A 144,179-nucleotide genomic window follows, 5' to 3' on the forward strand; every position below is an offset into this window, starting at 1 on the left:
GCAGGTTGCTGCTATTGAAGTATAGGAGTGGCGTTGCATTTCCCCTAAACCACCACTATGCAATGGATGGGAATGCTGCATCGCTCCTATTACTTTGCTAGGCGCAGTCTGCACTCACTTCCTGTCACTTCCTGAATTTTTTTCAGGATTTCACAGAAAAGAGCCAAAATGTTTTAATAAATTATATTACAAGGGGGGGAGGCCGGCCTCACGGAGGGAAGAAGTGGGGATCGGGCTCGCGAGGGGTTGGCGTGGAAAGCCGGCCTCACAGTTTGGGGGGAGCACGGGGTTGCGGAGTCCCATTTGGGAGAGAGGGAGGTTGGGAGGCCAGGGGGCGCTTTTCAGGAGGTCAAAGCAAGTCGGGGTGGTGAGTGAGGTGTACGAGGCCGTGGGGGAAGCGGGTTCCAGGTCGCCCGTGGGGCAAAATGAGGGGACTGGGTAAGTGGCTGCCGCAGGGCAGGAGGGGTGGCCTGGCCCGCACTGCAGGTGTCTTGCCTAGGGGGGAAGGGGGCCGCGGACGAAGTCACAGGTATTGCTAGTATTACATATAACTTAAACACATTCTATATAAAAAACGATATATTTTTCATCCCTCAGATCCTTCAATAACCGACCCAGAGGAAGAGGAGGTTGATGATATCTTCTCACAAATATTAAGGTCAAACAAAGGTAAGAATAATTCCTTCTCAGCACAATGAAGAATTTACTCCACCCTATTACTAGAATTCACGGTTCTGTTGTTCAGACTCCACAGTTAAGCTGTACCATGGAGATATTGTGATGGACACAACCTACAGTGCCACAAGGTGCCCCAACTGCCTATGGCCTAAATCTGAGGATGGCGTGGTAAGGATTCCCTACAGCCTGGCTACGGATTACAGTAAGTATGGAAGAAGTAACAGCTGTATGTAGTGAGGGCAGCCGAGTGCAGGACTCTTCATTGCATTCAGTTTAAAAGCAATCACTTTGCATGTATGGATATATACAGTGTTGTGCAAAAGATTTAGGCATGGGGCGTGCTGCTAAATAACAATACTTTCATACAATTGAAAATGTAATCATTTATGATGTGTTAATATGTGTAGGATATGTGATAAAAAAAAATTATTGCTCCATTTCCTTTTCACTTCCCGAAAAGTAAGCAAACATAACCTGTCACTAACTTTCAGCAACTTATATTGTATCATAACCCTGAAGGGTTGTCCAAGACTACGAACTGAGGACCTATCCTTAGGTTAGGTCAACAACATGAGATTAGCGGGGATCAAAATGATATCTAAATATTTATTGGAAGGGCACCATAATGGGGCCTACCATGGGCCATGATATTACATATGATGCCTTGATGGAAAGGAAGCACGAACCCTCCTCTTAGCACTTACTATTGATCGAGAGATCCCCAATAAACTGTTTAGGGGTTCTCCTGATAAATTTCCTAACTTAGAGAGTTATATTCTAGATACACTGACTATGAAAATGATATTTCAGTTTTTTGGTGGTAGGGAACCGCAATGGGGGTCTACCTCGGACCAGAATATTACATATACTGTAGCCACGTTCTAGATAGGAGTTAATATATTTTATATCAATCAGATTCTTCACTAAATTGACCAAGAGGATAAGGAGATGGAAGATATACCCCCTACCACCAATCAGCTGACTTCTGCATAGTATACAGAGCCATACCTTGTAACATCCAACTTCCAGCTGTTAGGAGTATTTTGTGTCGTGGGTATTGGTGCACACCTTCTGACTTGCTCGCACGCACTGTTGGTAGGCAGCTTGATTTCCTGGTTCATTAGTCTGTCCTCCCATTTGCACCTGGGAGGAGTGGTCTCTACTCTGTATTTAAACCCATGCCTCCCATGGTTCTGGGCTGAGTGTCGCTTTTACAGAGCTAGGCCTTAGCAGGAGGAGTAGGTGGTTATCTTGGATAGAGGAAGTTCCGTGGTTGGTTTTTGGGAGGTTTGGGTGAACAAGTTGGTTTGTGTGTTTTCCCTTCTGTGTTCACCAATCCTCCCTCCGTGTATAATTGACTGTGTGAGTGAATTGCCTTATCCTTTGATTTCTACTCAGTTTCCCTGTGTTTGTTTCCTAGTGTACGGTTCCTTCCCATATTGGTTTGGGGAATCCTTTCCTACATGTTTCCTGTGTGCTGCTTGTGTTGTTAGTCAGCGCACACCCTTGTCAGTCCCTGTCAGTAGCAGCTTCACTTGTTCGTTAGGGGTGACCCCCTTTAGTCTCCAGTCCCTAGAGGTCTTATAGGGCATTCCTTCTCCCACTTCCCTCTAGGCCTACGGTGTCAGTGAGAGAGGAGCTGTCGGGGTCAGGCTTAGCCTGAGAACAGCGGACCCACACCCGTGAGGCAGGGACCGGGATAGCTAGTGGGAGTAGTGCAGGGCGAGATTCCCTACTGCTGTCCCTTAGCCCTGTTGCAGCTACCTGGACTGACATAACAGTACACTCAGCCGGTAAAAAAAAAAAAAAAAAAAAGGAAAGGTTCGTTTGCATTATGACGGACCTGAAACAGTTGTACCAGGCGGTGCAGCAGATCTCCACTGAGATGGAGGGGATCAAGCTACGAATGGATGCCATCCAAGCTTCTGGCGTATCTCAAGTACAGCAGTTGGCTCAACACACAGCCTCTCAGGTGGAGGGCATACAGAGGCAGGTGAGTAGCGCCCCTGTGGGTCGGCCTCTGGAGCCAAAAGTCAGCTTACCTGAATCCTTCCGAGGTAAGAGGTCAGATTTTTTCCGATTTCAAAAGGACTGTCTTTTGTATTTCCGGCTACGGCCGTTTTCCTCCGGTTCTGAGGTACAGAGTTGGGATTATTATTACTTTATTGAGAGATGATCCCCTCATCTGGGCACATTCGTTACCAGCCGACTCAGCTTGCTTACTAACTGTAGAGGCGTTTTTCTCCACAATGGGGTTACTGTATGACGACCCAGACAGGGTACGCACGGCTGAGTATAACCTACGACGTGTGGTGCAAGGGGATCACGCTATAGAGAAATATTGCACAGAGTTTCGTAGGTGGGCAGCAGAAGTACACTGGAATGACCCCGCTCTACTTAGTCAGTTTGAGACAGGGCTCTCGGACCAGGTTAAAGACCATCTAGTTTCTCACCCTGTTCCGGGAGATCTAGATGAGGCCATGCAGCTGGCAATTAGAGTTGGACGGCGCCTCCGGGAGCGTGGAGACAAGAGTCCTGGGGGGGTTAGCCCTCCTCAATTCTCTGTTTTTGGAGAGGACCCGGGGGACCAACCCATGCAGATTGGGGCCACTGTGCGAAGTGCTAGACCCAAGAGTGAAGGGTCCCGCACAGTACGCTGTTTTGTGTGTGGAGGAATGGGACATTTAGCAAGGGTGTGCCCCTCCAGAGAATGGTTCGCCAAGGAGGGTAATAACCCCAGGTCTATTGAGAGTAAGGGGAGAAAACCTACTAAGGAGGGAGGTGTGCATATTTCCTGTACTCAGACTGCCGGGTTGACCCTTGATGGATGGGTAAATGGGCAGAAGTGCCGGATTTTGGTTGATTGTGGTTCGGCAGTCAACCTTATTGACTCAGAGTTTTGCGAGCAACTAAGGGTGAGTCCTTTGGTCTTGAAGTCTCAGATACCGGTGTGGGCTATTGATAAGACCCCTCTACAGCAAGCTGTCATCTCCAAACAGGTGGAGGGTTTGGAGTTTATTGTGGGTGGCCACAGGGAAGAGATTGACTTGTTCTTGTTGTCTAAGTTACCAGCACAAGTAGTTTTGGGGTGGCCCTGGCTGAAGCAGCATAACCCTATTATCAACTGGGAGACCGAGACAGTAGTTTCTTGGGGGCAGGGGTGTAATGGTCGATGTCTGCCCATATCCGTGATGTCTTTGTCTATAGACAATTTGCCTCAAGAAATATGTGAGTTCAGGGAGGTCTTTGAGGAAAGGGCAGCCAAGACATTACCACCACATCGCACCTATGATTGCTCGATTAAATTTATACCTAATGCAGTGTTACCCAAGACAAGGTTGTACAATCTCACTATTCCGGAGAGGGAGGCGCTCAAGGAGTATATTGATGGGAGTCTAGAGGTGGGGCATATTCGCCCATCTAAGTCCCCAGTAGCAGTGGGGTTTTTCTTTGTAAAGAAGAAAGATGGAGGGTTGCGCCCTTGTTTGGATTTTAGGGAGATTAATAAAATCACGGTGCGGAATCCCTATCCCATCCCGTTGATCTCGGATCTTTTCAGCCAGATTACGGGAGCTCGCTGGTTTAGTAAAATAGATTTACGTGGGGCGTATAACTTGCTGAGAATCAAGAAGGGGGATGAGTGGAAAACAGCGTTTAACACACCCCTAGGACACTTTGAGAATCTGGTGATGCCTTTCGGTCTAACCAATGCGCCCGCGTTTTTTCAGAATTTTATTAATGATGTACTAAGTGCCGTCATAGGGAGGGGGGTTGTGGTCTATCTGGACGATATACTCATTTACACCCCGGATTTGGAGACTCATTGGGAGAGAGTGAGAGAGGTTTTAAATCTCCTGAGGGTTAACCAATTAAGTGCTAAGCTGGAGAAATGTGTGTTCGCGGTCAATAAATTATGTTTCCTTGGCTATATCCTATCGGACAAGGGGTTCGAGATGGATCCTGAGAAGGTCAGGGCAGTCTTGGAGTGGCCGCGACCTGAGAACCTAAAGGCGGTCCAACGGTTCTTGGGATTCTCCAACTATTATCGCCAGTTTATTAAGGGATTTTCTGAGGTTGTGAAACCCATCTCGGACTTGACTAAGAAGGGGGCTGACTGTGCTAAGTGGTCGCCAGAGGCGCTAGCCGCGTTTGAAGAATTGAAGAAGCGATTCTCCTCCGCTCCCATTTTGAGACAGCCGGATGAGAGGTTGGCCTTCCGAGTGGAGGTGGATGCCTCCTCGGTGGGGGTGGGTGCAGTACTTTCTCAGGAGTTCGAGGAGGGTACGCATCCCTGTGCCTTCTTTTCTAAGAAATTCTCTGCCTCTGAACGGAATTATGACATCGGAGATAGAGAACTACTGGCAATAAAACTAGCGTTCGAACATTAGCGTCATTTCCTGGAGGGGGCCAGAAGGCCAGTCCAGGTATTTACCGATCACAAGAATTTGGTTTATCTTGGGTCGGCGAAGAGATTAAATGCACGGCAGGCCAGATGGGCTCTATTTTTTGCGCGGTTCCATTTTACCGTGACTTATGTGCCGGGTTCAAAGAATGTTAAGGCTGATGCTTTATCCCGGTATATGTCGACTGAGGAGGAACGAGAGGCGCCGGCCACTATTCTTGGGGATGGAGTGGTGGTAGCAGTATTGGGCACGAAATTGGAGAAAGCCTTGATCGAAGCGCAACACGCTGCACCTTCCAAGATACCTAGAAACAAGCTGTTTGTCCCAACTACTCTCCGACAAAGTCTACTGAGGGAGTGTCACGAGTCGGTTCTTGCTGGTCACCCGGGGGTTTCAGAGACCATGAGATTGGTGTCTAGGAATTTTTGGTGGCCAGGGTGGAGTAAGGATGTCTTGCAGTTTGTTCAAAATTGTTCGGTCTGTGCAAGAGCCAAGGCGTCGCATACCCGTCCCCACGGTCTTCTACATCCGTTAGAACCTCCTAAGGCACCTTGGACTCATCTGTCTATGGATTTCATCACGGGCCTTCCAGTGTCTAAGGGTTTCACGGTCATTTGGGTAGTCGTTGACCGCTTCACGAAAATGTGCCATTTGATCCCGTTTTCCAGGCTGCCATGTGCCAAGACACTATCAGAAGCGTTTATTAAAGAAATTGTAAGGTTGCATGGTCTTCCTGAGGAGATCGTTTCGGACAGGGGTCCGCAATTTGTGGCTAAATTCTGGCGGGCTTTTTGCAGCAGGTTGGGAGTTACACTGTCGTTTTCCTCCGGGTTTCACCCGGAGTCTAACGGGCAAACAGAGAGGAAGAATCAGGATGTGGAACAGTTTTTGAGGTGTTTTGTTCGAGAGAATCAGAATAATTGGGCTGACTTTCTTCCCCTGGCAGAATTTTCCTTAAACAACCATGATTCCAACGCCACAGGTACCACACCTTTTTTTTGCTCCGGTGGTAGACATCCTGTTTTCGGAGTATTTTCTTCCATTTCGTCCCCAGTTCCGGAGGAGGAGCTATTTTCTAAAAAGCTGCAAGGGGTATGGTCCCGTATCCGAGAGAATCTGGTGCGGGCGTCGCACCAGGCTAAGGTCCAGGCGGATAGGAAGAGAGGGGAGTTGCAGTTCTTCCCTGGTGAGATGGTTTGGTTGTCCACCAAGAATATCAGGTTGAAGGTTCCTAGCAAGAAGCTGAGTCCCAGGTTTGTGGGTCCTTTTAAGATCATCAAGATGGTAAATGAAGTGGCGGCGCAGCTGCAACTACCTAAAAGGTGGAAGATAAACCGGGTGTTTCATGTCTCCTTGTTAAAGAAGGCCAAGAAGGGAACGTCTCCAGTTAAAGTTCCACCAGTTTCTGAGTCCGGGGAGTATGAGATATCCCGAGTTCTGGATAGCAAATATGTTCGGGGGAAGCTACGGTATCTGGTGGCATGGAAGGGATACGGTCCTGAAGATAATTCTTGGGTTCTGGAGTCGGATATGTCAGCCCCCAGACTCGTGGAGAAATTCCACAAGGAGTTCCCGAAGAAGGATGCTCCTAGAGAATCCGGAGTCTTCTCCTTGAGGGGAGGATCCTGTTAGGAGTATTTTGTGTCGTGGGTATTGGTGCACACCTTCTGACTTGCTCGCACGCACTGTTGGTAGGCAGCTTGATTTCCTGGTTCATTAGTCTGTCCTCCCATTTGCACCTGGGAGGAGTGGTCTCTACTCTGTATTTAAACCCATGCCTCCCATGGTTCTGTGCTGAGTGTCGCTTTTACAGAGCTAGGCCTTAGCAGGAGGAGTAGGTGGTTATCTTGGATAGAGGAAGTTCCGTGGTTGGTTTTTGGGAGGTTTTGGGTGAACAAGTTGGTTTGTGTGTTTTCCCTTCTGTGTTCACCAATCCTCCCTCTGTGTATAATTGACTGTGTGAGTGAATTGCCTTATCCTTTGATTTCTACTCAGTTTCCCTGTGTTTGTTTCCTAGTGTACGGTTCCTTCCCATATTGGTTTGGGGAATCCTTTCCTACATGTTTCCTGTGTGCTGCTTGTGTTGTTAGTCAGCGCACACCCTTGTCAGTCCCTGTCAGTAGCAGCTTCACTTGTTCGTTAGGGGTGACCCCCTTTAGTCTCCAGTCCCTAGAGATCTAATAGGGCATTCCTTCTCCCACTTCCCTCTAGGCCTACGGTGTCAGTGAGAGAGGAGCTGTCGGGGTCAGGTTTAGCCTGAGAACAGCCGACCTACACCCGTGAGGCAGGGACCGGGATAGCTAGTGGGAGTAGTGCAGGGCGAGATTCCCTACTGCAATCCCTTAGCCCCGTTGCAGCTACCTGGACTGACATAACACCAGCTTTATACATTGTGCAAATATCAGCCGGTCACATAGGATGTTGGTCCCCATATCAAAGGATATGTCCTCAATATATACAGTTGGAAACCTCTTATAAAGGGGATCGGACTGGACATATACCCTGGGGGCAATAGATTGTACCAACAATTAACCCCTTGCTTATACAATGCAGCAAATTAATCTTCACCCTGGGTAAAGGAAAACCTAAGTATTCAGTTTAGCAATACATAAAAATCCACCAGTGTTGTATAGGAATGGTACATACGGTTCTATCTCTTTCTGCTTTCAGGTGACAATAATAAAAAACTGATCACTTTGGCCCTCGAGACCTTCACCTCATTAACCTGCATCCAATTTATAGAGAGGACCACAGAGAAGGACTATCTGAGTATCTACTCTGGAAGCGGGTATGAGAAGAAGACAAGAAAATAGTTTATAAAGGTTCATATAGATTTTATAATGTCTGAGGTGTCCTTGTAACATCATGCCATATACATATACTATATACCTGAGCAACACAAAGCCCCTGTGCCACATAAGAAGACAACAGCAATAACAGAGGTGACATTAGGATAAAGATCCAATAATGTACCAAACTGGACAGAACCTGCTGATCAGAAAAGCAGCCTCATTATAGCCACAGTCCTGAGAATTGTACAGATGTCAGCAGTATTTAGTCAGAAGTTCTGGATATCAACTGTTTGATTTGGGAACATACTATAAGGTTGTCCTTCTAGAAATGCCGGTCAGATGGATGTCACTTTTCAGTCCAATTCTTCTATTGTTCTAACAAACTATGCTATTAAGTACAAGAATATAACTACTATAATACTACTACTATGTACAAGAATATAACTACTATAATACTACTCCTATGTACAAGAATATAACTACTATAATACTGCTCCTATGTACAAGAATATAACTACTATAATACTGCCCCCTATGTACAAGAATATAACTACTATAATACTACCTCCTATGTACAAGAATATAACTACTATAATACTGCTCCTATGTACAAGAATATAACTACTATAATACTGCTCCTATGTACAAGAATATAACTACTATAATACTGCTCCTATGTACAAGAATATAACTACTATAATACTGCCCCTATGTACAGGAATATAACTACTATAATACTACCTCCTATGTACAAGAATATAACTACTATAATACTGCTCCTATGTACAAGAATATAACTACTATCATACTACCTCCTATGTACAAGAATATAACTACTATAATACTGCTCCTATGTACAAGAATATAACTACTATAATACTGCTCCTATGTACAAGAATATGACTACTATAATACTGCTCCTATGTACAAGAATATAACTACTATAATACTACTCCTATGTACAAGAATATAACTACTATAATACTACTCCTATGTACAAGAATATAATTACTATAATACTACCTCCTATGTACAAGAATATAACTACTATAATACTGCTCCTATGTACAAGAATATAACTACTATAATAGTGCTCCCTATGTACAAGAATATAACTACTATAATACTGCTCCTATGTACAAGAATATAACTACTATAATACTGCTCCTATATACAAGAATATAACTACTATAATACTGCTCCTATGTACAAGAATATAACTACTATAATACTGTTCCTATGTTCAAGAATATAACTACTATAATACTGTTCCTATGTACAAGAATATAACTACTATAATACTGCTCCTATGTACAAGAATATAACTACTATAATACTGCTCCTATGTACAAGAATATAACTACTATAATACTACCTCCTATGTACAAGAATATAATTACTATAATACTGCTCCTATGTTCAAGAATATAACTACTATAATACTGTTCCTATGTACAAGAATATAACTACTATAATACTGCCCCTATGTACAAGAATATAACTACTATAATACTACCTCCTATGTACAAGAATATAACTACTATAATACTGCTCCTATGTACAAGAATATAACTACTATAATACTGTTCCTATGTATAAGAATATAACTACTATAATACTACCTCCTATGTACAAGAATATAACTACTATAATACTACCTCCTATGTACAAGAATATAACTACTATAATACTGCTCCTATGTACAAGAATATAACTACTATAATACTGCTCCTATGTATAAGAATATAACTACTATAATACTACTCCTATGTACAAGAATATAACTACTATAATACTACTCCTATGTACAAGAATATAACTACTATAATACTACAAAAAGAGCGTTCACAGCCCTGTGGTTTTTCTCGTGGTCTTAGTGCGTCAAAATAATCTTTTATGTGCTACTACATGTGCGCGGATAACCATGGAATCCTGCCGGTGCAGGTACCAATACAATATTTCCAGAAGAAATCCAAAAGTAATCCAGCAACCAGTTTTGCATTTAGATTAAAACATTATGTTTTATTAGTCCATTTAAAAAAGGGGAGTAATTCCTTTGCTTTGACAGAAAACCAGCGACAATAATTATGAAAAAAGACACAGCACTTACATGAAAAAACGTGTTCGGATTACATAGGACAATAGACACACGATGCTTAACCGCCTACGCGTTTCAGGGTCCAAGCCCCTTCCTCATGGCGAAGTGGAGACTGAGTGTGAGAAGGAGATGATTTATACCTTCCCTAACTGAGTGTTAATTAGCTACAATTGGACACAGACGTATTCTGGCCCAAACCCACACTCAGTCCATACCTAAACTTGAATGCATGTACATACATTTAACCCACACACAAGACATACAAATATAAACCATACACAAATATGAATTATAAAATACAAAAAATGTGTTAAAATTAAAAACATGTTCTATTGATCTCATATACCAGTCTCATTTATTTGTCCTAAACAGTTATTTCCGTTATGTATCCCTCAATTTAATTACGCTCACTAAATTCTATTCTCGGAGTTTTTTATTTTACCCGTGATCTACTAGTGTACGAATTATCTAGTCTTTAAACTTCATACCCTACTTGTTACGAAGTTAGTACGCATATTTTCTACTCACATTCTCCATTCCTTCACTCCTAATGCATTAGTACGTACTGCGTGAATCACATGTTATCCGGTCACATGATTCTTGTTACCACAGTAACTACTTATATCATGTGATATTACATATGAGAACTTATATCAAATAATATCATTTTGTGCGTACTACGGATAGAAGGAATATTTCTACTGAACCGGAGTGGCTAAACCTATGTTTCCTACTGGTAAGTATTACCTTTCAATCAACTAAAGGGCTATCGTAAAGTTTTACTGAGATGATTTTGTTCGGAGAACATTAGTATACGTGTCAATCTGTATATTACTGGCAATTATAAGTATACAAGTATATACAAGTATATTACCAACAATTGGAAACAAATATTTGCCCTATTTCGGACTATATCTAGCTCCACTCCGTGCTACTTGATATTTTTGTTATAGATAATTCGTACTTAGTTTACCCTTGTATACTTTTTAATAGAGCCGAGACCAAGGTCAATAAAAATATGACAAATCCGTTCTATAATTTAAACCCATCGGGAATCTTGTTCCTAATTCTAGAATCCAATAAAATTCTCTCTTTCTTAACTTTCTCTGCCAGTCACCTCCTCTGGGAGGTTTCTCCACTTGCTCTATTGCCCAGAATTGAAATGTTTGCAAAGATCCCTGATGTTCTTGGGAAAAATGTTTCGATGCACCTGATACATTAGTCAAAGTAGCTTTGGAGATGTCAGATATATGCTCGGCTATTCTGATCTTCATCTTTCTAGTTGTGCATCCCACATAATATTTGTCACATGTGCTACACCAGATTGTATATACCACATGGTCCGATTTGCAGTTCAAAAAACTTGGTATTACATATTTTTTATCAGAATTTTTGTTAAAGAAAACATTGATTTTTCTTGCATATTTACATGTTTGGCACCTCACTCCTCCACATTTATAGAAACCTTTACAATCCAGCCATGTTTCCCTGGTATTAGTCGATAATTTTGGAAGATTACTGGGTGAAAGAATATCTGACAAAGATTTACCTTTTCTAGATATAAATCTGCATCCTTTATGTAGGACTTCTGTAAGTATTTCATCTTGTTGGAGTATAGGCAAATATTTGCGCACTATATTTGTTATCTGTTTGAAGTTGTTATTGTAATTAGTGCAAAAATATGTGCCTTCAAATTTCTCCCTACTATTTTGTCTGCTATCTTGTAACAAAGATGTTCTATCCTTATTGTTGATGTTATTCTTGGCTCTACTTAGGGACCACATTGGATATCCTCTTTTCTTGAGTCTATTTATTGTAATGTTTGCTTCCTCCTGAAACTTGCTGTCACTTGAACATGAACGTTTCACCCTAACCATCTCTCCCATAGGAATTGCCTTTTTTGTATGGAAGGGATGGTTACTGGCAGCATGCAAAACAGTGTTACCATCATTAGGTTTTCTATAAAGACTAGTCTCAACTCCTCCTTTTTCCGAATCTCCCACAAGGCTTATGTCCAAATAATTCACAACTTTCGGATGTATATTATGTGTGAATTTGAGATTCAAATGATTGTTATTAATATACTGTATAAACGCTGGTACGGCCGCCACATCCCCCGACCAAACCAATAGGAGGTCATCTATGTAGCGGCCGTACCAGCCCACGTCAGACAAAAACGGATTTGAATCAGTATAGATGTACACCTCCTCCCACCAGGCCATATAGATGTTGGCCAATGATGGGGAAAAGCGGGCCCCCATCGGGGCTCCGCAAGTTTGCAAAAAGAAACTATCATCAAAACAGAAATAGTTGTGTGTTAGCAAATATTGCGTTACACTAATAATATACTCACACAACTCCTCTGTATAGTCAGAATACTTGTAGAGATGATGAGATAGAGCTGTGACAGCCAGATCATGTGGTATGCTGGAATATAAACTACACACGTCACATGTTACCCAAGTATAGTTATCTCGCCACTCAAAATTTTCAAACTGTTTAAGAACACTTTTAGAATCTCTTAAAAATCCTGGTACTCTGGTTGCCAATGGTTGGAGAAGCTCGTCCAGCCATGAACAGATATTTTCATTAAGGGAATTAACCCCTGATATGATTGGACGAAGGGGTGGAGGTATGATTCCTTTATGGACCTTCGGCACCCCATAAAACACAGGTATAATAGGATTTTCTGGTATTAAATATTTACTATGTTTTTCCATTATTATACCTGTGTTAACTCCTTCCTCCACCAGTTTTATAAGTTTATTAATTCCCTTAATGAAAATATCTGTTCATGGCTGGACGAGCTTCTCCAACCATTGGCAACCAGAGTACCAGGATTTTTAAGAGATTCTAAAAGTGTTCTTAAACAGTTTGAAAATTTTGAGTGGCGAGATAACTATACTTGGGTAACATGTGACGTGTGTAGTTTATATTCCAGCATACCACATGATCTGGCTGTCACAGCTCTATCTCATCATCTCTACAAGTATTCTGACTATACAGAGGAGTTGTGTGAGTATATTATTAGTGTAACGCAATATTTGCTAACACACAACTATTTCTGTTTTGATGATAGTTTCTTTTTGCAAACTTGCGGAGCCCCGATGGGGGCCCGCTTTTCCCCATCATTGGCCAACATCTATATGGCCTGGTGGGAGGAGGTGTACATCTATACTGATTCAAATCCGTTTTTGTCTGACGTGGGCTGGTACGGCCGCTACATAGATGACCTCCTATTGGTTTGGTCGGGGGATGTGGCGGCCGTACCAGCGTTTATACAGTATATTAATAACAATCATTTGAATCTCAAATTCACACATAATATACATCCGAAAGTTGTGAATTATTTGGACATAAGCCTTGTGGGAGATTCGGAAAAAGGAGGAGTTGAGACTAGTCTTTATAGAAAACCTAATGATGGTAACACTGTTTTGCATGCTGCCAGTAACCATCCCTTCCATACAAAAAAGGCAATTCCTATGGGAGAGATGGTTAGGGTGAAACGTTCATGTTCAAGTGACAGCAAGTTTCAGGAGGAAGCAAACATTACAATAAATAGACTCAAGAAAAGAGGATATCCAATGTGGTCCCTAAGTAGAGCCAAGAATAACATCAACAATAAGGATAGAACATCTTTGTTACAAGATAGCAGACAAAATAGTAGGGAGAAATTTGAAGGCACATATTTTTGCACTAATTACAATAACAACTTCAAACAGATAACAAATATAGTGCGCAAATATTTGCCTATACTCCAACAAGATGAAATACTTACAGAAGTCCTACATAAAGGATGCAGATTTATATCTAGAAAAGGTAAATCTTTGTCAGATATTCTTTCACCCAGTAATCTTCCAAAATTATCGACTAATACCAGGGAAACATGGCTGGATTGTAAAGGTTTCTATAAATGTGGAGGAGTGAGGTGCCAAACATGTAAATATGCAAGAAAAATCAATGTTTTCTTTAACAAAAATTCTGATAAAAAATATGTAATACCAAGTTTTTTGAACTGCAAATCGGACCATGTGGTATATACAATCTGGTGTAGCACATGTGACAAATATTATGTGGGATGCACAACTAGAAAGATGAAGATCAGAATAGCCGAGCATATATCTGACATCTCCAAAGCTACTTTGACTAATGTATCAGGTGCATCGAAACATTTTTCCCAAGAACATCAGGGATCTTTGCAAACATTTCAATTCTGGGCAATAGAGCAAGTGGAGAAACCTCCCAGAGGAGGTGACTGGCAGAGAAAGTTAAGAAAGAGAGAATTTTATTGGATTCTAGAATTAGGAACAAGATTCCCGATGGGTTTAAATTATAGAACGGATTTGTCATATTTTTATTGACCTTGGTCTCGGCTCTATTAAAAAGTATACAAGGGTAAACTAAGTACGAATTATCTATAACAAAAATATCAAGTAGCACGGAGTGGAGCTAGATATAGTCCGAAATAGGGCAAATATTTGTTTCCAATTGTTGGTAATATACTTGTATATACTTGTATACTTATAATTGCCAGTAATATACAGATTGACACGTATACTAATGTTCTCCGAACAAAATCATCTCAGTAAAACTTTACGATAGCCCTTTAGTTGATTGAAAGGTAATACTTACCAGTAGGAAACATAGGTTTAGCCACTCCGGTTCAGTAGAAATATTCCTTCTATCCGTAGTACGCACAAAATGATATTATTTGATATAAGTTCTCATATGTAATATCACATGATATAAGTAGTTACTGTGGTAACAAGAATCATGTGACCGGATAACATGTGATTCACGCAGTACGTACTAATGCATTAGGAGTGAAGGAATGGAGAATGTGAGTAGAAAATATGCGTACTAACTTCGTAACAAGTAGGGTATGAAGTTTAAAGACTAGATAATTCGTACACTAGTAGATCACGGGTAAAATAAAAAACTCCGAGAATAGAATTTAGTGAGCGTAATTAAATTGAGGGATACATAACGGAAATAACTGTTTAGGACAAATAAATGAGACTGGTATATGAGATCAATAGAACATGTTTTTAATTTTAACACATTTTTTGTATTTTATAATTCATATTTGTGTATGGTTTATATTTGTATGTCTTGTGTGTGGGTTAAATGTATGTACATGCATTCAAGTTTAGGTATGGACTGAGTGTGGGTTTGGGCCAGAATACGTCTGTGTCCAATTGTAGCTAATTAACACTCAGTTAGGGAAGGTATAAATCATCTCCTTCTCACACTCAGTCTCCACTTCGCCATGAGGAAGGGGCTTGGACCCTGAAACGCGTAGGCGGTTAAGCATCGTGTGTCTATTGTCCTATGTAATCCGAACACGTTTTTTCATGTAAGTGCTGTGTCTTTTTTCATAATTATTGTCGCTGGTTTTCTGTCAAAGCAAAGGAATTACTCCCCTTTTTTAAATGGACTAATAAAACATAATGTTTTAATCTAAATGCAAAACTGGTTGCTGGATTACTTTTGGATTTCTTCTGGAACTATAATACTACACCTATGTACAAGAATATAACTACTATAATACTGCTCTTATGAACAGACCCTAAATGTTTTTTTATATTTTGCCTTTAGGTGCTGGTCTTCGATAGGAAAGATTGGGGGCGTTCAGCAGTTATCCCTGATGAGCGGTGGATGTATGGCCAAGGGAGTGGTGCAGCATGAGATCGAGCATGCACTAGGTTTTTACCATGAGCAGAGTCGAAGTGATCGTAGTGATCATGTTGAGGTCATGTGGCAATACATCAATGAAGGTAGAAGTGCTCCGTCTACTGGGTAAAAAAATTACAGCTTGTAAACTGAGCAATTCTGATAATAAACTTATGATAGGTAATTATTATCTATGAATTTACTTGCACATATTGTCTATGCGTATTAAAGGAGAACTCCAGATAGACCTGGTACACTGTGTAATGCCCAATGCAGGACCTGATGGGCTATTCCTCCAAGATAATGCTGTGTAACTGAATTGAAATAAATTCAAGGGACATTCTATTGCAACTTTTGTTTTTAATCTTTTTTGCAGATGATTGGACAGAATTTGATTTGATCGATACAAAAAATATGAATCTACCTTATGATTACTCGTCAGTCATGCACTATGGAAGGTGAGTCCATCACTTTGGATCCATGGACTTGTTGCAGGAGTGGTTTTGCATGTCCATGACTGCAGGGAAAGGATTTTTGAAAAATAGTTGTAAACTACTGTATTTTTGTTTTGTAGTCACTGTGTACATACATTACATTACTTATCCTGTATTATACTCCAGAGCTGCACTCACTATTCTGCTGGTACAGTCACTGTGTACATACATTACATTACTTATCCTGTATTATACTCCAGAGCTGCACTCACTATTCTGCTGGTACAGTCACTGTGTACATACATTACATTACTTATCCTGTATTATACTCCAGAGCTGCACTCACTATTCTGCTGGTACAGTCACTGTGTACATACATTACATTACTTATCCTGTATTATACTCCAGAGCTGCACTCACTATTCTGCTGGTACAGTCACTGTGTACATACATTACATTACTTATCCTGTATTATACTCCAGAGCTGCACTCACTATTCTGCTGGTGCAGTCACTGTGTACATACATTACATTACTTATCCTGTATTATACTCCAGAGCTGCGCTCACTATTCTGCTGGTGCAGTCACTGTGTACATACATTACATTACTTATCCTGTACTGATCTTGAGTTACATCCTGTATTATACTCCAGAGCTGCACTCACTATTCTGCTGGTGCAGTCACTGTGTACATACATTACATTACTTATCCTGTACTGATCTTGAGTTACATCCTGTATTATACTCCAGAGCTGCACTCACTATTCTGCTGGTGCAGTCACTGTGTACATACATTACATTACTTATCCTGTATTATACTCCAGAGCTGCACTCACTATTCTGCTGGTGCAGTCACTGTGTACATACATTACATTACTTATCCTGTACTGATCCTGAGTTACATCCTGTATTATACTCCAGAGCTGCACTCACTATTCTGCTGGTGCAGTCACTGTGTACATTCATTACATTACTGATCCTGAGTTACATATTCTGGGAAGTGTCCTGATAGTTTCTTCTATTATCAGATGTTTTTCAGGCTTTTACCGTCTTCTGTGCTGCAGTGAATTCGCTTACTGGTTGATATTTCAGGATTTTTTCCTTGCAGGTTTTCTTACTCCAACACATCTGGCAAGCCGAGCCTCAATCCTAAACCGGACCGGTCTGTAGAGATAGGACAGAGATACGGACTGAGCCCACTTGATGTCTCTAAAGTGAAGAAGCTATATGACTGCGGTATGTGAAGCCCAGACATGAACCCACACCAATGTGTATAACATATTTGGGCCCTCTCTGCCCCCCTCCTGTATACCTTCAGCCTCATGTCAGCAGTCCTTATGTAGCCAATTATTCAATATATAGAATGATTAATACAAAGAATCCTGCACGGTGGTCATTTGACCAAATTATATACCTGCAATATAGCAAGTGATATATTAGAGAGTGCAGTCATATGATGAGGCCACATGACTGCTGTATTTAATATTTTGTATCGGGCGACCAATACTACAAGGTTGTGTTCTTCCACAAGAGCGCCACCTATGGCCGTAGGCAGTGCATTGTATTGCAACACCTTTTGCTTCAATGGAATTAAGCTGCAATACCAGACACAACCTGTGGACAGTGGTGGCACTGTTTTTTGAAGAAAGTAGCTATGAGTTTTCTAATCTTACACAACCTTTGCAGCACTCTAAAGCATAAGTCCACAGTATCGCTATATTACAATGTTCATATCTAATGATGTAGCAAAATGCATGAATGGTGTCTTCTCCAGACAACTAGTGGTACAGTCCAGGGAAGAGATGGGGCTTAGCTGGGTCAACTGAGTTCCCAATGTTCATTGTTTTTCAGATATTTGCAGTTTTTTGATAACTGGGGTCAATGGATCTTTGGACTTTGAGACCTTCACATCGTCCTATAAAGATACTACAAGTTGCGTTTGGCTTGTAAGGGTTAACAGAAATAAGGTGAGTACCGTATTGTAAGTCATGGTGGAGTAAAATGAAAACTGTGATGCTATATATGCCCAAATACATACAGGCCCATACATATATACAGGCCCAAAACCTCTTCATTCAATCTATCTACTGTATATATCTGTATGTTTATATGGGAACTATATGGCAGTATTATGTGGTTCTAGTAAATTATAGTTATCCCCCTTTCACAGGATAGTGGATAACGTTCTTATACATGGAGGTTCTGCTGGGACCCTCACTGATCACAAGACCAGGGGTCCCATGTGCCCCACATGAATGAACAGAATGCTAGGATCCCCACAGAACACCAGAATGGGGGTCAGATGTCCTCGATAAGAATGAAGCGGCACATCCCACATGTGCGCTGTTACCCCATGCTGTGCTTGGCTTCCCTTCTGCAGACCCATAGCGACAAATGGAGCACACATATGCAACATGTAATGCAATATGCTGACATTATGTGGAAGTTGCATATGTTATGGAACTATATGGCCGTATTATTCAAGCTCATAGTGGACCTTTTGAACGCCACCAGCTCCAACCTTCTTTCAATAGTCCCCTCTGTACTGATTCTGGGGCAGTTGGATTTTTTTCTCTAGCCCTCACCATTCCTGAAAAATCTTTGCTCTTATTTTCAGCACAATTATGCTCCCTACTCAGGTGGGCGGTCCTAGTCTGGAGCAGGTAGTCTGGGACCGCCCACCCAGCGCTAGAGAACATAATTGTGCAGAAACTATCATAAGTGATTGCTCAAGAACGGTGGGGTGTATTGGAAAAATTCCAGCTGTGCCAGGATCAGTAAAGCGTCCATTTATTAAAGGATGCAAAGATTTGGAGTTGCTAGTGGGGGTAAAAAGTCGCCTTTAAATTACCAGGAAAAACTCTGTAAAAACAAGGAATCTGAATCTCTTTTCTGAATTTTACAGGCCGTCTTGCAGTTTGATAACTTTGATGTCGTCGCCACTTCTGAGTGTAGTGCATATTACATTACAGTATACGATGGGCCAAGCAAGAAGTCCCCGAAGCTACTGGACAAAAAGTGTGGTACTCATGAGCCCCCTCTAATGGTGGCATCTGGGAGCTCCGTGCTGGTGGAGTTTTTTTATGAGGCTCCGCTTGCATCTGTTAATTTAAAGCTTTCCTATGGTTTAGGTAAGTGTATAGGTATTTATGCAGGAGAATAACTTGAGGGGTGCAGAAGGTGTGGTCACACATAGGCCTGGGGGTCTTAGGGCGCCCATGACATGTCTCTTCCGAATATGTGGAGACCAGTACTGTAAACATTATATTTAATGGGGGGGGGGGGGGGGGCAGGTACAGATCTTGTACTGGGGTTTTTTAATCTATATCAACAATAGGGACATTTCATGAAATCCTTCTCACGTATAACTCTGAAATCTTACCTCCCCCTAGTGGACTGCGGTTGTACATTCACTACCGATAACGGCACTGTCACATCTCCCGCCTACCCAGATCTCTATCCGAACTTGTCAGATTGTTTGACCTCTATACTGGCTCCAGAAAACTATAAGGTAAGAAATATTATTATAACTTGCTTTGATTTATATGGCACTGACATATACTGTAGCGTCAGTCTCTGTCCACTATAGAACTTAAAGTGAATCTTCACTTTATAATCAACTTCTCATAAATGAATACTACGGGTGAATATAAGAAACTGTAATATATCATATTAAGGAAATATGGTTCCTTCTACACTAAGTTCACTTCAGTCTTATATAGAAGTCTATGGAGAGGGGGAGGCTTCTGGAAAAGACACATACTTAACTGTAGCTTCTAAAATTGACTACACCATGAGTCATACTGCTGTATCTTCAAGATAAGACTCCACGATCACTGCATAGAAGAGTTAATAAATCGACAGCCTCAATCCCCTCCCCTCTCCATAGACTTCTATGCATCCTCACTAATATCACTAACATTCACGTCTTCTAACAGATTGTCCTGAACTTTACAACTTTCGATGTGGAGTATTCCAGCTCCTGCCTCTATGACTACCTTTTAGTCTATGATGGAGGTCGGACCGATTCTCCATTGCTGGGCAGATACTGCTCAAATGGTCCCAATTCTACCATCAGCTCCACGGGGAACACTCTCCTGTTAGAATTTCGTAGCGACAACTGGTTCAACAAGGGTGGCTACTCAGCTGACTATTATTTTGGTAAGTTACAAGATAAGGCTCATAATATGACTCAAGGCCTTAAAGGGGTTTTCTAGGACTTTCTTAGGATAAGTCATCAATTGAAGACCAGCGGGGGTCTGACACCCAGGATTAAGCGTTTGAAGTTCCAGGGCTGCATCCAGATCATTTCACAGTCCATCTGATGTCATGTTCTTTGGTCACATGCAGCTCAGTCCCATTCGAGTGAATGGATTGTGTTGCAATACCATGCACGGTCAATATACAAATGTACGGTGCTGTGATTGGTAAGTAGTGAAGAGGCTTACCTGAATGTTGTGGCCTATTCAAACACCTGGACCCCTGCCAATTTGCAAAGGGCGACTTATCCTAAGGATTGGTCATCTTTTATTAAGCCTGGAAAACCCCTTTAAGCTTGGAGTTGTCCCATCAACGGAGTGAATATTGCCACCGATTCTCCATAGTTGTCCAAATGCTGTGCCCTGGGGCGTAGCTATAGGGGTTACAGAGTTAGCAATCAGTACGGGCCCAGGACCCTTGGGGGCCCAAAGGCCTCTCTACAACATAGGAAGACACCGGAATGATACAACGCACATTTATTTTTTTTCATTCCACTCTTTTCTATTTTTCAGTGCAATCTTCATTGGTGTAAATTTCCCGTAGACTTACAGTCTTCATAGAGTTCAATATACTTCAAGGGAAGACTCCGGATCTTCAGGAATTTGATGATTCTAAACTGCAAAAAAAATTATTAAAATTCACTGTAATATAATGTATCAGATATGTCTGAGAATTTAGGAATAAACAATCAATATCTATTCTGTCTTTGGTTGTGATCCCTTTCTTACAGCATATTAGCTCTTATGGTGTTAAAGGGGCATGATAGGGCAAATGATATTGATGACCTATCCATAGGTCAGAGAACAGAGCTGGAAGCAGACAGCGCCGTTCACTGTTTAGTGGCTGGGTTGAGTTACTACAGCTCTGCCCTCATTCACTGGTATAGGAGCTATGTTGTAATAACTCAATATGGCGGCAACATGAAGAACACTGTTTCCGTACCTGTTCCCCACATTCACACCTAGTCCCTTTATGCCCCCCATACAGTATAATGCCCCCATTGTGTCCCCCACATATAATACATTAAATATAATGTCCGATCACCACCTTGGACAACAGGACAGCACCCGAAATTCAGGACTGTCCCTCTGAGTCAGGGTCGGTTCGGCGGTATAGTGCGTGTTATACTGTATAAGGACCACAAGGGGGCGTGATACTCTATGGGGGACATAAGGAAGCATTATATTGTGAGGCGACCTGATATTAGGGAGACGATATATCATGTGGGGGTCACAAGTGGATTAGGTTTGATTTGGTCAAAGAGATTAAAAAGTTTGTCCTGGTTGCCACCCAGCTTTACTAGAAACTGATAGGCCATACATAACTTGACAAAAGAGGATGAGCAGTGGGACCCAAACGTGTGGCTCAAATCTTGTGTACCAGGTCGCCAACCTACATGTGCCGTCTATGATGCTGGGGTGTCAGCGGCCCCCCAAGTACTGGGGTACAGATGTTACTGCCACCCGTGCACCCCTATATCTATGCCCCCGATTGGGACATCACCATTGTGAGACATTCTTGTGCTTCTGTTGACTCTGGTCCCCCCTGTAAGATCTGGGCAAACAACTGGCGCCAGGTTCCCTTGACACGAAGCATTCCACCCAGATGGATGCGTCCTATAGGCGGCGGCGGCCATGCTGAATGACACATCTGCTGCTCTCCATACAGGGACACACAGTTACCAGGGCGGCCACAGCTGGAGCGACGTCTACTAGGCCTCAGGCCCCTCGCTGTCTTGGCTGTTTGTTCTGCTTTTGTCTCCATGTTGTCTCTCGCTACACGGTTACTCAGAGACTGGAGATACATGCGAGTATCATGTCTGGGGGGCGCAGGCCATTGTCCGCAGTTTACTTAAATAATTAGGCGTTCAATAGGGGGCAGTGTTTGACCGGCACATGTGCAGGAGACAGATAAATGGCTATAAAATATGGCTGCTGCAGGAGAACTGGACAATAGGTGTTTGTTTTTCCAGCTGGGAGGCGACTGACTGCGGCGCTGAGTTTATAGAAAAGAGAAGACATGGGGGTGAAACGTGGTCGCCATCCTTCATCCGCCATCTTTGTTTCTTCAGGTAGAACGTTACCAATAAGTGACGAACATTGACAACACAACCGTGTAACTGCAGCGTGATGTGAATTACAGTAACGTGTGGAAGATAAGTATATGTCAGATCGGTGGGGTCCGACATCTGCCACCCCCAGTGATAAGGCGGAGCGCCACTTACCACGTACAGCGCCACCCATTGTATAGAGGTTGTGATTGGTATTGCAGCTCACAATAATGAAGATTCCAGTGTGGGGGCCATATTGAGGGAGCATTATACTATATGGGGGCCACAATAAAGAGACTATAAGAATCTTATTAGACGTTAAACACTTTTTTCTTACACCTCCTTTCGCTCGGCTTACTTTAGGTTTTTGTAACATTTTATATACTTGTGGCCCTTTCCTGTAATCTGTCTAGTTAGGTAAATGTAGTCTAAAATACATAATCCATTTGGCACATGTATACCAGGCGTTTAGCATAATATGAACTAAAATTTTAGCGCAAATCTACCACCTAGTATTGTTAAGTAGTGTGATGCTTAATCTGGCCACTAGATGGAGGCAGATATCTTTTTATATGGATTTAGATTTTTTTGGGTTTCGGATTTCTGTACTCAGGGTGAGTGGCTATAAAGCTCCAGTATCACAGAGATCCATCAGGAAGATGTGAGACCCTGACATGGTAGACCGTGCTGTAGGTGTAGGCTTGCAGATTGTCAGTAGTGTGTAGTAAAATTTAATCACACAAACTATTCCCAATGGCCCCTTTTACACTTATCTCCTCATGGCCCCTTCCCCTTTACAGATTGCTGCTCCCCATGGTTCCCTCTTTCAGTCTCCTCCCCCATGGATCACCCCTATCTTACAGACTACTCCCCCATGGATCACCCCTATCTTACAGACTGCTCCCCCCATGGATCACCCCTATCTTACAGACTGCTCCCCCCATGGATCACCCCTATCTTACAGACTGCTCCCCCATGGATCACCCCTATCTTACAGACTGCTCCCCCATGGATCTCCCTTATCTTACAGACTGCTCCCCCATGGATCACCCCTATCTTACAGACTGCTCCCCCATGGATCACCCCTATCTTACAGACTGCTCCCCCATGGATCACCCCTATCTTACAGACTGCTCCCCCATGGATCACCCCTATCTTACAGACTGCTCCCCCATGGATCACCCCTATCTTACAGACTGCTCCCTCATGGATCACCCCTATCTTACAGACTGCTCCCCCATGGATCACCCCTATCTTACAGACTGCTCCCCCATGGATCACCCCTATCTTACAGACTGCTCCCCCATGGATCACCCCTATCTTACTGACTGCTCCCCCATGGATCACCCCTATCTTACAGACTGCTCCCCCATGGATTACCCCTATTTTACAGACTGCTCCCCCATGGATTACCCCTATCTTACAGACTGCTCCCCCATGGATTACCCCTATCTTACAGACTGCTCCCTCATGGATCACCCCTATCTTACAGACTGCTCCCTCATGGATCACCCCTATCTTACAGACTGCTCCCCCATGGATCACCCCTATCTTACAGACTGCTCCCCCATGGATCTCCCTTATCTTACAGACTGCTCCCCCATGGATTACCCCTATCTTACAGACTGCTCCCTCATGGATCACCCCTATCTTACAGACTGCTCCCCCATGGATCACCCCTATCTTACTGACTGCTCCCCCATGGATCACCCCTATCTTACAGACTGCTCCCCCATGGATTACCCCTATTTTACAGACTGCTCCCCCATGGATTACCCCTATCTTACAAACTGCTCCCCCATGGATTACCCCTATCTTACAGACTGCTCCCTCATGGATCACCCCTATCTTACAGACTGCTCCCTCATGGATCACCCCTATCTTACAGACTGCTCCCCCATGGATCACCCCTATCTTACAGACTGCTCCCCCATGGATCTCCCTTATCTTACAGACTGCTCCCCCATGGATTACCCCTATCTTACAGACTGCTCCCTCATGGATCACCCCTATCTTACAGACTGCTCCCTCATGGATCACCCCTATCTTACAGACTGCTCCCTCATGGATCACCCCTATCTTACAGACTGCTCCCCCATGGATCACCCCTATCTTACAGACTGCTCCCCCATGGATCTCCCTTATCTTACAGACTGCTCCCCCATGGATTACCCCTATCTTACAGACTGCTCCCTCATGGATCACCCCTATCTTACAGACTGCTCCCTCATGGATCACCCCTATCTTACAGACTGCTCCCCATGGATCACCCCTATTTTACAGACTGCTCCCCCTGGATCACCCCTATTTTACAGACTGCTCCCCCATGGATCACCCTTATATTACAGACTGTTCCCCCATGGATCACCCCTATCTTACAGACTGCTCCCTATGGTCCCACCCATACAGGCTACTCCCCATGGATCGAATTAACAGAATGTTGAAGGTACAATATTTCAGCATTTGAGGCCCCACTTTTAATTTTACCCAGGACCCCATTTTGTCTAAAATGAGCCCTACTTGCAGCGCCAGAGTCCTGGGTTCAAATACTGCCCAGGACAACATCAAGGAGTCTGTATGTTATCCTTGTGTTTGCATGGTCGGCTGACAATGACTAGTTCTCTGTAATGTCTCTTTTTGTCTGTCCTTCATCCTTACAATTTGTAAAGTATTACAGATTATGTTGGCGCTATATAAATAACATGTATTATTATTATTAATTATTATTATTATTATTATGCAATATATATAACATAGAGATGCTACACCAGAATACGCTGAGATTTTCTCATACCTGCAGTCATTACCCTATGAAATGTGCCACAAACACCACAACATTTCAGGCAGTTTTTGCTGTGCCGGAATTCAGGCAAAGCCACTATTGGTTTCATTACTGACCGGGACACGATATGATGGGGATGGAGAGGCTCCATGTAAGGGGTCATAAATCCAGGATTGTAAAGATCACATTAGACCTCTAGCCCAGTCCCTGTACATTGATGATCTGCTAATAGTCCATACTGACAATGATGATCTCCTGAATGTCCATAAGACTAACATCCAACCATCAGACTTTTACTTTAAACCCATCACAATAATTTATCATAGCTATACACTCCCACACTCCAAAGACATACTGATAGGGGAACCATAACATGGGGTGATCCATAGGGAGCAGTCTGCAGGGGAAGGTGATCCATGAGGAGTGAAAAGGGAACCATGGGGAGCAGTCTGTAATGTAGGGATGATCCATAGGAAGCAGTGTGAAAGAGGGAACTATAGGGAGCAGTCTGTATAGGGGGACATAGGGAACAGCCTGGACGATAGTGGCAATCCAAGGAGAGTATTCTGTAAAATAGGGGTGGATGGGGGGGATGATCCATGAGGAGTGAAAAGAGAGCAGTCAATAGATTAGGGAGAAGTCTGTAAGGGAAACAGGGTCCCCCATACAGACTACTCCCCATGGTTCTCTCTTTCAGACTGCTCCCCTATCTTACAGAGCAATCTGTGAGATAGGGGTGTTCCATGTGGGGGGTGAAGGGGGGTAGTCTGTGTAAAAGAGAGGAGCAGTCTTTCACTCAGACTATTTTACACACTGCTCCCCAAGCTCCCCTCTGTCACCCCATGGTTTCCTATTTCATTTAGACCATCTTACACCCTTATCTTATACGTTCCCCTCAGGGTTCCCTATTTCATTTAGATTTTCTAACACCCTTATCACTCAAACTGCTCCCCCATGATTAACCTTTATCTGACAGACTGCTCCCCTATCTCGCAGACCATGGATCACCCCTATCTTACAGACTGCTCCCCTATCTCACAGACCATGGATCACCCCTATATTACAACCTGTACCATAGATCACCCCAATCTTACAGACTGCTCCCCTATCTCGCAGACCATGGATCACCCCTATCTTACAGACTGCTCCCCTATCTCACAGACCATGGATCACCCCTATATTACAACCTGTACCATAGATCACCCCAATCTTACAGACTGCTCCCCTATCTCACAGACCATGGATCACCCCTATCTTACAGACTGCTCCCCTATCTCACAGACCATGGATCACCCCTATATTACAACCTGTACCATAGATCACCCCAATCTTACAGACTGCTCCCCTATCTCACAGACCATGGATCACCCCTATCTTACAGACTGCTCCCCTATCTCACAGACCATGGATCACCCCTATATTACAGACTGCTCCCCTATCTCACAGACCATGGATCACCCCTATATTACAACCTGTACCATAGATCACCCCAATCTTACAGACTGCTCCCCTATCTCACAGACCATGGATCACCCCTATCTAACAGACTACTCCCCATGGTTCCCTCAGACTTCTCCCCTATCTCACAGACCATGGGTCACCCCTATTTTACAGACTGCTCCCCTATGGTACTTGGCAGGATTCGATCCTAGTGATGACAAGTTATTGTTAATAATAATAGATTATATTTATATACCGCCATCATATTCCGCAGCACTTTACAAATTATAGGGTTTAAGTACGACAACAAAAATACATTACAGTGAAATAGTTATTGTCATGGGGTTGTTTTTGAACCCCGGACCCCCGCACTGCCGCCATGCTGCCCTATCCCATTTTGGCACACAACATACTATATAGCACTGGCCGATAACTAAACCCTCCGTCCTATGAGCACATCTGCCGGGGGATAAGAGAAAAGTGGGAAATTAAAATAATCTGGAGGAAGCCTTTGAAGGTGCCGATCGCCGTCTGCTCCATAGACCTCAGCGCCCTCCACTCATGGTGGTCGCCACCTTGTGCTCGTGTTTGCACATTGAACAGAAATGTCAAATCTGTTTTACTTCTCTCAGGAATGCACAAAAATAGAAAATTCTAGGAAAACTGAATGAATAACAAGCACCATATTGTTAATCCAGGATGGAGTCAAGACGCCTTGTCAGCTCCCGGATCCCTAAATAAATGAAGACTTTAGGACAATTAATGTAGAGTCCAATTCACCTAAAATTGAAAAATTGGAACAACTTTACAAATAATCTTATATTGTGTATGCAGGCCTATGTGTTTCCATAGTTACAGACTGCAAATCCTTGTGGTGTTCTCTGATCCTGCAGTCATTGGGCAGAATTCAGAATAAAGCTCTGTAGGTAGCAACTCAGCCCTGGATAAGTAATATAATGTATGTACACAGTGACTGCACCAGCAGAATAGTGAGTGCAGCTCTGGAGTATAATACAGGATAAGTAATGTAATGTATGTACACAGCGACTGCACCAGCAGAATAGTGAGCGCGGCTCTGGAGTATAATACAGGATGTAACTCAGGATCAGTACAGGATAAGTAATGTAATGTATGTACACAGTGACTGTACCAGCAGAATAGTGAGTGCAGCTCTGGAGTATAATACAGGATAAGTAATGTAATGTATGTACACAGTGACTGTACCAGCAGAATAGTGAGCGCAGCTCTGGAGTATAATACAGGGTAAGTAATGTAATGTATGTACACAGTGACTGTACCAGCAGAATAGTGAGTGCAGCTCTGGAGTATAATACAGGATAAGTAATGTAATGTATGTACACAGCGACTGCACCAGCAGAATAGTGAGCGCGGCTCTGGAGTATAATACAGGATGTAACTCAGGATCAGTACAGGATAAGTAATGTAATGTATGTACACAGTGACTGCAGCTCTGGAGTATAATACAGGATAAGTAATGTAATGTATGTACACAGTGACTGTACCAGCAGAATAGTGAGCGCAGCTCTGGAGTATAATACAGTATAAGTAATGTAATGTATGTACACAGTGACTGCACCAGCAGAATAGTGAGCGCAGCTCTGGAGTATAATACAGGATGTAACTCAGGATCAGTACAGGATAAGTAATGTAATGTATGTACACAGTGACTGCAGCTCTGGAGTATAATACAGGATAAGTAATGTAATGTATGTACACAGTGACTGTACCAGCAGAATAGTGAGCGCAGCTCTGGAGTATAATACAGGATAAGTAATGTAATGTATGTACACAGTGACTGTACCAGCAGAATAGTGAGCGCAGCTCTGGAGTATAATACAGAATGGAGTGGTGGTCAGACAACCATAATGACAATATTGCAGTACTATTGTGGCTTGCATTGTCATTTTTACGTAATCACCATGTTGGATTTTTTTTTACACTAGCTGTATTTCATGGCATTGTCTCGTGATAAAACGATGAACCTGGTTGAAGGTCGCAAACCTCCGTGTTTTGGGCAAATTGCAAGCTAATAGCACAAGCTGCTGCCAGATTTGCATGCGTTTGGTTTGCGAGGTGTCAGCCAGCTGGCTGACATTCTATTATCCAGGGATCAAGTAGTTAAATATCAAGTGAATGGAGAGAAGAATTAACATCGCCACCTGGTGGGGGGCAGGGGTTGCCTTGGCAGGTACTGAATAATTCAGTAGGTGGTAATATGAGCCCCACCTCCCAGCAGCCATGGACATTTACTATCCTAATGATCTCGGCTTCCGTCCTGTAAGGACATAACTAAAATCTGCTTATGACTCTAGGGTCAAACGGTATAAATGCAACTTATTTCTTAAAATGGAGGAATCGGTTGCGCGCTCCTTTCGGTGGAATGAAATGCTGGTACGCTGATGTAACAACAACGTGCTTATTCAATTTTTCAAAATTTTCCCCCAAATTCTCAGAAGTAAAAATAAATAAATAAATAATTCTAGGTGCAAGAAAAGGAGGAGTCATAGGTAGAAAAGTAGCTGGGGGATTGGGTTAGAGGGGTTGTTCTATTAGGACGGTCCTTGTTCATATCAGGGCCCAATGGACATCATCTAATACAAGATATGGGACAACCCCTTTAAATGCTAGCCCTGGGCACCCCCAATTTTAACCCTTTAACCCTATTGATATACTATCAATATTGTTGGTTTTTTTGCAAATTATCGGAGCTTCAGGATGGAGTTGCACAGCGACTTTGACAGCTACGACTTCTGTTACATGACCAAAGGTCACGGGGTCATCCTTCAAATCCTTCACTAATGATATTGACGCTGTCAGCCATTTATAAAGCAGTTGGAGTAAAGCTGTGCAAAAATAGAGGAGTCGGAGTTGGTGGTTTGGACTGTGGTGATGTGACACAACAGATCAGCTGTTGCCAAACTACAATTCCCAGCATGCCCTGACACAGGGACGTAACTACTGTCGTAGCGGCTACACAGGGCCCGGGATATTAGGGAGTCGGCGGCAGCTGCTACCGCTGCAGATTTTTTTTTTTAATAGGCTGTTACCTGCTGAAATAATTCCAGCAGGTAACGGGCCCAAGTTACTTACCGATCCTGGCTCCTGCTCATGGTGCTTCCCCTTCTGCTGAAGTGGCTGTGATCAGGAGCTGGGATCAGTAAGTGAGGCTGTGGGCCTGCGATCCCCACAAACATTATCATTATACTCAGAGGTCTTTTCAGACCCCCGAGTATAATGATAGGTGAAGGAACGTAAAAAACAATGTTACTTACCTCTCCTGGCTCCGATAGGGTTCAGGCCTACTTGTTGACATCACAGATGTCACTTGGGCCAGGCTTGCTGACTTATGCGTTGCGACGCAACTGGCCCTCAGTTGACGTCTCTTTCATCATTGAAGATGGCCGTTATCAGTGGGGAGTTCGCTGGAACCCAGGAGAGGTAAGTAACAGTGTTTTTAATGTTTGTATCTTCCCCTGGGTCTCCGTTTATTATACTCTGCGGTATTTTCATATTTTGTTCATGGGTGGTCCAAAATGGGGCATAATACTGTGTGCAGGGGCCACTATGGGGCATAATACTGTGTGCAGGGGAAACTATGGGGTATAATACTGTGTTCAGGGGCCACTATGGGGAATAATACTGTGTACAGGGGCCACTATGGGGCATAATACTGTGTGCAGGGGCCACTATGGGGGATAATACTGTGTACAGGGGCCACTATGGGGCATAATACTGTGTGCAGGGGCCACTATGGGGTATAATACTGTGTTCAGGGGCCACTATGGGACATAATACTGTGTGCAGGGGCCACTATGGGGGATAATACTGTGTGCAGGGGCCACTATGGGGGATAATACTGTGTACAGGGGCCACTATGGGGCATAATACTGTGTGCAGGGGCCACTATGGGGTATAATACTGTGTGCAGGGGCCACTATGGGGGATAATACTGTGTGCAGGGGCCACTATGGGGGATAATACTGTGTGCAGGTGCCACTATGGGGGATAATACTGTGTGCAGGGGCCACTATGGGGGATAATACTGTGTGCAGGGGCCACTATGGGGGATAATACTGTGTGCAGGGGCCACTATGGGGGATAATACTGTGTGCAGGGGCCACTATGGGGCATAATACTGTGTGCAGGGGCCACTATGGTGAATAATACTGTGTGCAGGGGCCACTATGGGCATAAAAGAGCGCGCAGAAATGCGTAGGAGGGGGTCGGTCGAGGTCTTCGGTGTCGGTCGGGGGGGGGGGGCCATGACAAAAGTTTGCCACGGGGCCCCGCCATTCCTAGTTACGCTACTGTATGGGACATAATACTGTGTGCAGGGGCCACTGTGGGAAATAAGTTCGTCACGGCCCCCGCTATTACGCCACTGCCCTGACAGACACTCACTGGCCATTGCTGCAATACGTAATGAGACTAAAGGGAAGAAGAGAATTCAGCGTAAAGAAAAAGCGGAAGTGCAGACGATGCTGGGACTATTTAGCAGAAATGAGACCATTTCCAGAGAGGCCTCCTGAGGTGTCTTAGGATGGTGACGGTCATCTCTGCGCAGAGGTGCCAACTTAAAGGGGCTTTCCACTTCAGTAGTCGGTGACTCACCCTGTGCATCCTTTTATGATACCTACTATTGGAAAAACCCTTTTAAAAAACGTCCTATAAACTCCAGACTCTTGTGCGAAGTGTAGGGTGTGTTCACACACAGCAGTTGAAGTGTAGTTTCAATCTGGAAAACTGCAGGTGCAGCATTTTTGCAAAATATGTAAAAAGTAAATAACTCTACTGCAAAATTGTGATAAAAAAGGTGTTTTCCACCAATGCGGTTGAGACCTCGTCTGCTGTGTGTGAATACGTCCTATCAGCCTCCAGTATCAGAGATTGCGCAGAGTTACATAATGTCCTGTCCCTGCTGTGGCACATACATGTGGTGTTACGTGACAGAGCCGTGTGCAGGACAGGACAGGTTCAGCTTCCTGCTCTGCACAGCCCCCTCCTCCATTACACAGCTGACAACAACATACTACACAGCAAACAAAGGAAGTGGGTGTCACCCCCGCTCCAAAACATACAGGGGGGCCAGGACCGCCCCGAAATCACACATCATGACCCTGGGGTGTGGCCACCTTACTATAACAGGCAGGGCAGACTGCTGGGTCGAGGGGTAGCGCCATAGTAGTGCAGAGGTGTAGGGCTGAATTAAAGGGCTGGTAACCCTATAAGGTCTGCAGCTTATCAACATACAGCAGGGCTAAAGGGGAGACAAAGGCTTGTGTAACTGTATCTCAGCACTTGTGTAACTGTATCTCAGCACTTGTGTAACTGTATCTCAGCTTTGGAGAAATGGACAATCCCTTATAATAGCATATAGATATAGATGAGACACTGTTATGGGGGGGGGGGGATCTGTAGATGACACTGTTATGGGGATCTGTAGATGACACTGTTATGGGGGATCTGTAGATGACACTGTTATGAAGGATTTGTAGATGACACTGTTATGGCGATCTGTAAATGACACTGTTATGGGGGGTCTGTAGATAACACTGTTATGGGGGATCTGTAGATGACACTGTTATGGGAGATGTATTGATGACACTGTTATGGGGGATCTGTAGATGACACTGTTATGGGGGATCTGTTATGGGGGGGTCTGTAGATGACACTGTTATGGGGGATGTATAGATGACACTATTATGGGGGATGTATAGATGACACTGTTATGGGGGATGTATAGATGACACTGTTATGGGGATCTGTAGATGACACTGTTATGGGGGCTGTATAGATGACACTGTTATGGGGATGTATAGATGACACTGTTATGGGGGCTGTATAGATGACACTGTTATGGGGGATGTATAGATGACACTGTTATGGGGGATGTATAGATGACACTGTTATGGGGGATGTATAGATGACACTGTTATGGGGGATGTATAGATGACACTGTTATGGGGGATGTATAGATGACACTGTTATGGGGGGCTGTATAGATGACACTGTTATGGGGGGCTGTATAGATGACACTGTTATGGGGGATCTGTTATGGGGGGGTCTGTAGATGACACTGTTATGGGGGGGTCTGTAGATGACACTGTTATGGGGGATGTATAGATGACACTATTATGGGGGATGTATAGATGACACTATTATGGGGGATGTATAGATGACACTGTTATGGGGGATGTATAGATGACACTGTTATGGGGGATGTATAGATGACACTGTTATGGGGATGTATAGATGACACTGTTATGGGGATGTATAGATGACACTGTTATGGGGGATGTATAGATGACACTGTTATGGGGATGTATTGATGACACTGTTATGGGGATCTGTAGATGACACTGTTATGGGAGATGTATTGATGACACTGTTATGGGGGATCTGTAGATGACACTGTTATGGGGGATCTGTTATGGGGGCTGTATAGATGACACTGTTATGGGGATGTATAGATGACACTGTTATGGGGATGTATAGATGACACTGTTATGGGGGCTGTATAGATGACACTGTTATGGGGATGTATAGATGACACTGTTATGGGGGGCTGTATAGATGACACTGTTATGGGGATGTATAGATGACACTGTTATGGGGATGTATAGATGACACTGTTATGGGGGCTGTATAGATGACACTGTTATAGGGGATGTATAGATGACACTGTTATAGGGGATGTATAGATGACACTGTTATAGGGGATGTATAGATGACACTGTTATGGGGGGCTGTATAGATGACACTGTTATGGGGATGTATAGATGACACTGTTATGGGGATCTGTAGATGACACTGTTATGGGGGCTGTATAGATGACACTGTTATGGGGGCTGTATAGATGACACTGTTATGGGGATGTATAGATGACACTGTTATGGGGGGCTGTATAGATGACACTGTTATGGGGATGTATAGATGACACTGTTGTGTAATATTTTTACTCTACTTTCCCCTCCGACTACCTGACGCCCTCAGGCGGGGCTCAGTGACTGACAGCTCATCAGCCAATCACAGCTCTTGGTGTAAGGAAGGCAGAAGCTGAGATATGGGCGGGACCTATGGTCGTGCTGAGGGCGGAGTCCCCAGACAGCCAGGGGGCGTGTTCTGTAATGTTATGGGCGTGGTCGTCTCGTGTGTAGAAAACATCGTTTAGTCTCGGTTGCCGGGCACTGGGCAGCGCTGCGGCCGCTCTGACTGTCACTGACCGGGGAGGGGAAGGTTGGAGCTGCGGTGAGACACATCGGGAGTCCCCGGGATCATGTGCAATGTACAGCGGGCTGAGGGAGCCCCCAGGCCGGGCACCAAGGCTTGCAGGAGCCTGTTCGGGCCGGTGGATCACGTAGAGCTGAGCCGGGAGCTGCACGCCCGACTACGGGAGATGCGGGAGGAGAGCAGCCGCAGGTGGGACTTTGACTTCCAGAGGGGGGTCCCTCTGCCCAGCAGCCGATATACCTGGGAGGAGAGCGGCGAGGAGACCGTGCCCCAATTCTACAGGACGCCCCGGAACCCGACTACACCTGACAGCACTCCCCCAGTACTGTCCTCCAGCCCCCCGACTACACCCGACTACAGCCCGCCTGCACTGGTACCCCGACCTGGAGCTAAGAGGAGCCAGCCTGCAGCCCAGATCACAGGTACAGACAACTGTCATGTGGTAGGAGTGCCTGCTGAGGGTTGGAGTGCTTTGTGCATTGCATGCTAGGGGTTGGAGTGCTTTGTTGGTATTTCTGGTGGTCTGTCTTGGTATCTTGTGTCCTCATCATGTATAGCTATAGTTACATTGTATCTGGAGTCTGGTTGCAGTGTAATTATAGGGGGAGCAGTGTGTCCTGGCTACATTATATATATATATATATATATATATATATATATATATATATATATATATTTGTGTCTTTTGTTACATTGTATCTGTCAGGTATTATACATCCCTTATACTATTTTCTATAGTATCATTTCTTACCCCCTAGTACACATACACCCTATGGTTACTCTATTAACTGGACACTCCTTGCCTCTGGTTACATTATATTGCGCCTGTATATATTGTCTCTTGACTGTAAATCTATTGTTACACCTTTCATGTTTTGTACATCCCTTATACTATCTATAGTAACATCTAGCACTTTAGTGCCCATACGTCCCATTGCTATGTATCTGGGCTGTTACTTTGCCTCTTGTGTATACCTTCTGATGGTTATGGTGTTTGTGATGTCTGTTACATTGTATCTCTCAGGTATTGTACACGAATTATTGTGATATACAGTACTATGTCTCACTCCATACACTTCAGTGTTGCTCTGTATCTGGACCCTCCTTGCCCCTGTTACATTGTATTCTCCTCTTCTATATATCTTCTGATTGTTACGGTGTTAGGATGTCTCTTGTTACATTGTATCTCTTAGGCTCGGTTCACATCTGCAGGGTTTCTGTTTGGGGATGTCCGCTTGGGGAACCCCGAAACAGAAACCTAATCCGCATAAAAAAGCGGTTACCTTAGGAAACCTGTGGACCCCATAGACTATAATGCCTAGATGGAGCCTGCTTATGTGAGCTGAGCCTCAGGTATTGTTCCCCTTACATTTGGATCTATAGTATCCTATCTCCCCTTATACACCCAGCGTTGCTCCGTCCTCTCCTTGCCTCTGTTACATTGTATTCAGCCTCTTGTTCATATTTTCTGATTGTTATTGTGTATCTGTTGTTACATTGTATCTCTTGGGTATTATTATTGTGTATCTTTTATTACATTGTATCTCTCAGGTATTGTTTCCCTTATATTTGGCTCTCTAGTACTATATCTCACCCTACACACCCCAGCGTTGCTCCGTCTTCTTCTCCGCTGTGGCTACATTGTATTCTGCCTCTTGTTTATATCTTCTGATTGTTATGGTGTATCTTTTGTTACATTGTATCTCTCAGGTATTGTTTCCCTTATAGTTGGATGTATAGTACTATATCTCACCCTACATACCCCAGCGTTGCTCCGTCTTCTTCTCCGCTGTGGTTACATTGTATTCTGCCTCTTGTTTATATCTTCTGATTGTTATGGTGTATCTTTTGTTACATTGTATCTCTCAGGTATTGTTTCCCTTATATCTGGATGTATAGTACTATATCTCACCTTATACACCCAGTGTTGCTCCGTCCTCTCCTTGCCTCTGTTACATTGTATTCTGCCTCTTGTTTATATTTTTCTGATTGTTATTGTGTATCTGTTGTTACATTGTATCTCTCAGGTATTGTTTCCTTATATTTGGCTCTCTAGTACGATTTCTCTCCCTACACACCCCAGTGTTGCTCCGTCCTCTCCTTGGCTCTGGTTACATTGTATCCTGATTGGCTGTCACTCACTGTTTCTCATTGTTCCTTCCTTTGTTACAGTCGGGCAGTCACAGATTTGCTACATTACTGCTGTCACCATACTCTTGCTGGATTGCTACACTGATTTGCTTGCCTGGCACTGCTGTGGTTGTGTTACCACACCGATTAGTCACTACACTTGTCACTGATTTGTCGCGTTGCTGTCGTCACCAGGATTTCTCCACTTGTCTGGTTACCCGGATTGCACTTTCTGGCTGCTTCTTTCATCACCTGCTCCCCAAGGCCCGACCCTCCTTATTCCTTCTCTTGCACTTGTAATTTTAGGGCTTAACCCTTAAGGCTGAGGCTATACATTGCAGAAATGCTGCGTTTTTTTGTTGCTTTGAGCCAAAGCCAAGAGTGGATTTAGCAGAAGGGAGGTGTATAAGCATTTACTTGTATATTTCTTACTTTTGCAGTCATTCAAAAAAAAAAAAAAAAATGCTGCACAATCTGCAGCTAATGCAAGGTGTGCTCTCAGCCCTATACTCTCTTTTGTGTCTTTTCCTCCAAAGCCATAAAAGGGTTAAATACTCTTTTTATATACAGTATAGAATTTCCTATTCATCATGCATAGACACCCCTTGTCTTAAATTTGGGTTGTTGCTTTGTGCAGTACTTTGTATGTGCTGGCTATAGTCTTGAGATCCTCAGCTTGTCCTCTGGCTCGGGGCAGCCTGCTCCCCCCCTCCCTCCACACCCCTCTTCTCCCTCCTTCTCCCCCCTCTGGCTGCCTTTCCACTAGTACAATAGAAGTGCAAGCACAGCAATTTGTGCTGCTGATCTCAGCTGAGCATGAAGCATTTCAATGCTGTGAGGAGCTGCAGTCACAGGCGGAGGAAGATTTAGTGGATTCACGGCGAGAAATAAAATTGCATTTAATTATCTCCTTCCTGCAGGGGAAATGGCGAGGGGTAACATCTGCAGGCGCAGTGCAGGGCGCCGCTGATCACATTCATCAGTCTTATTTGGTCTGTAACTGTAGTTTTAGACACAATTACTCTGTTGCTTCACCTATTTGTTGCAAAACTACAACTCCCAGCATGCCCTGACAACCTGAGATACCTAAATGCTGTTGACGGGGCAGAGGAGAAGTTCAAGGATGATGACTGCCCCCATTACATTTTAGTTTCTCTAACGCTGGGCTTTAATTATTACATAGATTAATAAGTAAATGATGAAATTCCACCACTAGGGGGAGCTTAGGACTCTACTGTACTGTGGACTGTATTGCAATAATCTCTTGAGCTCCCTCTATGGGTGATCACCGGTAGAGGGAAATTTGATCATTTACCTCTCTGTGCAGGGGGTTTGGAGCTTTGTATCGGCAAAACTTAGCACTAAACAATATAATGATAAGTGAAAACCTAATTTACAAGGTAACACGTCGATGCCTTGCTGTACAGGATGGTTACATCATATTTGTGGGTAAGAATTAGGGAAATACCTTGTAAGGCTGTAGTATTAGATATGGCAGCCATTGTTCATTTCAATAAATTGCATTAACGTTCAGAATTTGGAAACATGGCGGCTTTCTTTCGGAAATAGCACCCGTCTTTGCAGGTTTTGGCTGGTATTGAAACTTGGCCTTCTTCACTTTAATAAAGCTGAGATACAATACCAGACACAGCCTATGGACAGGTGTGGCGCTGTTTTTCTAACCCTGGGTTGAGGTCCTGGGACTCTGATACACCAGTTTTTGATGTTTTGCACCATCTTGTCTGCCATTGACTATAACTCCGCTCTATAAATTGTGACTTCGGCGGCTTGGTCTTACTTTTTGAGATTTTTTAATATATTGAGTTTTTATAGTATATTATAAAAAAATTATTTTTTTTATTTCTTTCCAGACTTTTTCCCGGTGAGAAAGAAGACGAAAGTTGTTGCAGCGCTTTGTGATAAGCTGCACTCCGCTTCTCCCATCCCCACAGAGCACACGCCGCGCAAGATGATCCGGTGATCGAGGTAAGGGGGGGTATAAACCTTCTCTTTCTGTAGTGGCCACTGGGGGCACTGTTGCCATTTATTAGTCATGTGTCCTGTATAATAAGCAGGTGGTATAGCGGGGTCCCAAGGTGCTTACATAGAGGGCTTGGGATCAGGAATCTTGGGAGCTACAACTCCCAGCATGCTCCAGACTCTTCTATTTGAGTACTAGGTATAGCTGAGTACAGGTGCATGCTGGGAAGTGTAGTTTTTAGACCCTTCCCCACTAGAAGTCCCTGTCCCATCTGCCTTGTGCTGCCCAGATACCTGCACAGATACGCTGCACAGATTAGGATCTGTCTGAATTGGTGCAGATATCTGTTATAGTTGATTAGTCACAAAATTATATATATATATATATATATATATATATATATACACACACATACAGTACATACATGTATACACACGTCTAAGACTTCAGCCGATTATTATCTTGTGTCTGTGACCAGGCATTGCACAGGCCCCCTCCCTCACTTTCCGAGGAGCTGGCTGTGCACACTGCGTTGTCTTGAAGATCTGGGGTCATTTGAGGACGAGGATTCCTTGTCCTTGAGTGACCTCACACACTGCAGGTTGGTGCCATCACTGTGGGCAATGCATTTTTTTGCAAAATCTTGTGTAAAACTGTTACATCGTGTTAAGTCCTTCCACCCCCCACCCCCCGGGTTGAAAGGACTTTCATTCTGCTTTCCCAGAGCCCGGAATGGCAAGTCTATCTAGTCATGGAGCAGGTAAATGCATCACTGGATGCCTTGGTAGGTTTACCTTGCAGACCAGCAAAAGAGGGGGTCCTGGGCACCAGTTGGTGCAGCGTTCCTATAGTGCCCCCCTCCCTTCACCCCTGCTGATTACTGCACTATTTGGTTATTGTGGTCCTGTTGCCCCTCCACTGCGCCCCTTCCCCTCTTTTTCATTCTATTGTCTTCCCTTGTCCTGTTGACTTAGATTTGTGCAGCGTCCACAGAGCAGATAAATCTTCTCCGGAGATGAGTGATCCCCGGACGTGCGGCCGTCTGAGCGGTTACACTCCAGTAATTCAGGGGGTGACATCATGTACAATGGAGGAGGGGGGGGGGGCTTATCATATATAAGTGAGATGATAAGGAGTGAAGAATGAGTCACTGCAGATGGAATAACCTTGAGTTTAGTGAATGTAGCAGAGCTGAATTTGTCATCATAATGTATTGAGAACAGCGCCACCTCTGTCTGCAGATTGTGTGTGGTACTGCAGCTCAGCACTACTTATTTCAATAGAACTAAGCTGCAATACCAGGCAGAACCTGTGGACATGTTGTGGCACTGTTTCTGGGAAGAGTTAAAAAGCAGAATTGCAGATTCCAACATAAAAGTCTGAAATGTGTTGCAGATTTATTTGCCCGTTTTCATATTTTTGCGTTGGCATTTGCAATTCTGATGTCCTCCCGGATTAATAAAATATAGCTACTTTTTTTTCCCTAGAAATGGCGCCACACCTGTCTATAGGTTGTGCCTGGTATGGCATCTCGGCTCCATTGCAATGAATAGCGTTGAACTGCAATACAATTCACAACCTGTGGACAGGTGTGGTGCTGTTTTTGAAAACCGAAGCAGCCATGTTTTTCCTAATCCTTCACCACCCCTTTAACTTGATTCCTGTGAGCACATCATCTGCCTATGCTGGCATCCTACACCCCACCCACCCAGCCAAATTACGGGTGTGACGACCCTGTAGAGATTACCGCCTGGGCACGTAACCTCACATTTTCCGTGGCAGATGAGCTCGCTCTGTGATCTCATCTTTCCAGCCCTGACCAGTAATTTCCTTCTCTGATTTATGCAGATTTGCACTTACGGACTTTCCCAAAACCTCAACTCGAGTGAGGAGCCGAGGACAACCGAGACCTGAGCCGTGACCTTAAGGACTGAGAGCAAAAAAAAATGGACTTCTCCTGAGCAGCCGCTTCCCCGGCAGTCGTGGCCGCAACTTTAACTGATTCCAGATTTTTTTTTTTATTTGTATTTTTTTTGATCTTTTAATTATTTTAAAGTGCAGTGTCGCCGCTGACCGCCATCTTACGGTTTACGGAAAAAGTTGAATCATTTTTCAGATGACAGAGTATCCCCTGCTTGGTCAGTGTCTGCAGAGCCATTGCTAGGTGATCAGGGGTTGCTCCAGCTCTCCGGAACTACAAGTACCAGCATGCTCCATTCACTTCTATGGGAGTGCTTAGTACTTGTGCATGCTGGGAGTTGTAGTTTCTTAACATCTAGGGTGCCAAAGGCTGCTGATCCCTAATTCAAGACCTGACTACTTTTACAGAATTGTCTTATATACTACCCAGTACCGGCCCTGCCTGTGACCCTTGGCACCCCCGACTGTCATCTATATACCAGGCACTGGGCAGTCACATGATGATGGTAAAAGGATTTTCCAGGCTTATTAATTATTTATCCTATGGATAGGTCATCAATTGAAGACTGGTGGGGGTTCTGGGTGCCGGACCTGTTTGAAGTGACTGCAGCATTCGGTTGAGTGTTGTGGCCTATTCATGTACAACCAACACAGCGCCCTGCATTGTATAGTGGCTGTACCTGGTATTACATCTCAGCCCCATTCACTTGAATGGGACTGAGCTACAAAAAAGCCATGTGACGGATAACATCATGTCAACCTGAGGAGCGGACGCAGCACTCTACATCTGCCGTAGCCACTTCACACATGAGGGTCGGACCCCCTCTAATCTTCAACAAAATCTGAAAATGCCCACCAAACTGGTGACCGATTTTTATTTTTATTTTCCGCCCCATCTCAAATCGTCAGAATTTAGAATGCAGCTCTGAAGTATATGTAACACATTGACAAAATGACCCAACTTTTTCCGAGGCGTAAAGAGATATTGGGGAGCGGTGCCCATTTGATGTGTGCAGTGCTTGGAAGGGTGTACTCTCTGCTCGATGGACGAGTGCGCCATTAATGTTACTGTATTTCTTTTTCTTTTTTTTTATGTTTGAGAAGTTTACTAACTTATATTATCTATTTATATCCGTGTGGATGAGCCGGTTCTGTTTCTCCTCTATGGGAATGGCACTATATTCACTTGTTTGCAAAGTTTTGACTTTTATTTTGTGAGAACATTGAGCGCTCTTGTATCTGCAGACACTGATGTGCATTTATTTATATTTGGCTTCAATGAAAGTTTCTTTATCATTGTTAAATTGTAATTTTTTTTTTACTACACAAAGTGTAATGACTTAAGTGGCCACTAGAGGTCTCTGGTTGTCCCTGAGCAGTAATACGTTCTGCCCGGTTGCCTTTGCTCTGTTTTCAGCAGGGGGCGCACTTCAGGCAGGAGGGCTGACATGGTTGCACATCAGGTATGGAGTACACATCTAACACGGGGATCAGCGACGTTCAGCGTTCCAGATGTTTGGAAACTTCATCTCCTATCATGCTCCATTCTCTTCTATCCCAGTCACTAGCTGCCTCTGCTCCTGGTGTGTTAGTCAAATGGGCGGAGCTAACATACCCTCAACCTCTGCATGTGGTTCACGTCACAGCAACACCATAAACTGCTCCGAAAAGGAATCGGAACACGATTGGTCTGACATGGACAGGGGGTTGGTCTGATGCGAACAGTCACAGGAGGTGGTGTGGACACAGAGGGAGGGTAGTGCCTAATAGTAACCATCATGGGCAAGGGGTTTGGTGCCTTAAATTAACTGTCAGCGAGTCCCGGTTTCTAATCACTCCATTTTACCATTTAAAGATGGTGGTCTTCACAGCACAGCCAAAAAGAGAGATGTTGCATACGTAGAGTGTCAGGTTTTTGAATGTGCCCTGGTGGCCATTGTGAAAATTGCAATTTTAACATTTTATTTTAGAATTTCACCTTTAGAAGGAAAAAGAATTAGACAATTGGGATAATGTTTGTGCAAAAAGGAATTGTCTGATCTAGCCATCGCTGTCCCCTACACAAGTACTCTGCATTTCTCAGAGGTAGAAGGAAGTCTGCCCCCTGTAGGTAAGAGGTGGACATTATGAAGTCCATGTAATAAAGGGGGCTGAGACTATCCAGAGTACTCCGACCTGGTGGGTGCTTTATAATGGTCACAGACTATCAATGTGTCTCTGTAGCCGTCACCTACACCAGTGAGACGGAGAACGTGTGGATTGCGTCAATTCCGCCTCCATTCATAGAGAACTGGCGAAGACAATGAGATATTTTGTGACTCAATCCTCGTCTGCTTTGCTATGAATGAATCCTCTGTGTGGTTATCGGAGGTATAAAATAATATAATATTTCCTACACACTATGACCCTATAATCTCCAGGGTCACTGCATTCATTCATCCACTGTAACCATAACCTGTGATTGATACATTGTATCGATAGTAACCAGAATGTAACTGATACATTGTATCCATAACAGCCGACCTATCGTGACTTGTGCAGAGCATCGTAAGCTACAGTATATACATAATGGTTGCTGTATATAAAGCAATGAGGAAGGCAGGGACAATAATAAACCATCCCTGCCCTCTCTGGGATGTCCGGCTGTCACTGACAGCTGGCTGTCGCCCTAGCAGCTGCTGCTTACAGGATGTACAGGTATGTCTGTGCACAGATAGACAGCTGCCACCCGGATATATACATTGAGCCACCAGTTGGCGACTGCTTAAATGGGTTTCCCCAATAAGACAACCCCTATCCTACATGTCCTATAGGAACATACCAACATTAACGTGGGCCCCTGCTTAACTCCCAGTGACCTCTCCAGTGGCCAATGGAGGGTGAAGACCCCATTAATGAGCCCCCTTCTTGTATACACCATGGCTGCTCCCATCTTATCCATAAACCTTCATATGTAAAAAGAGCGAACGTAAATGACCCCGCCGAGCCGGAAAGAAGACAAAGGAGCGATTCAATGCTAATACGTGACGTCCATACAGCTGCTGAGTTTGCAGGATCCGACAGTCCGAGTCCAACCTACAGATCGAAACAAAGAGGCTTGTCAGGGTGAAATAACATGCAATATGGAAATGTCCTCAGTTTACGTATAAATTATAAACCCTTGTATATTCTCCCCCCCCTATGACACATTCACACACTTGGTAATCTGGGAATGTTGGTTGACAACCAGTATGGCTGCCCTAACGTAGCACATAAGAGTTGTCAACCAACTTTCCCAGTCTCCTGAATGACAGTGCTTTCTGGTTATGTGATTATTTATCCCCTGTTCGCAATTGCTAATTTATCCAGGAAGATTTGCCTTTCAGGGTCCCGGGAAAGCTGGGTAGGATTTTCTTTTATAAAATCGATTCCTATATCTGAATAGGGATCAATATTCTCATGCATGGAAGTATTATGTTCCGGAAGCTACGAGTTTGAGGATAAGATTGCTCACTAGGCCACAGATCCTAGGGGTAGGGCGGGCATCCCCAAAGGGATAATCCCGCCATAATGAAATAATAACGATCTATAGGATTGGTGATCAGTGTCGGATATACATGCACACTGCTGCGCCTGATGAAGATAGCTGGGGGCCATACTGTACTTGTATTGCTCTGCCTGTCCCATAGACACTAAATGGAATCCATCATGTATGCTCAAACTGGATCATGGCATCCCCGTTTTTGTAATTGATGGGGGTCCCAGTGATAAACCCCCCAGCAACCAGACACTTACCACCTATCCCTTTAAGTGTCCCAAAACCACTTAAATTGTCCTATAAACATTCATGAGGTCGTCCACGCCAGTGTCGGACTGGCTCACCATACTATCCAACCCCCCTCCAGCCAGCCCAGACCCTAACACAATAATGGGCCCCCACAAGACCCCATATTTGAAGGCCACTATGGTCTGTTTCCAAAGGGTTGTTGGATGTGGACCCCGGAATCAATTTATGGGATACTGTCTCCTATGTAATGGTGAGGGCGGTTTTACCCCGCGGCGCCCTCTGTATCTATACAATGTAGCACATGAGACGCTGGAGACGAAATCTAATTAGGAGATTCATGTAATTGATCTATTCAGAGATGGATCCCCTCCCCCGCCCCCTATTGTAATGACATTAGATCAGGGGGTGGAATGGCCGCACATAGCAGCTGCTCTTCTCTACTTCCTGCCCCGCCACGTTAGGTATAATATAAATGAAGCGTATTCACTGTATAATGTCACCCCCGCCATTATAGGATCTCAGTGATGAGAATCAGCCCTCGAAAAGTCAAAAATTCTTGATAGAAATGTGATATATTTTACCTGCGCTGATACATTGTAGCAACACGAGAGTCAGAAACTGCGCATTTAATATTCACACCACTGTGGTAAAAAGGGGATGGATCATGGACAGGTGGGGCAATATATATGTGATCATTGGGGTCTGACACCCAGGAACCCGGCTGATCAGCTGTTTGAAGCAGTCATGGTGCTCACAGGCACTGCAGCCCTGTGCGGATGATGTGACGCTCATTAGTCATGTGGTATAGCAGCAAGTGAATGTGACTGAACTGCAATACCAAAGACGACCACTACTATATGTACGGCGCTGTTCTTGCTATTCAAATGTGCAACCTCTTCAACCAGTTGTTCGGTGCGGTCCAAGGTGTCAGATGTCTACCGATCACATGTAGGGCTGGTCATTAATATATAAGTGCTTAAAAACCCCTTTTTATAATGGAGCACTAAACCCCCACCCCTAATTCATCAGCCCTATAGAAATTCCATAGTAATGTGAAGACTCTGCTTTACTGCAGTGCTGAATTCAATTCTTGATTTATGATAGCCTGGAAGTCACCACTAGGGGGAGCTCACTGCATACACTCTACACAGCTCCTCAATATTAAACATGTATGCACTGTACTCCCTCTAGTGGTGACCGCGGGCAGTCAGAATGTTATCAGTTATCATATCTGTGCAGAAGATTTGGAGCTTTGTGTCAGACAAACCTAAAATATAACATTAAGATGTTGATCAGCACAGAATGTTACCTTGTAAAAGTGCAAAGTTAAGCAAAAGTGGACATTCCCTTTAAGGGCCCGTGCAGGCTCCTGGTTGCGTGACTGTGTCTGCAGACGTTGCACACTCCTGCCCGTGTCCGGCTTGTTTAGTGAGGCTGATACAACACAAAGATCTCATCCAGGGCTGCTATAAATTATCTCTAAGTGGCAGCAGGTGTCTGAATTCGGCCTAAATCAATTGGAAACAGACGGCGGAATGGATGTGATGTATGGACGGTGTCAGCAGGAATTCACCGAAATTTGATGGTAAATAGAGGCTGAAAGGATGAACGAGGCTCGGGATGTCGGGTTTGACCTTCAGTTTATTTCTGCATTTTTTAAAAAAAATTTAAAATAAATTTATAACTATTCCATTTTGGATTAGGATAGACGTCCCCATCCCCCTCTGTACTTCCAAATCCTCTCCACAGTATATTATCGCTCCATTGCACCTACGATACAAAATGAAGCAACTTTTTATATGGTCTGTGAAACAGAGTTATCATTGAGTGCAGTGACAGATTGATGTGGTGAGCTCCCCCTAGTGGTGGCTGCAGGCAGCCAGAATCTTATAATGTAACTCTATGGCTTTGCGAAGGGAAGCAGGAGATTTGGATCCCTGTCCCCTATAAAGATATATTCTTAAAGGGAACCCATCTGAGGGTGGCCGAGCATCTCTTCATGTGTATAAGACTGTCCCGAAACACTTGCCCAAATCCCATATCATATGTTTAGAGACATTTGGCTCAGCGCCTTTATCACAGGATGTATACTGCCCCCTCCTATACAGAGGCTGCCCCTTATATTATACAGTGTGGGCACAATGAATCACAAAACTACAAAATTCATATGCAAATATATTACAACCCTCATCGTCCCCGTACGTAGTGCGCAGGATCCCGAGGACAATGAGACATCTCATAGGGGAGAGGACAATGAAATCCTCATCTCTCAGCCCAGGACTTACACCCGCCGAGGCAGTGGAAATATGCAATAAATTCATTAGAATATCCAGAACCTTCGCCCGGGCGACTTAACCAGGCTCAGCTGCCGCCTGCACTCATAGGAGACTGTCTGATCTTTAATGGAAGCAGGTGGCGGAGATTTCTATTGTATTTGATGTCAGATTCATCACAATTTATCCAGGCCAGAAAAAGCAAAGATTCCTATTACACATTGTAACACTGCGCGACATCTGGAAGGGACTATCTGATCTATCTATTTATCTATCTGTCTATCTATCTATCTATCTATCTATCTCCTATCTATCTATCTATCTATCTCCTATCTATCTATCTATCTATCTATCTATCTATCTATCTATCATCTATCTATCTATCTCCTATCTATCTATCTATCTATCTATCTATCTATCTATCTATCTATCTCCTATCTATCTATCTATCTATCTATCTATCTATCTATCTATCTATCTCCTATCTATCTATCTATCTATCTATCTATCTATCTCATATCTATCTATCTAATGCTTTTTCTTTCTTTCTTTCTCTTTTTCTTTCTTTCTTTCTTTCTTTCTTTCTTTTTCTTTCTTTCTTTCTTTTTCTTTCTTTCTTTCTTTCTTTTTCTTTCTTTCTTTCTTTCTTTCTTTCTTTCTTTCTTTCTTTCTTTCTTTCTTTCTTTCTTTCTTTCTTTTTCTTTCTTTCTTTCTTTCTTTCTTTCTTTCTTTCTTTCTTTCCTTCTTTCTTTCTTTCTTTCTTTCTTTCTTTCTTTCTTTCTTTCTTCTTTCTTTCTTTCTTTCTCTCTCTCTCTCTCTCTCTCTCTTTCTTTCTTTCTTTCTTTCTTTCTTTCTTTCTCTCTCTCTCTCTCTCTTTCTTTCTTTCTTTCTTTCTTTCTTTCTTTCTTTCTTTCTTTCTCTCTCTTTCTTTCTATCTTTTTTTTCTTTCTTTCCATTTATCACCTACAGCCAAACCTTTCAGACAATCCATCTCTGAGCAGCTTTACATTACATTCCCTAATATCCTCTGACTACTGGTCCATTAGACGACCATGACTTGTGCCTGCGGACTCGTCATCCTTCTGTTGTAGGACAGATAATATCCACCATACCTCGATACCACCAGCACCCCTCCCCCCCAGGGGTGACGTACTTAGATTTATGGGTGCTTTCATACAAGCTTGTCCCATTTTGTTGCACTTCCAAGGCAACTTTGTGCTGCTCTTTAGGATATAGCACTTTGATAGCTGTCGCTGTCGTAAACCGTGTAGCTCCATTCTTCTGGTGCAGCCATATGGCAGAGCCAACATCCATTTTATTCACTTGCAACATGTCTCAGAGCGGGGAACAATTGGATCAGTGTTTGGCATCTATTATTGATGCAAATAGGCTGCAGGATTCATTAAGTGGGAGCTGGATGTGTCCCGCTGCAGCCATATGTCTACTAGTCCTGGTGGCTCATGTGATGGCGATGACCGGGGCAGATGTCCTCACCGCTCTCAGCCAATGGGGGCAGGAAGGAAAGGGCATTAAATATTAAAGTCGTCCTTGTAATTCCTGCCCATTGTCCCACCCAGGTTCCCTGAGCTCCATGTGGACTCAGGCAAATCCCCTCTGTATGCCAATGCGGGATTATTAGCGGAAGCTTCGCCATCAGGTTTATCTAGAACAAAGCCAATGCAAACTGTATGATGGGGTCAAAAAAAGCCTGACCTCCCAACTGTAGGGCAACTACAGCTCCCAATATGTCATGTCATCTATCTATCTATCTATCTATCTATCTATCTATCTATCTATCTCCTATCTATCTATCTATCTATCTATCTATCTATCTATCTCATATCTATCTATCTATCTATCTATCTATCTATCTATCTATCTATCTATCTCATTATCTATCTATCTCATTATCTATCTACCTATCTATCTATCTATCTATCTATCTATCTATCTATCTATCTATCTATCTCATTATCTATCTATCTCATTATCTATCTATCTATCTATCTATCTATCTATCTATCTATCTATCTGTCAGGAATTTTAATAACCCAAAAGTGCAACATTTCACTCACCAAGAGATCTTTCTCAAGGACCATCACAGAGCTGATGGGCCGACCTTTGTGAGTATTCGCATAACAAACCTTGCCAGATTCGCCAATCTCTAATTGTCACTTGTCAAGCCAGTTCAGCCATTGACCCTCATGACTCAATCAGCCCATCTTATGTGACTATGAACCTTGTCCTCTTATCTTTTCTTCTTAAAGGGACTGTCCACTTGGGGTCCCTCAAGGATAAATTGATCAAAAGGTTACAGGAACAACTCAGTATTCTGAAGGACCCCAGAGAACGATACTGATACTTCAGTTTTTTTGTAAAATCCATAATAAACTCGGCTTGTTACAAACCAGTTTTCCCATCTCTGGTGACAACCATTCTGTGAACCGGTAGTTGTCATCTCCCCTCCTCCGCTCCTTAGGCAGCTTATACACAGTCACTCACCTTGTGCTCCATCCTGAGACATAATGGGGCTGATAGTCACATTGTTAAAAAAGTAACACTTCCTAAAACTCATACTAGGTAACGTTATACGGATACATTTATATTCATTTTAATTGTGGAATTGCCCTTTAAGACACAATAAACCTGAAAACTCGCAGTCGCATTGGGAAAGGTTCTATTTGTATCTTCAGTATCTCACTGGATACATTTCTATACATTGTAACTCTCTGTATATTTCTTTTATTACCTTACTTGAATGTATACCACCCAGTATCTGTATGTATTATATGAATACCATGTACTAGCTATTGTGCACTACTACTCCCAGCATGCCCAGTATGACCAGCTGGAGAGCCACAGCTTGTTGGTTCAGGATAATCCGGAGGGAACAACAGCGGCTGGACTAGACTTTCCAGTGTTAATCTGTCCATGTATTGTCTGGTGGATGCCCCTGGTCTGCTGCCCCCGACCCCCCTGAGCTATCATTAACCTGTCAGCTATAGAGAGGGGACAGAGACTGATAGAGTCAATACACCAGCCCCGGATAATGGCCTACACCCTTTCACTATGTATTGATCCACTGAGTAGCTCTGGTGCCATCTGCTAGCCCCGGCCAATGAAGGACGAGCCCTGAATGTCATTGATCAATCGATTAGTGGCGATATTGATCAGCGGCAAATGTGTCTTATATAGAAGAGAAAGAGGAAATTCTATCCTACTACACGCAGGCTGAAAAATAACGGTATCGTAGTAATAATACTGCCCCAGTATGCCCCAATAGTAATAATACTGCCCCAGTATGCCCCCAATAGTAATAATACTGCCCCAGTATGTCCCCTATAGTAATAATACTGCCCCAGTATGCTCCTAATAGTAATAATACTGCCCCAGTATACCCCCAATAGTAATAATACACCCCAACATGCCCTCAATAGTAATAATACTGCCCCAGCCTGCCCCCAATTGTAATAATACTGCCCCAGTATGCCTCCAATTGTAATAATACTGCCCCATTATGCCTCCAATAGTAATAATACTGCCCCAGCCTGCCCCCAATAGTAATAATACACCCCAACATGCCCCCAATAGTAATAATACTGCCCCAACATGCCCCCAATAGTAATAATACTGCCCCAGCATACCCCCTAATAAAAGTGCCCCCAATAGTAATAATACTGCCCCAACATGCCCCCAAGTAAAAGTGCCACAATAGTAATAATACACCCCAGCCTGTCCCCAAGTAACAGTGCCCCCAATAGTAATAATGATCCCCCAGTATGCACCTATAGGTAACAATGCCCCAATAGTAATAATACTCCCCCAGCCTGCCCCCAAGTAATAGTGCCACCAATAGTGATAGTGATCCCCCAATATGCACCTATAGGTAACAGCATCCCAATAGTGCCCAAATAGTAATACTCCCACCTCATGCCATATAGGTTCTTCTTTCCCCAATAGTAATAATACTCCCCCAGTGTGCACCATAGGTTATAGTGTCCTCACTAGTAATTATACTCCCCCAGTGTGCCCCCGATGGTAATAATGATCCCCCAATAGTTATATTGCTTTTACAGCATCTCTCTATAGGAAATAGTGCCACCTAGTGGACCCCATTGAAAACGGTGTCGCAAATAGTAACAATGCTGCCCTATAGTGCCCCCACAGTTATGCCACATGATGTTTCCACATAGATAGAAGTGCCTACATTGTGCTTCCAATAGTAATAGTGCTCCTATAATGTGCCCCCTGGCCTTCCTACAGGATTGGTGATAAGTGTCTGATCAGTGAGGGTGCAATCCTGGGAAAAACACCAATTATAAGAGTGGGGGTCCCGTGGACATCCCATGGTCGTCCCATAGAGTTGGATGAACGTGACTGTGTCTGTGGGACCACCACGAGGGACCCTCCTTCTTACAACACCTTCAGCCTCCCCTACTGCATCAGACCAATCTCCTGATCTGCTGCCAGATCTCCTAGACCGTGAGAATTTCTGTATGATCAGATGCCGGACTAGCGGACCCGCAGACATAAGAGGGAGGGTCTGCTCAGGACTCTATAGAGGAGCATTTAAGGTGAAGTCAGTTTACGCTGCAGTGTTTGCCCAGACGGAAAGAGTCGTACATTGCACAGCGTGCGGGCGACTGACAAAGGTGCCCCGGCCTCTTATTTCAATGCCGCACACTCCGCAGTCCGGGCTCAGACACATCAATTCAATTAGAAAAAAAAAAAGAGGGAAATTAGCATTTTTTTGGCCATCTGGCATAAGGGGTAAGAGCCTGACAAAGGCGGATCTGGAGGAGCCAGGAGATGAGTGTGCCATCATCTTGACCTGCAAAAGAGCCTTTGTCAGCAAATTAAAGCATCCCAGACCCCCATGAGCCCACCAAAATGTGCACCAATAGTGCCAACCAACCCATAAGCAATGAGAACGGCAGGAAAACGCCGGCGTAGCCACAAATTCTAATGTAAGGGATGGAGACGGAACAGGAACAGTATATAGCATACATATATTACAGTAATAAATATTCTTATACATAGGAGCAGTATTATAGTAGTTATATTCTTGTACATAGGAGTAGTATTATAGTAGTTATATTCTTGTACATAGGAGGTAGTATTATAGTAGTTATATTCTTGTACATAGGAGCAGTATTATAGTAGTTATATTCTTGTACATAGGAGCAGTATTATAGTAGTTATATTCTTGTACATAGGAGCAGTATTATAGTAGTTATATTCTTGTACATAGGAGATAGTATTATAGTAGTTATATTCTTGTACATAGGAGTAGTATTATAGTAGTTATATTCTTGTACATAGGAGGTAGTATTATAGTAGTTATATTCTTGTACATAGGAGCAGTATTATAGTAGTTATATTCTTGTACATAGGAGTAGTATTATAGTAGTTATATTCTTGTACATAGGAGCAGTATTATAGTAGTTATATTCTTGTACATAGGAGGTAGTATTATAGTAGTTATATTCTTGTACATAGGAGTAGTATTATAGTAGTTATATTCTTGTACATAGGAGGTAGTATTATAGTAGTTATATTCTTGTACATAGGAGCAGTATTATAGTAGTTATATTCTTGTACATAGGAGTAGTATTATAGTAGTTATATTTTTGTACATAGGAGAAGTATTATAGTAGTTATATTCTTGTACATATGGAGCAGTATTATAGTAGTTATATTCTTGTACATAGGAGCAGTATTATAGTAGTTATATTCTTTTACATAGGAGTAGTATTATAGTAGTTATATTCTTGTACATTGGGGGCAGTATTATAGTAGTTATATTCTTGTACATAGGAGTAGTATTATAGTAGTTATATTCTTGTACATAGGAGCAGTATTATAGTAGTTATATTCTTGTACATAGGAGGTAGTATTATAGTAGTTATATTCTTGTACATAGGAGTAGTATTATAGTAGTTATATTCTTGTACATAGGAGGTAGTATTATAGTAGTTATATTCTTGTACATAGGAGCAGTATTATAGTAGTTATATTCTTGTACATAGGAGTAGTATTATAGTAGTTATATTCTTGTACATAGGAGCAGTATTATAGTAGTTATATTCTTGTACATAGGAGTAGTATTATAGTAATTATATTCTTGTACATAGGGGGCAGTATTATAGTAGTTATATTCTTGTACATAGGAGTAGTATTGTAGTAATTATATTCTTGTACATAGGGGGCAGTATTATAGTAGTTATATTCTTGTACATAGGAGCAGTATTATAGTAGTTATATTCTTGTACATAGGAGTAGTATTGTAGTAATTATATTCTTGTACATAGGAGCAGTATTATAGTAGTTATATTCTTGTACATAGGAGTAGTATTGTAGTAATTATATTCTTGTACATAGGGGGCAGTATTATAGTAGTTATATTCTTGTACATAGGAGCAGTATTATAGTAGTTATATTCTTGTACATAGGAGTAGTATTGTAGTAATTATATTCTTGTACATAGGGGGCAGTATTATAGTAGTTATATTCTTGTACATAGGAGTAGTATTATAGTAATTATATTCTTGTACATAGCAGACAGTATTATATTCGTCATTCTTGTGTATGGGATTCTTTGTGCAGTGATTCCTGTATTTCTTTTAATCTTTTTACCATATTATTCAGGATTTCCATCATTTTTACTGTTAATTTTAATGGAAAGAAAACGCTATCAAAAGAAAAATAGTCAAATAAAATGAAATAATAATATCGCAATCTTTGTATTTCCTGGGTAGAGGTGCGGGATACATTGTACATGATGCACAGACAATCCCGGCCACAGAATGTATTAATGTTTGGCAATGGTTCAGACAAAGGAGAACACTTGTCCCCATCCCCCTCCGGGTTGATGCAGGAAGGTCATATCTGAAAAGCTGCCAGACCCTAAGATTAAATTCTATGGATTCCCCTTTGCTGTGATCTCAGGGTGGTGAATGCAGATAAGCTTTATTATTACCCCTGGGGTTTCCTAGCAATGGTCGCTCCATTGTTGTGTCGGCTTTTATGGATCCCTCTTGTGAGCCCAGGTGTCTCATAGTCGATGATTTCTCGCTGATTCTGTAGGAGCCATTATGTGTTTACAGACAGAAGGACCAAGGAAAAAACATAACAAAAGACGCACTTCCCCTTTAATTCGGACTTTATATAAACCAGCCTGCAATAATACAGTGACTCATAGGAGCGGATCAGTCTGGTGTCGATTATAGGATCGTAGAGTTCGTCTAGGGTTAAAAACTGCGCAACCCTAAACAGAGCATTGCCGGACAGGGTTCATTTTTTTATTATTTTTCAAATGACCCTATTGGGGGATGGCGGCCATGGCAGATGCTCAACAATAACCACAGTCATCTCTCTCTCCAGGGGATCCATCATGTTCATATTAAAGGATTATCCTATTTTATCTTATTTCATCTTATCTTGTATATTGCACAGGAAAGCCTTGCAATCAGGGCAGTGTAATACCTCGTTTCACCTGTGGGGGTGCTGCAGGGAAAGGAAATCATTTTGCCCGATTTCCTCACCGCTGATCGCTGGGGATCCCGGCAGCAGAACACCATCCAAAAAACTTACTGTCAGGGACTGATGTTGGTTCTTTATGGTCAGCGACACACAACCAAGTGATTTCATCTTCTTTCATCTATTTTCCATTGATGACATCACAACCACTTCAATGGATTTATGTCCTTTGAAAAATATTGTGTAGGAAAAAATGACTCCGAAAAAAATCTTTAAAAAAATCCTAAATTCTGGCTTTGTACGATGGTTTAGTGAAGTCAGGACTGCAGCGACCTCTAGTGGGGAAAATATATAATGCAGGTGAGTCGTTTACAACATTATACTCCGTTCCCACGGAGTAACGCGCTGCTCATTCTGACATGTAAACACGTGTCAGAGTGAGGCGCTTCAAAACAGAGCCCATTGACTTCAATGGGATCCGTCTTACGCACGCTACCCATTGTGGCTTTTTTACCTATTCCTTTCAATGTGATACGCACGTAACCCGGCACCCATTGAAGTCAATGGGATCTGTTTTGAAGCGCCTCACTCTGACACGTGTTTACGTGTCAGAATGAGCGGCGCGTTACTCCGTGGGAACGGAGCCTTAAAAAACAACCCCTTCTCATAGGCCCTATTGGATGTTATCCATGTGCCGCCAATCTGCAGCCCCATTCATTGCAAGACCGGACAAGCATTGGACCAGTCCTGAGTGTTATAGCACAGACTATCAGCCCGCACACAGATCCATCGAAAGGCACGGGCCGATAGAAATGAATGGGTCAGTGTGCTATCCAGGGAAACCCTTGAACTCGCCAACATTCGTGTGCATGGGCCCTAAGACTCAGGAGCGGTGAGGGTTAATGCATTATACTTACCTGCTGGATGGGTGACTATATGAGCGCACTGTCTTATGACTGAAGGCGTCCTTGTCTGTTGTTTTATACCTCGGGCTATTTAGGCAACTTTTAGCGCAGATCAATAAAGTGATTGCTTTGAGCCATTCCTGCTGCTGTGAGATACAAGGGAATATTTATACCCTGGGATCATATGGTGAGCTCACAGAGCATTGTCTAGATTGGACACATTGTATGGACCCCACTCCCTTGTGTGTATTAGGTTTCATAAAATCCTACTTGTATTGTATCTTACTTTGTTGCATGTTAGGCTGGTCTTACACTACCGTGATGAGTTTACGGTCCGCAAGTTGCTGATCACCAACACAGATGCCGTAAACTGCCGCACTCGCCCATAGAGTTCTAAAATATCCAGTGGTGTAAGAGGCCGCATTGACTATAATGTGTCCGCAAATGGTCTGGACTTACGGACTTACATTACGGTAGTGTAAGACCAGCCTTATTCCTGAAAGATCAGTATAAAAAAAATCTGCAGCAAATCAGGCTTATCTGAACATGACCTGAATGCTATGCGGAGCCAGTTCTGCATATACATTGTGACACCATATCTTTTAACCCCCTACATGGCCGGGGCATATTTGGGCAATTCCCTGGAGCCTAAAAGCCTCTCTAGAACATCTGTAGACCCCAGTATTATAGATAGCTGACTTATATCTTACACACGACCTCCGGGAAATTGTCACTGACCACTGCTGTGTAGTAACAGCGCCCTCTAGTGTGTACTGTCCATGGAAAGGCTGTTCATAAGGCCCAGGTCACATCTGCGTTTTGGAAGTCTGCATAGGGATCCCCGGAATGGAATACCAAAGGCATTAAAAAGCAGTTAGCTAAGAAACCACACGGACCCCATAGACTATATTGGGGTCCATGTGGTTTCCGTGCGGTGTCTACACAAATCATGTGCTGTGAACTTAGCCTTAGAAATAGTGGAAGATTATAAATAAGTACGTAAGGATGAGCTGGGAGGAGGAGGATTTTTTTTTTTACTAAAGAGCTGGTGACCATGAATGCAGAAACTTTCTAGACTCTGAAACCCAGCCATGATGTCCTTATTGTGGTCAGGTTATCTTCTCATACATGTAGTGTCCTCCTGATAACCAGCCATGATGTCCTTATTGTGGTCAGGTTATCTTCTCATACATGTAGTGTCCTCCTGATAACCAGCCATGATGTCCTTATTGTGGTCGGGTTATCTTCTCATACATGTAGTGTCCTCCTGATAACCAGCCATGATGTCCTTATTGTGGTCAGGTTATCTTCTCATACATGTAGTGTCCTCCTGATAACCAGCCATGATGTCCTTATTGTGGTCGGGTTATCTTCTCATACATGTAGTGTCCTCCTGATAACCAGCCATGATGTCCTTATTGTGGTCAGGTTATCTTCTCATACATGTAGTGTCCTCCTGATAACCAGCCATGATGTCCTTATTGTGGTCGGGTTATCTTCTCATACATGTAGTGTCCCCCTGATAACCAGCCATGATGTCCTTATTGTGGTCGGGTTATCTTCTCATACATGTAGTGTCCTCCTGATAACCAGCCATGATGTCCTTATTGTGGTCGGGTTATCTTCTCATACATGTAGTTTCCCCTCCTGATAACCAGCCATGATGTCCTTATTGTGGTCGGGTTATCTTCTCATACATGTAGTTTCCCCTCCTGATAACCAGCCATGATGTCCTTATTGTGGTCGGGTTATCTTCTCATACATGTAGTGTCCTCCTGATAACCAGCCATGATGTCCTTATTGCGGTCGGGTTATCTTCTCCTACATGTAGTGTCCTCCTGATAACCGGCCATGATGTCCTTATTGTGGTCGGGTTATCTTCTCATACATGTAGTGTCCCCTCCTGATAACCAGCCATGATGTCCTTATTGTGGTCGGGTTATCTTCTCCTACATGTAGTGTCCTCCTGATAACCAGCCATGATGTCCTTATTGTGGTCGGGTTATCTTCTCATACATGTAGTGTCCTCCTGATAACCAGCCATGATGTCCTTATTGTGGTCGGGTTATCTTCTCATACATGTAGTGTCCTCCTGATAACCAGCCATGATGTCCTTATTGTGGTCGGGTTATCTTCTCATACATGTAGTGTCCTCCTGATAACCAGCCATGATGTCCTTATTGTGGTCGGGTTATCTTCTCATACATGTAGTGTCCTCCTGATAACCAGCCATGATGTCCTTATTGTGGTCGGGTTATCTTCTCATACATGTAGTGTCCTCCTGATAACCGGCCATGATGTCCTTATTGTGGTCGGGTTATCTTCTCCTACATGTAGTGTCCTCCTGATAACCGGCCATGATGTCCTTATTGTGGTCGGGTTATCTTCTCCTACATGTAGTTTCCCCTCCTGATAACCAGCCATGATGTCCTTATTGTGGTCGGGTTATCTTCTCATACATGTAGTGTCCTGATAACCAGCCATGATGTCCTTATTGCGGTCGGGTTATCTTCTCCTACATGTAGTGTCCTCCTGATAACCGGCCATGATGTCCTTATTGTAGTCAGGTTATCTTCTCATTCATGTAGTGTCCTCCTGATAACCAGCCATGATGTCCTTATTGTGGTCAGGTTATCTTCTCATACATGTAGTGTCCTCCTGATAACCGGCCATGATGTCCTTATTGTGGTCAGGTTATCTTCTCATACATGTAGTGTCCTCCTGATAACCAGCCATGATGTCCTTATTGTGGTCAGGTTATCTTCTCATACATGTAGTGTCCTCCTGATAACCAGCCATGATGTCCTTATTGTGGTTGGGTTATCTTCTCATACATGTAGTGTCCTCCTGATCACCAGCCATGATGTCCTTATTGTGGTCAGGTTATCTTCTCATACATGTAGTGTCCTCCTGATAACCAGCCATGATGTCCTTATTGTGGTTGGGTTATCTTCTCATACATGTAGTGTCCTCCTGATACCCAGCCATGATGTCCTTATTGTGGTCGGGTTATCTTCTCATACATGTAGTGTCCTCCTGATAACCAGCCATGATGTCCTTATTGTGGTCAGGTTATCTTCTCATACATGTAGTGTCCTCCTGATAACCAGCCATGATGCCCTTATTGTCTGTGAACATGGAGACACATAGGTCAGCATAGGAGCTGTATACACAAAACAGGTGACAGGTGAAACAGGTGACAGGTGTATAAATAAGAGTGTAAGTAAAGTTGTTTCTTTTTTCTTCTATACTCGAGAGTGATAGAAATAAAGTTGCAGCAGTATACACACCCTTCATATTTATTGTACATTAATATCCCTGTAGAACCAAAGTCAGTATGTTCTACAGTAAAACAGCCGCAGCAGTAAGAAAGGGTTAAAGATCTGCGCCGTGCACGGTAAACCCCTCAATGAGGGAGGAGTCAGGTCTGAACTTTGCACTAAAGATACAGGAACCGGAGGAACTGGAGTAAGAAACAGCGAGATTCTGAAGTGTCCTCAGTCACTGCTCAGCACAAAACCTGCCCTGTAATAACTGGCAATGGCTACTGATCCCGGGACCTCCAAGATGCGAGATCAGGTCATCCGAGTCACCTACCTGCTGGCTGCCATCGATATCTCCTGTCTATTCATGCAGTTCTCAGTGACACCGGTAAGTGGTGGTAATAGTGATGTGTGCAAAGTACCTGGTCACTTACATAACAATATGAATACATGTATTACATTACATTATCCTGAGTTACATCCTGTATTATACTCCAGAGCTGCGCTCACTATTCTGCTGGTGCAGTCACTGTGTACATACATTACATTACTTATCCTGTATTATACTCCAGAGCTACACTCACTATTCTGCTGGTACAGTCACTGTGTACATACATTACATTACTTATCCTGTACTGATCCTGAGTTACATCCTGTATTATATCCAGAGCTGCACTCACTATTCTGCTGGTACAGTCACTGTGTACATACATTACATTACTTATCCTGTATTATACTCCAGAGCTGCACTCACTATTCTGCTGGTGCAGTCACTGTGTACATACATTACTTATCCTGTATTATACTCCAGAGCTGCACTCACTATTCTGCTGGTACAGTCACTGTGTACATACATTACATTACTTACCCTGTATTATACTCCAGAGCTGCAGTCACTATTCTGCTGGTACAGTCACTGTGTACATACATTACATTACTTATCCTGTATTATACTCCAGAGCTGCACTCACTATTCTGCTGGTACAGTCACTGTGTACATACATTACATTACTTATCCTGTATTATACTCCAGAGCTGCGCTCACTATTCTGCTGGTGCAGTCACTGTGTACATACATTACATTACTTATCCTGTACTGATCCTGAGTTACATCCTGTATTATACTCCAGAGCTGCACTCACTATTCTGCTGGTGCAGTCACTGTGTATATACATTACATTACATTACATTACTTATCCTGTACTGATCCTGAGTTACATCCTGTATTATATCCAGAGCTGCGCTCACTATTCTGCTGGTACAGTCACTGTGTACATACATTACATTACTTATCCTGTATTATACTCCAGAGCTGCACTCACTATTCTGCTGGTGCAGTCACTGTGTACATACATTACATTACTTATCCTCTATTATACTCCAGAGCTGCACTCACTATTCTGCTGGTACAATCACTGTGTACATACATTACATTACTTATCCTGTATTATACTCCAGAGCTGCACTCACTATTCTGCTGGTACAGTCACTGTGTACATACATTACATTACTTATCCTGTATTATACTCCAGAGCTGCGCTCACTATTCTGCTGGTGCAGTCACTGTGTACATACATTACATTACTTATCCTGTACTGATCCTGAGTTACATCCTGTATTATACTCCAGAGCTGTACTCACTATTCTGCTGCTGCAGTCACTGTGTACATACATTACATTACTTACCCTGTATTATACTCCAGAGCTGCACTCACTATTCTGCTGGTACAGTCACTGTGTACATACATTACATTACTTATCCTGTATTATACTCCAGAGCTGCACTCACTATTCTGCTGGTACAGTCACTGTGTACATACATTACATTACTTATCCTGTATTATACTCCAGAGCTGCACTCACTATTCTGCTGGTGCAGTCACTGTGTACATACATTACATTACTTATCCTGTACTGATCCTGAGTTACATCCTGTATTATACTCCAGAGCTGCGCTCACTATTCTGCTGGTGCAGTCACTGTGTACATACATTACATTACTTATCCTGTACTGATCCTGAGTTACATCCTGTATTATACTCCAGAGCTGCGCTCACTATTCTGCTGGTACAGTCACTGTGTACATACATTACATTACTTATCCTGTACTGATCCTGAGTTACATCCTGTATTATACTCCAGAGCTGCGCTCACTATTCTGCTGGTGCAGTCACTGTGTACATACATTACATTACTTATCCTGTATTATACTCCAGAGCTGCGCTCACTATTCTCCTGGTACAGTCACTGTGTACATACATTACATTACTTATCCTGTATTATACTCCAGAGCTGCGCTCACTATTCTGCTGGTACAGTCACTGTGTACATACATTACATTACTTATCCTGTACTGATCCTGAGTTACATCCTGTATTATACTCCAGAGCTGCGCTCACTATTCTGCTGGTGCAGTCACTGTGTACATACATTACATTACTTATCCTGTATTATATTCCAGAGCTGCGCTCACTATTCTGCTGGTGCAGTCACTGTGTACATACATTACATTACTTATCCTGTATTATACTCCAGAGCTGCGCTCACTATTCTCCTGGTACAGTCACTGTGTACATACATTACATTACTTATCCTGTATTATACTCCAGAGCTGCACTCACTATTCTGCTGGTACAGTCACTGTGTACATACATTACATTACTTATCCTGTATTATACTCCAGAGCTGCGCTCACTATTCTGCTGGTACAGTCACTGTGTACATACATTACTTATCCTGTATTATACTCCAGAGCTGCGCTCACTATTCTGCTGGTACAGTCACTGTGTACATACATTACATTACTTATCCTGTATTATACTCCAGAGCTGCGCTCACTATTCTGCTGGTACAGTCACTGTGTACATACATTACATTACTTATCCTGTATTATACTCCAGAGCTGTGCTCACTATTCTGCTGGTGCAGTCACTGTGTACATACATTACATTACTTATCCTGTACTGATCCTGAGTTACATCCTGTAATATACTGAATTTTGTGGGATCTCTATATGTATGCGTGTAGTGAGCTCCCCCTAGTGGCAGCTGCTGGAAGCCAAAATGAAAGGCCCCAGGTTAAGTAGAAGTTTAGGGGTTTCAACCCTCTCGGGACAGGAGCTAATATAGAAGTTCTGTTCACACTGAGGAAGGAGATGAGGACAGAAATAATGTGACTGGATTTTCCGGTTTTGTGCAGACATAGCCGAACAATAAAACGTTCTGTAACTTTTTAATAATTGCTGCATTGAGATTTGTCGCCATGTACAAGATCTCTGCTTGTTGTCACTGAACGATGGAGGTTAAAAATCTATATGGCTAAAATCCAGGACTCCTCAGTATATAGTATTACCTGGGGCTGATACACAGTGTACAGAGCTACACAGGGGCTCCCCATATAATTTGTTGTTACATTATATAGATTTTTTTTGCTTCCTTCATATAACACATTGTTCCCCATCTTCCTGCAGTACCTGGCTAAGAGTCTCGGCTTAGATACAGTTGGATTTGGATACCTGCAGACGTTCTTTGGCATCTTACAGCTTGTGGGGGGGCCGGTTTTTGGCAGGTAAAGAACGTCTAAACCTTTTTGCTTCATTTATCACAGATCACGTATGATTCTGCCATAGATCTCATTGTATGCCTCGTCTGGTTAATTGTGAACACAGCACAGAGTATTTCAGGATAGTTTGATCATACGTGTGTTTGTATATGCATGAGTGTGTCTATGTACAGTATAGGTAGCATGTGATGGAAGACAACTGGAAAGCCATACAAGGAGAATGGAGTGACCACAGCAGCACAGAGTATTTCAGGAAAGAGTGACCTGATCTTATAGGAGGCAGTGACCTGAGCACTCATAGGATTGTCTGGTTGTGGATAGGGCTGCACGCGTCATGTGTGGAGGAGGAGAATAGAGACAAGTGGGAGGTGACAGCAGCACAGAGTATTTCAGGAAAGAGTGACCTGATCTTGTAGGAGGCAGTGTCCTGATCGCTCATAGGATTGTCTGGTTGTGGATAGGGCTGCATGCGTCATGTTTGGAAGAGGAGAATAGAGACAAGTATGAGGTGACAGACAAAGGGACAGAGATAACAGCAGCACAGAGTATTTAAGAAGAGGGCTGCTTTCTATTTTTGGGACTAATATGGTAAATAATTAGTATTAACAGGAGTTAGGAAGTCATTACCAATCACAAACAGGACTTTAGGGGTGAACATACGCCCCCCCCCCCCCCCAACTTAGTATACAGAGACATTTAAAGGGATTGTAGGGTTATAGGTTGGACTTGATGGACTAATATCTTTATCCAACCTCTTCTACTATCTATCTAAAGGGGATTATGATATCCACAGAAAACCTTCCAGGAATCATTGACATTATCTAGTGACCTATAAAATACACAGTTATACAATTTAGTTACATAGTTAAATATAACTTTAGGGGTGGGGGGGGGGCACTTACTTTCTTGGCCTCCTCCTCAGATACTTTAGCAGCAGGGAAGAGATTGGATGCCGAAGCCGGTACTAGAGAGGTGTAATGGGGTCACTCACCTCTGTCCTAGAGTCTTATGTGCGGTGTCAGTGACCTCATCCCGGGACACAGGTCAATCATTTATAATGGCGCTGTCATGTGCAACAAAGTACAAACCGAGACAGAAAGAGAATAGAGCGTAATATTGTCGCAATAAGGTGTACGCGCACCTGAGGATGTCGTGGTCAGGCCACTCATATAGCCTATGGAGGCAGCCGGACCCCAGGAGGACGCAGTGATGTGAGTCTACGGTCAGGATCATCAAACCCTAACCCTAAAAAAGGAAAGCTGGAACACTGAAGAGGGTTTTATCCAAGCAGAACAAACACTGACACGTTTCAGGACACAGCCCTTTCTCAGTGTACAGGTTATGACCCAGTGCTGTGACCCGAAACGAGTAGCGATTGTTCTACTGTAATAAAACCTCTTCACTGGTCCAGCGCTGCCTTCCTTTTTTGGGGTGCTTCATGCCCAACACCTGATGGATTGATGTGCAACAATGTATCAGCTTGTTCTAAATATCAGGTGGAAAAAGAAACATTGTATCAATGAGTAAATTCTATGAATCACAGTGCCAGAAGTCCTGTGCAATAGTGAGGGAAATATTCTGTACTCTAAGACATAGAAGGGTTAATCATTTATTTTATGAAGTGAATAAAAGAAACAGAAATGTAAATCCCATCAATATTTGGTGTGACCTGGAAGTGATGATACGGCTCATACAGGTACAGCCCTGATCTCAGCATCCTCCAGTCTGTCTGGAATGACATGAACAGCCAGACGGATTGGAACAAGCAACACCCACAGAAGATGGTGAGAAGAACCTTTCTGTCCAGTTCTGCCACAAACTGTCTACAAGTACTGATGGGAGGCAAAGGGAAAGAAAGTAAACTATTAACCCTTCTCTTTCTGAAGACATTCTTATTTTGCGTCATGTGCCTGTCTGAATCTTATGCACAGTACTGTAGAGTATATGATCCCCACCCTGAGACAGGCTATAACCGATGGGGTGTGACACTCAATCATGTGTGTCCTTACACATCTATATACATGTATACCAGGGAGTGTGTGTAATACTGACTGTTATGGGCTTGTGCTCTCCCGGTCTCCTTATCCACTTACAAGTCTGTGCATCTTATTGGCCAAGCCTAGAATACAATGTACAACAGTAGCCACCCCAGGGAGTGCTGGGACTTGTAGTGTTACTGGCTGATATTGAGGATGAAGGTCCTGGGGGGGCACTACCTAGATATCCTCTTACTAGGACACACATACAGCACATGTCCTGCAATATACAGCTGATGTAGATTTGGGCCTGCAGAGGTTCTTCTTGTAGATGATCATTACTTCTTACAATTTACTATGTGCCGATACTTTCCTCCAGGTTTTCGGATCAGTACGGCCCCCGTGCGGCTCTCACACTTTCCTTCCTGGCTGCCTCCATTTTTTACCTGGTCCTCACATTTACCACCAGCATCCCCCTCCTGTTCCTGTCCCGGCTTCCATCCATCTTCATGCACGGCCTTCCAGGTACGGAGCTTGTATGGAATGAAATAATTGGACCAAAATTGATAACAACAACATAAAAATGAGACTTTTATTCAGAAACATCACAGCAGAGTCCTCTCAGGTAGGGAGACCTTAAATATGGCCTGTCTGGAAGTCGGACCCCCATTGATCTCATACAGATGACCTAAGGATAGGTGTAAGGAGCGGTGCTAGTTTCAGTGCACTACAATTCCTGCAGCTGATCGGTGTGATGATCCTATAAATCATCAATGGAATAACCATTAATGATAAAATTCTGTCTTCCTGCATCTACCACAAGGGGGAGCTCACTACCAATATAATGATATTACTCCTATTTCAAGCACATTGTAAATATATGTGCAGTGAGCGCCCCCTAGTGGTGAGTGCAAGCAGTGTCAGCTCTGCCAGAAGTCCGGGGGATTTAGGGAGATTCCAGGACAGTCTGGGGCAGTGGGTAAATCTGGGGTTAGAACCTGAACAACAAAGAAAAGGGGAATACCAGGAGTGGAAGGAGCAGACTTTCCTACACTGGAATAAGATGTTGTAGTCAGACCCAGAACCAAGGTGGAGGTCGGGGAATTTACAGATACAAAGTTGTAAAAAGCTGCACAATTGTATCCACAAACTGTGACATCCGTTATTGTTTCCTGTATTATTACTACACTTTCTTCTTCACAAGCAATTCTAGAAAAATTACCCTAAAATGGGATTAATACAACAGTTCGGTGTTATAGTATCGCACAGACATGGCAGCACTATGTCTCTATATGAAATTGGGAACACTGACAAAATGTGAGTCATAAAGCAAGTTGTGGAATTTTCTACATGATTTCTAGCAACATTGTATCACTCTGTAACATTAGAAAACAACAAACAGTGACAGACAGAAGTCAGTGAAATGTGCAATGCTTGATTGTGTCCACTAGATGGAGACATTGCACATGATATTCAAGGGAGATATTTTTATTTTATTTTTATTATGCTTTGTTTTTCTTTTGCTTACCATAAAATAATAAGAACAAGAGCAAACATAATACACACAGTGATGTCACAGTACAGGGATAATACACACAGTGATGTCACAGTACAGGATAATACACACAGTGATGTCACAGTACAGGATAATACACACAGTGATGTCACAGTACAGGGATAATACACACAGTGATGTCACAGTACAGGGATAATACACACAGTGATGTCACAGTACAGGGATAATACACACAGTGATGTCACAGTACAGAGATAATACACACAGTGATGTCACAGTACAGAGATAATACACACAGTGATGTCACAGTACAGGGATAATACACACAGTGATGTCACAGTACAGAGATAATACACACAGTGATGTCACAGTACAAGATAATACACACAGTGATGTCACAGTACAGGGATAATACACACAGTGATGTCACAGTACAGAGATAATACACACAGTGATGTCACAGTACAGGGATAATACACACAGTGATGTCACAGTACAGGGATAATACACACAGTGATGTCACAGTACAGGATAATACACACAGTGATGTCACAGTACAGGGATAATACACACAGTGATGTCACAGTACAGGATAATACACACAGTGATGTCACAGTACAGAGATAGTACACACAGTGATGTCACAGTACAGGGATAATACACACAGTGATGTCACAGTACAGGGATAATACACACAGTGATGTCACAGTACAGGGATAATACACACAGTGATGTCACAGTACAGAGATAATACACACAGTGATGTCACAGTACAGGATAATACACACAGTGATGTCACAGTACAGGGATAATACACACAGTGATGTCACAGTACAGAGATAATACACACAGTGATGTCACAGTACAGGATAATACACACAGTGATGTCACAGTACAGGGATAATACACACAGTGATGTCACAGTACAGGATAATACACACAGTGATGTCACAGTACAGGGATAATACACACAGTGATGTCACAGTACAGGATAATACACACAGTGATGTCACAGTACAGGATAATACACACAGTGATGTCACAGTACAGGGATAATACACACAGTGATGTCACAGTACAGGGATAATACACACAGTGATGTCACAGTACAGAGATAATACACACAATGATGTCACAGTACAGGGATAATACACACAATGATGTCACAGTACAGGGATAATACACACAGTGATGTCACAGTACAGGGATAATACACATAGTGATGTCACGGTAGAGGATAATACACACAGTGATGTCACAGTACAGGATAATACACACAGTGATGTCACAGTACAGGGATAATACACATAGTGATGTCACGGTAGAGGATAATACACACAGTGATGTCACAGTACAGGATAATACACACAGTGATGTCACAGTACAGGGATAATACACATAGTGATGTCACAGTACAGGATAATACACACAGTGATGTCACAGTACAGAGATAATACACACAGTGATGTCACAGTACAGGGATAATACACACAGTGATGTCACAGTACAGGGATAATACACACAGTGATGTCACAGTACAGAGATAATACACACAGTGATGTCACAGTACAGGATAATACACACAGTGATGTCACAGTACAGAGATAATACACACAGTGATGTCACAGTACAGGGATAATACACACAGTGATGTCACAGTACAGAGATAATACACACAGTGATGTCACAGTACAGGATAATACACACAGTGATGTCACAGTACAGAGATAATACACACAGTGATGTCACAGTACAGGGATAATACACACAGTGATGTCACAGTACAGGGATAATACACACAGTGATGTCACAGTACAGAGATAATACACACAGTGATGTCACAGTACAGGGATAATACACACAGTGATGTCACAGTACAGAGATAATACACACAGTGATGTCACAGTACAGGATAATACACACCGTGATGTCACAGTACAGGATAATACACACAGTGATGTCACAGTACAGGATAATACACACAGTGATGTCACAGTACAGAGATAATACACACAGTGATGTCACAGTACAGAGATAATACACACAGTGATGTCACAGTACAGAGATAATACACACAGTGATGTCACAGTACAGGATAATACACATAGTGATGTCACAGTACAGAGATAATACACACAGTGATGTCACAGTACAGGGATAATACACACAGTGATGTCACAGTACAGGATAATACACACAGTGATGTCACAGTACAGGGATAATACACACAGTGATGTCACAGTACAGGATAATACACATAGTGATGTCACAGTACAGGGATAATACACACAGTGATGTCACAGTACAGGGATAATACACACAGTGATGTCACAGTACAGGATAATACACACCGTGATGTCACAGTACAGGGAGAATACACACAGTGATGTCACAGTACAGGGATAATACATACAGTGATGTCACAGTACAGGGATAATACACACAGTGATGTCACAGTACAGGATAATACACACAGTGATGTCACAGTACAGGGATAATACACACAGTGATGTCACAGTACAGGATAATACACACAGTGATGTCACAGTACAGGATAATACACACAGTGATGTCACAGTACAGGGATAATACACACAGTGATGTCGCAGTACATTACCTTGAGTAATCCATAAATTATACAGGAAAATTGTAAAACTTCAATACAGATAGAATAACTTACTTTTGCTGACTGTGGGGTTTCTTGTTTGGCTGTTGCTGTCCTCTGTGCTGTATACACTGGCTGCCCACAATGGCGGCTCCTCCGCTCTCAGTAATACTGATTCTTCCCATGTATTAGGTGCTCAGATGGTTGTTACTGACCTGACCTCGGCCCAGGAGCGCGCTGGGGCTCTGGGGAAACTTGGACTCTCCTTTGGAATAGGAATCATTGTTGGCTCTTCACTTGGAGGTTTCCTGGCTACAAGATTTGGGTGAGAACTAGTTAATTCATAATCTATACAGAATATTAAATATGGACTGATAGTATAATGATATAATATAATAAGTTCTGTCAATTTCTAATACACGTTGAGGTTCAGTTCTCTGCTTGTTGTCAGTGAATGGGAATGTAATACACTGCACTGCTGACTTGTTAGAAATGTATCCAGTCTAGGCAATGCTCTGTGAGCTCAGCAGCCAGGACTGATACATTGTAACAAACCATCAGGACAGGTGAGAGGTCCGTACTCCTGATATCTTTATCTCAAATAGGATTTTATTGACTGGATACAAATGTAGCAAACCCTCAGCTGTCAGCAGTATCGGGACTGCGTACCCTAAAACATGTTATCATTGAGATTTATTAATAAAGTGAATGGGAGTTGTACAGATCTGTATACATAGAGCTCCACCTAGTGGATGTGCCACAAAATGCTATAGCTATGAGTCTAGAATTCGGAGAAGGCGTTCCGTGTTTCTATCCTATTATTATAGGAATCACATATCTGTTATTCTTACCTGTGTATATGACCCGGGCACATACATTATACAGGGTGTTGTTGCTTTTTGTTAATGTATTTGGGATAATTGTTGTCATGATATTTGGAACGCCCTGTTTGGGTAATTTGATTTCTATATATTGTGCTGCAGACAGACAACGCCCACGTATACTGTATATATGTATCAGGTCTGTGTCTCAATGGTCTCATTACAGCACCCAACTTTCCCAGGCTCTTACATGATGAGTCTGCCTATTTATGCAATGATTCCTGTAATCATCCTCTTGCCATTCAGGTGTCTGGAGAAGTTGGGTGTCTGCCTCCTGTTGTATGTGTAACGGCAGACACACGTGTTGTCACTTATCTGTGTCTGGTGCTGTCATTGAATGGAACAATCTATTTTATGTGCAGAGGTGAAACACATTTAGGCTAAGTTCACATGACCATCATTACAGTCCGTTGTTCTCATCCATCATAGAACAGCTGGAGATAGTCGTAGCCCCCACTGTCAGCATTCACTATAATGTGATAAACATGATGGAGGATTTCTTCTGTCCTGATTGTTTACTGCAGGTAAAAGTCCAGCATGCATCAAGTCTGAAATTTTGTCTATTTTTAATAATCTATTGAAAGAAATCTACACAAATATGACAACTATACAGTGGACGGAGCTGCAGTACTCTGGAATCACCACTATACAGTGGACGGAGCTGCAGTACCCCGGAATCACCACTACACAGTGGATGGAGCTGCAGTACCCAGGAATCACCACTACACGGTGGATGGAGCTGCAGTACCCAGGAATCACCACTATACAGTGGACAGAGCTGCAGTACTCTGGAATCACCACTATACAGTGGACAGAGCTGCAGTACCCTGGAATCACCACTATACAGTGGACAGAGCTGCAGTACCCTGGAATCACCACTATACAGTGGACAGAGCTGCAGTACCCTGGAATCACCACTATACAGTGGACAGAGCTGCAGTACCCTGGAATCACCACTATACAGTGGACAGAGCTGCAGTACCCTGGAATCACCACTATACAGTGGACAGAGCTGCAGTACCCTGGAATCACCACTACACAGTGGACAGAGCTGCAGTACCCTGGAATCACCACTGTACAGTGGACAGAGCTGCAGTACCCTGGAATGACCACTATACAGTGGACAGAGCTGCAGTACCCTGGAATCACCACTATACAGTAGACAGAGCTGCAGTACCCAGGAATCACCACTATCCAATGGATGGTGCTGCAGTATCCTATACAGTATCCTATACAGTGGACAGGGCTGCAGTACCCTGGAATCACCACTATACAATGGATGGCGCTGCTGCTCTGTACATATTATTTGACTAGGATCAGGTTTACTTCCGACCCCATCCAGGTTGTATCCTTCTGGTTCTGGGAGCCAGCCAGATCAGCAGATCAGTGCATGGTCTGGGTGTCAGCCCCAACAGATCAGATAATAATCCCATGGATAGGTCATCAGTATAAAAAAAAACACCTGAGGGCCAGAAAACCCCTTTAAATCCGGACCACTGTATAAATTTTCTGCAGCACGTACATGAGGTTTTATACAGTTTGGCCCACTTTGCTTCTACTGTACTGTACAGTGTATACCCTTAAAGGGCCATCAGCCAATTCTATGCTTAGTCCCCATGGCTGTGTACCTGTCAGCCTGACTCAGTGTTACGTTCCTTCACCTGTCACTGTCGACACATAAGAGACGGCCATTATCTGATTCTTATAACAGCAGGAGGTGACAGCATGAAAAGTTTTACAAGTTTCTAATTGCCTTTGTATATGAATTCTTCCCCATGGTCAAGATCTCTGCTTCCTGCCAGTGAATATCTATAGACTGTGAGTAGGGTTGAGCCGATCTTGACTTTTCAGGATTGATTTTGAAATCCGATTTCCGATCATTTTTCATTCGAACCCGATCTCGATCCCAATTTCCGATCCCAATGCAAGTCAATGGGATTTTTTTTACTAATCGGAGATCGGATTTTAAAAACGATCCCACTTAAAAAGATTGTGTTCGGAATTCCGATTGCGATGGTGAAATTTACTCGGTCGCCGATCGGAATCCGATCTTTTCCGAACACGATCGCTCAACCCTAACTGTGAGCCCGTGAAGATCTAATACTGGTCACAGCTGAGGGTTTGATACAATTGTATCCAGTCTAGATAAACCTCTATAAGATAAATCCATCACCTGCACAACTCTCTTCCCTGTCCCAATGGGTTGTACAGTAGTTGCTACAATTTATCAGTGCAGGAAAAATGTATCAACCTGGATACAACTGTAACAAACCCTCAGTGGTGAGAAGTATGAAGTTAGTATTACTGTCTTTGGATACAAACAAGAATATTTCTACTTGCTGACAGCAAACAGAGATCTCGACAATGAGCAATTGATACAGAAAATGTTGTAGAAAGTTCTAGAAGTTTCCATTATAGACTTTATCAGGTCTGTTTGCAGAAAACAAAAACATTATGCCCCAATTGAAACAAGTAGTGGGGTAAATCTAGAGGTACAGATACCTCAGTACTGCACATAGGAGGGCGGCAGTAGTGTGTGACACAGAAGGGTTAAGGGGCCCCTGGAATAGACGGTGCTCAGGGCCCAGGGCTTCAGGCTGCTCCTCTGGTCACCTCCATTACAGCAGACTGTAGACAGAAAGACATGTCCGGACAAGCGCTCAGAAAACTCGGAGTGACCCCAGATATGTCTGTACAAGGCCGTGTACACACACAGCTCTGCTTATCTATGGCCTGGTTCACATCTGCATTCAGTATTCTGTTTGGGGAGTTCACATGGGGACCCCCGGTGGTGTGATTTAATGAAAGCACACGGACCCCATAGACTATTATGGGGTCTATGTGTTTTGTCCATGGTATCTGTCTGTCTATCTATCTATCTATCTATCTATCTATCTCCTATCTATCTCCCTATCTCCTATCTATCTTCTATCTATCTATCTATCTATCTATCTATCTATCTATCTATCTATCTATCTCCTATCTATCTTCTATCTATCTATCTATCTATCTATCTATCTATCTCCTATCTATCTATCTATCTATCTATCTCCTATCTATCTATCTATCTATCTATCTATCTATCTATCCATCTCCTATCTATCTATCTATCTATCTATCTATCTATCTCCTATCTATCTTCTATCTATCTATCTATCTATCTATCTATCTCCTATCTATCTATCTATCTATCTATCTATCTATCTATCTATCTATCTCCTATCTATCTCTCTCCTATCTATCTATCTATCTATCTATCTATCTATCTATCTATCTATCTATCCATCTCCTATCTATCTATCTATCTATCTATCTCCTATCTATCTATCTATCTATCTATCTATCTATCTATCTATCTATCCATCTCCTATCTATCTATCTATCTATCTATCTATCTCCTATCTATCTATCTATCTATCTATCTCATATCTATCTATCTATCTATCCATCTCCTATCTATCTATCTATCTATCTATCTATCTATCTATCTCCTATCTATCTTCTATCTATCTATCTATCTATCTATCTATCTATCTATCTATCTATCTATCTCCTATCTATCTATCTATCTATCTATCTATCTATCTCCTATCTATCTCTCTCCTATCCATCTCCTATCTATCTATCTATCTATCTATCTATCTATCTATCTATCTATCTATCTATCTATCTATCTATCTCCTATCTATCTTCTATCTATCTCCTATCTATCTATCTATCTATCTATCATCTATCTATCTATCTATCTATCTATCTATCTCCTATCTATCTATCTATCTATCTATCTATCTATCTATCTCCTATCTATCTATCTATCTATCTATCTCCTATCTATCTCTCTCCTATCTATCTATCTATCTATCTATCTATCTATCTATCTATCTCCTATCTATCTATCTATCTATCTATCTCCTATCTATCTATCTATCTATCTATCTATCTATCTATCTATCTATCTATCTCCTATCTATCTATCTCCTATCTATCTATCTATCTATCTATCTATCTCCTATCTATCTATCTATCTATCTATCTATCTATCTATCTATCTATCTATCTATCTATCTACCTATCTCCTATCTATCTATCTATTCATCCATCCATCTATCTTTCTGTCTCTATCTTTCTATCTATAGATGGCGGTCCTCCCCGGACTTGTTGCGATGCTTTATTTAGCTGTAACAGTCCACTATTGTTGCTGGTGTGTTACTCGCCCGTGCACATGAGAGGGCGTATTATTCTGCGGCCAACTCCATTGCATTTTTTTCTGATTTCTGCGAAGAATAAGGAGATTATTTTCTGATGTCATGCAAGAAAAATGTAACTCTGCTGGTCGGCCCACGCCGCTGTATTGTAAGTGGCTGAGCCGGGTATGGACCGATAAACAGCCGGGGACATCTTGTTTACTCAGTCTGGGGAGATTAAAGGGCCCCTCGCCCCTAAAAAGTCTATTCAGCGGTTTCTTGGCTATACAAAGCTGGGTAACAGTCAATATGGCCGACATTCAGCTCCCTAAACACTAGAGACCCAGATATTCAAGGGTCCTGTATGTGAAATGTGCACACTAATATGCCTCAAGGCAATGATTTGACATTCAGGACTCTGGAAAAGCTGGATAACAGTGAAATGAAGGCGTGCAGTAGGGATTATGTTCCAGCTAGGTTATAATGTTACTTTGATATATCTTCGCCTATGATATTGATGTATGTTCACTGTGTAAATTCATCATATAGCTTTCACTTTTGATACCAAACCCCCCACTCAGATTAAGGTCATTCACATTGTAGGGGAAAATAACCAGTACCTTATACTGGACTCCTCTATCATTCACATTGGTGGGGGTCCCGGCTCCAGCACCGCACCCTATATAATGACTGCTAATTAACACAATTAACCACAATAACATGAGGGTATGAGGCTCTGCTGTCACCCATATGGCGGTATAATGAGGGCACGGGACAATCCGCTCCTGGGCAGTAACATCATTTGGTGACCACATCTGCTCAGTTATCATGGAGTCACTTCCTGAAAACGATCCTTTGGGATGTTGAAGAGAAGCAGCAGCCGCTGACCCCACATCAGTGCTTGTCTGACCTTATAACTTATTCATGAGGGTCACATTGTTCGCCCCCCACAAGTCATCTCTTTTGATCTACGTAATAGCAAAGAGAGAGTTTTACCCTGCAACAGATATTAGTTATAAATGTAACAGTGTGATTGGAGGAGAAAGACATCAAGGTCATGGCCCAACACCCACCCGGAACGGAATTAGGAACTCTGAATATCTGCATTTTATATTAATGCAAATTAACAGATTACATCACTGAGATATATACGAATACAAGTGCTATAATACTACCTCCTATATACAAGAATATAACTACTATAATACTACTCCTATGTACAAGAATATAACTACTATAATACTGCTCCTATGTACAAGAATATAACTACTATAATACTACCTCCTATGTACAAGAATATAACTACTATAATACTGCTCCTATGTACAAGAATATAACTACTATAATACTACCTCCTATGTACAAGAATATAACTACTATAATACTGCTCCTATGTACAAGAATATAACTACTATAATACTGCTCCTATGTACAAGAATATAACTACTATAATACTACCTCCTATGTACAAGAATATAACTACTATAATACTACTCCTATGTACAAGAATATAACTACTATAATACTGCTCCTATGTACAAGAATATAACTACTATAATACTGCCCCTATGTACAAGAATATAACTACTATAATACTACCTCCTATGTACAAGAATATAACTACTATAATACTACTCCTATGTACAAGAATATAACTACTATAATACTGCCCCTATGTACAAGAATATAACTACTATAATACTGCTCCTATGTACAAGAATATAACTATTATAATACTACCTCCTATGTACAAGAATATAACTACTATAATACTGCCCCTATGTACAAGAATATAACTACTATAATCAGGGCCGCCGATAGGGCAGTATTACCGCTACTGGTGTCAGGGGCCCGGCCAAATTGAAAAATGGGGGGGGCCCGGTTTTGGCCGGACCCCTGGCGCCCGCAGCAGCAATTGTGCCCTGGGCCGGCGTCCCTATAGTATAGTCGGGCAAGTGCCGGGGCCCACAGAGCCTCTTGGGGCCCCCCGGCACTTGCCTGTCCCGATTTCAGCTCATCGGCGTCCGTCGGACGCCGTTGAGCTCAATACACAGGCGATTAAAGCAGGAGCTCAGCTCAGCTCCTGCTTTAATGCTGTGCCCGGCTTCGGCGTGTGTCACATCGCGCGTGACGGCGTGACGGCATGACGGCATGACGTCACGACGTCACATCGCGCTTACACCTGTCAGTGGAGTGACAGGAGCGGCAGAGAGAGGAGCGGCGAGGGAGCGATGAAGGAAGGGTGAGTGTAAATAAGTGTTTGTTTTGTGTTTAACATAATGAAGGGGGCCCATGAAACTGGGGGGCAAATGAAGGGGAGGGGGGGGAACGGCATGACACTGTGGAAAATGAAGGGGGTGGGGAGAGAATGGCATGACACTGGGGCAAATGAAGGGGGGGGATGACATTACACTGGGGCAGATGAGGGGGGGGGGAGAATGGCATTACACTGGGGCAGATGAAGTGGGAGAATGGCATTACACTGGGGCAGATGAAGTGGGAGAATGGCATTACACTGGGGCAGATGAAGTGGGAGAATGGCATTACACTGGGGCAAATGAAGGGGGGAGAATGTCATGACACTGGGGCAGATGAAGGGGGGAGAATGGCATGGACACTGGGGCAGATGAAGGGGGAGGAATGGCATGACACTGGGGCAGATGAGGGGGGGAACAGCATGACACTGGGGCAGAGATGGGGGGACATGAAACTGTGGGCAGTTGAAAGGGGGAGAACAGCATGAAACTAGGGACAGAGATGGAGGGGGGGACATGAAACGGGGCAGATGAAGGGTGTATATGAAACTGGGGGAGAGATAGAGGGGGGGACATATAATTTACAGGTGACTGTAGGAGGATTATACTGTGTGGGAGCACATGAAAATGAATGAGAATGGGTGGAGTCAACAGAAAAGTGGGCGGAGCTAAACTTGTTGCTTAGGGCGCCGCACATTTTCTCCCTCTTTCTACTCTTCAAAAGTTGGGACGTAATACATAATTGGTATGTCACAAAATAAAGTGGTGTTAAAATGGCGGGGGGGGGGGGGGGGGGGCAGACACTTAGGGTGTATGGGGCCCCAAAATTCCTGGTGGCGGCCCTGACTATAATACTGCCCTATGTACAAGAATATAAGGTACTATTCCGTTATCGGGCCAGCAGAGCTTACCAGCACCAGCATTGGGACAGCAGCAGTCAGCATTTCAGCATCGGGAATGACATCTGAGGACTGACTGCTGGACCGATGCTTGTGCCCAGCTCTCCTTCCATCTGCCCTGTACCCCTCTCTGGCCCGCCCCAAGGACTGACTGCTGGCCCGATGCTGGCGCCCTGTCTCTAGTAACCAGTACATCAATGCCCCCATCCATCCTCCCAGTGCTGCCCCCCAGCTCTTCTTACATCTGCCCCGTACCCCCTCTCCCTGCCACTCGACTAGGCCTCACCTCGGCGCTCTCATTCTGGCCATTAGCGTTCAGGAGGAAAGAAAGACGCTCGCACTGGAAGCCATGGCCGGCACAGAGAACGGAGACCGGAAGGAAAAAAATAGCACACACCGGGGCTCAATAAAGGGTCCTGAAAGTGGCGGCGGAGATTCAGGGATGCGCTGACCATAGTAACGGCGGGGAGCTATGGTGACCCAGAGGGACAAACTTCCTGCAGCGTCCCGGCGACTAGTAATGTCGGTCAAGCCTAGTCACGTGGCGGGGAGAGGGGCAGATGGAAGGAGAGCTGGGCCAGAGAGGGGTACGGGCAGATGGAAGGAGAGCTGGGCACAAGCATCGGGCCAGCAGTCAGTCCTCAGATGTCATTCCCAATGCTGAAATGCTGACTGCTGCTGTCCCGATGCTGGTGCTGATAAGCTCTGCTGGCCCGATAACGGAATAGTACCGAATAGAACTACTATAATACTACTCCTATGTACAAGAATATAACTACTATAATACTACTCCTATGTACAAGAATATAACTACTATAATACTACTCCTATGTACAAGAATATAACTACTATAATACTGCCCCCTATGTACAAGAATATAACTACTATAATACTGCTCCTATGTACAAGAATATAACTACTATAATACTACTCCCTATATACAAGAATATAACTGCTATAATACTACTCCTATGTACAAGAATATAACTACTATAATACTACTCCTATGTACAAGAATATAACTACTATAATACTGCTCCTATGTACAAGAATATAACTACTATAATACTGCCCTATGTACAAGAATATAACTACTATAATACTACCTCCTATGTACAAGAATATAACTACTATAATACTACTCCTATGTACAAGAATATAACTACTATAATACTGCTCCTATGTACAAGAATATAACTACTATAATACTACTCCTATGTACAAGAATATAACTACTATAATACTGCCCCCTATGTACAAGAATATAACTACTATAATACTGCCCCCTATGTACAAGAATATAACTACTATAATACTGCCCCCTATGTACAAGAATATAACTACTATAATACTACCTCCTGTGTACACTCTGCACCTGAGGTTACTACTTGATGTGAACAGACCATATGTTGGTTATTCTATCATTGTTTGTGACGTCTTGTGTTACGTTATGTACATGAATATAAGTATTATAATACCGCCCCATCTTCTCTTACACTGCTATCTCCAGTATTTGGGGACATGTCCCCTCCTTCCTCTCTATGACATTCGGTATACATATCTCAGTGTATGAGATTTTGCAGACCCCTCGGTTACATTGTGGCCTTGTCTTTCCTGTACAGTGGGGTCTTATTATCGGTCGGGGGTAGACACAGAGTTCTCTTTCTGACTCGGGGAATAAAAGCTTCTTCTTGTCTGTCACAGATATCTAGAACAATCCTTCCATTGTCCCCAGCAGAATAGTTTGCGGGGTAATCCTACAGTCCCTGCCAGGATATCAGCAGCGCCCGGCGGGGGAGACTTGTGTTTGGTCAGGGAGAGCCCTCTAAGGGGTTAATCGGTAATAATTGTGTCACTGGAATAGATAACTTCCGTCCCAGCAGTCTCTGTGGCCTGAGGGCTGACAGCTCTGAGGTTCTGGGATGTGGCCACCACATAATGCCGCCTTAGTTCTGGGCCCGCAGGAGGCCGCCATGTATTTATAAAGCTCTCCGATTTTCCGGTGACCCTCTGTCCACAATCCCGTGATCCTGCTTTTCATCTGTGTGAACCTTGTCCTGTCCTGCATATATGTCTTTAAGAATACAACCCCCCCCCCCCCCCCCCGGGTGACAAGCAATATAATCACCATTACAGTGCCGGCAGTAGTTGTCACCCAGTGATCCCAGAATCAGATTTGCTGTTGCTGTAGTCAGCCATATTGATCTCCCTCCTCCATGCTGTACACTGCAGCGCTGCTTGTTCATACTGTCGGCTGTGTATATAGATACATTGTTCTAGATTTCTATATAACATGTGGTGTGTATGTGACGTGTATTATTATTAGTAATAATATTTAGCCTCGGCACTCTCGCCCACTTCTCGTGTTGGCAGATTATACACCCCCACCCTGGTCGCGCTGGCCGCCAGCCTGGCAAGCTGTGTCATTGTTATGATCTATATACCCGCACAGACCAAAGTCAAGGAAGAAGGCCGGGCCCCTGAGCAAAGTAAGTCCGGACCCTGTATGGTGAGAGCCGCAGGCTTGAGTATATAATCATACATGAAATATATATAACCATACGTGTAACATATATCATTGCCTGTGTAACAAATATAGTCATATGTGTAACATATATCATAATACATGTAGCATATATAATCATCTGTGTAATATACTGTATATCATCATACATGAAACATAAAATCATACGTGTAAGATATATCATTACCTGTGTAACATATATGATCATACGTGTAACGTATATCATAATGTTTGTAACATTTGTAATCAAACATGTAACATATATCATCATACAGATAAAACATATAATCATACATGTAATATATATCATCATACATGAAATATACAGTATATAATCATATGTGTAACATATATCATTATCTGTGTGACATATTTAATCATATGTGTAACATACATGTAACATATATCATCATACGTAACCTCATCTCTACATGATTTTCTTCCAGGTAAACCCAGCGTCTTCAACTTCGGAGAACTTGCCCGGCTCTTACGGTTCCCAGGCGTCCTTGCGATATTTATAATAAAAGTTCTCACCGGGTTTCCCATAGGTAACAGTCATTTCGAGAAGTTTTGTGTGTTTATGGGGGAGTCTGCCCCCATACAGTATAATGTGCCCCTTGTGCTCCCCACACAGTATGTTTCCCTATTAGAGCCTCCTACACACAGTATAATCTGCTGCAGTCACACAGTATAATGTCACCTTACTGCCCCCCAAGAAGTGTAATGCCCCCTTACTTCCTCCCACGAACAGTATAATGCCCCCCTTAGTAACCCCACACAGGATAATGCTCCCATACATCATGTTCCCATGCAGTATAATGTCCCCTTTAGCACCTAAACGCACAAAATAATGCCCCCTATTTACCCCTACTCAATATAAGGTCTACTTATGCCGCCACATAGTATAACTCCTGTGGAATGCAAAAATTTACAAAAACAGATGTACCCTAACCTGAAGTTCCGGATGGGTCTAGTAGTTACAATAAGAAGATGACCATAAACCATCAAACTTTGTATACCAATATCTTCAAATCTGGGCAGGGGCTCCTTGGACCGGACCTGAGAGACAAATAAGAACACAATGTAACATCCCTTTAATTCCGGCCTTCCTAAATATTCTATTTGCTTTCACTGTATGAACCGATACTTAGTAGACAGAGTTATCAGACAGGACACAATATAATACCTGTCCTCCGCACCGTTGTGTCTTCAGGGGTCGTCATGCTGATGTTTCCTATCATCTCTGTCGACTTTTTTGGCCTTAACGCGGCTACAGCTGGATACGTATTGTCGTACTTCGGGATTCTCCAGTTGGTAAGTTTCCCCTCTAATGTTTTGCAAATTTCCACGCTTCTATCTCACTCTATTTTAATACATTACTATATCCGGCAATTTTCACTCTGACCACTAACCTAATAATAATAAACTTGTCAATTCTGTAGGGGTTTTCTTTGCAGCAGTCATGTCATTGACATCACAAAGAGGATTATAATAGAAGATAACACCTCTATAGATAACACTGCTGACCCATTATTACACCCACTATGAACAATTGATGATGTTACGGCTTATGTTCTTCCCCTCCCTGAAGAAGTATATACAGAAAATAGAATAAAACATCAGAAAATAAGATTGTAAGAAAGTGATAGACTTCATACCCGTGTTGACATTCGGAAAGTTTTGGCTTGTTGCTTTACAACCTCTACTATTTGCTTTTCCCCAAAGCAAACGGATCTATATTTGGACTTTTGATCTTTTTGCTGTGTTTTTGTTATTACCTAAGATATAATGAGTAGGAAAAAGAAGAAAAATAATCTGTGTTTACTTAAAACTCGCCCGTGTTTGGAGATAAAACACCAAAGTCTGTGAAGAGCGGAAATGGCCGAGGGCGTGATATTCTCCTGTAAAAACAGATCCGCCAACCAAAGAATATTCTATGGGGGTTTAAACTCTCAGGAATATACATCAATCACCTATTAGGAGATGATACCCATTATATGGGGGTTTAATCTGCCAGGAATATACATCAATCCCCTATTGTTGGGATATGATAATCATTATATGGGGGTTTAAACTGCCAGGAATATACATCAACCGCCTAGTATTAGGAAATGATAATCATTATATGGAGAATTAATCTGCCAGGAATATACATCAATCGCCTATTAGGATATGATACCCATTATATGGGGGTTTAATCTGCCAGGAATATACATCAATCGCCTATTATTAGGATGTGATAACATTATATGGGGGTTTAATCTGCCAGGAATATACATCAATCACCGATCATTAGGATGTGATAACCATTATATGGAGGATTAATCTGCCAGGAATATACATCAATCGCCTATTAGGATATGATACCCATTATATGGGGGTTTAATCTGCCAGGAATATACATCAATCACCGATCATTAGGATGTGATAACCATTATATGGGGTTTAATCTGCCAGGAATATACATCAATCACCGATCATTAGGATGTGATAACCATTATATGGGGTTTAGTCTGCCAGGAATATACATCAATCGCCTATTATTAGGATGTGATAACATTATATGGAGGTTTAATCTGCCAGGAATATACATCAATCACCAATCATTAGGATGTGATAACCATTATATAGGGTTTAATCTACCAGGATTATACATCAATCGCCTATTGTTATGATATGATAACATTATATGGTCATTTAATTTGCCAGGAATATAAATCAATCACCTATCATTAGGATGTGATAATGGTCATATGACAGCTCAGTCTGCCAGGAATATACATCGATTGCCTATGATTATGATATGATAACATAGGGATAAATCTGCCAGGAATAAATATGGATGTCCGATCCTTAGAAGAGGCTGCCATAGAGTGAAGCGGCTGTGACACCGTTGTGTTGTATTCAGTAGTGTTAAATTACGGCTCAGACCCATTCAAATTGGTGCTGAGTTTAGAATGAGCTGCAGTACCATACACAGCCTCATTTACAGAAGTGGCGCTGTGTAAGAGGTCCATCTGGGGGCTGTATTTTGGGAATGTTGTGATAGGGTCTGAATTTAGGGTATCTGTATTTAGGGGGTCTTTTCTAGGATATCTGTATTTAGGGGTCCTTGTCTCAGGGTCTGGGAATGTGTATTCAGGAATGTCTGTATTTAGGGGGTCTTTTCTGGGGTTCTGTATTTAGGGGGACTTGTCTAAAGATCTGTTTAGGGGGCTCTGTACATGGGGGTCTTTTCTGCGGGTCTGCATTTAAGGGGCGGATTGTTAGAATTGGTGCTTAGGAAGATCAATATTTAGGGGTCTCATTGAGGGGGGTTGTATTTAGGCAGTCTAGTTTGGGGATCTGCATTTAGGGGGTCTTGTCTGAGGATACGCATTTAGGGTGAGGTGTCTCAGAATTGGTATTTAGGAATATCTAGATTTAGGGGTTTTGTCTAGGGGATTGTACTTAGGCAGTCTAGTTTGAGGTCTGCATTTTGGGGGTCTTGTCTGAGAGTCTGCATTTAAGCGGGTCTGTATCGAGGACGTCTTGTCTGGGGTTTTGTATTTAGGAAGATTTGTACTTATGAAGCCTTTACTGGCGGTCTGGGGTTTACAGGGTCTGTATTTTGGGGTCTATATTTACTCTGGGGTACATATAAATATATATCCAATGTTTCATGGGGTCACTTATTAAACCTTTGCACTGGGACCACCAATGTGATAAAACCAGCCGGCGGGCACATTGCTGCTCTGTGGGTGTCCTGTGACTGGATCGCCTTTGTTGGCCGCCATATTGCCTCCGGCCTGTAAATACACATACGCGCGGCTGTTATTTCACCTGAAAGCTATTTCCTTCCTCTGTTGTTATGAATGACAAGACGGATTCCTACAAGTCGCTGTTTTCTTTGTATTGATCTTCAAAGGCAACGAAACTACAAAGTTCAGATAGTCACATAAAGAGCTCACTGATGGCAGCCGTGTGAGCCCAATATACCGTGACGGAGACCACTCACTAATGTATCTATCTATGTATAGCTCTATAGGGACACAGGACAGATACAGCGGGGGTGGGGCTGTAGGAACTCGCCTAGTCAAAGTCATAGTCTGGGGAACTCGTGTCTTAGTATGTGTTTATACAAACAGCGCCATTCTTACACAGTGGCTGGATCTGGTATTGCAGCTTTAAAGGGGACAGCCTCTATAAACTATTAGGGGGCGTTCACACTACCGTCGGTGTCCGACATGTAGTGTCCGCTCAAAATCTGTCACGGACACTAGGAGCGGACACTAGATGTGTCCGTGACACCTGTCATTCACTTGAATGGGCATCGGGTGCGTTCTTTTGCACTCCGTGCCCGTCCTTCCCTGTCCGCAAGAGAAGATGTCCGACTTCTCAAGCGGACAGAGGAACCCTCTAAATGAATGGTTACTGGGGGCCCAACATTGAGCTCAAGAATGGAATGGAATGGTGGTCATGTATCTGCTTTATAAACTCAATATCTTTCCCATAATGCATCAGGGTGAGGATCTGAATTTACCATTGTGCGTGGTTACTGTGTAGCTGATTGTTCTCCAGCTATGATGTATACATTGGGGTGATTTTCTATACGGGGCATATACATGCTGCTATGTATCAGACTGTGTAGGCCTGTGACAGGGCTGGCTTGTTCCAGCTCCTACACATGAGATGTCAGTCCTCTTCTGTGATCTAAATCTAAAATATCAACATTGTAATAATAGATCTTCATAGTCATAAACAGTAACTTAAATATCAACGTGGTGTGTAATGTTATCTAATGAAACATCAGAAAATATAATGTAATTCCATCCAACATATAATATTTCTCATTTTATTTTTAGAATATAACTACTATAATACTGCCCCCTATGTACAAGAATATAACTACTATAATACTGCCCCCTATGTACAAGAATATAACTACTATAATACTACTCCTATGTACAAGAATATAACTACTATAATACTGCTCCTATGTACAAGAATATAACTACTATAATACTGCCCCTATGTACAAGTATATAACTACTATAATACTGCCCGTATGTACAAGAATATAACTACTATAATACTGCTCCTATGTACAAGACTATAACTAGCATAATACTACTCCTATGTACAAGAATATAACTACTATAATACTGCTCCTATGTACAAGAATATAACTACTATAATACTGCCCCTATGTACAAGTATATAACTACTATAATACTGCCCGTATGTACAAGAATATAACTACTATAATACTGCTCCTATGTACAAGACTATAACTAGTATAATACTACTCCTATGTACAAGAATATAACTACTATAATACTATTCCTAAGTACAAGAATATAACTACTATAATACTATTCCTATGTACAAGAATATAACTACTATAATACTACTCCTATGTACAAGAATATAACTACTACAATACTGCTCCTATGTACAAGAATATAACTACTATAATACTGCTCCTATGTACAAGAATATAACTACTATAATACTGCTCCTATGTACAAGAATATAACTACTATAATACTGCTCCTATGTACAAGAATATAACTACTATAATACTACCTCCTATGTACAAGAATATAACTACTACAATACTGCTCCTATGTACAAGAATATAACTACTATAATACTGCTCCTATGTACAAGAATATAACTACTATAATACTGCTCCTATGTACAAGAATATAACTACTATAATACTGCTCCTACGTACAAGAATATAACTACTATAATACTACCTCCTATGTACAAGAATATAACTACTACAATACTACTCCTATGTACAAGAATATAACTACTATAATACTGCTCCTATGTACAAGAATATAACTACTATAATACTACTCCTATGTACAAGAATATAACTACTATAATACTGCTCCTATGTACAAGAATATAACTACTATAATACTGCTCCTATGTACAAGAATATAACTACTATAATACTGCTCCTATGTACAAGAATATAACTACTATAATACTGCTCCTATGTACAAGAATATAACTACTATAATACTGCCCCTATGTACAAGTATATAACTACTATAATACTGCTCCTATGTACAAGAATATAACTACTATAATACTACTCCTATGTACAAGAATATAACTACTATAATACTACTCCTATGTACAAGAATATAACTACTACAATACTGCTCCTATGTACAAGAATATAACTACTATAATACTGCTCCTATGTACAAGAATATAACTACTATAATACTGCTCCTATGTACAAGAATATAACTACTATAATACTACTCCTATATACAAGAATATAACTGCTATAATACTACTCCTATGTACAAGAATATAACTACTATAATACTGCTCCTATGTACAAGAATATAACTACTATAATACTGCTCCTATGTACAAGAATATAACTACTATAATACTACTCCTATATACAAGAATATAACTGCTATAATACTACTCCTATGTACAAGAATATAACTACTATAATACTGCTCCTATGTACAAGAATATAACTACTATAATACTACCTCCTAGCTGTGAGGACGTGTTTTTGTAGCTCTCCTGAGGCTCCTGATGTCTGGAGATAGCCCAGGGCGGGGCCGCCCTGGGTGGGGAAGTTCCCCTGCCAAGGCCCAGGCTCCAAGGCCTTCTCTGGGAAGCAATTCCCAGACAACTAAAAAAATGGATGGAAATCCTAAAGTCCCCAGTAATGGGAATCGTGTCCAGTGTGTCAGCAGTCCTAGTGCAGCAAGCCAAGATGGGAAGAAAGTTGTAAAGGAAGAAGTAACGGAAGCAAGCAGTAGTACGGTGCAACAACCAAGCAAAATGGTTGAATGTAAGGAGCAAACTTTGCAGCCTGTGCAGACTCCATTGCAGGTTGCAGGTGTCCAGTCCACCCCACCCTCCTGCAGACAGAGGAGAACATCCCTGGAGAAGCAGACCATGCAGGAGAACATGCAGCAGTCTGTATTGGTACGGTCTGAGCGGACAAGATCTGGAAGCGGTAACTACAAAAATGTAGTGAAGGCAGTGGAGGAGATCAAAGGGAGACCAGCGGGGAAGCTTCAAGGTACCAGCAGTACAGTCACTGGAAATAAACTGGGACATAGTCCCCAGTCTGGACATTGTGGGCCCATGGCAGTGACAACAGCCGTAGCATGTCAGAAATCACAGGCTACACCAACCAGAAGCCATACTGGGGGTAACCAACCTGCAAAGCTTTCCAACAATGCACAGACTGTCACAGCTACTGAGCGAGCACCAGAACTGCGCCTGGCAGACGAGATCCCAGCACTGGTCAAGCGACTGGAGACATTGAAGGCCAGTAAAATATATCTGCAGAGACAGATTGAATGTGCGTATAATCTAAAAAAGTCTGCATGCCCTGAGAAACTGGTGTTACTGGACAGGAAGCTGAGCGCACTGGCGAAAGAGCTCGCCGAGAACGTACGGGAGACCGAGACTGTACTGGAGCAAATGGGACCGGTGGGAGAATCGTACAGAAACCAGCAGCGGTTCCAGGAATACCAGAAGTCACCATCACCTTGTGCTAAAGCTGGGTCTGAACCCTCTCAAGGTGGCAGCCAGCAGTCCCATGTAAAACCAGTTCTGCAGCCAGCAAGTTTCCCTTTTAAGGAAGGGAATTTGTACGGGAAAGCGACCAGTGTTCAGCAACAGCAAAAACCTGCAGCAGTTCTCAGCAAGGCACCACAAGTCCCAGCAACCAGCACTTTGCAACCAGGTCATGGACCCCTGCCTAATGGTAATGAAGTAGCAGCTGTGCAGACACCACAAGTCCCAGGAGACAAGTCATTGCAGCAGGACTATGGACTCTTACCTGAAGGTACTGGGGGAGTAACATATTTGGGGTTACAGGTTGTGGACTCTGTTGTGCAGGACTCTGCTGCCGCTGACTATAATACTAATATGGACTCTGCTGTGCAGGACTCTGCTGCCGCTGATTGTCTGACTAATGTGCCTGATATTATGGATATTCCTGTATGTGATAACGGCCCAGCAGGGGAAGGTGTTTCTGGGGGGGATCCTTCACTATCTATGGCGTCAGACCCCTCTGCAGTCCAGTCTCTGGAGTCTGGTGATATTGCAGACATAGAGGTTGATGGTGGGGCGGACACAGGACAGTCCAGTGTGCAGGACTTTCCCCCTCTGGATACTCGCACAGTAGCAGAACCACATGGTACAGGTGCTCAGCAGCCCACACAGCGCCCACAAACACGCCAAGATGGCGGATCCGGCCGTACCTCCTCAGGGAATGCCTGGAGCCGCGGTGCTCCATCTTTTGCATCAAACTCCAGTTATACAGGCCAGGCTTTCAGGAGGAGGAATGTAGTCAGGTTTAGGCACGGAGGTGCCAAGGAGGATCTGCCGGATAGGAGGTTTGTGGTCCGAGAGCTCCTATGTACCCAGATGGGCTTTGTGCCGACTGATATCCTGGCCGTCATAAACCTTCCTGACCGCCAGGGGTATGATGTTAGTTTTAAGCTGATGTCTGATCTGGACCGGTTCTGGGCCAATCTCACCAGGTTGAGAGATACGGAAGGTTGGGATAAGTTCAGTTTCATCCCCATCTCTAGGCCAGATACAGCCTCTGTCACAATTGTATTTTGGAATGAAGCCGTTCCCCCTCAGGATATTGTCATCTGGCTCAGGAGGCATTGTGACCTCATGTCCGATCTTAGTAAGAACAGGGATGAAGACGGGGTCTGGACCGGTGGGTGGAGGGTCCTGGTGAAGTTGCGTCAGCAGAACAACATAACCCAACATCTGCCCAATTCGTTCTTTATAGGCCGAGAAAAAGGGATCTGCTTCTATGCGGGTCAGCCTCGCCGGTGCTTCAAGTGTGGGAAGGCCGGCCATGTGGCCAGTGTATGCTCCATGGTAAAGTGTAGCCTATGTAATGAAATGGGCCACGTGAGTGCCACATGCCAAAGCATTAGGTGTAACCTGTGCGGTCGGATCGGTCACCCCCACAGAGATTGTCCTGATGCCTGGCATAACATCTGTAAGGATAGCCCTGATGAGGACTTGCTGGCAGCGGCTGATGACATACAGGAGGAGGAGGAGGCGCTATTGTCAGGGTCAGTAGTCACGGAGGCGGAGCCTCAACCACATACAGGTGATACCACCCAAGACCAGGCCGAGTCAGGTCCCATTGAGACGACCATGGAGGTTGTCGAGCAGGTTGTACAACCCTCAGTGGTCGTCTCTTCTCCTGCCCGATCATCCAACAATAATAAAAGGAGGAAGAAGGATAAAGCCAGCCGTAAGCCTGAGGGTGAGTGGACCACGGTAGAAAAGCCTACAAAGATGAGAGTAAGTAGTGCAGGCGAGGTCACTGCAACGGGGAATAGATTTAGTGTCCTATCAGAGTCAGACGGAGAAGCAGAACTAGACAGAGAACTCTCACGGATGATGGCGGAGTATGAGGAGGAGCCAGAGGGCGATCCTCCCAATAAGAGGAGACCCCACCGAGATGAGGGGCAGTCCGAATCAGACATGGAAACAGCTGGTCACCAGGACACCTCTGACTCTGATCTATGACAATGGGGCCCATCTTTCTGTTTCTCATATTCCTAGTTGTTCTGATGGCAGGTTTCTATCTTAAAGTTATCTCTAGTAATGTGAATAGCATCCGAGCAAGGAGGACAAGACACGCAGTGTATGAACATCTGAGATATCTTGATGCCGATGTCTATTTCTTACAAGAAACCCGTTTAAATACTTTAGGACTAATACAAGAAGCAGAGAGAGAATGGAAATCTGGCCCGTCCTTCTGGTCTCTGGCTGTGGAACCTTATGCCGGGGTTTCTATACTGTTTAACACCCCTGATGTCACCATACACAGATTCACTGAGGTTCTGATGGGGAGGTGCCTGGTTTTAGAAGTTACCATCCGAGGCAGAAGGCTCCGACTCATTAATATCTATGGTCCACCGCAGTCGGTGATGGAAAGGGCACGTCTGTTTGATGAAGTCAAGCAGTACTTGTTTACATCTGTTCCGGTAGTCATGGCAGGGGACTTCAATGCCACCATGTCATCCAGTGACAGACCTACTGGTCGGCCTCTCACCAGGGACTGCAAGGTCTTAAGCAGAATTATTTCACAGGCTGGTCTGTCTGATGTGTTTACTGAGGGTGGTAGGAAACCAAAATTCACTTACTCCTGCGCTGGTAGATGCAGTCGGATAGACTTAGCTCTGGTCAGTCCCGCTGAGCATGTTAGTGAGAAAAGTGAAAAGACAGTCCCTTATTCTGACCATCTGGCTTTGTATTTTTGCTTGGGCTCCACAAAACGCCCTGATATTGGGAGAGGCCTATGGAAGCTCAATTCCAGCCTCTTGGACGATGACTGTGTCCGGAGTTGTGTCCACTCTCTATTTCAGAACCAGCTTGAGAGAGTGGTGTTTTATGATAACATGGCAGACTGGTGGGAGGATGTCAAGGAGGAGATCAGATCCCTCTTAAGGAGACTGTCAGTTAAGAAGGGGAAGAGTAAATATAGCCAGTATCTCAGGCTGCGGAAAGAATTAGAGTCACTCTATTCGGCGGGCGGGGATAACCAACAGAAGATTGACCGGCTGAAATCTGAGATCAGTCAGTATCAGTACCGCAGGTATACATCCCTGGTTCTTGAACGGGATTATGGGTCCTTAGGGGCTCCGGATCCTTTTGAGAATTGCAGGGAGCGGGTGGCAAATAAATCGGTCACAGGTCTCACTGACTCCCAGGGTGTGTTACAGGAGTCTCGGGAGGGTATCCTGGGGGTGGTGAGAACTTACTATGCTGACTTGTTTCAGAAGAAGGTTTTGGATAGAGAGAAGGTGGCTCAATTCTTGGAGGCAACTCCAGGTCCTGATACTAATGATTTGGACTTTTCTCCTTTGACAGCAGAGTTAACAGTGGAGGAGGTGAAAGAGGCCATAGATAAGTTACATCTGAAGAAGGCACCAGGTCCAGATGGGATTACAGCTGAGTTCTATAAGAAATTCCGAGACCTCTTGGCACCAATTCTCGTGGATGTATACAAAACTAGTCTAGAAAACCACCTGATGCCTCCATCCATGAGAGTGTCCTCCCTGATCCTGCTGTCTAAAGGTAAAGAGCCTAGTGACATCAAGAACTGGAGGCCGATTGCCCTCTTGAATGTCGATAGGAAGATTCTTGCAAAAATTCTGTTCTCTAGATTAGTTTGTTTGTCCCCGGCACTGTTGGCAGGCTCACAGTTTGGCACAGTTAAAGGGCGGAACATCTCTGGAGCAGTTATCTCGATAAGGGAGATGTTTGAGAGATGTAAAGCTCTGAGGTGTGGGAGATATGTTGTGAGTCTTGACCAGGCTAAGGCCTTTGACAGAGTAGACCATGAGTATCTATGGGCGACTTTGACAAAGTATGGTATTCCGGGACAATTTGTGGATTGGCTGAGAACTTTGTACCGTGAGGCGGAGAGCTTTCCTCTGATTAATGGTTGGCAGGGTGATGCTTTCAGGGTTGAGGCAGGGGTGAGACAAGGTTGCCCACTGAGTCCATTACTGTATGTGTTTGCCATAGACCCGTTTCTTAGGTCACTGCAGGAGTGTGATTTTCAGGGGGCGCCGGTCCCCCACTGCTTGCCCCTGAGAGTTGTTGCCTACGCGGATGATGTGACTGTGGTGATATCTGAGCCTCGTGAGGTGGAGATGTTGTCTGCAGCCATCAGAAGTTACTCAGAGGCCTCCGGGTCTCTTGTCAACCTTGAGAAGAGTCAAGCTCTCTGGACGGGTCATACTGGTCCTACATTTGATCTGCCGCAGTTTGCCCAGGCCTCCTCCTATATTAAGATCCTTGGGGTGAAATTCGGGAGGGATGATAATTGCAGACTAAATTGGGAAGAAAAGTTGGAATCCGGAAATGCAAAGGTTCAGCGATGGAAGAACTGGAGGCTGACCTATAGAGAAAGGGTTAAAATGTTGAAGACTTACCTGGTCCCTGTCTTCTTGTACGTCTCTGTTGTCTTTCCTTTGCCAGAATCTTTCTCCGCTAGGCTCTTTAGCCTGTTCTTCCAACTTTTGTGGGGGAACAGGTTGAACCCAGTAAAAAGAGGGATAACCTACCTACGGAGGAGAGAGGGTGGGCTGGATATGTTAAATCCAAGGGTGTTTTTTGACTCCATGTTTCTAAAAGTAAATTTTGGTTGCCTGGACTCAGATAACAGCTCCCTGTGGGTAAATAGTATCAGGGACTGGATATTGCCTTTTGCAGAATCCTGGGTGCGAGGCGGCAGCCTTAAGAGGGGTCGATCGACTCGTGACTACCTCCCCCAGTATCTGGACTATGGCATAAGGTGCCTAAAAAAATGGGGTATTGAAAAGACCTATCTGGTGAGTAAGACCAGGAGAGATCTATACACCAGGGTATGTAAGACCTTCTATTGTCTCCAGCCGGCATTGAGGGACTGTACATCTATAACCCTGCAGGATAGTCTGAGGCTCCTCACTGGTCGGAGGCTCCCTGCAAAGTTCTTTGACATTGCCTGGCTATCTCTGCATGGGAAACTTTTTGTAAGAGGCAACCTAAAACATCTCAGTGTGACAGATCGGGCATGTCCATTAGGTTGTCAGCAGGAGGAGACCATGGCACATTTTATATCAGAGTGCGGGGGAGGGCGAAAGATCTGGCGGGAAATATCCCGGAGGCTGAAAATTCCCCGATTACAATCACTCAAATACCCCGAAATCATATATGGCATCCCAACTAATATAGGTGACATTAACCGGGAGACCCTGTATATTATTATTACTGTCATCAAATATTATCACTGGCATACGAGGACCCAGGTGTCCCTACACAGAGAGCCCTTCCGTCATATGACCGCTGTCACATATATCATGTCTGAACTGAGGTGGATAAAGTCTCTGGAGGTCAGAAAAAAGTCTGATAATGTAAAATTGTGGAGAAATGTATATATCGATTGCTGAATATTCTGATAACACTGCAAATAAGTCTGTTCATTTATTTATGGATTTATTTATTTTTCCCCCCTCTTTATCCTGCCAGCAATGGACTCTTAAGTTAAAGTGATTCTCATTTTTGTTATCTGACAGACATGTCTGATTTATGTTATATTATTATTATTATTATTAATTAGTTATTAATTCTGCTGGAATGTAATGTATTTTTGTTTTGTTTTTACTAATAAAAATTACCTCCTATGTACAAGAATATAACTACTATAATACTGCTCCTATGTACAAGAATATAACTACTATAATACTGCTCCTATGTACAAGAATATAACTAGTATAATACTGCTCCTATGTACAAGAATATAACTACTATAATACTACTCCTATGTACAAGAATATTACTACTATAATACTACTCCTATGTACAAGAATATAACTACTATAATACTGCTCCTATGTACAAGAATATAACTACTATAATACTACTCCTATGTACAAGAATATAACTACTATAATACTGCTCCTATGTACAAGAATATAACTACTATAATACTACCTCCTATGTACAAGAATATAACTACTATAATACTGCTCCTATGTACAAGAATATAACTACTATAATACTGCTCCTATGTACAAGAATATAACTACTATAATACTGCTCCTATGTACAAGAATATAACTACTATAATACTGCCCCTATGTACAAGTATATAACTACTATAATACTGCCCGTATGTACAAGAATATAACTACTATAATACTGCTCCTATGTACAAGACTATAACTAGTATAATACTGCTCCTATGTACAAGAATATAACTACTATAATACTACTCCTATGTACAAGAATATAACTACTATAATACTACTCCTAAGTACAAGAATATAACTACTATAATACTATTCCTATGTACAAGAATATAACTACTATAATACTACTCCTATGTACAAGAATATAACTACTACAATACTGCTCCTATGTACAAGTATATAACTACTATAATACTGCTCCTATGTACAAGAATATAACTACTATAATACTACTCCTATGTACAAGAATATAACTACTATAATACTGCTCCTATGTACAAGAATATAACTACTATAATACTGCTCCTATGTACAAGAATATAGCTACTATAATACTGCTCCTATGTACAAGAATATAACTACTATAATACTGCCCCTATGTACAAGTATATAACTACTATAATACTGCTCCTATGTACAAGAATATAACTACTATAATACTACTCCTATGTACAAGAATATAACTACTACAATACTGCTCCTATGTACAAGAATATAACTACTATAATACTGCTCCTATGTACAAGAATATAACTACTACAATACTGCTCCTATGTACAAGAATATAACTACTATAATACTGCTCCTATGTACAAGAATATAACTACTATAATACTACTCCTATATACAAGAATATAACTGCTATAATACTACTCCTATGTACAAGAATATAACTACTATAATACTGCTCCTATGTACAAGAATATAACTACTATAATACTGCTCCTATGTACAAGAATATAACTACTATAATACAACTCCTATATACAAGAATATAACTGCTATAATACTACTCCTATGTACAAGAATATAACTACTATAATACTGCTCCTATGTACAAGAATATAACTACTATAATACTACCTCCTATGTACAAGAATATAACTACTATAATACTGCTCCTATGTACAAGAATATAACTACTATAATACTGCTCCTATGTACAAGAATATAACTAGTATAATACTGCTCCTATGTACAAGAATATAACTACTATAATACTACTCCTATGTACAACAATATTACTACTATAATACTACTCCTATGTACAAGAATATAACTACTATAATACTACCTCCTATGTACAAGAATATAACTACTATAATACTGCTCCTATGTACAAGAATATAACTACTATAATACTGCTCCTATGTACAAGAATATAACGACTATAATACTGCTCCTATGTACAAGAATATAACTACTATAATACTACTCCTATGTACAAGAATATAACTACTATAATACTGCTCCTATGTACAAGAATATAACTACTATAATACTACCTCCTAGCTGTGAGGACGTGTTTTTGTAGCTCTCCTGAGGCTCCTGATGTCTGGAGATAGCCCAGGGCGGGGCCACCCTGGGTGGGGAAGTTCCCCTGCCAAGGCCCAGGCTCCAAGGCCTTCTCTGGGAAGCAATTCCCAGACAACTAAAAAAATGGATGGAAATCCTAAAGTCCCCAGTAATGGGAATCGTGTCCAGTGTGTCAGCAGTCCTAGTGCAGCAAGCCAAGATGGGAAGAAAGTTGTAAAGGAAGAAGTAACGGAAGCAAGCAGTAGTACGGTGCAACAACCAAGCAAAATGGTTGAATGTAAGGAGCAAACTTTGCAGCCTGTGCAGACTCCATTGCAGGTTGCAGGTGTCCAGTCCACCCCACCCTCCTGCAGACAGAGGAGAACATCCCTGGAGAAGCAGACCATGCAGGAGAACATGCAGCAGTCTGTATTGGTACGGTCTGAGCGGACAAGATCTGGAAGCGGTAACTACAAAAATGTAGTGAAGGCAGTGGAGGAGATCAAAGGGAGACCAGCGGGGAAGCTTCAAGGTACCAGCAGTACAGTCACTGGAAATAAACTGGGACATAGTCCCCAGTCTGGACATTGTGGGCCCATGGCAGTGACAACAGCCGTAGCATGTCAGAAATCACAGGCTACACCAACCAGAAGCCATACTGGGGGTAACCAACCTGCAAAGCTTTCCAACAATGCACAAACTGTCACAGCTACTGAGCGAGCACCAGAACTGCGCCTGGCAGATGAGATACCAGCACTGGTCAAGCGACTGGAGACATTGAAGGCCAGTAAAATATATCTGCAGAGACAGATTGAATGTGCCTATAATCTAAAAAAGTCTGCATGCCCTGAGAAACTGGTGTTACTGGACAGGAAGCTGAGCGCACTGGCGAAAGAGCTCGCCGAGAACGTACGGGAGACCGAGACTGTACTGGAGCAAATGGGACCGGTGGGAGAATCATACAGAAACCAGCAGCGGTTCCAGGAATACCAGAAGTCACCATCACCTTGTGCCAAAGCTGGGTCTGAACCCTTGCAAGGTGGCAGCCAGCAGTCCCATGTAAAACCAGTTCTGCAGCCAGCAAGTTTCCCTTTTAAGGAAGGGAATTTGTACGGGAAAGCGACCAGTGTTCAGCAACAGCAAAAACCTGCAGCAGTTCTCAGCAAGGCACCACAAGTCCCAGCAACCAGCACTTTGCAACCAGGTCATGGACCCCTGCCTAATGGTAATGAAGTAGCAGCTGTGCAGACACCACAAGTCCCAGGAGACAAGTCATTGCAGCAGGACTATGGACTCTTACCTGAAGGTACTGGGGGAGTAACATATTTGGGGTTACAGGTTGTGGACTCTGTTGTGCAGGACTCTGCTGCCGCTGACTGTAGTGGTAATATGGACTCTGCTATGCAGGACTCTGCTGCCGCTGACTATAATACTAATATGGACTCTGCTGTGCAGGACTCTGCTGCCGCTGATTGTCTGACTAATGTGCCTGATATTATGGATATTCCTGTATGTGATAACGGCCCAGCAGGGGAAGGTGTTTCTGGGGGGGTTCCTTCACGATCTACGGCGTCAGACCCCTCTGCAGTCCAGTCTCTGGAGTCTGGTGATATTGCAGACATAGAGGTTGATGGTGGGGCGGACACAGGACAGTCCAGTGTGCAGGACTTTCCCCCTCTAGATACTCGCGCAGTAGCAGAACCGCATGGTACAGGTGCTCAGCAGCCCACACAGCGCCCACAAACACGCCAAGATGGCGGATCCGGCCGTACCTCCTCAGGGAATGCCTGGAGCCGCGGTGCTCCATCTTTTGCATCAAACTCCAATTATACAGGCCAGGCTTTCAGGAGGAGGAATGTAGTCAGGTTTAGGCACGGAGGTGCCAAGGAGGATCTGCCGGATAGGAGGTTTGTGGTCCGAGAGCTCCTATGTACCCAGATGGGCTTTGTGCCGACTGATATCCTGGCCGTCATAAACCTTCCTGACCGCCAGGGGTACGATGTTAGTTTTAAGCTGATGTCTGATCTGGACCGGTTCTGGGCCAATCTCACCAGGTTGAGAGATACGGAAGGTTGGGATAAGTTCAGTTTCATCCCCATCTCTAGGCCAGATACAGCCTCTGTCACAATTGTATTTTGGAATGAAGCCGTTCCCCCTCAGGACATAGTCATCTGGCTCAGGAGGCATTGTGACCTCATGTCCGATCTTAGTAAGAACAGGGATGAAGACGGGGTCTGGACCGGTGGGTGGAGGGTCCTGGTGAAGTTACGTCAGCAGAACAACATAACCCAACATCTGCCCAATTCGTTCTTTATAGGCCGAGAAAAAGGGATCTGCTTCTATGCGGGTCAGCCTCGCCGGTGCTTCAAGTGTGGGAAGGCCGGCCATGTGGCCAGTGTATGCTCCATGGTAAAGTGTAGCCTATGTAATGAAATGGGCCACGTGAGTGCCACATGCCAAAGCATTAGGTGTAACCTGTGCGGTCGGATCGGTCACCCCCACAGAGATTGTCCTGATGCCTGGCATAACATCTGTAAGGATAGCCCTGATGAGGACTTGCTGGCAGCGGCTGATGACATACAGGAGGAGGAGGAGGCGCTATTGTCAGGGTCAGTAGTCACGGAGGCGGAGCCTCAACCACATACAGGTGATACCACCCAAGACCAGGCCGAGTCAGGTCCCATTGAGACGACCATGGAGGTTGTCGAGCAGGTTGTACAACCCTCAGTGGTCGTCTCTTCTCCTGCCCGATCATCCAACAATAATAAAAGGAGGAAGAAGGATAAAGCCAGCCGTAAGCCTGAGGGTGAGTGGACCACAGTAGAAAAGCCTACAAAGATGAGAGTAAGTAGTGCAGGCGAGGTCACTGCAACGGGGAATAGATTTAGTGTCCTATCAGAGTCAGACGGAGAAGCAGAACTAGACAGAGAACTCTCACGAATGATGGCGGAGTATGAGGAGGAGCCAGAGGGCGATCCCCCCACTAAGAGGAGACCCCACCGAGATGAGGGGCAGTCCGAATCAGACATGGAAACAGCTGGTCACCAGGACACCTCTGACTCTGACCTATGACAATGGGGCCCATCTCTCTGTTTCTCATATTCCTAGTTGTTCTGATGGCAGGTTTCTATCTTAAAGTTATCTCTAGTAATGTGAATAGCATCCGAGCAAGGAGGACAAGACACGCAGTGTATGAACATCTGAGATATCTTGATGCCGATGTCTATTTCTTACAAGAAACCCGTTTAAATACTTTAGGACTAATACGAGAAGCAGAGAGAGAATGGAAATCTGGCCCGTCCTTCTGGTCTCTGGCTGTGGAACCTTATGCCGGGGTTTCTATACTGTTTAACACCCCTGATGTCACCATACACAGACTAACTGAGGTTCTGATGGGGAGGTGCCTGGTTTTAGAAGTTACCATCCGAGGCAGAAGGCTCCGACTCATTAATATCTATGGTCCACCGCAGTCGGTGATGGAAAGGGCACGTCTGTTTGATGAAGTCAAGCAGTACTTGTTTACATCTGTTCCGGTAGTCATGGCAGGGGACTTCAATGCCACCATGTCATCCAGTGACAGACCTACTGGTCGGCCTCTCACCAGGGACTGCAAGGTCTTAAGCAGAATTATTTCCCAGGCTGGTCTGTCTGATGTGTTTACTGAGGGTGGTAGGAAACCAAAATTCACTTACTCCTGCGCTGGTAGATGCAGTCGGATAGACTTAGCTCTGGTCAGTCCCGCTGAGCATGTTAGTGAGAAAAGTGAAAAGACAGTCCCTTATTCTGACCATCTGGCTTTGTATTTTTGCTTGGGCTCCACAAAACGCCCTGATATTGGGAGAGGCCTATGGAAGCTCAATTCCAGCCTCTTGGACGATGACTGTGTCCGGAGTTGTGTCCACTCTCTATTTCAGAACCAGCTTGAGAGAGTGGTGTTTTATGATAACATGGCAGACTGGTGGGAGGATGTCAAGGAGGAGATCAGATCCCTCTTAAGGAGACTGTCAGTTAAGAAGGGGAAGAGTAAGTATAGCCAGTATCTCAGGCTGCGGAAAGAATTAGAGTCACTCTATTCGGCGGGCGGGGATAACCAACAGAAGATTGACCGGCTGAAATCTGAGATCAGTCAGTATCAGTACCGCAGGTATACATCCCTGGTTCTTGAACGGGATTATGGGTCCTTAGGGGCTCCGGATCCTTTTGAGAATTGCAGGGAGCGGGTGGCAAATAAATCGGTCACAGGTCTCACTGACTCCCAGGGTGTTTTACAGGAGTCTCGGGAGGGTATCCTGGGGGTGGTGAGAACTTACTATGCTGACTTGTTTCAGAAGAAGGTTTTGGATAGAGAGAAGGTGGCTCAATTCTTGGAGGCAACTCCAGGTCCTGATACTAATGATTTGGACTTTTCTCCTTTGACAGCAGAGTTAACAGTGGAGGAGGTGAAAGAGGCCATAGATAAGTTACATCTGAAGAAGGCACCAGGTCCAGATGGGATTACAGCTGAGTTCTATAAGAAATTCCGAGACCTCTTGGCACCAATTCTCGTGGATGTATACAAAACTAGTCTAGAAAACCACCTGATGCCTCCATCCATGAGAGTGTCCTCCCTGATCCTGCTGTCTAAAGGTAAAGAGCCTAGTGACATCAAGAACTGGAGGCCGATTGCCCTCTTGAATGTCGATAGGAAGATTCTTGCAAAAATTCTGTTCTCTAGATTAGTTTGTTTGTCCCCGGCACTGTTGGCAGGCTCACAGTTTGGCACAGTTAAAGGGCGGAACATCTCTGGAGCAGTTATCTCGATAAGGGAGATGTTTGAGAGATGTAAAGCTCTGAGGTGTGGGAGATATGTTGTGAGTCTTGACCAGGCTAAGGCCTTTGACAGAGTAGACCATGAGTATCTATGGGCGACTTTGACAAAGTACGGTATTCCGGGACAATTTGTGGATTGGCTGAGAACTTTGTACCGTGAGGCGGAGAGCTTTCCTCTGATTAATGGTTGGCAGGGTGATACTTTCAGGGTTGAGGCAGGGGTGAGACAAGGTTGCCCACTGAGTCCATTACTGTATGTGTTTGCCATAGACCCGTTTCTTAGGTCACTGCAGGAGTGTGATTTTCAGGGGGCGCCGGTCCCCCACTGCTTGCCCCTGAGAGTTGTTGCCTACGCGGATGATGTGACTGTGGTGATATCTGAGCCTCGTGAGGTGGAGATGTTGTCTGCAGCCATCAGAAGTTACTCAGAGGCCTCCGGGTCTCTTGTCAACCTTGAGAAGAGTCAAGCTCTCTGGACGGGTCATACTGGTCCTACATTTGATCTGCCGCAGTTTGCCCAGGCCTCCTCCTATATTAAGATCCTTGGGGTGAAATTCGGGAGGGATGATAATTGCAGACTAAATTGGGAAGAAAAGTTGGAATCCGGAAATGCAAAGGTTCAGCGATGGAAGAACTGGAGGCTGACCTATAGAGAAAGGGTTAAAATGTTGAAGACTTACCTGGTCCCTGTCTTCTTGTACGTCTCTGTTGTCTTTCCTTTGCCAGAATCTTTCTCCGCTAGGCTCTTTAGCCTGTTCTTCCAACTTTTGTGGGGGAACAGGTTGAACCCAGTAAAAAGAGGGATAACCTACCTACAGAGGAGAGAGGGTGGGCTGGATATGTTAAATCCAAGGGTGTTTTTTGACTCCATGTTTCTAAAAGTAAATTTTGGTTGCCTGGACTCAGATAACAGCTCCCTGTGGGTAAATAGTATCAGGGACTGGATATTGCCTTTTGCAGAATCCTGGGTGCGAGGCGGCAGCCTTAAGAGGGGTCGATCGACTCGTGACTACCTCCCCCAGTATCTGGACTATGGCATAAGGTGCCTGAAAAAATGGGGTATTGAAAAGACCTATCTGGTGAGTAAGACCAGGAGAGATCTATACACCAGGGTATGTAAGACCTTCTATTGTCTCCAGCCGGCATTGAGGGACTGCACATCTATAACCCTGCAGGATAGTCTGAGGCTCCTCACTGGTCTGAGGCTCCCTGCAAAGTTCTTTGACATTGCCTGGCTATCTCTGCATGGGAAACTTTTTGTAAGAGGCAACCTAAAACATCTCAGTGTGACAGATCGGGCATGTCCATTAGGTTGTCAGCAGGAGGAGACCATGGCACATTTTATATCAGAGTGCGGGGGAGGGCGAAAGATCTGGCAGGAAATATCCCGGAGGCTGAAAATTCCCCGATTACAATCACTCAAATACCCCGAAATCATATATGGCATCCCAACTAATATAGGTGACATTAACCGGGAGACCCTGTATATTATTATTACTGTCATCAAATATTATCACTGGCATACGAGGACCCAGGTGTCCCTACACAGAGAGCCCTTCCGTCATATGACCGCTGTCACGTATATCATGTCTGAACTGAGGTGGATAAAGTCTCTGGAGGTCAGAAAAAAGTCTGATAATGTAAAATTGTGGAGAAATGTATATATCGATTGCTGAATATTCTGATAACACTGCAAATAAGTCTGTTCATTTATTTATGGATTTATTTTTTTTCCCCCTCTTTATCCTGCCAGCAATGGACTCTTAAGTTAAAGTGATTCTCATTTTTGTTATCTGACAGACATGTCTGATTTATGTTATATTATTATTATTAGTTATTAATTCTGCTGGAATGTAATGTATTTTTGTTTTGTTTTTACTAATAAAAATTACCTCCTATGTACAAGAATATAACTACTATAATACTGCTCCTATGTACAAGAATATAACTACTATAATACTGCTCCTATGTACAAGAATATAACTACTATAATACTGCTCCTATGTACAAGAATATAACTACTATAATACTGCCCCTATGTACAAGTATATAACTACTATAATACTGCCCGTATGTACAAGAATATAACTACTATAATACTGCTCCTATGTACAAGACTATAACTAGTATAATACTGCTCCTATGTACAAGAATATAACTACTATAATACTACTCCTATGTACAAGAATATAACTACTATAATACTACTCCTAAGTACAAGAATATAACTACTATAATACTATTCCTATGTACAAGAATATAACTACTATAATACTACTCCTATGTACAAGAATATAACTACTACAATACTGCTCCTATGTACAAGAATATAACTACTATAATACTGCTCCTATGTACAAGAATATAACTACTATAATACTACCTCCTATGTACAAGAATATAACTACTACAATACTACTCCTATGTACAAGAATATAACTACTATAATACTGCTCCTATGTACAAGAATATAACTACTATAATACTACTCCTATGTACAAGAATATAACTACTATAATACTACTCCTATGTACAAGAATATAACTACTATAATACTGCTCCTATGTACAAGAATATAACTACTATAATACTACTCCTATATACAAGAATATAACTGCTATAATACTACTCCTATGTACAAGAATATAACTACTATAATACTGCTCCTATGTACAAGAATATAACTACTATAATACTACCTCCTATGTACAAGAATATAACTACTATAATACTGCTCCTATGTACAAGAATATAACTACTATAATACTACTCCTATGTACAAGAATATAACTACTACAATACTGCTCCTATGTACAAGAATATAACTACTATAATACTGCTCCTATGTACAAGAATATAACTACTATAATACTACTCCTATGTACAAGAATATAACTACTATAATACTACTCCTATGTACAAGAATATAACTACTATAATACTGCTCCTATGTACAAGAATATAACTACTATAATACTGCTCCTATGTACAAGAATATAACTACTATAATACTACCTCCTATGTACAAGAATATAACTACTATAATACTGCTCCTATGTACAAGAATATAACTACTATAATACTGCTCCTATGTACAAGAATATAACTAGTATAATACTGCTCCTATGTACAAGAATATAACTACTATAATACTACTCCTATGTACAAGAATATTACTACTATAATACTACTCCTATGTACAAGAATATAACTACTATAATACTGCTCCTATGTACAAGAATATAACTACTATAATACTACTCCTATGTACAAGAATATAACTACTATAATACTGCTCCTATGTACAAGAATATAACTACTATGATACTACCTCCTATGTACAAGAATATAACTACTATAATACTGCTCCTATGTACAAGAATATAACTACTATAATACTGCTCCTATGTACAAGAATATAACTACTATAATACTGCTCCTATGTACAAGAATATAACTACTATAATACTGCCCCTATGTACAAGTAGATAACTACTATAATACTGCCCGTATGTACAAGAATATAACTACTATAATACTGCTCCTATGTACAAGACTATAACTAGTATAATACTGCTCCTATGTACAAGAATATAACTACTATAATACTACTCCTATGTACAAGAATATAACTACTATAATACTACTCCTAAGTACAAGAATATAACTACTATAATACTATTCCTATGTACAAGAATATAACTACTATAATAATACTCCTATGTACAAGAATATAACTACTACAATACTGCTCCTATGTACAAGAATATAACTACTATAATACTGCTCCTATGTACAAGAATATAACTACTATAATACTACTCCTATGTACAAGAATATAACTACTATAATACTGCTCCTATGTACAAGAATATAACTACTATAATACTGCTCCTATGTACAAGAATATAACTACTATAATACTGCTCCTATGTACAAGAATATAACTACTATAATACTGCTCCTATGTACAAGAATATAACTACTATAATACTGCCCCTATGTACAAGTATATAACTACTATAATACTGCTCCTATGTACAAGAATATAACTACTATAATACTACTCCTATGTACAAGAATATAACTACTATAATACTACTCCTATGTACAAGAATATAACTACTACAATACCTCTCCTATGTACAAGAATATAACTACTATAATACTGCTCCTATGTACAAGAATATAACTACTATAATACTACTCCTATATACAAGAATATAACTGCTATAATACTACTCCTATGTACAAGAATATAACTACTATAATACTGCTCCTATGTACAAGAATATAACTACTATAATACTGCTCCTATGTACAAGAATATAACTACTATAATACTACTCCTATATACAAGAATATAACTGCTATAATACTACTCCTATGTACAAGAATATAACTACTATAATACTGCTCCTATGTACAAGAATATAACTACTATAATACTACCTCCTATGTACAAGAATATAACTACTATAATACTGCTCCTATGTACAAGAATATAACTACTATAATACTGCTCCTATGTACAAGAATATAACTAGTTTAATACTGCTCCTATGTACAAGAATATAACTACTATAATACTACTCCTATGTACAAGAATATTACTACTATAATACTACTCCTATGTACAAGAATATAACTACTATAATACTGCTCCTATGTACAAGAATATAACTACTATAATACTACTCCTATGTACAAGAATATAACTACTATAATACTGCTCCTATGTACAAGAATATAACTACTACAATACTACCTCCTATGTACAAGAATATAACTACTATAATACTGCTCCTATGTACAAGAATATAACTACTATAATACTGCTCCTATGTACAAGAATATAACTACTATAATACTGCTCCTATGTACAAGAATATAACTACTATAATACTGCCCCTATGTACAAGTATATAACTACTATAATACTGCCCGTATGTACAAGAATATAACTACTATAATACTGCTCCTATGTACAAGACTATAACTAGTATAATACTGCTCCTATGTACAAGAATATAACTACTATAATACTACTCCTATGTACAAGAATATAACTACTATAATACTACTCCTAAGTACAATAATATAACTACTATAATACTATTCCTATGTACAAGAATATAACTACTATAATACTACTCCTATGTACAAGAATATAACTACTACAATACTGCTCCTATGTACAAGAATATAACTACTATAATACTGCTCCTATGTACAAGAATATAACTACTATAATACTACCTCCTATGTACAAGAATATAACTACTACAATACTACTCCTATGTACAAGAATATAACTACTATAATACTGCTCCTATGTACAAGAATATAACTACTATAATACTACTCCTATGTACAAGAATATAACTACTATAATACTACTCCTATGTACAAGAATATAACTACTATAATACTGCTCCTATGTACAAGAATATAACTACTATAATACTACTCCTATATACAAGAATATAACTGCTATAATACTACTCCTATGTACAAGAATATAACTACTATAATACTGCTCCTATGTACAAGAATATAACTACTATAATACTACCTCCTATGTACAAGAATATAACTACTATAATACTGCTCCTATGTACAAGAATATAACTACTATAATACTACTCCTATGTACAAGAATATAACTACTACAATACTGCTCCTATGTACAAGAATATAACTACTATAATACTACTCCTATGTACAAGAATATAACTACTATAATACTGCTCCTATGTACAAGAATATAACTACTATAATACTACTCCTATATACAAGAATATAACTGCTATAATACTACTCCTATGTACAAGAATATAACTACTATAATACTGCTCCTATGTACAAGAATATAACTACTATAATACTGCTCCTATGTACAAGAATATAACTACTATAATACAACTCCTATATACAAGAATATAACTGCTATAATACTACTCCTATGTACAAGAATATAACTACTATAATACTGCTCCTATGTACAAGAATATAACTACTATAATACTACCTCCTATGTACAAGAATATAACTACTATAATACTGCTCCTATGTACAAGAATATAACTACTATAATACTGCTCCTATGTACAAGAATATAACTAGTATAATACTGCTCCTATGTACAAGAATATAACTACTATAATACTACTCCTATGTACAACAATATTACTACTATAATACTACTCCTATGTACAAGAATATAACTACTATAATACTGCTCCTATGTACAAGAATATAACTACTATAATACTACTCCTATGTACAAGAATATAACTACTATAATACTGCTCCTATGTACAAGAATATAACTACTATAATACTACCTCCTATGTACAAGAATATAACTACTATAATACTGCTCCTATGTACAAGAATATAACTACTATAATACTGCTCCTATGTACAAGAATATAACTACTATAATACTGCTCCTATGTACAAGAATATAACTACTATAATACTACTCCTAAGTACAAGAATATAACTACTATAATACTGCCCGTATGTACAAGAATATAACTACTATAATACTGCTCTTATGTACAAGACTATAACTAGTATAATACTGCTCCTATGTACAAGAATATAACTACTATAATACTACTCCTATGTACAAGAATATAACTACTATAATACTACTCCTAAGTACAAGAATATAACTACTATAATACTATTCCTATGTACAAGAATATAACTACTATAATACTACTCCTATGTACAAGAATATAACTACTACAATACTGCTCCTATGTACAAGAATATAACTACTATAATACTGCTCCTATGTACAAGAATATAACTACTATAATACTACCTCCTATGTACAAGAATATAACTACTACAATACTACTCCTATGTACAAGAATATAACTACTATAATACTGCTCCTATGTACAAGAATATAACTACTATAATACTACTCCTATGTACAAGAATATAACTACTATAATACTACTCCTATGTACAAGAATATAACTACTATAATACTGCTCCTATGTACAAGAATATAACTACTATAATACTACTCCTATATACAAGAATATAACTGCTATAATACTACTCCTATGTACAAGAATATAACTACTATAATACTGCTCCTATGTACAAGAATATAACTACTATAATACTACCTCCTATGTACAAGAATATAACTACTATAATACTGCTCCTATGTACAAGAATATAACTACTATAATACTACTCCTATGTACAAGAATATAACTACTACAATACTGCTCCTATGTACAAGAATATAACTACTATAATACTGCTCCTATGTACAAGAATATAACTACTATAATACTACTCCTATGTACAAGAATATAACTACTATAATACTACTCCTATGTACAAGAATATAACTACTATAATACTGCTCCTATGTACAAGAATATAACTACTATAATACTGCTCCTATGTACAAGAATATAACTACTATAATACTACCTCCTATGTACAAGAATATAACTACTATAATACTGCTCCTATGTACAAGAATATAACTACTATAATACTGCTCCTATGTACAAGAATATAACTAGTATAATACTGCTCCTATGTACAAGAATATAACTACTATAATACTACTCCTATGTACAAGAATATTACTACTATAATACTACTCCTATGTACAAGAATATAACTACTATAATACTGCTCCTATGTACAAGAATATAACTACTATAATACTACTCCTATGTACAAGAATATAACTACTATAATACTGCTCCTATGTACAAGAATATAACTACTATGATACTACCTCCTATGTACAAGAATATAACTACTATAATACTGCTCCTATGTACAAGAATATAACTACTATAATACTGCTCCTATGTACAAGAATATAACTACTATAATACTGCTCCTATGTACAAGAATATAACTACTATAATACTGCCCCTATGTACAAGTAGATAACTACTATAATACTGCCCGTATGTACATGAATATAACTACTATAATACTGCTCCTATGTACAAGACTATAACTAGTATAATACTGCTCCTATGTACAAGAATATAACTACTATAATACTACTCCTATGTACAAGAATATAACTACTATAATACTACTCCTAAGTACAAGAATATAACTACTATAATACTATTCCTATGTACAAGAATATAACTACTATAATACTACTCCTATGTACAAGAATATAACTACTACAATACTGCTCCTATGTACAAGAATATAACTACTATAATACTGCTCCTATGTACAAGAATATAACTACTATAATACTACTCCTATGTACAAGAATATAACTACTATAATACTGCTCCTATGTACAAGAATATAACTACTATAATACTGCTCCTATGTACAAGAATATAACTACTATAATACTGCTCCTATGTACAAGAATATAACTACTATAATACTGCTCCTATGTACAAGAATATAACTACTATAATACTGCCCCTATGTACAAGTATATAACTACTATAATACTGCTCCTATGTACAAGAATATAACTACTATAATACTACTCCTATGTACAAGAATATAACTACTATAATACTACTCCTATGTACAAGAATATAACTACTACAATACCTCTCCTATGTACAAGAATATAACTACTATAATACTGCTCCTATGTACAAGAATATAACTACTATAATACTACTCCTATATACAAGAATATAACTGCTATAATACTACTCCTATGTACAAGAATATAACTACTATAATACTGCTCCTATGTACAAGAATATAACTACTATAATACTGCTCCTATGTACAAGAATATAACTACTATAATACTACTCCTATATACAAGAATATAACTGCTATAATACTACTCCTATGTACAAGAATATAACTACTATAATACTGCTCCTATGTACAAGAATATAACTACTATAATACTACTCCTATGTACAAGAATATAACTACTATAATACTGCTCCTATGTACAAGAATATAACTACTACAATACTACCTCCTATGTACAAGAATATAACTACTATAATACTGCTCCTATGTACAAGAATATAACTACTATAATACTGCTCCTATGTACAAGAATATAACTACTATAATACTGCTCCTATGTACAAGAATATAACTACTATAATACTGCCCCTATGTACAAGTATATAACTACTATAATACTGCCCGTATGTACAAGAATATAACTACTATAATACTGCTCCTATGTACAAGACTATAACTAGTATAATACTGCTCCTATGTACAAGAATATAACTACTATAATACTGCTCCTATGTACAAGAATATAACTACTATAATACTACTCCTATGTACAAGAATATAACTACTATAATACTACTCCTAAGTACAAGAATATAACTACTATAATACTATTCCTATGTACAAGAATATAACTACTATAATACTACTCCTATGTACAAGAATATAACTACTACAATACTGCTCCTATGTACAAGAATATAACTACTATAATACTACCTCCTATGTACAAGAATATAACTACTATAATACTGCTCCTATGTACAAGAATATAACTACTATAATACTACTCCTATGTACAAGAATATAACTACTATAATACTACTCCTATGTACAAGAATATAACTACTATAATACTGCTCCTATGTACAAGAATATAACTACTATAATACTACTCCTATATACAAGAATATAACTGCTATAATACTACTCCTATGTACAAGAATATAACTACTATAATACTGCTCCTATGTACAAGAATATAACTACTATAATACTACTCCTATGTACAAGAATATAACTACTACAATACTGCTCCTATGTACAAGAATATAACTACTATAATACTACTCCTATGTACAAGAATATAACTACTATAATACTGCTCCTATGTACAAGAATATAACTACTATAATACTACTCCTATATACAAGAATATAACTGCTATAATACTACTCCTATGTACAAGAATATAACTACTACAATACTGCTCCTATGTACAAGAATATAACTACTATAATACTACCTCCTATGTACAAGAATATAACTACTATAATACTGCTCCTATGTACAAGAATATGTATGTATATTATACTGAATTTGTATGTTTTCTTATATTGCCCCCTATGAGATGAGGACATAACCAGCTTGTTATTGTGAGTGTAAGCTCTGCAGACTAGATCATCCCCCATTAGTGACCATGGACACGGTATTTTTGACCAGAGTAATGTGGCCTGGAATGCGGTCCTGTGTTGCGTGCACTTTTCTTACCTCACTGCATTTGTACAGCCACAGGGTTTCCTACGGGCTTTGTGTGACAGGAGTGGCCTATTGTCCTCTGCTCGGGGTGGCATTATGCAGGACTTATTTCTGAGTGTGAACACCGCCTCATGTGCATAGCGCAGGTTTATTATCTGCTCTGACTTGTCATTGAGGTGGGGTTCCCCGGACGCTCATTGTTTCGGGTTTTTTTCTCACGCTTTTACATTGGAGACTCAGAGAAAAGGTTAATGCTGCGTATTAGGAGGAGAACCTGATATCTGGGGTTGTGGCTCCTATTGTTCTTCATGGCAGCCTCTGATCCGGACAAAATAGGAATGAGATCGACTTTCACTTTGCGTATATCCTCAGCTCTTACCTTTATGTATGTAGAGGAATGACAATCCCGTTCTCCTGGTCAGTGACGGCCGGAGTATTCATATGGTGGGCCCTAATAGAGTAATGGGCTCCTCGAGCAACAGAACCAGCACAAGATAGTCCCATTTGGAGGAGACTTAAGATCTCATCACCTTCTGCCAATGCCTCATAAACATGAACATGTCCAGTATAGATGGCGGGTGGTCCAAGGAACTAGAGGAAGCCCCAGCCCAGGGTGGTAACGTTGTCCTTACCCATAGGCACTGTCTATTTGTACAGGACTCTAGGCACTGCGAATGGGGAACATGACCCTACAGGAATGGATAGGGATGTGGACAAGTGCCAACAGTGCTGGATTGGCACTCCACAATGCCAGAGGATCCTCTTAGGCTTAGGCTCTAGCACAAGGCTTGTCCAGCAGAAGACAACTAAAAGTGATGAATCTTCTATTTCTAATTGGCTATTGCAAAGTGGACCAACATTATCAACAAGACCAACGAGAGAAACTTAAAATAGTTGTAGAGAATCGTCCAAAACAGCGCCACCCCTGTCCGTAGGTTATGTGTGGTATTGCATCTCATCCACACATACTTCAATATAACTACTTTGTAATACCAGGCACAACCTGTAGACAGGAGTGGCGCTGTTCTGGAATATCCTGCAACCCCTAGAAGTTTCCATCGTTGACTATCTGACAATTCTAGATGACGCTTCTAAAAGGTGATGGTGGAAGCTTCTCGATAATGGAGACTCGGGGGGGGGGGGGTATTTACCCCATTGGCCTCCCCTATACTTTGATCTTGGTGTATATTTTTAGTATTTGACCAGTTTTCTCTGCTGTAAATCTGGAATTCCATATATATTATCTACATCTATTACAGGTTATAGTTTTGGGATCTTGGAATTTTTTTTATTATTTAACACTTTTATTTATATTTTTATATCTATTTTATATGTTTTGTATCCTTTATTTTATTTTTTATATATATTTTCTCATTTCTTTGTTACCTGAATGTAATTTACAATCTTCTCACTTTCTAGGTTGTCCAGGGATTCATGGTCGGCCGTCTGACCAAACGATTCTCAGATGACACCCTGCTCCTGATATGTGTGGTAGTCTCTATGGTAGTCGGATTAGGCTTGGTAAGGCTTAACGTGTTTCTGCCAGTGGTGACATATTGTCCATAGTGATGGGGCACCTCACTGGCAGCATTGGACCCCCCAGTATTGGTGATCTTTGGACCCTTTGTGTCTCCCTGGTGTCGGAGAGCTCCTTTAATCTTCCCCCATGCGCAGCCTCGGTTGTAGAGCTTTGGTTTATTTGTACAGCGCAGATCTACAATGTTACTAATAATACCACAATAACAAGCAAAGAATCTGCCTCTTCGGCGGCCCTTATGAAAAGAGTCCTAGAATAACATCCTTTATTATAGCTGCAGCGTCCGGGCCTGAATACCTGCTCTGTAATAACAAGGACTACGCAGGACCGCCGCAGATCTGTCGCTGGGGAAGCGGCTGAGTAAATAAAGTATTTATGGCGTATTTTCTCAGGCTTTGTGTCAGTAAGTGTTGTGTTTGGTGCCTGTCCTCCTATGTCTGTGTATATAGCATGTCCCCATCAGCCATACACAGACATGTGCCAACATGGGCCCCATCTGCAAGGTCTAAGACACCATTATATAGGTAATTAGACTCTGCACCCGCAGCTCTGGACTTAAGGGGCAAGACAGATGTAAAGCTTATTTATATAGTTATGTCTTATATTTGGCATGTGTTGCCTTCTAGTTCTAGTTATATAACTTTGCATCAATGTCACCAACTGTGCTCCCCATAGTGGCTCTTCTAGGTACCCAAATAACAGGACCAGCGAACCTGTCCCATAATAGTTCATTCCAAGGCCGTCCACTCTGCCCCTATAATATATCACCGTACATAGTGCCAACCAAAAATCCTACCATGATCTTACATGAAGAAAGAAGTTACATAATGGGGTGTATATAATGGGGTGTATATAATAGGGTGTATATAACAGGGTATATATAATGGGGTGTATATAATGGGGTGCATATAATAGGGTGTATATAATGGGGTGTATATAATGGGGTGTATATAATGGGGTGCATATAATGGGGTGCATATAATAGGGTGCATATAACAGGGTGTATATAATGGGGTGTATATAATGGGGTGCATATAATGGGGTGCATACCAGCTTGACTTTACATGAAGAAGGAAGTTACATAAAACATGAGGGTGTAATATAGTCCTGTAATTCCTTGTATGTTTCTGAATTTCCTCCCTTAGACAGTGATGACCAATGTCTTCCACTTCTGCCTCATCGCTCTCCCCATGGTTTTCACTCTGTGCGTCTCAGGAGTCATCACCGACAGCATCCTAACCAAAGCCGTCCCTCCATCAGACACTGGTACGTACTGGAGATAGGGGGCGACACCAGTGGGGAACTATACAGAAGCGGTAAGGTGACCGGGCAGGGGCCTGGACTCCTTGAAAACCCAAACCTTTACCCATAGGAAAGCTCTGACAGTACCATGTGACCCTGTCATGGTAAATGTTGTGTAATCCTCTAAACATTCCGGCACCAGAATGATACAAATGTTGCATTTTGCAATAATTGAGTCATGTGACCATGTTATGGATAATGTTACATAATTGTCTACATGTTACACCACTAGATACAAATGTTGCATTGCAAAAATGGAGTCATGTGACATCACAGAGCACATGTGTCCTTGGACTTAAAGGGGTCCTTTGATCCTATGTAACGTCCCCTACAGTTTTCATAATCTCTTGTTCCTTTTATTGAATGGAAACATTCTTACCTCTATATACCCAGTACAGATTAGGACACTATTCACCCGGGTATAATGTTAAACTAGCTATATTCAGATGTAAAATCTGGACCATCACGCTTCTACTCAACTGCTCATAGCACCATGGAGCCATCAGGTTGTGTATGGTATTGCAGCTCAGTTCCAATTACGTCAGTAAAGCTGAGCTGCAATACCAGGCACAACCTGTGGAAAGATGTGGCGCTGTTTCTGGAACAAAAAGCTGAATATTTCTGGTCTATACTGTACACGCCCGCATCCTTCTAGGTTATATAACTCTTCTCTTGGGATATCTCATTGCAGTTGCAGGTGTCAGCCATGATTCCTCACATTTTAAGCATTTCTGTCCAGTTTAGAGTTACTTTTATTAGGAGTCTTAAATTCTAGACTTTCCCATGCCCAGAAGACAAGGAACAGAGTCTGAGCCCCCAGCACCTGTAAGGAGATCCACGTAATAAGAACTGCCCTCATTCCTTACCCAACACACAATGCCAGATGTGGAGGGAATTTCAGATTTACAATGAGTCTGCTATCTCTCATTGCCTTCTGAAATACTCTGTGCTGCTGGAGGAGCCTGTTCTTTTCACCTTGTCTTTAACCCCCCCTTCTCCCTATATAACATCATACGCAGACAGGTCACTGCCTCCAGCAAGATCAGCACACTCCTCTACTGAAATACTCTGTGCTGCTGGAGGAGTCTATTCCTTCCAGCTCGTCTTAATCCCCCTTTTTCACTTTATGACATTGCCCTGTAACATGCAGCCCTATGCTCACTAACATCATCATGAATGGACAGGTCACTGCCTGCAACGAGAGCAACACACTCTGAAATACTCTGTGCAGCGGCCCTATTATAACTCTGCCTCTATCCCATACAGCCTTGTCTTCACGAACATCATCCCCTTCTAGGTTCTTCACTCCTCCATTACTACTCTGATCCTCCATATGATCCAATTGGGAATATTTAGATCAGGGCTAGGGGTTGGGGGCTACAGGGATTAGGTTTAGAGATTAAGGTTAGTGAATTAGGGGTTTGCAGGTTAGAGTTGGGGTCCTGTGGCCACATCAGGATGTCTCTTATCAGTGCCATGTATACTAAGTGCTGCTTTTGCCTCTTCTCTTGCAGGAGCGATGTTGGGGATCTGCGCCTCTATCCAGCCCCTCACCAGGACCATAGGCCCCACCATCGGGGGGTATCTGTATAAGCACTATGGGGTGCCGTCCTTCGGCCTGTTTAACGTTATAGTTAACCTTTCGTTATTGATGTACCTTGTAAATAGTCAAATGAGGCGAAACGCAGGGAAGAAGAACTAGAACAGTCACTGCCCAGAACTTGTAGATTTAGATATTTATATGTATATGAAGTTAATTGTTGCAAATTTAGTGAATCTTAAAGGAGACCTGTCTGACGCCCCCGCTAGGAAAAATATTACGTGCCTGTTGGGACATCAAAGAGAACAGGATGAGGGTCCCAAACCTGCAGCTTTTTGGAAAAACTACAACTCCCAGCATGTCCACAGAGTGCATGACCCAACCCCAGTGGTCGCCAACCTATAGCCAACTGGCATGTTCACAATTCTGCCGGTTGTCAACAATCTTGTTGTCAGACGATCCCCTGAGCTCCCATAATGCAGGGGGGCTGATATCTACCTCTATATTAAAACGTTATCAGGGGCCACAGTATCTGGCAATAAAAAATGCAATTTCTAGATTTGTTATAAAATTGTAAATAATTTGTATCTAAATAATAAATATTTACACAACACAAAGTATCTGTGTGCGGATTGTAGAGGATATTATGAATGGATACATTGTAACAATCATGTTGTAACATTCTTGTGTTTTTTTGCCTTTAAGAAATTTTGATACTTTTTTCAACAATTTTCCAAGTTACTATCTATAGTGTAATACAGTCCTATAGCTAACAATATTCACTCTGGCCACTAAGCCTAATCACAGACTGACACTTGCCAATTCTGAAGTTAAGAGAAGGATCTTTTTTGTGTGCATGTCCTACGGTTACTGGTTGGGACCTTGCACCCAGCTAGCCCCTCTACCACATAATAAGATCCCCATATGATAGAAGGGACCCCTGGTACAGATTTTCCTTTACACCCGTGCCATTGCAGCTTGGAGAGAAGCGAGGCGACTTTCCCCAGCGCATGACTTTCTGTAAAGTGAGAAATGTTTACAAGGCCGTCCAGATTTTATTGTTTGTAGAACCTGCAGCTGCTTGTCCTCCATAAAAAGAGCTGAACGTGTTACGCAAACACCGTAAACGGCGCTTGAAAGGCGGTGAGACCATTTATGGACCCGGTCACCTGTGTAATACAAAGTGATTCACGCCGAAACTGCAACTCTGTTCATTGTATGTGCTGTCCATGAACAGGGAGGAGTGCAACATTGTAACAAGAAAGTATACACTACCCCCTCCCTCATATAATAAAGGGGGCCTCTACAATACACCATAGCTTGTACAGTCTTTAGTTAGAGAGGCGCCTGGTTTGGTTAACATGTAATGCCTTATTTGTCCTGCAGAGGTGCTACAGGGAAAATAAGCAGCCTATTGTAACTCTTGCTGTGGGATTCTCTTTGATCATCTATACTCATCTATTAAAGGGAATGTCCACCCGTAAATATCTCCAACATTCAGTGATGATTCATTTCTTTAATAGTCTGAGCTCCAAAATCTGTGCATAGACATATGATAAAATCCTGGCAGCCTGTAACCAACACTAGGGGGAGCTTAGGAGCGTACTGCATACAGCTTTATCATTGAGTTCAATGTATAACTAGTCTACAGTAAACTCCTGAGCTCCTTCTAGTGGTAGCTGCAAGAACACTGAATACTGTATTGTAGCTCTATCCCTAGGGAGGGGATTTGTATCTCTATATCTGAAAAATGAAGCTTCAATCGCTACAAAGACATATTAGGAGATTAATCAGTACATGATGTTGATCCCAAATCGACATGGTAATAATAAGGTGAACTTTCCCTTTAAGAGTCTGTATCCATGCTTGAAAGAAACATCTGTACTTACAGCAAGTAGCTATTTCTGTCCAGCTTATAGAAGCTTCTTGCTGACTGCAGTTTCCTCTATAAACTTCGAGTTAAAATTTAATATGTGCAAAGAGCATTTCACATAAAATGTAAGAAATTACCAAATCATTCCGATCCTTCTAGAAGGTATGACCTCACAAGGGATGATATATATATATATATATATATATATATATATATATTTATATATATTTACACACACATTATATATCATTCTTTATCTCATCTCTCCAGCCCTCTCTCGTCTGGGTATCACAGTGGATTTGTGAATCCTGCAACTTTCACTCTGACCGCTAAGCCTAATAACAGACTGACACTTGCCAATTCTGTCACAGTTTTCTTTGCACCAGTCACCTGTGCTTGGGAATTACATAAGACGTATTCACGTCTTATTAGTTACATAAGACGTATTCATGTCATTATAAGACGTGATTGAAGTGTTACATAGAATTATCCAGGGCTTTATTTCCTTGTCGTGTTATTCACCATCTCTGAGACCGCAGATGGAGCAGAGTTTATTGCAGCGTGTGACGCACCATCTTGATGGGTTGGTGATTTCGCCAGTCACAGGTTACATCAGATAAGACGAGTTATTCACTGATCAGCGTAGTAAATAACCGCAATAAATATTATCTGTACTAGGAATGTATGGGAAAGGGTGAGGGGCTACCTGCAAATCTGTAGTGACTGTAGAACTACAAGCGCCAGCATGTCTTATAGATACATCGGTGGAAATGTAGGATCACATTCTATTACATGGTCATTATTTCCTAGCTCAGTGGTGTTATCTATAGAGGTGTTGTCTTCTATTGTAAACCTATGACATTGTGACTATGGTCCTAGCAGCTCTCTGGGTGACAGAGGGGCTTCCATAGGGGACGACCCTGTCTCTGCAACATCAATATACTGTAGAGGGGTTTCCAGTGAATAGGACTTATCCTATATCCACATGAGAGGGGATACATGGGTAGATTGGTGCTGGGACCCCTATTGATCTCTTGTACCCCTGTCTAATTGAAGCAATAGCCTCGCAGCTGTGCTGCCCCTAGAGAACCAAATATAGTGCATATCCCTTTAATAGACAATATGGATAGGGATTGTCCAGATTTAAAGGGATTGTCTAGAAAGGTTGTCAGGATTTAAGGGATTGTCTAGATTGATTGTCCAGACTTAAAGGGATTGTCTCAAAGCTTTCTCTGGTGCTGATATTTTGCTACAATGTATCTGAGCATGTAATGTATCAGTCCGGAGTCCTGACTGGTGTTTGATGTAGCAGAGCTGGAGCTACAGAGATTTTCCCCCTCCCCAGGCTGTGATATAGGGGAACGATCAATATCTTGTCGGTGACACTTTGTTCTAGAGGGTCTTCCCAGGTCACGGTTGGGGTGGTGGCGCCATTATACTGTTCCCCTTTGAAGTGCAGTCACTTATAGGGCCATTCTATCCATGTAATGTGAATTCTATGGCCCTATGACTATATGATATGATAAGGCGTTTACAATCTATTTCATGGCACATAATAAATTCACCCTTTATCGCCCTGGGGCCAGTCGCATGCAAACCAGGAATTCCCCTTTCTTCCTTTATGTTGAGCTTTGCCCGATGACGTCACGCTGCAGATTGTTGCGTTTTCTCGTAAAGCCCATTATATACATGCCTGTCCTCCTCCCACGTGACTCAATAGTTTCATGCACACCGTTTGTCATACCTGATCCAGTCCCACGTGAAATGTAAGAGCTTGGCTCGCACTATTATAATGGATACCCCCACATTAGCCCTTATAGGAGGAAGGGTACCCTGGCACTAGGTCACTTAAAGGGGTTGTCCACTTACTATAGCAAGCAGATCCCAGTAATTTTACCCAGCATCTGCATGGTGTACAGTGACGTATTACTTATACAGGGTGCAGGGTTTACAGTCTTGTAGTGTCTGATAGGGTCCAATGACCCCGACTCTGCATTAGAGGACTTGAGATTATTATACTTGGCATAACATGAGATGGTCGTAATCTGAAGGAAACTTTTATAGATATTAAATATAGCTCAAAGTCCTGGAGGAAATAACACTTCAAAGAGAAGGAACGAAAGGTCGAACTTTGGGTGGAGACAGAAAAGAGACCTGCGGAAAGTTGTCACATTATAAAAGTGATCAGAGCAGATCTGGGGCTGATATCAGTCACACACATGGATGGAGCTGGTGGTCCTCGGCATTAGAGATACGTCACATAAAATAGTGATCAGGGGGTCACATACTTACTATCACCATGAGTATAGATATAGTAGCTCCCAATGGACTCCAATCTGTTCAGTTGTTGTGAAGCTACAAGTCCCAGCATGCCACGGCAGCCACAAATTGGGAGTTGTGGTCTAATAATAAGCTCACCTTAGGGTCCATACTCCTATTCTTAGGCCTATACTCCTCACCCTTCTAAGGTCCATACTCCTCTCCCAAGTGAGGTCCATACTCTTCTCCCTTCTAAGGTCTATACTCTTCTCGCTTCTAAGGTCCATACTCTTCTCCCTTCTAAGGTCCATACTCTTCTCCCTTCTAAGGTCCATACTCTTCTCCCTTCTAAGGTCCATACTCTTCTCCCTTCTAAGGTCTATACTCTTCTCGCTTCTAAGGTCCATACTCTTCTCCCTTCTAAGGTCCATACTCTTCTCCCTTCTAAGGTCCATACTCTTCTCCCTTCTAAGGTGCATACTCTTCTCCCTTCTAAGGTCCATACTCTTCTTGCTTCTAAGGTCCATACTCTTCTCCCTTCTAAGGTCCATACTCTTCTCCCTTCTAAGGTCCATACTCTTCTCCCTTCTAAGGTCCATACTCTTCTCCCTTCTAAGGTCCATACTCTTCTCCCTTCTAAGGTCCATACTCCTCAAACTTCTAAGGTCCATACTCCTCTCCCAAGTGAGGTCCATACTCTTCTCCTTTCTAAGATCTATATTCTTCTCCATTCTATAGTCCATACTCCTCTCCATTCTAAGGTCCATACTCTTCTCCCTTCTAAGGTCCATACTCTTCTCCCTTCTAAGGTCCATACTCTTCTCCCTTCTAAGTTCCATACTCTTCTCCCTTCTAAGGTCCATACTCTTCTCCCTTCTAAGGTCCATACTCTTCTCCCTTCTAAGGTCCATACTCTTCTCCCTTCTAAGGTCCATACTCTTCTCCCTTCTAAGTTCCATACTCTTCTCCCTTCTAAGGTCCATACTTTTCTCCCTTCTAAGGTCCATACTCCTCAAACTTCTAAGGTCCATACTCCTCTCCCAAGTGAGGTCCATACTCTTCTCCTTTCTAAGATCTATATTCTTCTCCATTCTATAGTCCATACTCCTCTCCCTTCTAAGGTCCATACTCTTCTCCCTTCTAAGGTCCATACTCTTCTCCCTTCTACGTTCCATACTCTTCTCCCTTCTAAGGTCCATACTTTTCTCCCTTCTAAGGTCCTTACTCTTCTCCCTTCTAAGGTCCATACTCTTCTCCCTTCTAAGGTCCATACTCTTCTCCCTTCTAAGGTCCATACTCTTCTCCCTTCTAAGGTCCATACTTTTCTCCCTTCTAAGGTCCTTACTCTTCTCCCTTCTAAGGTCCATACTCTTCTCCCTTCTAAGGTCCATACTCTTCTCCCTTCTAAGGTCCATACTCTTCACCCTTCTAAGGTCCATACTCTTCTCTCTTCTAAGTAGTAAAATCTGGCACTGCAATGGGTGCAAATTTGACCCTTCCTTTTGGGCTCCCTTCCTTCACTACATAAAGTTGGGCTCCCATCTCTGCTTTAGTACCCCATGGTCTGTAGCAATGTCTGAGATATCAAACAAGCACATTTTATATATAAAAAAATTACTTTTAATATAACAATAAGTTAACATCTCAAATTACATTCATTCGGAAATTACCGGCATTGAAATGAAATAACAAATATATATATATTAAGATGGAAAGCTGTGGAAATAAATACACGTACATATACAGACGAGAATATCAAATAAATTATCCGACCCAATCCGGTCTGACATTGCATAAGGCTTTTCCCGTGGATAAATAAATAACACTAAGCAAATAGTGAAGGATCTGCCATCATCATCATCATCTTCATCATCATGGTTGCTCAATCGTCAGCTCCTCTGGTTAGGCTCCAGCGATCAATGCTCAAACAAATCTTGTTCAACTTGCTTTGTCCTTGTAAGGAAGTGACTTCCTGTCTTCGGAGGCAGCGCTTTGGCCTCTGCTGTCTTATTTGGTCCATAATTCATGGGCGCTGCAAGGGACAAAGGGGCAAAAAGTTAATATAAACCCTATGGATCATCCTTATATAATCCTATATACTCTAGATAGAGCATAGGGATATATACTCTATATACTCCTATACATCTAGCGCCTCTCATTATGTAATAGTATGACTGTGATTTGTCTACTCTATTAGTAATCTAATGATATAATTATAATAGAACATGCTAATAGGAAATTGATACATAACCGCTACTTAGAGGATATCCTATTTACTTGAATATATTCAACTTCTTTTATCATTCAGTGCACGATAAGAAAGAAAAAAGGAGAGAAAAAATAAAATAACAAGAAACTGTCCAAAAAAAATTGGATTTATTCTAAAAAAAAAAAAAGTAGAATTTTTTTTTTATTTATTATAAAAAAATAAAATAATAAAAAAAGTGTCTACAAAAATTTGGATTTATCATTTTAAAAAAAGTGTCTAAAAATTTTTGGGATTTTTTATAAAAAAAATAATAAAAGCGTCTAAAAATTTTTCAGATATATTAATTTAAAAAAGGGTAAAGAGTGTACCCACATTATTTAAAAAAAAAAAAAAAATAGAAAAAAAAATATTAAACTATATTTTTATGTTGTCACTGAAAAATATGCTAAATTTATAAAAAGAAAAGGGCAAAATTAATTTTTTTTAAAAAAAACTGGAAAATATTATAGCACTTTTATATAAAAAAAAAATAATACACCTTATATTTTATTACACTTTGATGTATCATAAAAAGTAACATTCACTTTCAAATATATTCTCTATATTTTTTATCTAAAAAAAAATTTAAAAAATTTAAATCCTTGTCTAAATAAATTCTCATCAAAAAACGAAGCTAAAAACTGCAAGTATAAATACGTTCTGAGCACTCTCTTCCTGGATCGACCACATGGCTGCCGAGCAGAAGCTTCTTCCTGTTACTCCTCGTTTTTCAGCTCTCGTTTCTCAGACTCTACCCCCCCTTCAGAGACATTGTATATTCTTACGTAGGGTCTCATAAATTAACCCCATCCCCAAAATATACACTTCCTAGTACCTATAACCATCTATAATTTGCCATGCAATATAGTTATTTGTCAGACGTTGCTGTTACTATTAGTAATGTCACAAAGAGGATACAATGTACCCCACAGGCATATTGAGAAAGACTTAGGCAACCTATCATATCTGCAGGTCTTCAAAAACACTCAACAAACTATGGAAATTCATGACTATTTGGCTATAAAAGCCCCATACGCCGTTTCTCAATGCCAGCTGGTAGCCAGAAAGCTTGAGATTTTGGCTTCTTGAGAAGGAACATGTGCCGGCATGTGGGACTTGGCAGGAGTAATGTAGACCTGTCCTCACCTGTATGGTGGGGTTCTGCTGTATGCATCCAATCTCTGGATCACACACACGGGGCCACCCTCCTCTCGCTGTTCTGGCGTGACCTAAAATGTTGGATAGCCTTCTTGTTTTGGAAATCAATCAAAGCCATGGTGATAGCGGCATTCCAACAGCTTTCATCCGGACACCGGAAATCTATCTCCTTATTATCAGTGGTGACAATGGTGAAGTAGATGTACTTTCCCGTCCGCTCAACACAATCCAACTTCTTGATGGACTGGAACTTGAGTTCCTTGCACTTGGTCTTCTTCTGGCTGTCAGCGAACATGTTGAGGCTATCCTTGGTCAAGACGCATTGCTTCTTTCTCCAGAACTGTAGGAGATTGTCGCTCCTTTTTTCCAGTTCTCCTTCCATGATCACGTCTGGGTTGACCTGCATTTTCATTCTCTGGCTGGTAGGCGAAGTGGGTGCAGGTTCTAGTGCGAGCAGCTTGAAGACGGGTGAAGGGGTCTTCTTGGCCACTGGGGATAGTCCTAGGCAAAGGATCTGGAGGTTGCGGCTTTGCCTGTGGCTGGGAGCGTGAATGAAAAGAATGAGGAGCTATGTTAGAATTTATGTCACCGCTCACCACTCCCTCCCATCCTTCCCAGTGACAGGCTTTGGAATGCGGATCCGCCCAGAGCTTAGTCACTGGTCTGGCCCAGTGTCTGGGACTGAACTCACGCACTGGCACACCCACTGCAGCCAACCCTGGCTTCATTCATAACTGCAGCCAGGCAGAGGAGAGGAACTGCTGTCACATCGCATCGACACATAGCAACAGAACCTGCAACTATTGGAACCATGTTAACTTTTGCAATTTTGTTCTAATGTATCCAAGATTTTAAAAACTTGCAAATATTCTTAATTAAACATCTACCATTTTGTGCATAGGGACTATGCAACCCTATGTGTCTTCATGGTTACAGACTACAGACAAAACTCGGTGTAGTCTGACCCTGTTATTCAACTTTGGTTCCCTGGAAATTGCAAAATTACAAGTGCATGCATGCTTATTGTTACTTGTCTTTGGTAAGGCATGGTGTAACTTGTAGCTTTCATTTACCAAAATTTGGTTCCTGATTCTAGTCTTGTACCTATGGGCAAGACAATAATTATTGGTACTAACCCTGGCACAAAGCACTAGAGGTGGAACATGAAGCTCCTGGGCCTAGCGCAAAAATTTGCCCCCAACTAAAATGTGTCATTTATAATACTGGGAAATGGCCCCCCTAAGGCTGCGGGGCCCAGGTCTGATCATACACTGTGGACCCCTTCACGTTATGCCTTGTTTTGGGTCAATTGGACCTGAAATTATTATACTATGGGGTCTATTCCTGGCTTGGAACAAATCTGTTCATCCATTTGTAATCCCTACAGATTCTCAGCTTGACCAAGGTTGAAGGATGTGTTGGGAGCAGCAGAAGTGTGACCGGAAACATGCTGGGGTTTGTAGTCCTGTAAGAAATGGCAAGACATTAGAAAGTACCTAAATTTACAGAGAACAGATTCCATCAGTCCGTGTGTGGGGCATCCATTCATGTGCCATGTCCGTGTAGTTCCTGACACGAGGCCGGTTTTATACAGTCTGAGCTGGTTTTCCCTGTTGTGCGGAGATGGTGCACTGATATCTGTAGACACTTAAAGGGGAATTCCAGCAAAACATAGAAGTGAGCAGTATACAGAGGTTTAACCTGAGGCTCCGGGTCCCTAATGCACAATCTCAGCGGCCACAGTTTCCATAATATTGGTGATTTCTTTTGGGGCAGAGGGGCCATTGGGCATGTTCGTGCCCCCGAGTCTGAATGCATCTGCATGTACCTGTAACACCATGGTCATGGCGTGGAGCTGGGGTCAGGTGCATTGTGTCCCTTGGGGAGAGGGGGGGTTCCTGGGATGTGTCACATTACAAGCATTAGAGCCTATGGAAATTACTGTATAGCCGTTAGTAATTGGATAGCCCGGCCATTGTCGGCCCTGCAGCGCTTCCTTCCCCAGTGTAGGTTGCGTCCTTTCATCTTCCATAGCATCTCCCCAGCCTGAGGGTTTGTGTCTCCCCTACAGGAAGGCTGCGGTTACCAATAGCATATCTGATATATCACATGACAGCGGCGTCTGCATCACCTTCCACTAACGTAAAACTTGCCTTTCAGGACTCTGGGAGAGCAGGATAACTGCCCTGTGCTGAGATACAACACCACTTATGTCAATAGCAGTAATATAAAAGGGATGTCGAAGGGTGGGGGGGGAACAAGTAGACATTTTGTATGGGGGTCCAAGGTCTTGTGACGCCAATTATGATTTGCTGCCATTGCCCAATGTCATTATTTATTACCTTTAATATTGCATATAGAAAGTAGGTTTAGGCTCTGGCCGTGACTCACACAATGCTATATGGAAAACGTGCATGACCGCTTTCAAGAATTTGGACAGAAATTACAAATTGACCCTGACCTTTTCGCTCATGGCTACCCGGGTCACAGTAATGCTGTCAGTTCACTATGTGTCACAGGTCATGGGTCACAGGTCACATGTAATATTGCAGCCCAGACGTATTTACTGAGCTGACCTGCAATTCCAAATACGACCTGTGGACTGATGTGGCACTGCACAATTACCAGAGGCAGCAACCTATTCAATCCCTGGTCTGTCTGGCATTCTGGTATAGAGCGCAACCGATGGACAAACGTGGCGCTGCTTTTTTAGGAAAGGGAACCCCTTTAATGCCGAGGCCGTATGTTACAGAAAAGCTGCGTTTTTAGTTTTTTGACCCAAAGTCAAGAGGGACAAGAAAAGGAATCGGAAATATAAAGGATGCTAAAATCTGCAACAAAACATGAAGATTTTCCGCAATGTGTGACTTCAGCCTAAAGCTGCAGATAATCCCTTTAAGTCTCGGATGATCCTTCAATCCAAATCTGTCAATGTATAACCCGCACTTTATAATCGCTCTGCGGCGGATACATTGTAACATTGTTATCTAATTGTTCTCTTCTGGATACATTGTAGCATCGTGATCTGATTGTCCTGTAGTGGATACATTGTAACATTGTGATCTTCCAGTTTACTTGTCTGCTCATAAATGTGACTCTTCGCTGTAGGTGTCAGTAATTGGCTGACGCGCACCTATAGACGGTTACTGGCAGCGAAGCGTTATAGGATGACAGAGAAGTTTCCCACGCGCCTCCCATTGTTCACAGGACACTCCTTGTAGCGCCTTCCAACACAAGCAGAACTAAACCAGCCTGAGGTGGATACGAGTGCCGCACATTGCTGGATGTCGCTGACATTCTACATGTTAACCCTCTGCAGATCAAACTGATACAATGACCTGAGACAATGGGCCAGTAGTGGTTGTCACCCAGCTTTCCTAGAGCCCGGAGTCCTAGGTTGTCCTAGTTATGCAGATGGTGTCTTTATTTTAGGGGGTTTGAAGTATTATAGGCAGAGCACATATAAACTGGGACTATGGATTGGGTTGTCACCCAGCTTTCCAACACTCCTGAATGACAGCTATGCCTAGTTCTGGATCACAGCGAAGCATATTGCTGTATACCTAGCTAGCAATGGCAACAAATTCAGCTTATTCTTAGGACAGATCAATTGCGTGTCCACAGATAGGCTGCTTGAATGGGACTGAGCTATAAACAGGCAACACAATGATGACCATGATGTCACGTGGCCTGTAAAGCCGAAGTTAAGCTGAATGAGTGTTGCTACCGCTTTAAACAGGCAATCCGAAACAATCCCTTTAAGAATATTGGTCCCACTTTCAGACCCTATATCCGATCCTCTGGCCAGCGCATCTAGCCAAGGACCGAATGGAAAGATGTCTTCTCATGTGCAGGGCTCTCTCCATTCACATCTATGGTGGGACCCCTTTTTTATTGTTAAAAGGAAACTTTCTTTTGCTTTCTATAGGGCTCCACCATTGCTGGCGGAAGCGTGTCAGTGAGCAGAACGCAAGTTTACGGTAAATTCAACAAGCGACTTGTCCTGAAGTGGAAGCCATAAATACACTATAAACAGCAGGCCCACGTTTAGCAGAAATACTGCGCAGATCTCTTTCGTGTTTACATACAACCCATTACACTACGCGCAATGACCGCGGCGTTCATGACACTTCTTATGTCATGTCTGAGATGTTTCGTAAAATTTCTCATAAGCGCATCCGCACGGCTAAACAATGGGGCCCCGTGACGCTGCTTCTATAGGGGACACAGGCCTGTGCACATGTAAGGACATGTCCCAATGTTGGAATTTGCCTTCTCTTCTGTAAATAAATGTTCCTCCTACGCCTCGCTCGCTCTCAGATGAAATCTGATATGTGCCGGAGCTGTAATCGTAAAGGACGCCCAGGAGAGCTCATTCTTATGATTCTGGGCGTTTACCGAAAAAAAGAGAATTGACTCAGGGCCAGTTGTTCCCATACACCCTTTCATTCCCTTTCTGGGACATTATAATAGCGGAACAAGTCGGGAATGAGAAGGAATGTCCTCACATCAAAGGTAGAGAATTGGTCATGGTTGTGCCTGAAAGGGGTCCCGTTCGGATCCCAACTAAGGCTACGTTTGCATCAGCCCTCAGAGTCCATCCTATAGTATGGCCGAAACCATCCTGCAAGCCTTTCCTTTGTCAGTGAGACCATAATCTATAAGCAATGGACACAATTATAGTCTATGGGGTCCATTGGAATCCGTTCTTGTCTTTCATGAGATGGACCTAAACAATGTAACTTGAAGTTTGATGGCCCCAATGCCCAATATGCAAAAGAACCCACCACCTATCAAGCACCATTTATATCACCCATGTCTTCTTATGTGGCAGATGGTCTTGTGGGTCTTTCTTATGCACCATGGCCCACGTACTTTTGCTACTTCCCCATAACTATATCAGTGCCCAGCCCTAGCAAGCCAGGACTTGCTGCCAGATCAGCCAATCTTATCTCCACTCCCTTGTTGTTAGGATCTGCGGAGGTCCGGGGTGATGAAGATCCTGCACTTGTTGTCACCACTCACTAGGGATGCAGCCAACCTGGTCTCCAGGGCCCCATAGCCTGTGCACAGCTTGTTCCAATGGTATATCCTTTGATTCTCAAAGCTACTAGCAATCCTTTAGACTGAAGTCCAATAACTAGACCTTTGGCTGGAACCAGATTTTTGTCAGGTAAGAAGTAAGACAGATAAGATGGTCCTCAATGATTGTTGATGGTCAATATGTAACATGGAAGGAAGGGCAAACAAGTGGTCCCTCATGTCCCCAGTGACTCGATAATATTGGTGGAGGACCTACAAAATGCCTTGATCCAGGATGACCTGCACTCTATCATTTGTACGGTGTCCCCCCTTTGTACATACTTGAGATCCTACTAATGGGATATATTACAATGGTGGTGGAACTCTTTGACTTGACAGTCCATATGAATCTGTCCACACTTTATGGTGTTTAGTTCAACCCTTCTATAGACCTGATTACTACCTACTCTCTAAGTGATGAGAAGGACTGAGTCCCAGTGGACTGAGGACTAAGCTAGCCATATGTCTTAGATCCGTCGTGATACTCATATGTACTCTGGCATCATCTCAAACATATAAGAGGTGGGGACCTCCATACTTATTGTTCCCACTGAAATTGGTAGGTTCAACCAACATTAATGTGTAACACCACAAGATTTAGCATCGACCAGTAATGTTGGTAACATCTGCTCATCCTTGGCTTCACCGTTAGACCATCATGCACATTAGAAAAAAGCCAGTCAAACCCTTTGATGGGGCCGGCCATGTATCTAATATGTAGGGAGGTCTACAGGTCAAGGTTGGAACGTGTTATATTTCAATCCTTTGGCTCTCCTAGGAGAAAAGTCACCACTAGAGTTGCCGATCAGCAGCTCACTCCATTCTGCCCATTGACAACATACTTGTCCACATGGAGCATGACTGTATTCTATAACCTGTATCCTAATCTAGGGCCTAGTATGGAGGTGAGTTATTGTCCTCTACCAGATCTAAGGTCCTTCACCTGATTGACGTCTGACGTTTACAGATCTGTCATATCCATAAAGAAGGAATTTCATAGAAATGACTGAAGGGAAACTGTAACTCATCATGAGAAAGCTCCATCTGTCACTGTACAAGTCGTAGACACCGGGTGACAAGCAGTGATGGCCGCCATCTTGGTGGTTCTAGAGGTTATCATCTGCTTTCCTCCCCTGCTTGTTCCCCTCTCCTCTGTTGCAGGTTTGACATTCTGTTCCTAAACCAGGATGTTTGGGACGACCAGACACAGGTTTGTTGCAGAGCAGGAAGTTATGGAGGAAGTGATGAGAAACAGGAGCAGTTTGTACAATGTATCTAAAGATCTCGCTGGATCCTGGAAATGATCTAATAAACTGATATCGATGGAGGGACTGCTTGTTCAGTGCAGGTATCACATAGTGTCTATTGCATTGCAATCCCCGGGCCTTATCTCCCACCAGGTCAGAGCCAGAGAGGAGTTCACCAAGTTTTGAAGCCACAGCTGTCCAGAAAGACGGCCCTGAGGAATGAGGAGGACCAAGGATCGGAGATCTGCAGATTCAGGTCTGGGGCGTTATTAGTTTAGGGGTCTGTATACATTAGGATTAAGGGTATGTATTATATTAGGTCTGTATTTAGGAGGTTTGGTCTGTATGGGGGAGGGGGGTAATTGGAGCTGGTATTTGTATTTATTTAGGTCTGGGGTCTGAATTTATTTGGGTCAGGTCTGGGGTCTGTATTTATTTAGGGGTCTGGGGTCTGTATTAGTTTATGGATCTTGTCTGGGGTCTGTATTTATTTAGGGGACTGGTCTGGGGTCTGTATTAGTTTAGGGATCTTGTCTGGGGTCTATTTTTATTTAGGGGTCTGGTCTGGGGTCTGTATTTATTTAGGGATCTTGTCTGGGGTCTGTATTTATTTAGGGATCTTGTCTGGGGTCTGTATTTATTTACGGGTCTGGTCTGGGGTCTGTATTAGTTTAGGGATCTTGTTTGGGGTCTGTATTTATTTAGGAGTCTGGTCTGGGGTCTGTATTTATTTAGGGATCTTGTTTGGGGTCTGTATTTATTTAGGAGTCTGGTCTGGGGTCTGTATTTATTTAGGGATCTTGTTTGGGGTCTGTATTTATTTAGGAGTCTGGTCTGGGGTCTGTATTTATTTAGGGATCTTGTCTGGGGTCTGTATTTATTTAGGGGACTGGTCTGGGTTCTATATTTATTTAGGGGTCTGGTCTGGGGTCTGTATTAGTTTAGGGATCTTGTTTGGGGTCTGTATTAGTTTAGGAGTCTGGTCTGGGGTCTGTATTTATTTAGGAGTTTGGTCTGGGATCTATAGTTATTTAGGGGTCAGGGGTCTGTATTTATTTAAAGGCTGAAGTAAGGTATTTAGGGGGGCAGATCAGAGGTCTGTATTTTTTTAGGGCTCTGGTCTGGGATCTATATTTATATAAGGGGTCAGGTCAAGTGGTCTTTGTATCTTCAGGGGTCTCGTCTGGGTCTTGCATTAGTTTAGGGGTCTGGTCAGGGATCTATATTTGTTTAGCAGACGTGGCCATTATTTACAACCAATACAACTGTAATACAAATTCATGGATTTGGGGCCTGAGAATACGTCGCTCCCCGATGCCTCCGTCCTCCAGTCTAGTCCATAGGTAATAATTTGGACACTCGATTTACATTTATATTGACTATAAATCTCCTCTGGGAACATTTTACAGACACCATTTGTTTTATGTGCTATATTCCCAGGAGCGGCCTAAATAGTAAAGTCCCAGCCATTCCCAGGGCTCGGGCTGCTGGCCGTTCCCACACAGGGATCAGGTTGGGTGGATATTCGCAGAATCCTCATCCTTAATCATGTCATTAAAGAAAAAAAGAGGTTAACGACAGGAGACGTCTTGTATCATCAGATCTTATTAAACTTCTCGGCAGGACTCCATTTCCAGCATATTATATAATGATTGCAGAATAATCCTACTGTTTATTGGAGACTTCTCATAATCTATGCCGGGGCCGGCCTTACGTTTTATAGAGCACTGTGGAAAATCCCTTTAACAAATCGTGAGCAAAACCTTGAAATCTGCCCAGGACGGGAGGAGATTATTACTAGGTAGAATGGTGAAAATACCCCTTAAGGTCCCTACTAGGGTTGAGCGATCGGGATCGGAAATGATCGGATTCCAATCGGCGATCGAGTAAATTTCACGATCGGGATCGGAATTCTGATCCCGATCTTTTCCACCAGGATCGAGGTCGGATGTTATCTCAAGATCGGCTCAACCCTAAAAGTGACTTTTCCCATAGAGAAGCATTGAGCAATCGGAATCGGAAAAGATCGGATTCTGATCAGTGATCGAGCAAATTTCACGATCACAATCAGGATCGGTTGGAAAATCGATCCTGAAATCTCAAGATCGGTTCAACCCTACTCCCTACATGGATCATGTAGCCAAAATCAGATATCGAAATGGAACCGGACCCTGTAAATGGAGAATGCCACATACGTCCCCTCCTGTGCTTGCAGCATTCCAATAACGCTACTTACGATGATACTTTTAGGATCACCCGTATCATACAGATCAATACTCCGCCGTTCTCTTTTTGGGAATTGTTTCCAGAAGACGTGAATGACTCAGATTTTCCACACAAGTCTTTCTGTGTCTGAATGTCTTTTATTTGTTGGCATTCCATGACCATACAGAGTCACAGCCCTGCCGGGGACCCGAGGACACAATCGTAAAACTTCAGAAACGCCAGACAATGTATATACAGTGCTGAGCAAGAGTTTTAGGCAGGTGATGGACAATAACAACGCTTTCAGAAATAGAAGGGTTAATAGATTATTTTGTGACGTGAATGAAGAAAAGAGAAATCTAAATCCCATCAATATTTGGGGTGACCTTTGTCCTTTGGAGGAGGAGTCCTGGAAGTGACGATATAGCTCTGGTCTCAACATCTTCCAATCTGTCTGGGGCAACAGGAAGAGACAGATGGATTGGAGCAAGGACATGGCACGTGGCAGATGTGGTAGTAGACCTGTGAAGAAGCTTTACAAGGAGCCTACCCCCAATAAAATCTCATCTAAGGCCCATCTTGGCTATTGTAGGGTCTGTTAGTGACACAATAAACTTAGTTTTCTTGTGTCAAATTGCAATGTTGCTGGTGAGAAAACCAGTTTTTAATCCATATGCAAATAAGCGGTACACCCAAACCGTGGCGAAGCCTGCCAAAGCACCTGTATTCACCTGTATTTGTGGTAGACTCCCTTTAAGCTGTCTCTGAACATAACGTAGAATCAGTCCCGATAAATCTGCTCATAGATATTACTTACCGGCTAGCGGATCTCAATAATCCCAGAATCTAATGCATAGGGGGAACTACTGACAGCTAAGCTAGCTCTTGACCAACATTGGGTCTTCTGGAGAGGGGTTAAAAAGTTGGATGCAGCTGGCTACCATGGTGGTAAGGCCAGGGACTAGGGTTGAGCGATCGGGATCGGAAAAGATCGGATCCCAATCGGCGATCGAGCAAATTTCACGATCGGGATCAGCTGGAAAATGATCGAAAATCAGATTTTAAAAACTATACTGAAATCTCAAGATCGGTTCAACCCTACTCCATATACATAAAGTAACTAGGGTTGAGCGACGATTGGGATCAGCTGGAAAATGATCGATTTTAAAAACGATCCTGATAGCTCAAGATCGCCTCAACCCTACCAAGGACCTCTTAGGGAAGGACCCGTATGGACCCCATATGGAAAATCCTGGGTATGCCCCTAAAACTGTATCGGTTTTCATTATACAAAAATAACATTGGATTTATGAATCTGGAATACCCTTTTAAATGAACAAGGTCATAGAATTGGGCGCCCATTGAATGTAATCTATCCCACAATTGTACACCTGATTTAGGATTAGATACCCAGCTTTGGAGCGGAAATATCCTTAGTTCTACCTGCAGCTCCCATTAAAGGTTACGATAACATTATGTAGCCATGTAAACCGAATTAAATTCACGGTTATCTCGAGTCTCTCGTTTCAAGTTGTTTATACAGAAATGTTGGATGGTCCAATGTCTCGGTGTACGCCGCGCTTATCAGCCCTCCATTCATGAGCCTGTGTTTGCTTTGCAATTTGGACACTTAGTGTAAATCCTGAATGTATGATTTACTGGCCGCGTTATAAATGGCGCATTGACTCCATACAAGTAATAAAAGTATTAATACCTGACAGATAAGGAATAATCTCCCGGCATTGTTCCTGGCTGCGAGATATTCTCTAAACTGGTTCTACAGTATCCGGTGTGTTATAGCGACTGGTGTAGAAGAGTCAACAAATCAGCGTTGGATGACCTTGTCCTGGCTTTGGTGTGCCCCGGTCTGGGGTCTGGGCTTGACTTGCTATTAGTCTATGTATATCCTACTTTATAGTAGAAGGGGATATGACATGCTATAGCTAACTAAGTCATAGGAACAATCATGGGCGCAGCAACCAGTCCATTCATGGAATGAGAATGAAGACATGAGACGAGCAAGAGGTCTCTCAATTAGCGTCAAAGATGTATTCTATGGGCTTTCCATAATTAGAAAAAGAGCGCCATCCCTGTCCACAGGTTGTGTGTGGTATTGCAGATCAACCCAATTAGTGCAGGTGTGGAGCTGTTTTGGGAAGATAGCAGACAGATTTTTTTAAATTCTGGGCAGTCTCTAACATGAGGGGGTGCTGGTATTATAGGACATAATGACAAGACCACTGATGGTCAGTAAGTTATAATGAATGTGCTCCTCAGTTTTACCTAAATTGTCCCTGATGCGTAATGGAAGATCTTTCATTATGAGATGCCCTTAAAGGGTTAAATTAGTTGTTCTCAAAAGCCAGCTGAGGCTTGGTTCACATCTGTGCAAGGGTCTCTGTCTTTTGGTTCTGTTGGAGGACCCAAATGACATAGAGCCAGACCACTAAATATGGGATCCGCGGTTACCCATGGACCCCATATACTACAAGGAGGTCCACCAAGTGTTCGTTTTTTCTCTTTTCTAATTTTCGAGTCTACAATGTTTAACTTTCTCATACGTAAATAACCTTAAAACCTCAGTTTGTTATGACTGTGTCCACACCTTACCAATATCTCACGATACAAGCACTTTAAATGTCCTTTGGAGCGTGTGCTTTGTTGGATTGGCTCGATTGCATTGTTCTGGAATTGTAGACATAAAGCATAATAGGATAATGATAAGGACGGAGTCCTCCAGCAATGGGCAGCGTGACCTTCCCTTGTTTGTCCCTAAAATGAATCTCTCTGTTCATTGTTCCCCTTGTATATGTGGCCTCCACCACTCGTAATATTCCATTGTTCTTCATTAGTTAAGCCTTACAGGTGACTCGGGATCCTCTCGTGACACTAAAGTAATGATGGAACTAATTGTGTGAAGGTCAAGGTGGACTGGTTGGTAACTATAGGTTTATCAAACCATGGACTTATGCCAAGAGAATTATAGAATACTAATATATTGGCCCTTGTTGACACTGGGCTTCTGGGGTCTGTGACCAGGAGCTTAGACCATGTGTCCCCAAACCATAACAGTGGTTATGGTCATCATCTATTCCTTGAAAAAGTTCCCATAGCTTTCATAAAATTCAAAAACACCATTGGGCCAAATATCAAACATGCTGGAACCTCATTCTATAGAGAGCCCTAAAATCTAACTTCCTGTTCCAGAGAAAAAAAATTTGAATAAAGGGTTGTGCATGCCTTCCTTATTAGTTAGGGACAAAAGACGTACCCATTGCGGTCCCCCTGGGACAAAAAGCTGAGTGTTGGGTTTCAAAGCAGTGGGAACCCACAGGAAACAATTTCCCACTGGAGAATCAGAATAACCCATATTATGAAGCGTAAAACATTGTATCTACTATATTCCCAGTGGTTACATTTTAGTGGTTTGGGGCAACAAAGGAAGTTTTATCGTGCTGCATAATCATGAGTAATACATAAACCAGATAATGGCCGGGATGTCGCTGACTCTAAATGATCTTTGGAGAAGGTGCGGCCGGAGATGTAACCACAAGTTAAACAATAGGGTTTTTTTTTTTCTTTCATTCCAAAAGCCCTATAAAATTTATGTGGAAATTTCTATAATAAAATGTTGCCATAGTGTAGTCAAAAATTCAGCAAAAATATCTGGAGTACAATTAGATTGCAGGAACCAGACAACTTTAGGGAATATATCTTATTGCAATGAAAGGGTTCATTGGAATTAAAACACAATCCAATTATTTGTCCTTGGAATTTTGCAATTCCAAATAAACAAAGCAAAAACATTTGAACAGTTTACACATTAATTTAAGTCAAAGTCTGTGTAAATTTCCGGGAAACCTTCAGGACAACTCAAAGTTTATATTTACGGGAAACTTTTGTTTTATTTTTAGGGTCAAAGGCTATTTATGGAGTAAATAAACTCAGTTAAAGTGGAAATCTGATAAATACAAATAACCTCAAAATATCCAAAAATGGTCAGTGTACGATGCATTGGCAGTGACTAGACCATCTCTCATACTTGTTCTTGTCCCTTGCTCTATGACCTGTTGATCAGGTTCTTGTGACCGTGCAAGATGGTCACTTGGAAATTGGTGTAGCCAACCATTAGTGCCACATATAGGCAGCAACAAATTAATATCCACAATAGTAATAACAGTTTCCACCAACACACCAATGCTGTAGCCAAAGATTGGCCCCACATATCCGATCCGGTGGCATTTAAAGCAGGAGGTGTAAGTGACACAGGAAGGTGTCTAATAACACGGACTATGTCACTACCATAAAGAACCTGCCATTCCTGAGCTGACTGACATACTTTACCCCGAGACAGGTTGTCATAATGACGGTGTTACATCCACAGGGTGAAAGTTGTGTTTTATAATGTCACTGCACATATTGGTGTCTCCTGTGTGTTATTCTAAATTGGGCCTATTCTAATCCATTTAAAGGGGTTGTCGTATTTTGAAAGCCGAACCTCACATAGCCTACAAGCAAATTGTGACTACAAAGAGTTATAAACTGAGATGAATATTCATTATGTGGACTGGACATTTAACTTAATGGACACTGTGTCCATTCTTTATTCCTGTGGTGGCGCTGAAGGGAATTTGAACATTTGCTGACTTCTGTTAAATACAGCTGATCACTGGTAAAGCAGCGGGATTATACCCCACCACCACCACCACCACCACCACCACCACCACGATCAGCTGATTGCCAGAGGACCTTTTAGTTTGCATTGATGAAAATTCAAGTAAATCACAAACATTATGATATAACCTTATACAATTTACTCTATGAAAAAAGATTCCTTTTCAGAGAAAAAGAGAAAAAGTTTTATTGCTGCAATGGCCCAGAAGGGAAATTCCACCAAACTATATATTCTGGCGTGTTATAGAGGTGAGTCAGAAGACAAACATAGAATATAACTAGTATAATACTACCTGCATGTACAGAAATATGAATACCATAATACTGCCCCTTATATACAAGAATATAACTACTATAATACTACCTCCTATGTACAAGAATATAACTACTATAATACTACTCCTATGTACAAGAATATAACTACTATAATACTACTCCTATGTACAAGAATATAACTACTATAATACTACCTCCTATGTACAAGAATATAACTACTATAATACTGCTCCTATGTACAAGAATATAACTACTATAATACTGCTCCTATGTACAAGAATATAACTACTACAATACTACTCCTATGTACAAGAATATAACTACTATAATACTGCTCCTATGTACAAGAATATAACTACTATAATACTGCTCCTATGTACAAGAATATAACTACTATAATACTGCTCCTATGTACAAGAATATAACTACTATAATACTGCTCCTATGTACAAGAATATAACTACTATAATACTGCTCCTATGTACAAGAATATAACTACTATAATACTGCTCCTATGTACAAGAATATAACTACTATAATATTGCTCCTATGTACAAGAGTATAACTACTATAATACTACCTCCTATGTACAAGAATATAACTACTATAATACTGCTCCTATGTACAAGAATATAACTACTATAATACTACTCCTATGTACAAGAATATAACTACTATAATACTGCTCCTATGTACAAGAATATAACTACTATAATATTGCTCCTATGTACAAGAATATAACTACTATAATACTGCTCCTATGTACAAGAATATAACTACTATAATACTACTCCTATGTACAAGAATATAACTACTATAATACTGCTCCTATGTACAAGAATATAACTACTATAATACTGCTCCTATGTACAAGAATATAACTACTATAATACTGCTCCTATGTACAAGAATATAACTACTATAATACTGCTCCTATGTACAAGAATATAACTACTATAATACTGCTCCTATGTACAAGAATATAACTACTATAATACTGCTCCTATGTACAAGAATATAACTACTATAATACTGCTCCTATGTACAAGAATATAACTACTATAATACTGCTCCTATGTACAAGAATATAACTACTATAATACTGCTCCTATGTACAAGAATATAACTACTATAATACTGCTCCTATGTACAAGAATATAACTACTATAATACTGCTCCTATGTACAAGAATATAACTACTATAATACTGCTCCTATGTACAAGAATATAACTACTATAATACTGCTCCTATGTACAAGAATATAACTACTATAATACTGCTCCTATGTACAAGAATATAACTACTATAATACTGCTCCTATGTACAAGAATATAACTACTATAATACTGCTCCTATGTACAAGAATATAACTACTATAATACTGCTCCTATGTACAAGAATATAACTACTATAATACTGCTCCTATGTACAATAATATAACTCCTATAATACTGCTCCTATGTACAAGAATATAACTACTATAATACTGCTCCTATGTACAAGAATATAACTACTATAATACTGCTCCTATGTACAAGAATATAACTACTATAATATTGCTCCTATGTACAAGAATATAACTACTATAATACTGCTCCTATGTACAAGAATATAACTACTATAATACTGCTCCTATGTACAAGAATATAACTACTATAATACTGCTCCTATGTACAAGAATATAACTACTATAATACTACTCTTATGTACAAGAATATAACTACTATAATACTGCTCTTATGTATAAGAATATAACTACTATAATACTGCTCCTATGTACAAGAATATAACTACTATAATACTGCTCTTATGTATAAGAATATAACTACTATAATACTGCTCCTATGTACAAGAATATAACTACTATAATACTGCCCCCTATGTACAAGAATATAACTACTATAATACTGCTCCTATGTACAAGAATATAAGTACTATAATACTGCTCTTATGTATAAGAATATAACTACTATAATACTGCTCTTATGTACAAGAATATAACTACTATAATACTGCTCCTATATACAGGACTATACTACTATAATACTTACCCTATATACAGGTCTATAACTGCTATATAATTATTATGTTTCCATATGTTAGGTTATTAGACCTACAATATTATTTAAACCTAAAATAGAATTTCATCCTTGAGGGCAGTGAATGTTTGTCCAGTGATGTGTCAGTAAATTATCACATGCTATTCTGTACATGCAGCAATAAAATCATTTAAACTGAATTCCAGCACAGGATTAGTACTATACGTCTCCCTGATTTATGGGCTTATCCATTCCTGGGTATACTGGGTTACCTTGGCAGTTTTATAGTTTTATTAGGGATTATCACTCAGCTTTTTCCAGAACATCAAAACAATATAAGGTTATAGTTTAAAATGTTGTGCAGGATTAGAAAATCATGGCTGGTTTCTTCCAAAATCAGCGCCATACCTGACAACAGGTTAGTTCTGGTACTGCAGCTCTCCCCCATTCACTCTAATCAGGCTGAGTTGCAATACTACAAACAACTTTTTGGACGGCGCTGTTTCTAGAAGAAAGTCGCCACTGAGTAAAAAATTGTGGACATCCTGTAATACTACTCAGTTTTCATGATACGTATTGTATCAATGTCTCAGTATTTAATGATCTCTGCTTGCTGTCAGTGAATATAAGCACTTATGTATAGTAGAGGCCACAATCCTTTTCTGACCTAGTTGTGCTCACAATGCTTTGTATTTGCTATTATGTATCACTGTTGAAAAGCACCATCAGCTTGAGGTAGAGAGCAGGGGGAGGTCCTTGAGCTGTTGTCTTAAAGGGACATTTCACCACCTCTTCTAACTCCAACTCTTTGCATTCCTTAATAGTCTCTGCTCCACTGATTCTGGCGCAGCTGGAATTTTTCCTTTAGCCCCCACCGTTCCCGAACAGTTAATGATGATAGTTTCAGCACACAATTAGGCTCTACTGTAAGGTGGGCGGTCCTGTACTGGAACAGATAGTCTGAGACCACCCACCTGAGCCTAATTAGCATATTGAGTGCTGAAACTGACAACATCGATAGCTCAGGAACAGTGGGGGCTAGAGAAAAAATTCCAACTGCGCTGAAATCAGCGGAGCGGCGCCTATCAAATAATGCAAAGCTTTAGAGACAGTTGATAAGTTCTTTATAGGCTCACAGGACAGCCTACACTGATACACTGTCACAAAACATCCGCGGTCACTAGAACAGAACAGGTTTTTCAGTAAATGGCAACATTCTTGTTTACATTACGAAACTAAACGAATACTTCTCAAAGCTGAGGGTTTGTTACACATGTTTTTGAAGGCGTAAGATCTACACTCACCGGCCACTTTATTAGGTACACCATGCTAGTAATGGGTTGGACCCCCTTTTGCCTTCAGAACTGCCTCAATTCTTCGTGGCATAGATACAACAAGGTGCTGGAAGCATTCCTCAGAGATTTTGGTCCATATTGACATGATGGCATCACACAGTTGCCGCAGATTTGTCGGCTGCACATCCATGATGCGAATCTCCCGTTCCACCATATCCCAAAGATGCTCCTCTATTGGATTGAGATCTGGTGACTGTGGAGGCCATTGGAGTACAGTGAACTCATTGTCATGTTCAAGAAACCAGTCTGAGATGATTCCAGCTTTATGACATGGCATTGCATTATCCTGCTGAAAGTAGCCATCAGATGTTGGGTACATTGTGGTCATAAAGGGATGGACATGGTCAGCAACAATACTCAGGTAGGCTTTGGCGTTGCAACAATGCTCAATTGGTACCAAGGGGCCCAAAGAGTGCCAAGAAAATATTCCCCACACCATGACACCACCACCACCAGCCTGAACCGTTGATACAAGGCAGGATGGATCCATGCTTTCATGTTGTTGACGCCAAATTCTGACCCTACCATCCGAATGTCGCAGCAGAAATCGAGACTCATCAGACCAGGCAACGTTTTTCCAATCTTCAATTGTCCAATTTCGATGAGCTTGTGCAAATTGTAGCCTCAGTTTCCTGTTCTTAGCTGAAAGGAGTGGCACCCGGTGTGGTCTTCTGCTGCTGTAGCCCATCTGCCTCAAAGTTGGACGTACTGTGCGGCGTTCAGAGATGCTCTTCTGGCTACCTTGGTTGTAACGGGTGGCTATTTGAGTCACTGTTGCCTTTCTATCAGCTCGAACCAGTCTGGCCATTCTCCTCTGACCTCTGGCATCAACAACGCATTTCCGCCCACAGAACTGCCGCTCACTGGATGTTTTTTCTTTTTCGGACCATTCTCTGTAAACCCTAGAGATGGTTGTGCGTGAAAATCCCAGTAGATCAGCAGTTTCTGAAATACTCAGACCAGCCCTTCTGGCACCAACAACCATGCCACGTTCAAAGGCACTCAAATCACCTTTCTTCCCCATACTGATGCTCGGTTTGAACTGCAGGAGATTGTCTTGACCATGTCTACATGCCTAAATGCACTGAGTTGCCGCCATGTGATTGGCTGATTAGAAATTAAGTGTTAACGAACAGTTGGACAGGTGTACCTAATAAAGTGGCTGGTGAGTGTATATCAGGTCCCCACATACCATGTGCTGGTTATAATACTGGTGTCTTCTTCAGGCACTAGGGTGACTGACACACTTGACCCCCATATAGCTGTGCCCCTAATTGTACCCAATCCTCTGAGTGTTACATACAGCACCTCTATCATTTCTTAGCTTCAGGGAATTTTGGAATTTTCTTCAGTCTCCAGATTCCATCTGCATTACTGACAATGAGGAAATAGCGCCCATTAACGTGCCCTTAAGGATTCCCCCATTTGGCGGTACTTTTTACATATTTTTTGGCTTTGACTTTCAGTTTCCATTATTCTGCAGTTTAAAGGAAAAAGATAAAACTGATAAAATGTGTCAACTCAAGGGAAGAGTCTGAGGGGCGGGGCATGACACAAGGATTTCCCTTTGTGTTCCCTAAATCCTTCGCCATGCACCGCCCCTACCTCTGGTTTGCCGTTAACATACTTATATCAGTATATTAACCTTATGTACTAAAAAATAAAAGATTTTCCAAAATAATTTCTTCCCAGTTCTCAACATTTTCAGATACTGTTTTACTTCTTTTATTTTTTAATATGAGAAGATGAAAATTTGTCCCAGTCATGTGATGATCACACAGGCGGACGGCTTGTTGCAAAGCATAACTATATTGTATTATATGTCCCCTAGTCATGAGCTGGTCACATGGTACAACTGTAATCTGCAGGGTAACCCAGCAGCAAGTGTTCAATTCCCCTGCAGTGCCACCGCAGGAGAAATGAAGTATTACACATTGTCCATTGAAATGAATGAGGTGTCTAGGTAACAATATGGACATGTTGGGTCCTCCAGAGTGAGAGTTGGTCTTTGTAACTACTCACCACTATTGGGTAAGAGAAGAGGGTCCTTAACAGGGTAGTACTTTCTTTTACTAGGGCAGTCCTCTTCTTCTTACAAAGTGATAACATATAGGTAAGATATGCCATACCGCTCAAATTTCAAAGGACAAAAAGTACGACTGCTGTGCACCTTTGGTTCAACCCAATCTCAACCAGTCTCTCTGTGCCCTCACATAGGCGTAAAGACCTCTTGTGGCCCCCACACATTATAATACCCTCTTGAGGTCTCACACATTATAATGCCCTCTTGTGGCCCCCACACATTATAATGCCCTCTTGAGGTCCCACACATTATAACATCCCCCAAGTGGCCTCAACATATTATAATGTTTCTCTTCTCACCCTCACACACTACAATGTCTACCTTATGGACCCACATAGTACAATGTCCACTGACTCCCTTGTAGCCTCCATACAGTATAATCCCCCCTCCTTGTGGACCCCACATGGTATAATGCCCCCTATTATGGCCCTCATACATAATAATAATAAATAATGTTCCCTCACTGTGGGCAATAATCTGGTGAGCGGCATCCTGTTCACCTGGTCGTGTAACATTGCTGATCCCTGAACAGCCAGATGGCTGGGGGGGGGGGGGCGCTGATGTGCAAAGAAAAATTGTAAAAGGATACATTGTAGCCCCTTCATGTGAGGATCTGTTGGGTGGCCCAGAGGTCAGCTCCCCAAAGTCAAAAGTCACTTTGGTGGCCATATTGGTTGTCCCCCAGTTTTCTTGGGCTCAGATATAATCCGTGACAACTCAAGGATGGATTTTTGTTATTTGGGGTGTTTTGCGAGGACCTGACCTCTATCCGTACAGTAAAGGTAAGTCTTCACCTAGCAGCTGATGAGGCTAAAACAAGAATTTCAAGAATTAAAGGCAGAAATGCGGCAGCGTTAGAAGCTGGAATGACTCCGTGGGTGAACTTTCCTCCCATTGATAACATCACATCCGGACTGATCCTTACAGAAATAGACGGGTAGGTCAATGATTGACCACGAGGAGCGAGCTATCACCCGGTCCTGTGATTGGGTTATATGGCTAACCAGCAGTAACTGATAAGACAATGATTCACGACAGTGTCAGGAAGCCGGGTCACTGGTAGAGATCGCCGCAACTCCTTTCATCACCTTTGATCTGGGTGCAGTCGATGAATTTCATGCCCACACCTGTATGAGATGCCTTATTACAGTAGTGACCAATGTTTGTATCCGTCTCTAAGGAAACATTACCCCAAGACAGATTCTCCAGTCAGAGACCTGGGTTCCTTTAAGAGAGGGTTCCACCTAAATGTGGCATTGGTCATACCATAATAAGGGTCTTGGCTCTTGGTACGATAAGACCACCAATAAGTCAATGAGACCACCATGGGGTCAGAAATAGTCAATAGTCAAAGCCACCTTGGCTCCAGGGGTGTAGTTATAGGGGTGCAGAGGTAGCAATAGCTACCAGGCCCTAGACCCTAAGGGGGCCCAGGTCTCTCTACAACATAAGAGGACACCAGTATTATATATAGCCAATGGTAAGTGGGGGCCCCAGTACAAAATCTGTATTCGAACCTCGGAGCTTCAAGTTATGCTTTCTGCTTGGCTATATAACAGTGACAACCAAAGTGTCCCCAAAACAGTGACAGCCACAGTGCCTCCAATATATTGTCAGCCAGAGTGCCCCCAAAATAGTGACAGCCCCCAAAAGGTAACAATGGTGTCTCCATAACAATGATAGAGTGCACTAAATTGTAATAGCCACAGTAACCCCTAAACCTGTGTTACCCCTAAAAAGAACCCCAAAGTAATGCTTTTGAATACAAAACAGTGAGATCTACAGCGTTCCCAAAAGTAGTGAAATCCAGAGTGCCCCATAATAGTACATAGTACTTCCATACCAATGACAATATCCCCAAATTAATGGCACAGTAACTCCTTAATGAAAAACTGTGACCATCATAGCACCATGAAAGTAGAAGCAGCCCCCATAACAGTGACAGCTACTGTACAACCCACCAAAACCAGTGACCGCGTCCCCCATAACAATGCCAGCCATGGTACCCACCCAAAAGGAGTTAGTGCCATATTAGTACCCCCATAAAAGACATGACTAGTGCCCTTGTAACAGTGGCAGTCACAGTACAACCCACCAAAACCAGTGACCGCGTCCCCCATAACAATGCTAGCCATGGTACCCACCCAAAAGGAGTTAGTGCCATAACAGTACCCCTATAAAAGACATGACTAGTGCCCTCGTAACAGTGACAGCTACTGTACAACCCACCAAAACCAGTGACCGAGTCCCCCATAACAATGCCAGCCATGGTACCCACCCAAAAGGAGTTAGTGCCATAACAGTACTCCCATAAAAGACATGACTAGTGCCTCGTAATAGTGGCAGTCACAGTACAACCCACCAAAACCAGTGACCGAGTCCCCCATTACAATGCCAGCCATGGTACCCACCCAAAAGGAGTTAGTGCCATAACAGTACCCCCACAAAAGACATGACTAGTGCCCTCGTAACAGTGGCAGTCACAGTACAACCCACCAAAACCAGTGACCGAGTCACCCATAACAATGCCAGCCATGGTACCCACCCAAAAGGAGTTAGTGCCATAACAGTACCCCCATAAAAGACATGACTAGTGCCTCGTAATAGTGGCAGTCACAGTACAACCCACCAAAACCAGTGACCGAGTCCCCCATTACAATGCCAGCCATGGTACCCACCCAAAAGGAGTTAGTGCCATAACAGTACCCCCACAAAAGACATGACTAGTGCCCTCGTAACAGTGACAGCTACTGTACAACCCACCAAAACCAGTGACCGAGTCCCCCATAACAATGCCAGCCATGGTACCCACCCAAAAGGAGTTAGTGCCATAACAGTACCCCCATAAAAGACATAACTAGTGCCCTCATAACAGTGGCAGTCACGGTGCCCTCTTTAAAGTCTTTTGCCCTTCTCTTACGATGGGTGGTCACGATGGTATTTTATGTTACCCAGTTTTCCCACAGATATACTAGAGATTTTGTGTATTTTTGAGGTGTGCTTGGCAGACCGAGAAGAGGAGCGCTGTTCTACATTCTTTACTCGCATACCAATTTAGTCGCCGGCTTTCATACCCACTTCAGTACTGGGAAAGAGGGTTTTCCTGTAGGATTTGGGTTTCACAATAGTTATTATCCCCCTATTATTTTCTGTTTGTATAGCTTTTATGCCAGAGAGATGCCCAACCCCTTATATAATCTATCACATAATCTCTCCTGGCATTCACACAGAGTATAAGCCTGCATTGTTCTCCTACATAGAGTCCATACAAAAACAAAAATACAAAAATCCAGATAGCGCCCCCTTCACATTGTTCACAGATTTATGGCAATGGACTTTGCTTACAGAGATAGGTTGACTGGATAATATATAGGAAACATAATAGTCATTACAAACAGCACCACACCTGTCCATAGGTTGTTAGTGGTATTGCAGCTCAGTCCATTCACTTCACATGAACTGAACTGCAATGCCACTCACAACCTATTGAATAGAGTGGTGCTGTTTATGGAGGACAGTTCCCCTGTTTTTCTAATCATGGAATCCTCACACTCACAACTTATTGAATAGAGTGGTGCTGTGTATGGAGGAAAGCTCCCCTGTTTTTCTAATCATGGACATCCTCATTAAAAAAAATTACTGAAATGGCTACCGGCCTATTAAGAAAAGATAGTGGTCTTAAAGGGACAGGGCCGGGGCAACAGTGATGATACACTTGCTGCCCAAGGGGTTGTTGCAACTCAATAAGTATAAACCATAGATTGACCATTTGGACGTGGTCATTTAAGGTCAACATCACGCCACTCATTTTACTATAGACAATGAATTACAATAGCAAATCTGTTACTAAAGACCGCAGCACAAAAGGAAAAAAAAAAAGTAGCAATAATGACAATAATTAGAGATTAGACAAGGATTAGCGGCAGCTGCTTTGGAGGCTGCGCCCTTGTAGAACAGGCGGTTGGATGAAGCGTCACACCCCTTATCACTGTTACCAGACTATGCCAATGTTTGCTCTATATTATCACAAGTCAGACTTTGTCCATTCCCACTGCCCAGCCTGGTGACACATACATGAAGGTCATACACGCTTACACAGCTGCCTGCTCCTATACCTGCATGACTTGGTTTTGTAGCGAAATAAGAAAGTAGAAATATGAAAGTCACATAGAATAATCATGGTGTGGGGTAAAGTGAGTGCCCATGGCGGTACCTCTCAAACTAAAACTGATATGTATATGTAGTCTATCAACTCTATATATTTCAATTAGTGAAATGAGGAAGCATTTAATTATCCTATAAACTTCTATGCTATATACATCACAAATCTGTCTAAAGCCATCACTCCTAATCCCCATACCATTCACCATTCTGCCATGTGAACAGGCCCTAGTCTTATCTCCCCCAATATCTGCCAACAGGAGAGTTGAATTCAGTGCACTGTTAATTTTACCGGCACCCAAGATATTTGTGCCATTGGTTTCGGCGCTGATATCACGGCACTTTCAAAGGGGCCAGTCTTACAGATGAACATCATAGTCCCATCTATAGTCCCGTCAGGGAGCGTCTTCACCTGTGTGGTGTTATAGAATATTCGGCAACAGAGTTGCAAGTCTCAACACCACATTCATAGAGCGGTACATTGCAGTGGTGGGGGTGGGAACTACAGAGAAGCACAGTTGCATCCAGTCATATATGATGTATACAGTTTCCAACTGGATCACCTGATTGGTACAGGATCCAGGTGGATTAGAGACTCTACAGTATGAGTATATAGTATCCATAACACATGGAATCTTAAGACAACCCCTTTAAGATAGACTATTAATATGATATAGTTGGAGTTCTACTCTTGGCACCACCATTGATCTGTTTTTGGGACAAGGCTACAAAACCCAAAACAGCTGCAAAGAAGGTGTACTGGTGTAAACAATAGAGAGGCCTTGACACTGACCCCGCTACGGTTCCATCACTCAACTGACTGGGAGAGTTGCTGACATCTAATCCCGATGAACTATCCTAAGGACACAGAACCCTCCTTTCTTGGATTGAGGCGGGATGTTCATTTCTAAAATTAAAGGTTGCAGTATTTTTCACAAAGCGCCGATGACTATATCCCGGGACCTTTACTGTCTTACTTGGCTTTGAATACTCCAGTATCAGCATTTCACGTCTCTGATGTTACACCGCCCATTGAGAAATCCGCCCCAGGGCCGAGTATACATG

The 144,179-nt window shown here is 42.1% G+C and overlaps 4 protein-coding genes across 4 annotated transcripts; 3 read left to right on the plus strand and 1 right to left on the minus strand.

The window, feature by feature from the left end:
* Positions 1 to 611: 611 nt before the first annotated feature.
* LOC142213299 (embryonic protein UVS.2-like) lies at positions 612 to 20,870 on the plus strand. Its single transcript, XM_075281617.1, has 11 exons — positions 612 to 669; positions 746 to 880; positions 7,752 to 7,869; positions 15,570 to 15,748; positions 16,021 to 16,102; positions 17,187 to 17,314; positions 17,930 to 18,045; positions 18,984 to 19,209; positions 19,471 to 19,589; positions 20,017 to 20,239; positions 20,851 to 20,870. The coding sequence occupies exons 2-11, from the start codon at positions 781 to 783 to the stop codon at positions 20,868 to 20,870; spliced, it is 1,311 nt and encodes a 436-aa protein (XP_075137718.1). The 5' UTR covers positions 612 to 669; positions 746 to 780.
* Positions 20,871 to 33,759: 12,889 nt separating this feature from the next.
* On the plus strand, positions 33,760 to 41,160 carry CDKN1C (cyclin dependent kinase inhibitor 1C). The gene is made up of 3 exons (XM_075280464.1): positions 33,760 to 34,283; positions 37,863 to 37,977; positions 39,821 to 41,160. Exons 1-2 carry the CDS (start codon positions 33,908 to 33,910, stop codon positions 37,970 to 37,972), a joined length of 486 nt encoding a protein of 161 aa, XP_075136565.1. The 5' UTR covers positions 33,760 to 33,907; the 3' UTR covers positions 37,973 to 37,977; positions 39,821 to 41,160.
* A 16,649-nt stretch (positions 41,161 to 57,809) lies between these two features.
* SLC67A1 (solute carrier family 67 member 1) lies at positions 57,810 to 112,967 on the plus strand. The gene is made up of 10 exons (XM_075280465.1): positions 57,810 to 57,966; positions 61,048 to 61,145; positions 63,495 to 63,640; positions 67,429 to 67,561; positions 77,829 to 77,944; positions 78,426 to 78,527; positions 79,193 to 79,293; positions 109,494 to 109,595; positions 110,757 to 110,877; positions 112,428 to 112,967. The coding sequence occupies exons 1-10, from the start codon at positions 57,856 to 57,858 to the stop codon at positions 112,613 to 112,615; spliced, it is 1,218 nt and encodes a 405-aa protein (XP_075136566.1). The 5' UTR covers positions 57,810 to 57,855; the 3' UTR covers positions 112,616 to 112,967.
* Positions 112,968 to 118,232: 5,265 nt separating this feature from the next.
* Positions 118,233 to 120,554, minus strand: PHLDA2 (pleckstrin homology like domain family A member 2). The gene is made up of 2 exons (XM_075281144.1): positions 119,980 to 120,554; positions 118,233 to 118,617 (listed from the first exon to the last, which is right to left on the minus strand). The coding sequence occupies exon 1, from the start codon at positions 120,401 to 120,403 to the stop codon at positions 120,020 to 120,022; it is 384 nt and encodes a 127-aa protein (XP_075137245.1). The 5' UTR covers positions 120,404 to 120,554; the 3' UTR covers positions 118,233 to 118,617; positions 119,980 to 120,019.
* Positions 120,555 to 144,179: the final 23,625 nt, after the last annotated feature.

The sequence above is a fragment of the Leptodactylus fuscus genome, chromosome 7 (genome assembly GCF_031893055.1).
Source record: "Leptodactylus fuscus isolate aLepFus1 chromosome 7, aLepFus1.hap2, whole genome shotgun sequence".
In the NCBI taxonomy this organism is placed as follows: domain Eukaryota; kingdom Metazoa; phylum Chordata; class Amphibia; order Anura; family Leptodactylidae; genus Leptodactylus; species Leptodactylus fuscus.

Bases quoted from the DNA above. Each gene is read 5' to 3' on its own strand.
- LOC142213299 (XM_075281617.1), top strand. From the start codon at position 781: ATGGACACAACCTACAGTGCCACAAGGTGCCCCAACTGCCTATGGCCT. The intron at 881-7,751 runs GTAAGTATGGAA...TTCTGCTTTCAG, and splicing joins CAGCCTGGCTACGGATTACA to GTGACAATAATAAAAAACTG. The intron at 18,046-18,983 runs GTGAGTACCGTA...TGAATTTTACAG, and splicing joins TAAGGGTTAACAGAAATAAG to GCCGTCTTGCAGTTTGATAA.
- CDKN1C (XM_075280464.1), top strand. From the start codon at position 33,908: ATGTGCAATGTACAGCGGGCTGAGGGAGCCCCCAGGCCGGGCACCAAG. The intron at 34,284-37,862 runs GTACAGACAACT...ATTTCTTTCCAG, and splicing joins GCCTGCAGCCCAGATCACAG to ACTTTTTCCCGGTGAGAAAG.
- SLC67A1 (XM_075280465.1), top strand. From the start codon at position 57,856: ATGGCTACTGATCCCGGGACCTCCAAGATGCGAGATCAGGTCATCCGA. The intron at 57,967-61,047 runs GTAAGTGGTGGT...ATCTTCCTGCAG, and splicing joins TGCAGTTCTCAGTGACACCG to TACCTGGCTAAGAGTCTCGG. The intron at 63,641-67,428 runs GTACGGAGCTTG...CCCATGTATTAG, and splicing joins CTTCATGCACGGCCTTCCAG to GTGCTCAGATGGTTGTTACT.
- PHLDA2 (XM_075281144.1), bottom strand. From the start codon at position 120,403: ATGAAAATGCAGGTCAACCCAGACGTGATCATGGAAGGAGAACTGGAA.